The sequence below is a fragment of the Xenopus laevis genome, chromosome 5S, assembly GCF_017654675.1.
Source record: "Xenopus laevis strain J_2021 chromosome 5S, Xenopus_laevis_v10.1, whole genome shotgun sequence".
Taxonomy (NCBI): domain Eukaryota; kingdom Metazoa; phylum Chordata; class Amphibia; order Anura; family Pipidae; genus Xenopus; species Xenopus laevis.
The window spans coordinates 61,202,755-61,319,884 of NC_054380.1; the positions used below are offsets into that span (position 1 = coordinate 61,202,755).

Consider the following 117,130-nt stretch of genomic DNA (forward strand, 5'->3'; position numbering starts at 1 on the left):
ATAAATATTGAAAATGCATGGAATACAGTGGAATCCATATATTAAGTTTTTCAGGGGTGTAATTGTGAAAAATCCAGGAAAACATAACATCAGAGAAATTTATTATGCAATTTATATTGGTGGAACTACAGAAAAGCAGTGTGAAATGTTGCAAAACTTAAAAACAGGGTATGATTGTGCCAGCAGTCATCATCCAGTCAAATAAATATAACCCCCAGATTGCCCCCAAGTAACTGTACCAGCAGTCAGCAGCAACGTTTGCAACGTTCTTCCCTTTTTATTCAGCTCGAATCCCACTGGTGCACCAGGTCATCAGCCGTAATAAAATGTTGCACGTGCAGCCACATACAGCGCATGTGCACAACGCAAGAGATGGTTTCCGGCCAGCATGAAAGGGGTAGGGGAGTGCAAAGGAAATTAAAAGTACACACAAATGATGAAAATCAGGACCAAAAGGTTAGGCAGCTCTTGCTTAAATGTAAAAACCACGATTAAAGTACAAAACGGAAAAAGAAATAAGAAATCTTTTTGCGTGTCCAGGAGCACATGAGAGGCAGTTTGGGGGACATGGTGGTGATGTGGATGGGGGATAGTGATGTGCGGGCTGGCCTGATACCCACTTCTCTTCGCGGACTGGTTGAGCCGCGCACCTGCTTGCCCAGCCCCTTTTGTGACGTCATTGGCAGGTGGCGCGGGTCTATAAAAGGAACCTGGAAGTCGGATGCTGGTGTGAGGGCGCACATCACTAGTGGGGGAGAAGTCCAGGGCCTGTGCATTTCGGCTGTAACAAATAAACTTTGCTGGGATATATTATCCTAGAAAATGCATCCAGTTTTCAGAAAATGACTATTGAATATTAGGGTGCAAGAAACCAGCTTGGGGTTTGTCCTTTCAACCAAAAGGACATGTTCTGAGATATGGCCAGATAAAACTTCTGTATGTTGTCAACAACAAGTTAAGCAATTCTTGATCATTTCCCAAACGTGTAGAATTACAGAGAAATACAGTAAAATTATGCAGGGGATAGGTAGCGATGGGCAACATACAAAAGTTCAAAGATTTCCCATGTGGTCTCCCAGCCACAGATGCTTATAAATTTTTCTGAGAATTCCATAAACTCTGTTCAGCTGAAGACAGGAAAATTGCTGCAATCAATGGACAAAGTATTACACTTCACTAAGCAAACCACAGCAAAAAAATACGTTTGGGGGCACTTTTAGAAGAGTTATTGGCCATTTTATACATAGTAATACTGACACGCTTTTAGTATAATTTTATTTTATAGAAATGTTATGCATAAGATATGAAGAGTTGGCATGAAGGAAGTTTTTTGTAAATGATACATCAGAGATTTACATAGGAAGCAGAACAGTGTATTGGATATAAAATATTAACTCATCTGTAGAAAATGTTGTTTTATTTCAAAATTATATTTTTATTGTCAAAATAAACTAGATATTATCAGTAAGATATATTATTATTCTCCATATAATAATCAAAGATTAATGTGTTCTTTCCTAGCGCCATAAATTGTTTATGGCGCTCAAGAAGAACCCAAAGTATTTTGCTCTTGTTTCCGGCAAATCAGTACTTTAAAGTTACATATATTTTCTATTAACTAGACTTTGATGATGGTGACCTGTATGGCCAGTCTGTTGAGGATGACTATTGCACTTCCCAACAACATTTTTGTTTGTTATATTAATTTTATAGAAAATTAACCATTAGAGAAATTTACACTTCTACAAAAATGCATTTTTATTTCCAGGACCTGATTTTCCATAGACAACATTATTTTAATGAGTAGATTTTTCTTCTGAACCACCAGGCCTGACTTTGGTCTATATGTTTTTGTGTGAGTGGTATTAACCCTACAGCTAACTGCAATGAATCAACTTTAATTCCAGACTGGATAGAGGAAAAAGAGAATCTTAGAATCCACAAAAAATAACAGTGTATGCACTCATATTTAGATGACTTGTATCTTCAAGACTTGAATTATATCATATGGCTGCATCTAACTGTATATGCACACTATGGGCGGTTTCAAATTGTATCTGACACTTTTACTTATTTGGGTTATTTATTTGATGGATATAATTTCAAGGTCTGCTGTGCACCAATGATCGGACTGATGGAAAAAGGAAAAAGATAGGGGTGCAATAATGGGGCAATGAATTATTACTGTAATAAGGCTTTTGACACTCTGGACTCATACTTTTGCCTCAAATGCTAAGGTTACATGATTTTTGGCTTAATTCATTGTCTTTAGACCTAAAGAATCCATCTTTGTAACAGTATGACAGTGGCCTACCACTGTCATATCACTGCTGGAAATCATATCTGCCAGCCTGGGCAACCTCAGTGTAGTCTGGGCAGAACATTACTGTTTCAGGCAGTATTCAGATTTCTTAAAGGAATTGTTCAGTATAAAAATAAAAATTGGGTAAATACAGTAGGTAGGCTGTGCAAAATAAAAAAATCTCAATAGAGATAAGTCAAAAATTGAATGTATAAAGGAGTGAGTGGATGTCTAACATAATAGTCAGAACACTCCTTCCTGCTTTGCAGCTCTCTTGGTTTCCACTTATTGGTTACCAGGCAGTAACCAATCAATGGCTTGAGGGTGGGGGACACATGGGCCATAACTGTTGCTTTTGAATCTGAGCTGCATGCTAGGGATCAATTGCAAACTCACTGAACAGTTATGTCCCATGTGGCCCCCCTTCAAATCGCTGACCACCTCAGAGTTATAGAGTTGAAAAGCAGGAAGTAATGTTCTGTTCTGTTAGACATCTAGTCGCTTCAGCCTTTATAAATTACATTTTTGGCTAACTATATTGTAAACATTTTTTATTTTGCACAGCCTATTTATCCAGTTTTTATTTTTACACTGAACTGTTCCTTTAAAGCTTCTAATTGACACTAGTATTGGGAAGTAGACTAGGGATGAAGCCAGGGGAAATACTTAATTATTTATGTTGCAGATGAAAAAAAATTAATTTGATAGTTAATCATGTGTGCTGCGTTTTCCCCCTTTTCATATACATTTACATTTTTTAATCTATTACAGCTGCTCAGTTTATATACAGCTGCTCAGTTTATATACAAACGGGACAGGCAAACAAATTTTACAGAACCATTAGAAGAAGAGGAGAATGAATATGAAGAACCCGATATGTTAAAAGCATCCGACTCATCTCTAAGTGCTGTTGATCAAGGTATTTTTTTTCTGTGGTATAATAAATGTTTTTGAAGGCAGATAAAACGAATAGGTAAATAAAGGATATCGATGGATTGGCAGAAAAATTTAGATAACTTCTTTGTTTATATTACTTTGTTTATCCATTCATGTTCTTTAGCTCATCTTTTCTTCGCTCATTTGCATGACTGAAGTATTATTGGCTGGTAGTTTTGAGTGAAGTATGTAATTTTTTTTCTTAATTCAATCGCTGACTTGAGGGGGGGGGGGCATATAGGTCATAACTGATGCTTTTGAATCTGACCTACATGGATCATTTGCAAACTCACTGAACAGTTTTGTCCCATATGGCCACATTTATAGTCACTGACTAACTCCGAGTTAGAGAGCTGCAAAGCAGGAAGTTGGGTTCTGTACAGTCACTCCAGACTTTTTTTTTTATTGATTACATTTTTTGCTATTTGTTTGAAACATTTTTTATTTTGCACAGTCTATCTATTTACATAGTCTTTAGTTTACTGAACTGTTCCTTTGAGACTTTTAAAAATAAGGCAATACTGAGGAAGTATAAAAGGGAGGGCCATACATTTGAAAAAGTGCTTATATTTATGGATATACAGGTCTCCATCATTATCAATGAGCAACTAGCAAATACTAAATTGGAAACTTTCACTCTCTTCAGAGATATATATATATATATATATATATATATATATATATATATATATATATATATATTTTTTTTTTTTTTTTTGTAGCCAGACTCTACTCCTGCCTTGACCATATGGAGAGAAGTCTTGGGAGAATCAGTGATGGAGCAAGTTATGGTTGACTCCATTTTGAAGTGCCAGTTTGATGTAGCCAATGCTCTGAACTTAGTATTTAAACAAGACTGCAACAAAAACGTCATACCAGCCAATCAAAAATTCATTACAGGGAGGCCAACAAAAGGTATTTTCTTAGTTTGTTTTTGTAGTTTACTATAATTGTAGCAGAAGGTTAATCAATGTATTGCCATATTTAAAGATCCTTGTCCACCTTGTCATGTTTTCATTGGGTTTGGGGAGTCTATTAGCTAGCCAAGTTCTGAAAGTCAGATTATATAACATAGTCCAGAATTGTGCACACCAGATACACTGTACTGACCTGGGTGCTTGAGTCAGAAATACAAAAAGAACAAAATATCAGCATGAAAAACCAGAAAAGGATTTATTTGACTCAACATTTTAGTCTCCCATAGGTACCTTCCGCAGGAGAAGCAAAATTATGCAAACATAATAAATGTCTCTGTGGGGAACCGATCATCAAGTCAAATAAATCCCTACTTTTTTATGTAAATCCTGTAAGTTTCTTTTTTTATGTTGAAAAAAAAATGTGTAAACATATAAATGCATATAGTATAGGGATCATATGGTCCTGAGCATACTATGTTGGTAATCAACTTATGCCCCTTGTGTCCCCAAAGAGATGCACCATCAAGTGAAAATACACATACCGAAACCTATGCTTACCTGAAGTCGCTACTTGACAAAACCATTGCCAAGACCAGTAATAGTCATACTGAACCCCTTCAGTGCGAAACTTAGTAGGGAGACTATAATGAGAAGATGCTAGGGTTGGGTGACACCACCTAAGCACATGTAGTTGTCCATGTCCACTACCTTTCCCCATAGCGATTCCATTGGCTTGCTAGGTCTCAAGCGAAAAGACGTTCATGGGGTACATAGTCTAACCAAGACTGTGCTTCCCATGTACTGCCAGATAGCCAGGACCTTTATGGATACGGATTACCCTCTGCGTGTTAGTACCCACCCATGGAGGGTTCATTGGGTTGATGTCAATTATAGCAACTGTCCTTCCAAGAATAGCCGTATGTAATATGCTAAATATCTGTCACGGTGTATGCTACCACTTCTTGTTGCACTCCATGTTTGGCACAATGTGGAGGTAGAGTAGTCTATTCGCAAGTTACTTGGTCGTATGTCGTTTCGCTTGTCCAGCCTGGTTAAGGGGAAGACACATAAAATTGTAATCCTTCAACAAAGTTGTATCGTATTGCAGATACAGTGTCTCATAACAGATATATTATACAACAGAATCAAAAGAGTTGTCATGCGGCCACAGAGTCCAGGATGTCTCAAATATTCATAGGGTGTCATATAAAGCACCCCAAGGAAAGTGACTCATTAAGGCCCTGCGAGGCCACAAGGTCAACTAATTAATCCATCTGGATTCTCTGTGGACCTGGGCCTGCTCCCTATCTCCCCCTCTATCCAAGGGTGGTTGGTGATTGATGTACATGCATCTAAATGTTGAGAGAGCATGTCTCATCCTCAGAAAATGCCTCGCTACGGCCCTGCTAATGGCCAATCGTGGTTAATAATGCATTCCCACAGTGTGGTTGTCCTACCCCCATAATAGAGGCCACATAGGCAAGAGATGATAGACACGTGTGGACAAACAACTCAACCGAAAACAAATCCTGAATCTATTGTCCATATGTGGGTGGGGGAAGTCAGCACCTTCCAAAAGACAATTATAAAATTTTTTTAGAGAAAAGATATGTATAACACCCACAGGTTTGAGCTATATAACATTTATCTGGGGTGGTGGGAAAGAAATTTGGTATTCAGTGACAACTTGCTTCAATATACCCAACACATACCACTCTGCGCTATGTAGAGGATATAGTGTAAATATGGTCTAACAGCAGTACTAAGTTCTCTGAATTTGTTAATAAACTTAACATTAATGATATAGATCTGAAAGTCACAGCTCATATCGTTAGTAATACTGTTAATTTCTTAGATATATATATTTATCATAATCAAGAAAACAATAACTTATCCTCCACAGTATACAGGAAAGAAACAGCCACTAACAGCCAACATCCCAAAAATACCATCCAAGGAATTCCAATAGGCCAGTATTTGAGAGTAAAAAGGCTGTGCAGCACAAATGATGAGTTCAAATTAGAGGCCAAAAACTATACTGGTGATTCAAAGAGAGAGGTTACAGCCATAATTCTCAAAAAAGGGCCTATAACAGAGCTCTAGAAGCTGATAGGAATTCTCTCCTCACTACAAAGAAAAAGACACCCCTGCAAGTAAGCACCAATACCAAGTCTATTACTCATTGGCGATTACAGTAAGTAACAAAGATATCACTGAGATACTCAATAAACATTGGCATATACTCCTACAAGATAACGAATTAAAAAAGACATTAGGATATAGGCCACTTATAATGTTTAGACGGAGCAGAAACCTCAGTGAAAAACTCACACAAAGTCATTATATGAACCCGATAAAAGAAATGTGGCTCTCAAACAAACTCAAAGCAACTGTGTAGCGTGTACCTATATCTTGAAAACAAGTACAATCACCAGGAAAATAGAGAATGTGCAATACAATATTGACAACTTCATTAACTGTAAAACAAGGTGTGATATATATCATGCAATGCAACTGCAGCATAGAATATGTGGGAAAAACTATCACAGAATTCCGAGGCAGAATTATGGAACATGTGGGTGATGCTAAAAACAAAAGAAATACAACTGTAGCTAATCACATTAATACCATTAACACCAGCATGCGGGCAATACTCAAGCAATGTGTTTCATAGGAATTGAGAAAATTAACAATATCACACGAGTAGGTGATCTTGATAAAAAGCTCCTACAAAAAGAAGCTGAATGGATTTACTCCATGAATAGTAGGCACCCAATGGGTTAAATGAAGGCTTTTACATTTTGTTTGTTTTCTTTAACAACAAAAGAAACCGTTGTGTACACGTTCAATCCAGATCAAAATCAATTGTGATGTGATCTAAATACTTTTGAAATAGACCAGTAAACTGGCTTTGAACGTTCACATTTTCTATATTATGTAGCTTCTATTCCCTTATTATGCGCCAGCACCAGTAGGATGTAATTGTACATGTGAAACTTTTCCAGCTCAGTTATGAATAAACAACTGCCCAAGATAGTTTATATAATTTATATTTGACAGCTCTAATCTTCTCACGAAACGCAAGTCCTGGCAATATGCAAGGGCACATGCGCAATGAGGATCGAGACGCAAGGATGGGCAAATTAAGGACCTAACCAGCCCACATTAGCGCAACCGGAAGTGACGCACAAGGGAAGTGCCTCCACGTCAGACGCCATCAGAAGCGTATTTAACTCTCTTCGAAGCAAGCGACCAACACCTATGCCCCTGAAGAAGCCACTTAGTTGGCGAAACCCGTAGGGCAGCAAAGGTAGACCGTGGGAGATCAAGCTCCCATCCGTTCCCAAAGTAGACAGGTAGAATTGACTGCTGGGGAATTGAAGGGAAGGGGGAATGCTATACCCTTGACGCTAACTTATCTTTAACATTTCTCAAACAATCCGCACATACTTAGCGGTTTTGAGGTAACCCCAGCAACCACCTATATGCGGTTTTTAATTTGTGTTTGTTTAAAGTCCTGCACTGCACATACTCGCTAATGGCAATGGGTCTGAACATACTTTGTTTTGGTTGCTGTGTGGACATTGTCCAAAGTTTTGTCGGTTTTTAAAGTAATGATTAAAAGTGAAGTTTTACTAGTCAGTTTATTACCCAGCCATATTTATTGTTCATCTGAACTGGTTTGCAAGAGGTTGGGGGAGGGGATCCTTGAATTGACAGGACTAACATACCCACCATTTTTCAGTGTTCTGATGCTTTCCAAAAGACATCAACATCTACCAGCCTGCAGACTTTGTGTGGAAGTCAGTCCGAAACCACCCTACCAGCGGGTAATCCCTACTAACTGCATCCCCCCCAATGTAGTCTCCCCACTAAGTTGCTCACTGAAGGGGTTCAGTAGGACCATTACTGGTCATGGCAATGGGTTTATCAAGTAGCGACTTCGAGTAAGCAGACACACAAACCCTCGGGGACACATGGGGCACAAGTCGAATAGCAACATAGTAACCTGGGACCATACACTCGCTGTACTATATACATTTATGTGTTTACACTTGTCATTACACTCGCTATACCAGAAGTGCCCATATAGTTTACTAATGCAGGGTCTACTTTTAGTGATGATGTCCCATTATGCTCTACAAGATAAATATCTGAATGAAAAGCATGAAATAGGACAGTGATTTAGACAAGCTGTTTGTTGGCAGTGTCTTGAGATCTGCTGATCACCAGCCAAAGGTCTACTGGTAGATCCCGATCTACCTTTTGGTAACCGCTCCGCTATACTATATGCGTATATTTGTTTGCTCTTGTCACTAGGGGATGGAGGTTGATGTATGTGTGCCATAGTAATGGAGGCCACATGCAAAAAACACATCCACCAACCGCCAGGTGTTCGTTCAGCAAGCACATCCACAGCAATGACTCGGCACTAACACTTGCTTAAAAAATTAAGAAAAAAATAAAAATACACCCATCTTGGGTTAAGAACTTGATCCAAGGGACATGTAGGTTATTTTTTTAAATGTTGCACACTGCATCCTGCATTGTTAACCTTTGATATCAATGAAACCATTGTGAGGGACTTAAGTACATAAGTACATAACCCACTAGTACAATAGAAGTGCATGTTGCATATGTAATAGAAAATAATAGATAACAATCTAGCTTTGTAATAATGTGCTTTTTGGTTACTGGTGATTAACTGTGGTAACTGGTTAGCATTTTAAATTTCATTTGAGAAAATAGGAAAGACAAAATAATTGTATATCCAATTTATGCAATCTATTATCTGTGCAATTTTTCCAGCTGTTTTTAAAGGGCCAGGAACATCCCAGTAACATTATTTTATGTTTATGGCAAGAAGTCAGTCCAATAATTCTCTGTTGTCTATACTGTGTAATAATAATAAGCACACTTGTAAATGACCTGTAACAAATAAATGCCTTTGTGTCTTTTTTCCTTTTAATTTGATGTCTGCTGCTGCCCCTTTTCAATACTTCTCTTGATTGGGTGAAAATTATTGGCTATTGTAAGGTAAGAAGCTGTATTTTCTTCTATTAAGAACTTAAATAATGACTCCTGTTCTTTAGAAAAGCATGCACAATATCCCATGGATAGTGCTATGAAAGATCAGTCTTCACTTTGCTTTACTGTTGGTAGTAGGTCAGAAAATGAGAGTGTTTTTTCTGATATTTCCTCTAAACTTTCTTTGTCAACACTGTTATCTGCAAGTCCTAACCATACACGTAACATTACAAAGCCAGGTTCATTTTCTAATATCAGTCCTATTGACCTGATAACAGACTCAAATGTAGATTCTGATACTGTGAAAGAATTAGACTTGTTTGATGTAAAGCTTTCTGAAATTACGTCTCTGCAACCCAAGTGTTTGGGCAATGCTCCAGATTCACAGTTTTTGCAGACAGGTAATCGTACTTCCACAAATGCATTACAACAAATGGAAAGTTCTGCATGCAACTTAAAAGATATTCAGGATGAATGGTTTCCTCTGTCACAGGATGATAAAGTATTTCATAAAGAGGGAGATTGGTTTGGTAGCCTAAGTTCTGTTCTGCAAAATACTGAAAGCGATCAGTCAGTGTCCAAATATGGCAGTCCATCACTTGCAGATCTGATTCACGAGCATTATGAGATTAATCCCTTGCAGGATACGGCTTTAATTAGCCCTCTGCTGAATCCACCCAGTAAGGGAAAACTGGTGTGGGGGATCGCTCTTTAGGTAGTAGCAGCAGCAACACAGATAGTAGACAGTACACAGGTTTCCAGCTGATCTCACATGTGCATTTATTTAACACAGCAGCTTAAACACCAACATAACAGTTCATACCCTTTGGGAAGGCAGTAAACAAAAATAATCCAGCTGTACTGATAAATGAAAATGTCCTTTCCCAAAGGTCCCACAGTCTCCCACTTGGGCAATATAAGTCCAGCAAAAAAATTACCTGTTAACTCACAGTCCTTTGGAGATTCCTTGTGCTTTTCTCCTGGAAGCAGCCCGCTCCCCAAACACTTAAGGCAGTAGCTGGTAGCCAGTCCTTGCTACCAGATAACCTGTCTCTTTCTGGGAACTTGTGCCCAGCTTTAAACACAGGTAACATGCAGTTACTATGCAAACTTTTAACACAGCCCTCCAGTAGCTAGCTAGCTCTCTCTCTCTCTCTCTCTCTCTCTCTCTCTCTCTCTCTCTCTCAGAGAGCAGCCTTAATTGAGCCCCCACCTTTTTACTCCAGATGAGGCTAATCATCTCCCTGCTACTCAGAGCCTCATTTTCACATCCCTCTGCACTGCTTCATAGAGGATTCTGGGAGGGATATGCTTTCCATTTATGATTTTCCCAACCATGCTACATAGGCAACTGACTCTGTTTTATTAAAATTGTCAGATCAGTCAAATGCAGCAATTGATATGCCGTCCCTTTCACTTTCTTTATCAAATCTATCAATATCTAACAATTTAAACACTAAAGCTACTCCTGTGTTCTTATCTGATCTTATGTCCCAATCAAACAGGCACAACAACAATAACCATCACAACTTAATATTATCCCACTCAGTGCCATTAATTGAACTAAATAAGGGCATTGATCTCAGTGTCCTTACTAACAGCTCAAAAAAAGTAAAAATGGTCATATTATAAACCAAAATGTGTCAGCAGAGGAGATGAAGCCTGAAAACTATTCTAAGAAATATTCTAGTTCTAAACAAATGCATGTTTCTAAGGGTTTTAAGAAATGTACATACAGGACAAGGATTCTGAAAACTAGACCCTCTGCATTTGCTTTAACTTTATGTTTTACATACATTCCTAAAACATGCAAAAAGAGCATATTAATGATTCACCAATATCCCCATATTGGTGAGTTAATCAGGGAAACGAACAGTCCAGCACTTTTACCATTTGATTTTCAAACACCTTCTCCTGATGATATGGTGAAGGAAAATCAGAAAAAGGCTTTTGCTATATAAAATAAATTTGTACACATAAACAATTGGTTACCATCAGCACTACATATTTTCCTAAGTCATGTGTTCAGCCTCCAGCTTTATTTAAGAATTGTTAATATTCTGTTCATTTTTGCACTGAACCCAGTTGTGTTGTCTTTTCTCCATCTACCAACAGGCACTTTCAAGCCAAAGGCATATGTGATTTTGATCCATTTGGTCTTTTCTGGAAGAACCTTTGGAATCAAAATGCTTGATTGAGAGAAATATGGTCTATGCCAGCATGCAGTTGCTTTGGAACCTAGTCACAGTTGCTCCTGAGAGATAATCACTTACTGGTGTAACTATGTCTCGTTCTTGCTGAAAAGACCACAATATTCAAAAATTCCTCTGTGCCCTATATTGTATTTGTAAAATTATTCACTGATCATCCCTGAATTATGTTCAGTAATGAGCTGTTTCTTTCTTTGGTAATAATGCAATTTATGTATGCCCGATGCTAGTTCATTTGCAAATTCATCACTTTAAAAGTGTTTACGCGCTTAGTTGGCATTGATTCCTTTATGTCTTTACTTTTTCTGCACTGATCATCTTTCAATTAAATACATTGTAGCCGCTGCCTTGTTGTAAATAAAAAGGTATAATGTATTTTTAACAATTCATTTGTATAGTTCATGATGTGGAAAATGCTTGCCTGTATTTGTACCTTAACATGTATTTTTACTTCAAAAAACAAATATTTTTTTTAATAGAAGACTATTGTTATTGTATTATTGTTATATGTACAGTAAATAAAGTTACTGAAAAAACTTTAAATTGTGCATTTATGTGATACCTATATTAGACCACTAATAAAGGTAACATTGATAATAGATAGAATTTATATTTCCAATGTTGATTTTAAGGTTCAAAATGCTTTACCCACTATATATTGGGTATTATTAATGCACATTAGGGTATTTTATTACTTGATTTACTGGACAGATGCAGATTTCATAGATGAACCCAGCTAATGTATTCCACATTTGCTGCCTATTGCCTTGACTTGTAGGTTTTTTGTTAAAAGTCATCAGCAGTCAGGTTTACTTCCACTTACATGCAATAAACTTTAACAGTTGCCATTTATAAAATTGAAATAATTCACTGTGATAAGGTGGAGTTAGATTCAGAGATTCCCCAAGGAAAACCATTTAGATCAGGCATGTCCAAAGTCAGGCCCGGGGTGCCAAATGCGGACAGTTTTCAAATTTACACTGGCCCTCAGCCTCCATCATGAAATTAATAATAATGCTGCCCACCAGCACAGTACGATCAGGAATAGCATAGCATGATGTCAACAAGGAATCGCATAGCGTAGCAGTAATATTTGGGCACATTAGAGAAATGATCTGCCACTTGATCATTTCACTAATCTGCCCAAATATTACTGCTACGGCTATGCGATTCCTTGTTTAAATGAGTTAAATGATGTTAATGGTTCAAAGAATGTCAGGCTGAATGGTCGGCCCCCACACATTTTCACCTCACCAAATCTGGCCCTCGTTGCAAAAAGTTTGGACACCCCTGATTTTAATCATATGAATTTTCTTTAGTAAAAAGTGTAAAGTATGTAAAAGCCGGATATCCATATTTATTGTAGGAAATCTACTAAATCCTGAATTTTACATTTAAATACCAGGCATATTTTTCTTTTAAAGGAATAGTTCAGTGTGAAAATAAAAACTGTGTAAATAGATAGGCTGTGCAAAATAAAAAATGTTTCTAATATAGTTAGTTAGCCAAAAATGTAATGTATAAAGGCTGGAGTGAACAGATGTCTAATAAAACAGCCAGAATCCAACTTCCTGTTTTCCGCTCTATAACTCTGAACTAGTCAGCGACTTGAAGGGGGGCCACATGGTACATTTCTGTTCAGTGAGTTTGTAATTGATCCTCAGCATTCAGCTCAGATTCAAAAGCAACAGATATGACCCATGTGGCCCCCCCTCAAGTCTCTGATTGGTTACTGCCTGGTAAACAGTCAGTGTAAACCAAGAGAGCTGAAAAGCAGGAAGTAGTGTTCAGACGTTATACATACATCAAATCACTCCAGCCTTTATACATTACATTTTTGGCTAACTAACTATATTAGAAACATTTTTTATTTTGCACAGCCTATCTATTTACACAGTTTTTATTTTTACACTGAACAATTCCTTTAATGTGATCACACTGACATTTGATAGGCAAGCTGATTTTAATGGGACGCACACCAGATACAGCAGGGAAGATAAGTACTGAACACATCAATAGATGTCTGTAACAACCCAAGTAATCCACACATACAAAGAACTCAAAAAAAAGAAGTCCATAAATGAAGTTATGTGTAGTAAGTGAAGGAAGAGGAATGATACAGAGAATAAGTATCGAACATACTTACTGAAATGTACTGTATTTAATACTTTTAGAAAAGCCTTTGGTAATGACAGCTTCAAAACGTCCCCTGTATGGAGAAACTATTTGCATGCATTTCTTAGGTGTGATTTTGGCCCATTCTTTCACACAAACTTTTTTCAAATCTTGAAGGTTCTGTGGGCCTTTTCTATGAACTCTGTTCTTTCCATAGATTTTCCGTTGGATTCAAGTCAGACGATTGGCTGGGCCATTCTAGCAACTTTATTTTCTTTCTCTGAAACCAATTGAGTGTTTCCTCAGGTTTCTTGACTTTCCATGTATTTTTGCACCTCCTTTTCTTCATGTGATTAATACTTATTCCCTATGTCATGGGGTGGGTAGGGAAATCACAAAAGAAGAATTTTTTCCACTTTTTGGGTAGGGAAATCACAAAAGAAGAATTTTTTCCACTTTTTCCTTTCCTGGCCCTAATTTACATATGCAAATTAGGATTTGTTTTGGTATTTGACCAAATGTTTCACCAAGGATTCGGGGATTCGGCCGAATCCCAAATAGTGGATTCAGTGCATCCTCAAATTAGACCTTATTCTGATCATGCTTTGTGTACCTTCTTACCCTACCGTAAAGCTGCTATTATGCTTTGTTGATGCATCACTTTATCATTGTATGGAAACCTTTTCAGAACAGAGGAAAGAACAGACATAGCAAAGTACATGAACATGCTGCATAAAGACTGAAATTCACTATTAAAATTAGCAGTTCCTGAAAATGGTCAACATGATTGTGTCCAGTGTTCTTGTGTGCTTGGCAAGATACTGACCTAGTTCTATTTGGAATTTTGGAAACCACTTGAAAATTTGAACACCTCAGAATTCATTCGGCTGCTTATGTCATGTGTCACATTATTGATAAACACTAGTGTCCCAGTGCCACTGGCAGCCATGCAAGCCCAAGCCATCACACTGTCTCCGCCATGTTTTATAGATGATGTGGTATGCTTTGGATCATGAGCTGTTCCACGCCTTCTCCAAACTTTTTTCTTGCCATCATTGTGGTAGAGGTTCATTTTGGTTTCATCTGTCCAAAGAATGTTTTTCCAGAACTGTGCTGGCTTTTTTAGATGAGAGCTCCTTTGACCGCATGTTGTCTGTTCACAGCAAAATCTTCCACATACAAGCACCCCCACCCCCTCAAATCAACTCCAAGGCTTTTATCTGCTTCACTAATAATGACATAATGAAGGAATTGCCCGCACCTGCCCATGAAATTAAGTGATTGTGTTAAAAAAGGATTTAGTTCCTCACATTTGTATGCAATCTTTTTGTTCAACCCACTGAATCAAAGCTGAAAGTCTGCAGTTCAACTGAATCTGAGTTGTTTCATTTAAAATTCATTGTGGTAATATACAGAACCAACGTTAGAAAAATGTTGTATACGCACACCATGTATATGGTTTGTTTGGTCAATGAAATGGTTTGGCAAAATTTAATTTTTTAATGCTACTAATGAGAAATGAGAATTGTATGATTCAGCAAAGGTTACTGTTTTACTAGTTTGGCTGCAATATTCTAATTATAGTAATAATGGCTATCCCACTCATAAATAAACAAAGTTCTACAGATAAGTAAGGCTTTCTGTTGAGAATAATCCATGCCCCTGTAAACTGAATATATCCAATACAATTAAGTTAAAGCCTACTTCTTCATTGAGGTACATAATACTTATACTAATTACGGAAGTATGGCCAAAGACAGAATTAATTTTTTGCTTCTTTGCATTAGCTAGAGGCTTAAGAAAATTTAATTTGACATGTGCTTTTTTTCCACAACTACCATTCTACTATGCTGCTATAAATTTCCCCTACAATAACCTAACACAAAATGTACCCTGCTGCTTGCATGAGCACGTCCACGAGGGTATTCTTTTCTGCCATACAGAAACTTTCTTCATTCCTACTTCTTTAACTGTTCTGTTTAATCTCAGACGTGTATCAAAAGTACCTCAAGTTGTAAAAGTCGTTTTGTCCGTGCTTTCATAGATGTCTTTAGTAACAGATGTTTTAAAGTGATTTTAGGGACCAAGGTTTAAACAACCCATTGTTTGAAAGCCACTTGTCTTGAGATATGTATCTCATATAGGACTGATTTTAAAACAATATTTACAAAACCTTACTTACTATATATTGTGGGTTTGCTTCTGTTTGTATTGTGTGGAAATGCAGGAACAACCATTCTGTTGCAGATTTTTTTCTAGCCTTTTTTGATTAGTCATGTTATAGGGCAGGGGTCCCCAACCTTTTTTGCCCGGGGGACTCGGGGGTCGGTGCCCAATTCTGGAGCACCCGCGTCCAATTCGGGCGCACCAGTTAATTGTCCCCTGGGCTCGGCAGCCCAGTTGAAGACTATCTGTGGCCTGGCGATTGGGGACCCCTGTTATAGGGTATAAAAAAAGTTTCATTTCATATTTGTTTATTGCTGAATGATAAGAGGGCAACTGTCACCAGATATAACATACTATATATGTTTGGGCTTAGCAGAGTCTATAAGTAACAAAAAATGCTGTTTTAAAGTAATTTTATCCTTTAAAAAAAAAAAAAAATTCACAGAGACTGGCACTATTAATATATAACATATAGTTGCCCCTGCAATATATTACAAGCAGACACATGAATATATAAAACACACACACAAAATGTGATCTATATTTATTAAGTAAACGTTAGTTACTTAGTTACTTTTTTAATATTTATAATGCCCCATGGGGGCCGGTGATGCCTTGTCTGCTTGGATAAATAGAAAAATAACACCCACTTATTCCAATGTGTCTTAATCACAATGATGTGTTGATCTGAATGTTATAAGCACTCCTCTCTTACGCCTTTAGGTGTGCCCATGTGGTGGTATGCAGTGTGCCAAAGTCTCACACAGCTATAGAGTTGTGCTGGACTATGGTTGGAGACTGGATGACCTAGTGATGAATGTTCTCCTTTAAAAATAGAGAAATCTTTGAGTGTGAGCATATTTGGTTTAGTTGTGCTAAGGAAGGAACTCTCCCCTTCCCTTTAAAATGGTTTGTTTGAACTATCATGTGATTTTGCACAAAAACTGAGTTATGGTCAGACTAGGGGATTTTCTCACTTGTTTCTAGCAAGCTTTTAACCTGGTCCTCTACCTAAGGTCATCTCTATGCAACCACACATACACATTTATTAAAAAAGGTTACCCAACAGCAAGTCAATCTTAATTTAAAATATGACAATATAATAGATTTAAAGACCTTAAATTACTTGGTTAATGTGTACTGTTAAGTAACAGTATTTTGGAATGGAGTCCTACAGTGCTGTTTTGTGTGGGCTGAACAAAGGATGTGGCTTCTTTTAGAACAACACGTGATGTCATGACTGAACAGTTTAAAAGGTTCTCGTGTTTCTGGTTTTAGTTGCTTTTGGCACCACACCTACACTGGAAAAAATTATACACTCCAATTTTTTTTCTTCAAATTTTCATTTACCTTTCATTACATTGGCTAGCCTAAAAGTAGAAGTAGGTTATAGTTATTTTGATCAACACAGCATCAACAGATTAGGATCTTGTACCTAGCTACAAAATTATATTTTTCTTTTTCTTTTGTTGACTTGTTTGATAGACTTTGAAGATAATGCAGCGTTCATAAATATATACACTGTGTCACATTCTTTATAAAGACATTATAAGAGGCATAACTTTCCCTAATTCTCAGCAAAATTTTATTTTTGTGTTACTCTAATTTTAACTATTAAACATTAGACATCTATTTTTTTGATAATATACGCAATTTTCACCTCTCCTCAGATTGTGTTTTCAGCAAGTTTGTTTGTCCCCAATAGCAGCCTTTTGGGGAGCACCATGGGTATATAAATGCAGACTCTGTTAATCATTAGCTTTGCTTCACAGTATCGATTTAATGTAAGTTTTATGTAGTGCTTGTGCACTGTATTTTTAGGGCGTCCTGACCAACAAACCTGGATGATACTGTGACCCTGACTATCAAGATATTTATGTATGGGGATTTTCAATATAGCTATTATTAGTGCTATGTTGATTTTTGTTTTTTTTATGTCCAATGGGGTAATACACAAATAATTTGAGTCACAATATATTTATTAAAAATTTGTAATGTAATATTTGTATATCTAAATTTTATTTTATTTTGTCTGCTTATTCTGGGTAGATTTTGTACTGTAAATATGTAATATTTATTGACAACGTGATGCTATTTATGGAATATGAATACGTTTTGACCAATGCTAAAGAAATGTAACAGTACTGAAATGGTGATTATATAAAATGATATAAAAACAGTACAGGTAGTACAGTTCTGAATTGTATTTTTTTTTTGTTTTATTGAATTATTCTCCAATGAGTATCCACACTCCTTGAAAAAGGTCCCAACAGGGACCGAAACGTTGGAAATAGATACCATGTAATAATAAAAATTACGTTTTTTCACTAAAGGGAGTGCTGGTTTGGAAACTATTGGTGTATATATATATATATATATATATATATATATATATATATATATATATATATATATATATATATATTTATTAAACAGGGAAAACTTATTTATGCACAACTTAAAGGAACAGTTTAGTGTAAAAATAAAAGCTGTGTAAATAGGCTGTTCAAAATAAAAAATAGCCTAAAATGTAATGTATAAAGGCTGGAGTGACTGGATGTCCATATAATAGCCAGAGCATTACTTCCTGCTTTTCAGCTCTCTAACTCTGAGTTAGTCAGCGACTTGAAGGCGGGGGGGCACATGGGACATAACTGTTCAGTGAGTTTGCAATTAAAGGAAAACTATACCCCCAAAATGAATACTTAAGCAACAGATAGTTTATATCAAATTGAATGACATATTAAAGAATCTTACCAAACTGGAATATAAATTTACATAAATATTGCCCTTTTACATCTCTTGCCTTGAACCACCATTTCGTGACTCTATCTGTGCTGCCTCAGAGATCACCTGACCAGAAATACTACAACACTAACTGTAACAGGAAGAAGTGAGGAAGCAAAAGGCAGAACTCTGTCTGTTAATTGGCTCATGTGACCTTACATGTGGTTTGTATGTGTGCACAGTGAATCTTACGATCTCAGGGGGCGGCCCTTATTTTTTAAAATGGCAATTTTCTATTTATGATTACCCAATGGCACATACTACTAAAAAAGTATATTATTATGATAATGGTTCATTTACACGAAGCAGGGTTTTACATATGAGCTGTTTTACTCAGTATCTTTTAATAGAGACCTACATTGTTTGGAGGGTATAGTTTTCCTTTAATGCTCAGCATTCAGCTCAGATTCAAAAGCAAACAGTTATGTCTCATGTGCCTTCCCCTCAGGTCACTAATTGGTTACTGCTTGGTCACCAGGGTAACCAATCAGTGGAAACCAAGAGAGCTGAAAAGCAGGAAGTAGTGTTCTGGCTATTATGTTTCACATCCAGTGACTCCAGCCTTTGTACAATAAATTTTTGCCTAACCAACTATATTAGAAAATGTTTTATTTTGCACAGCCTATTTACTCAGTTTTTATTTTTATACTGAATAATTCCTTTAAAGGTAACATTTATAGTGATGGGCGAATTTATTCGCCAGGCACGAATTCACGGCGAATTTCGCGAAAATGCCCGCAAAAATTCACCCGAAAAAAATTGCCGGCGTCAAAAAACTTTCTAATTTTCCAGTGAAGCGAAACGGCGCAAATTCGCCTATCACTAAACATTTAGTAAAAAGAGACACTTTTAGTTACAAAGTCTGTACAAAGTATGAATAAGCTAATGCGACCAGTCAAGGCAGTGTCCATGCGTGAGTCCTACCTAAGTGAAAAAAAAATTAATATTATCTTTGTGGGGAGAAAGACCATACCTGCTTTTCTCTTTATTAAGCATGATCTCTTAGGCATGGGTTGGGAGAGCAAACATTGAGGAGAGAGCCACCTTCCCATAATACAGAAAACACACTGTATGTGTGCACACCCTTTACGTTGTGCAAAAATACGTTTTCCCTGGGGGCTATATATATTGGGAGTGCTGGGGTTAAGTTGTGTAGTATGTATATCAAGTCACACTTATGTGCACCCAATAAAAATGGATGAGCTGCATTCTAGTGTGTTTTCTATATACACACCTTAAGAAAGGTCCCCATGTGGAACCGAAACAAAGATGTTTCCAAGAAGATGTATTTCATGACTTCAATGGTCGAAGTACCCAAAAATTACTTTGAAATTCGAAGTTTTTGAATTCGAAAATTCACTTAGTAATTGGGCCCCCTGATTTTCCCACTATCATACTTTACAGCTGGCACTAGGTTCTTATAATGAAATTGTCTTTGGTTTTTGCCAAACGTGTCTGGTACTTTGGCCAGACAACTTTTTGTCTTGTCTGTTCAGATCACATTGTTTCAGAAGTCCTGGTCTTTGCCTAGGTGTTCATGGGCAGACTTTTGTTTTGCTGTGATGTTCTTAAAATCTGTGGTAGTGAGAGCTACATGTAGGCTCCAAGATTAAATTATGGAGTTCTCAGACACTGCTGATCCTCAAATGAAATAGCTGGTGTAGCCTGCCATGGTCAAGTAGTTGGCTGTTTGAAATTATACACTTGTAGTTGATCTTCCAGACAGTGGCATAATTGATGTCCAGTTGTTTTGCAGTCCCAGGCACATTGGCATCTACAAATGCCTTTAAATGACATCCAAGAGCTATTACAATGTAGGCATGGTGATACCATACCATACTTCGACAGCAAAGAGCAAACCAGACTGAATGATTTTCATAATTTACACCTAATTTGGCATATCTGACTTTATTTATAGTTGTTTGAGCAAGTGATAAATATTTGGGTGTTAATTTTATTGCCTTTAACAGTACACCAGTGAACCAACAATTTTTCCAAAAAGCCGATTGGACTATTCTCTATCCTTCAGTTTCCTCTGTTTACGTAGCTCCACTAGATTGCAGGCTCTGACAAGCAAGGACATTTCTACTCTTCCTTCGTTTGTTTCTTCCCAGTTACAGCAGGAAATATATGCTGCAAGCCAAATGTGGAAATGGTTATTTACTTAGATAGAGAAATGGTTGGAAAGGTAGCAGAAAAACTAGTAGGTTACTGGGTTGAATTGGAAGGGCACACCTAATGAAAAATTTTCAGAACAGGAGGCCACATGTCCAAAAGCAGTAGTTGATGCTTGAAGCTCACTTCCAGACGTAATTGTAAAATAAATAAGTCTAAATGAAACGCACTTTGTATAAGGGTGTTGAATCCAAACAGCAAGCATATCATTTCAGTGTTAATATTTTTTTTTCCTGCTGATTTTCAATTCTATATCATCAATTGCATGTTAGCCATGTCAAGTTGTCTACCACAACAGTTTGAGTTTTAAAATAATGTATGTATATTTAAAGGACAAGGCAGCTCCGTTGGACTGCAGACCTCCCATTTGTAGTGCTCCTTTGTCCCTTCTGAACCGCTAGGTTTCTTTTCTGTTTAAATGCTTAGTTTGATTTAATTCTACACTGAAATTTGCTCTCCACATCCTTCATTGAGCCACTATTGTTTTTCTGATGACATTACCAAGATCGGCACTGTATGCTAAAGTGCATGCACTGACATTACCCCGTGATTATCACCCTGAAGAGGCTTGACATTTGTGCGCAGAAGCAAAGTCTTGGTATAACATATAGACTAAGGGGAAAGTGAAGCAATTTGTTACAGGAAAAACTTGCATTACTGAGCGGAATTGTGAACACTTCTGAATTCAGTAAAATAAGCTTTGGCATACTATCTATATGGTGGTTGCCTTGCCCTTTAATTTGAACAGCCTAGTAATCACTACCAATCTGCTAACTCTAACATGGTATCTGTTTATGTTGAGAAAATGTTGTTTATGTTCACTTTCAGCTCATATTTGGGTAAAATAAAATTGGATTTGTTGTTTGCACAGAGGATACATTACTTTGGTAGTAATTCCATCTCAAGAAGATGATTTGAAGGTGAGGCTTAACATAAAATTATTTTATTTATTCTGCTGCAGAAATTAGATCCCTATAAATGGTGGAGAGTGTTCTCGGCTAATTAGACTTACACGATGATACACCTATGCAAATTCAGTATTTTTATTCTCTATATAATGCTCAAAACACATTAAACTAGAAATGATTTACCTTGTACATTGAACTGTTATAGATAATCAATATGTATATTTCAGCTATGCATTCCTGTAGAAATCACTGTAGATGTTTGGATGGAGAGTCTGAGGAAATAGAGCTTATGAAAAATGGTATATGGGGTGTTACTGAGTCTTTTTTCGGCACAACAAATAATAGCTCCTTGGGTGGGGTAACAAAGCACCCCACCTTCTTGTGTAACAATTGCCTACATTTAGAAATTTGCAGTTATATAGTATTTTTTATTACATCTCTACATTCTTTTAGTCTTTGACAATAAATGGCTAAAAGTATCTGGACACTTCACTGGCCAATATCTCATTCTCAAATCAAGGGTTTTAATATGAAGTTGGTCTTTCCTTTGTTGCTATAACAGCTTCTTGTCTTCTAGGAACAATTTCCTCTAGATTTGCTTCCACTCAGTGACAAGAGCATTTACACTGACACTGATGTCGAAGATCAGGCCTGGCTCTCAGTTGACATTCAGATTCATCCCAAAGGTGTTCAGGTGGGTTGAGGTGCAAGCCAGTTAAGTCGTTACACTCCCATGTAAGCAAACTCATTCTGTACAGGCCTCACTTTATGTATGAGGGCATAACTGTACTGAAACAAACTGTTTACAAAAGTAATATGGCATTGGATTGTCAGTAATTTCATTGTACAATGTAGCTATCAAGAACAAGTAAAATGAAAATCATCAGGGGGTGCATTTGGAAGGCACTTGCCAGTATTCACAATAGTTGACCTTGTACTGGTGCACCTTTTGTTGAAATATGCACCAGATTTGGGGAAATACTCTTAACTGGACTGCCCCCACCATATTCGTTGCCTTCCCATGGCTATCCAATTGTGCATGATCCGAAGCAGCCATAATGCACGTGTGTGATTCTAGACAGCCAAATGGGCCATTGGAATCACATGAAGGTGTGGTGCTATTAGAAGTATATCCCGAGCCAGTAAAGAAGAGCACTAGCTCAAGGAACAAGATAAGTGTTCTTAGCACCTTTCAAACTGTTTCAAACTATTTCATTGCTCTAGAGTTCAGTGGGCATGATGTTTCCACTACAGCCAGCCGGCGCTTGTCATTGCATATGACAGAGGTTGGATTCATAAAAACCCTGTTTGTTAGAACTTAGTAGTATGTTTAATCTTACTGAGGACAGAATGTCCTGGTACTGGGCTGAAAGTATTTAAAAATATGTCCGCCAATATTGTGAATATAAAGATAAAAGTTTGTTAGTTTGAAATGGTTTTACTAAATGTACTAAATTACTAAATGTTCAGAAATGGTATTACTAAATTTAATCAAATTTCTGTAAACTAGTCCTTGTGTTCAGCAGTAGGTCAACAAATTATTTTTGTGCAAGAAAAAAAATAAAAAAATTGGACCCTTGCATGCCGTGGTCCTGTATATTTCAGGCTCCCCTGCAGTGGTCCAGTATATTTCAGGCTCATTGTGTGCAAATCTATCTGAATCAAATATACTTAGGGGTTTTGTGGTACTGAGCCTTGATGTACCATTTATATACTCCAAAATCATAGGCCTGACCATTTGCCTATTGAGGGTGTCCCATTCCATAGTGTGGGAGAATTATTTAGCAATGCATTGTGACAAAGGACAAAACATAACTATGGGTTTTAAAGATACCGAGCTTTGTTCTATGTTGCAGGACCACCTGTCTTATCTGACCAGTAACATTGTGGCATTCTATACTATATAATAGAGAAGGGGAACTACTAATTATTCTGCTGGTGTAATGTTGTATCATCACCGGTTAATAGTGCCCAAGTGGAACACAAAAAAAGTTCAGGCCACAATCATTTTAGCCGGAAAGCTAACCCCCTCTTTATTATGGGGGGGGGGGCTATCTCCCACAGGATACATGTGGGTACACTGGCATAATAAATGGTGTGCATTCACTGTTGATAGCCTTCAGGGTGTGCAGTTTACATTTTTCTGTTCTACGTGAACCTTGAGATGTCGCCATGTGTCTGGGGGACCCTGCTTCCTGGCATAATTTTAAAAGGGTTGTTTGCCTTTAAATTAACTTTTTAGTATGACATATGATATTCTAAAACAATTTGCTATTGGTTTTCATTTTTTATTATTTGTGGTTTTTGAGTTATTTAGCTTTTTATTCAGCAAACCTCCAGTTTGCAGTTTCAGCAATCTGGTTGCTAGGGGTCCAATTTACCTTAGCAACGAGGCATTGATTTGAATAAGAGACTGGATTATGAATAGAAGAGGCCTGGATAGAAAGACGAGTAAAAAAAAAGTAACAATAAATATGTAGCCTTACAGAGCATTTGATTTTTAGATGGGGTCAGTGACCCCCATTTGAAAGTTGAAAAGAGTCAGAAGAAGACAATTCAAAAACTATAAAAAAGAAAGAAAATGAAGACCAGTTGAAAAGTTGCTTAGAATTAGCCATTCAGTAACATTAGAAATGTTAACTTAAAGGTGAACCACCCCTTTAGGGTGATGTGCAGCTGTGAATCCTTAAGGGTGAAGACATACAGAGCTACTAGTAGCAGCTACTTGTCATGACTACAAACATAGACAATGCTTATAATTTACTGGTAACTGTCTGTAACATACTCGTCAAACAGGGACCTTTAGGAGGCGGCGGGTACACTCAGACGCACAAAGGGTTCCAGTGTTCACTGATACCCTTTTGGGGACCTGGGCTTTCTGCTGCGGAACCTAGGAGGAATAAGTGTGTTTAGGTAGTAACAAGTCCAAAATGAGTTACCAGCAAGGATCTGGCAAAAGACATAGTCAGTCAGGCAAATGGGTCGAGGCAGACGGCAGGAATCAAGGTAAAAAAACAGGCCGGAGTCCAAAACCAGAGTAATGAAATAGAGAAAAACGCTTCAGCAGGGTCTATAGACAGAAGCCAGCTTGGGCACTGTCAAAATGGCGAAATTTGTGCCAAAAATTTGTGCCGAATGATGACGTCATGACGCAAGCGTCACGTCGCTGGCGAAGTGACGCCAGCGTCACTTCGAAGATCATCGGATGTGCCCCTGCAACCTGGAAGGGATGCGCCGGGAGGTAAGGACGTTGGAAGATCTCCCGGCGTGTCTCTACATGTGTTTTAGCAGAGGCAATTCTTAGAATTGTCTATGGCAGAGTATTTTCTGGTGTTTTGCAGCCGTGACAAGTAGCTGCTACTAGTAGCTTTTTGTGTCTTCACCCTTAGGTGGTATTAATAGTGCCCAGCACTAAAATACTCTACTGCAAACCCGTGCACAGCATATGTGCTTGATTTTCTTGTTTTTCTTCAGCTTATTTTGGTAAGGTTATTTGCACCTTGATGGAGCTAAATATGACTTGAGAAATTATCAGAGGAACTATATATAATACAAAATAATGGCTGCCACATTATTACAGTAATATTTTTGTATACTTTTTAAATAGTTTGCTTTTATTTGGATTCTTACTGGTAGGATGATGTATGTTCTCCTGCAACTAATACGTTCTTAAAAATTATGTGGAAAGCTTGCTTTTCCCCAAAAATAGGTTACCAACTGTAAAATTGTTGACAGATTAGAAGGCTAAGGGAAATAACGCGTTTTGTCTTGTCGTTTAATCATGATATAAAGGCATATTGTGGCATTGCAACAATGTGGCTTTGCTTTTGCCTAAAGCTAAAACTAATATGACATCAGGCAGCATAAAATGACCACACTTATTTGCATTTGATCATTTTCAAACTTATTTTGCTTTAGAGAATACAGCGTTCTCCAGAGCTACATCAGTATTTGCATCACTGTAGTGTTAAATATCAGAGTGAAAGATGACTTTCACCTCAGACGAAGGCCTTATTTTCCAGTCACTGAAAAGGCTTTGTGTCCTTTGTAACCTTTTTTCTCTGAAAACCCCAAAGGTTCTTAGAACACTTTTGCTTTGCTGCAGTATTCAGAGTATGTCACACAGAATGAAACTGTTTGCATGTGAAATTTTCATAGGCTAAAAGAAAGCCCCTGGTACATGTGAGGAAATAACCATTTTTTTCTGTAACTGTAAGGAAATCTTTTTTTCTATAATGCTTTATGCAGGAAATATATTAATATACAGCTCAGCTGACTGCCAGCTGCCCGAGGTTGTTAGTTTTTTTTTTTTAACTTCTTTTATTGAGTCATTGAACAGAATAAAGGTTTCACTCACATTGTACCTTTCCTTTCACATTTCTAAATTAAGGTCTCCATAGTAGCTGTACTTATTATTCTGTCATCCCACTAACATAGAGAAAATATCAAAAGAAAAAGCACTACTCAGTAGTAAACATAAATTAAAATAATACACAAACATAATACAGCTGAACTTATATCTCTTTCCTAAAGCTGCATTCAGCCACAGTTTTGCCAATTATGTTGCTAATTCTCTAAACCCGTTCTCTAAGGAGAATTAGTCGCATTAGGAGCATGTTGGGTTATGCTTTGTTTCTATATGACAACCAAGGTGTCCATATGGCATCATATGAGGAAGTTCTGTTTTCGTTGTGAGTTGCCATTAGTTCCACTGCCACCCTAATATCTATGTTGGTAATCAGTTGTTGCAGCTGTATAGGGACCAAGGTTGTTAGTTTCATGCATAGGCAGGCAAAGAAGTACTGACGCCCAAGGCAAGTAGCGCTTATTCCCCCCTCCATTTCTGCTTGCCTGGTTGGTCACTCACTTGCTACACAAACATCCCCCCCCCACTCACTCACCTGTATTGCTCACCTCCTTGCGAACTGCAGTTTATTTTTTAGAAGGCCCCTCTGTGTTCCTTGACCTGTATAAAAGCACTAGGCCTGCAGACTTATACTTTTATATGTCTATGGAACTCCTTGGTGACTTCTAATATTTTCATTAATTACAGTAGGGGAAACACTATCCACTAGAAAATACACAAGAACCACAACTGTCCTGTAAATTATGTCTTTATAAACCATAGTCTTCAGTTATTATCGGTGTTTAGTGATGTAATTTGTAGGGATGCACCCAATCCTTTGTGAAAGATTTGGCAGAACCTCCGAATCCTTTGTGAACGATTCGGCCGAATACCAAACCAAATCCTAATTTACATATGCAAATTAGGGGTTGGAAGGGGAAAACATTTTTAACTTTCTCGTTCTGTGACAAAAAGTAACGCAATTTCCCTCCCTGCCCTTATTTGCATATGTAAATTAGGATTAGGTTCGACTTGGCTGAAGGATTTGCCCGAATCCTGCTGAAAAAGACCGAATCGTGGATTTGGTGCATCATTTGTGATGAGTCTCTGAAACTCAACGAAAATTGCGTACTATAACAAACAATATCCACCCCCCCTGGCCCTGATTTGTGGCAAGGCCACAAAGGCCCGGGCCTAGGGCGGCAATATACTAGGGGCAACATGCTGCCCAGCCATTTGCTGAGGAGCACAGCTCTTGGCGGCATACAGCTCAGAATCCTGGATCCGAGGCCGGGCAGAGACCAGCTGCCTGGTGGGTAGTGCGTGGGGGGAATCTGAATGGCAGCAGCAGCAACAACCAGCACACACATACAGCAGCAGTTCACAGCTGTGCAGCACCGGGGCATTGAATGGAGCGGAGAGCAGGGCCCGGGCTGGCCTGGAAACCTCCACGTGGGAAAGCAGGGTCCCCCCCTAGAACTCCTAAATCCAAAGTGGTGGCCAGCGTGTTCGCTCGTGCGGTGTGGGGGGGTGCACCACACCGAAATCACCACAGAGTTCTGTGTCCTATATAAAATCATTACGACGTTGGCCTGCAGACCAATACTTGGAATCATGGAATGTGTTGCTGACTTCTAATAGGGGTCATTTGCAATACCCTGTGCATACCCCTTGGTGTTCAAGGAAACACTTGTGCTTCAGGGTAATCCAAATCGAGGAGCAGAGTGCTACATCAGGAGACACAGCTAGCCCTATCCTTACTGCCTGCCCAAAGAGCACAAGGGGTCTTGATGCTGACTGCACCTCTTGACACTCCTAACTGTGTGTAGCGCTATAATAACTGGAGTGCACCTTACTCTACTATAAGCTTCACTCCCAGTACATATGCTCCAGATGAGACCTTAAAACCTTAGGGAGTGAACCTTCGCAGCGATGTGGAAGCAGGGTGTAGTGCAACTGTAACTGTATTCAGGGTGCAATTAATGGGGCACCAGTGGTTCTTTTAACTTAATCATAAAACAGATTTATTGAGCACAATATACAATCCTCAGTGGAGTGTACATAAATAAGAACATATGCAGGATCATACAGTACTGACAACGCCTTTGGTCAGTATGATTCTCCTCAGAGATAGGAATAATACATGCAGCTTTGAGGAGGTACACCCAGCTTTCAGCCTTTTCCCTAAGTGGAACCTGAGGGGAATCTATCTACCCTAGGTCTGTACACTTAGTCCCTACTTCTGGGCAATTAGTACCCTGGGATCTTAATCCCACTACAATCCTCATAGGAGCCTCAAGATGCTCAGCTAAATAATCTGTCTGTCACTCCTAGAGTGACCTATTAAAGATATAAACTATACTGACTAAACTCTATTTATGTTTAGGTTCCACAGGAGTCTTGTCTGCTGCTCAGAAAAGGACTAACACAAAATGGACACTGAAAGCATGGCTTCAGAAGCTTTTATACTCTAACTCAATGCCATCTGCTGGTCACTGTGAGAAACAACAAGGGTCATAGCTTAAAGCAGGAAGAGCAAAACAGTACCCCTCCCAACTGTATTTTAGGACCCAGTTAGGTGTCTATAACACTGAGGGACTGCCTGAAAATAATACTAGGGGTGGCTATTTTACACATCCCTACATGTGCATCCAAATTATGTGTGGGTGGATGTCTATTTGACTCCCAAACCACCCCTCTTGGATCAACCACTGCCTAACATATTTATTTATATAGTACCACAAATGTACACAGGCATAACCACAAACAGATGTATAGTTATTTGTTATAGAAACAATAGATATTTCTTAAAGGGGAACTAAAGTCTAAAATAGAATAATGCTAGAAATGCTGTATTTTGTATACTAAACATAAACATGAACTTACTGCACCACAAGCCTAATAAAACCAATGATTTACAGTATGCTTTCAAGTTGGCCACAGGGTCATCATCTTGTTACTTTGTTATACATCTCTGCAAGACCATGCACATGCTTAGTGTTGTCTGGACTGCTGCTTAGGAATTGTTATAAATTATCGTTAGTCAAATTATTTCTGCCGTAGCTGATGCAAGATTGATTAATAATAAGAATATGCAGACTGAACTGGGTCCTGTGTCGTCACGTAATCTAATGTAGATTTTATAGTTTTTGTATTGTTTAACACAAACTTTCTCCAACTCTGCAAAACCAGTGGATGCAGCAAAATAATGCTTCAATGAGAATCTCATTTTATCTGTTTAAATCTGGATTCATGATCTTTGTCCCTGCCACTGGAGTTGGAAACATAAAGCTTAATTAAAGAAGTAGGCTAGAAATATTGTACAATAGTTTTGGGCTTCTGTACCAGCCCAAGGCAACCACAGCCCTTTAGCAGGGAAGATCTGTGCCTCCAAAGATGCCCCAGTAGCTCCCTTCTTCTTTTCTGCGGATTCACTGCAGATGCTCTGTGCTGCTGTCAATTACTGAGCTTAGGGACCCACTCACAATATACAGTACAAATAAAATATAACTGTCACAATATAAGGATGATTAGTAACTAATACAGATAATTACTACGTCAGCACAGAAAACAGTAAAACTAGCATCAGAATTTAATAATCAGCCCTGTAGCATCATCTTATATTAAAGACCAATCTCATTTTCTGCTTGATAATTTGCAATGACCCCTAAGCTTAGCTTCTCAATAGCTGCTCAGAGCCCACTGAGCATGTGAGTATCGCAGACACTTTCCAAGATGGTGACCCCCTGTGACAAGATTGAAATCCTGGATTATTGCTTCTATTGAGAAGAGGAAACTTTAGGCTGGTACAATAAATTCAGTATATAAAATATGGCCTATCTTCACATGATTATTACTTGCTGGACACTTTCCCCATTCATATTTTCATAGCTGTATTTTATGGAAAAATAAAAAGATGCCAATCTTTTAAATACAGGTGTGGGATTTGTTATTCAGAAACCTGTTATCCAGAAAGCTCTGAATTGCTGCAGAATAATCTCCCATTGACTACATTATAATCAAATAACTCACATTTTTTTATATATATTGTACATGATCCCAACTAAGATACAATTTATCATTATTGGAGACAAAACGATATTTGGGTTTATTTAATATTTATATTATTTTTATTACCAATAAATTCCTAATATGAAAAGCCCTGGGTAATTAGGTGATCCAAATTACAAAAATACTCGTTATTCAGGTTACCCCAGGACCCAAACAGTCTGGATTATAGATCCTATACTTGCACTGTAGTGTTCAAGGGAATAAATATGTACAGTAATTTCAGAAACACGGCACCCACTGGGGAAGAGCAGATGGGATTTTGAAGGTTCTGTTCTTCAGTTCAGAGTGTTTGACTCAAATCCATATGCAGCTATAAAATGGCACAACAAAGAATAGAAACAATGTGCTGGTGTATTTACATTTTTTTTGGTGTGGAGTAACCCAAAATAATAATTTATTTACATATTTTTTATTCATCAGATACTAAACTTGAAACTAAATATTGATAATTGAAAGAAAGATTTGACTGAAAGCTTAATGCAAACATCACATCACAAGGACATCAACTTCTACACTGTTCAGTTTCCCTCTTTCTTTTGATTAGTATAATGTTGTACTTGTTAGGTGGAACAGGATATACGATCAACTACTGATATAGAAAGGGTTATTTTTTGGGCCAGGTGGGGTGAATTGAGTCAAAAGCTTGAGACTCAGCTAGATAAACTGAGAACTTACCATTAAACTGCTTTAGGAAATGTTTTGTCGGTAGAGTGCACATGGATGACTAATATCTATGCCGCTTGATTAAAACACATTTGGGGTTTTACATTTTCTGTTAGTCTGAATTGCACAGAGGCAAAGTACCAGTTCTAAATAGGGATGTCGCGGACTGTTCGCCGGCGAACTTGTTCGCGCGAACATCGGCTGTTCGCGTCCGCCACAAGTTCGCGAACGTCGCGCGACGTTCGCCAATAGGCGTTCGCGTCAAAATCGTTCGACCATTCGACCATTCGATCGCTAAAATCGAAGGATTTTCGTTCGAATCGAACGATCGAAGCCATTGGATTGAATGAAATCATTCGATCGAATGGCTTCGATCGTTCGATTCGAACGAAAATCCTTCGATCGAACGATTAAAATCCTTCGATCGTTCGAATCGAACGATTTTCGGATGTTCGAAGTTCGCGAACTGTTCGCGAACTGTTCGCATTTTTTGCCGGTGTTCGCGAACGGCGTTCGCGAACACATTATCGGCGGTTCGCTACATCCCTAGAAAAATTGCAGGTTGTGTGAATCTGCAGTTTCTGTTTAGCTTCTTCAGTTTTTATATGTATTTTTAAATTTTTGAAGGAAGTATTACAGACAATACATTTTTTGTAATATTAATTTTAATGTCAATACATTTTGTCATATTATGGTATTTTAAAGCTTACTCTGGCTGGCTTTGTTCTGATGGCACCATAAGCTTGTCACTTCTTCATCGGTAGCATATGGGGTTGTATTATTTTATTTAAATATACAGTCTATACAAAGTAATTTACTTTTTCATCTTCATGCAAGTCCTGTGCAGGATTTTTTAGTTTTAGTTTCAGCAGCATCACAGCAGATACACCTACATTTAGCTTTGGGCATGTACAGTAACTAGCTTTTAATTGGCTTTTAAATGATGTTTGCATGGGAGGGTGACAATAGCAGGGGGTATCGGTAGGGAAATAATGTGTGGAATGGAGAAGTGAAATAAAAAAAAAACAATGGAATTAAAGAAGAATAAAAGTAATAGGAACCGAAAGAAAAGACAATAGGTGTATAGGGTCAGAATAACTTTATACAAAAGAAGGGATGAGAGAGTAAATAATGGAGTGATTATCTTGTGTAGGGTTTCCTGTTAGCTCCTGCATGCCATGAAGTAGACTTCAAAAGGGAAACAATGTTGTTAATAATCACAGTTACACTGGAATACTGGGAAAGGATGGCACAGTGTAGCGTATGGCTTTTTCCAGTTTGCACTCCCTAACTAAGTAGCCCTTAAAGCATTCTTAATCAGCTAGTGATTTAAATGCAGTTCTTTTTCTGTACCTTTTTTGCTACAGTGCAGCATCAGAAACAAATGATCAGCATGTCAAAAGCCAAACGAACGACAAAGCAATGGAGGAGGCAGATAATGGCCTGCAGTCTGCCAATTCAGTTCCTTTCTCTGAAAACACAGAAGAAGCCAACGCTACAATGACCCCTGGCAAAAGCTCCAGCAAAGCAGAACATTAATGTGAAGGGAGAACTGGAGAAAGGCAAGGAGGAAAACAACTGCTCAACCTTGTTGTGATTGGTAATAAATATTAAATACTGTGTTTACACTGCAAAGTATATTGCCAATCTTCCATCTAAACTATTATAGGTGTTAGAGGCAAATACAGTGTTGTAACAAAAAGCACCAAGCAATGTAAGCTTCCTGTTGCACTAGACATCCATATGAGGTGTCTCACTTGTCCACATAAGTAGTGCCACAATAGAACTGTTAAAAATTAAGAAAAATATATGAAGTCTGATAATACATTGCCTGAAGCACAATAGACAACATCTTTAATTACAGTAGCTAGAAATAAAGAAATCCTCTTCTGAGTAAACATACTTGTCCTCTACCAAGTACTAAAGAAATGTTACTAATATCAATCAACTTATCTAATATCAATCAATCAAATTGTCTGCTCTGCACAAATATGTTCTAAGGTAAGATTCTATGTAAGGTACCTTGTGATGCTTTAAGATTTGTAGTATGCTTTAAGATTTACTACACACTGAGGTTAAAATTACTGGACGAATCTGAAGTACTGCATTTACAATTTAAAAAAGTTGGGAATAGCAAATAATTAATGCAATAAATTGGCTGTATTTGAGATTTCCCAGGATTAGGGAAATTACTATATTTGCTAAAAAGTTAAAGTTCTTATGGTGACAGGCAAGCACTTCCATATCTGTCTGCTTTAAGAATAAGAAAAAAAAAAGATGGTAACATTGAACTTTACACATTTACAATTTACTTTAAAACCATTAAAATTATTTAACATGATTCTAAGCACTTTCCAATATACATTTTCTTTCATCATGGAATAAATTCATTTTTTTATTTGTTAGTGTATGCATCTAAATGCCTGTTCATATTTATTGTTAAATTTCAATGCAATAATAGGTCATGTCGATGCTGGGAAAAAGAACTATGTACAAATATGAGCAAGAGTCTAAAAAGGCTGGGGAAGCTTTGATTTGCTTATGCCTGGATGCTGGATGAGACAGGAGAAGAGAGGCAATGGTATTTTATCTTCATTGCAGAGTAGCTTTCCTTAGCGATGAAACATCCTGTACTTAAAATTTATAGATTATATTTTCTACTCTTTTAAGGTAGTTTCAGATAACATTTATTAACATATATTGCTTTATTATGTTGGGAAAGTCACATATAGATCATAGGTGATCAGTTGCCAACTGTTGTACCAGATACCAATGAGGATATCAAGAGGCCCTCGATATAGAATCTAATTAGCAGCGATAAAACCCAATCCTCTTTACTGACCATGGCTTTAAAGGATGATAACCCACAAAATAATCTTTCCCTGATTAAAGAAAACATAATTATAAGCAACTTTGCAATATATATTCATTACAAATTTTCTTTTGTTTTTAGGTTATTTGTAGTGATGGTTGAATCTGACCCATTTTGCGCCGCCGAAAATTTGCGAACTGGCAAAAAGTTTACCAAATGCATTGAAGTCAATTGGCGACAACATTTCTTTTTGACAATTTTTTTCTCCCATTGGAGTCTATGGGTTTTATATATGACAAAACCTGTTCAAAATTTTTGCATATCACTAGTTATATGTATTTCTATTAAAAGCAGTGTTTGTCTGTACCTTTCTATTCTCCACCTTGGTTGCTCTGGCTTTTAAAAAAGTTTAACACAAGCCAATGGATTGACTAACCTGTCTTGCTGGAGGAGACTGGCTTTTGCAACATTGTTTTCAAAGCAACAACCAGGAGTTAAGCAAATGCTGCTTTCAGTACCAATTACATTTACAAACAACTTAAGGCACTAACTGTTATTAATAAATTCATATTGTAAAGTTGCTTATAATTGTGTTTTCTTTAATTAAGCAAAACATTTTCATTGGGTTGACATCCTTTAACTGATGCAGTTTGCCAGGAATATGGCATTTAAACTTCTGTAAAAAGAAGTAAAGCATATACCTCTTTTAGTAAATGAAAATCATGTAAAGCTTGTTGTTTTGGTCTGCTGAAATTGGTTGGGAAAATCTAGCTATAATCTGGGTTATCCTTTCTGCAGGATACAGGCTATAAAAGAACTTAATTTGTGAGGCTGTTTTCTCTTCACAACCTGCTTTGCAACCATCATCCGGGAAATCTATGGAAGTTATTTTATGTAAAACAACCACTCACAACAATTGAAAAGCAGGAGTGAAAAGTGTTATTGTGTAGTTTCTAGCTATAATTCTCTTGTAGCAGTGACTATCATATGTAGTCCAACGACTACTCTGAAGCCTTGAATGCTAAGTGGTGAGAAATAAGAAACTCAAAACTGACCTTTAAAATGTATTATTTTTATTTTAAATTTTTTGATTTTTTCAAATGTAATATCCTTTTTATCATCTTAAAGGGGTGTAACAATGAATGTTGGCATGACCAAGTTTGAAACAAAGTCTAAGGTTATTATACTGATGGATGCTCCTGGGCATAAAGAATTCATCCCAAACATGATTACAGGAGCTGCACAGGTAGGTTTTTATATATAGATACATAGTTACATAGTTAAGTTGGGATAAAGGTCCTTTATGTTTAACCCCTCCAAATGAAATTGGCACACATACATACACACACTCACACAACCCTTCCATGCACACACATATTTACCAATATCTATACTAACTGTAGATTTTAGTATCACAATCGCCTTTGATATTATGCTCTTCCAAGAATGCATCCAAGCATCTCTTAAAAGCATTAAAAGAATCAGTCATCATCCCGCATGATACACTACTGTGTCCCTGGCTCTGCAGAAACATGATAAACTAATGTTTTAAATGTAATTGTTACAATCTACATGTGCTGGTTTACAGAATAAGTCAGAGTTCTTCCCTAGCGGGGAAGAGGCAGCCAGTAAGTGTTGTAACATGCAGTTTCCTTAAAATATTTTTTTTAGGTTAGCCTGGCAAACCTAAAAACAGATAGGACAAAATATCAGCATATTTTTTTTTTTTCAGTTTTGACTTCAAGAATATCTAGGATCTGAGATTGCTCCCTGGGGGGCTAAATAAACAGTTTATGAGCCACTCCTCTAGGAGGAACATTTGGGTTGCACTATCTCTGTCTAATCTTAACAATTTTACCTTCTCCACAGCCATTGTTTCATTGCTTCCAGTGCAAACCAGGTTCCTCAGCATCAGAAGCAGCATAGGCTGGGAACAAGGGGCATCAATTCATATTTGCAAGGTAAACAGTAACAGTTATTTGCAAGTTCTAATAAAGATTTATGTTCTCTGCACATCAATAAGAAGCATGGGGAGGTAGGACCATTGACCAAAAGGAGGGACCAGTTTTCTTTGAGATAAAAATAAATGATAAAAGTCTTTTTCCATTTTATATCAAACAACATTTCTATGTGCTACCTGATGCTCTTTTTTACTTTATTCCCCAAAATAATTATTACTATTGTTTCCCATTGATGGGATTCCATCCTACTTCATTGTTCCATTTGACTTTAGAAGAGATATTATCTCTTATAGAGAGATCAGGGTGACCGCAATCTCAAGTGATATAGTATAAAATATAAAATGGTCATAACCAGTGGAAGAGGTGAGTGAATAGTGGCTGTGGCAGTGGTCATTTAATAGTGTAATATGGAGCAAGGTAGAAAACGTTGTGGGGTTAACTTTAACAGCCTATTGTCATGGTCCCTAAAATACAGTCTGCCAGTTTTGTCAGCTATCTTTTAGGGTCTCTGGGCAAGGCTCATATAGGGTTGTTTTCCCACATGTAATCAGCTTCGAAACATAAATGATTTATTTAAACAATAAAATACTATACCATTCATTCTGTAGAGCAATGCCTTTGTTTGCACATGGGGTTGAGTCACATGGTGACTTCTAATTGTTTAAATAGCTATTGATTATGGTGTAGCTAAATTTAAATGAATAAGTAGAGAGGAGGCTGAAAAAGCAGTAGGGTTGCATTTTGGGAGGATAATAGAGTGAGGCAAATCATTTTTATTGCTAATGGTTTTAAGGTAACATGCTGGATGATTTATTAAACATCTCTAGTTTAAAGTTTGCTTTGAATTTGTCAAAATTAGTTCCTTTTCCCTTACTTTATGTTTTTTCTATTTACAAAATGAAGATAGTACAGACTACCTGTAGATGCTGATATTACAACTCATGTATAATAATACTGTATGTATTGGTTTTTTTGTTAAACCTTTGTTTCATTGTAGGCCGATGTGGCTGTATTAGCTGTTTGAAGAAGAGTTTGAAGCTGGAGGGCAAACACGTGAGCATTCCTTATTTGTTCGGTCTCTTAGAGTAACCCGGTTAGCTGTTGCTGTCAATAAAATTGATCAGGTATATAGCACTACATTTATTCATTTAGAGGTAAAGGACTGCCTCCAAACCACTTTGATTTTTGTTGGCCTTTCAAATGCCTCATCCTGGTCTGTCCTTTTCCATCTTTTGTAATCTGCAAGGCATTCTCAGGAGACTGGATCCATAACTGCTAGAGCACTTTATTTCCACCTGGTGCATAAAGAAACAGAAACATTTCCCATACTGTTCATACTGTGCACATAGTCCATAGTCTTTCCAGTGCTGAAATAATGTCTTCAGTTACCTCACACCCATCTTCAGTGAAAAATATGAATTAAAATATTAAGTACCATTCATACTGTGCACACATTGCTGAAATAATGTCTTCAGTTATCTCACACCCATCTTCAGTGAACAATATGAATTAAAATATTAAGTACCATTAATACATTACAACACTTATGGCCCTCACTTTTTTTCAAAGGAAATGTGAGAAATCATTGTTTCTGCTATTAAACACAATATAGTGGAAAATACCTAATTTTCATGGTTTGGTAGGGTAAACATAGCCAAAATGAATATCTTGCCATGATTTCTATATCTGTTCCAAACCATCCCATACCCCCCACCTAAACACATTATTCCAAATATTAGGCAGCTGATAGTACAATACATCTGGACCCGTAAAAACCCCAGACTAGCGACCTCAAAAATTAATAGCTATGAAATCAAACGCAGGCATTGGTCTACCAGACTGGGATTCCTATGTTAAAGCGGCACAGATTAACCGCTGCATAGACTGGGCATTTTACGGATCCCATAAACAATGGGTTTGCATCTAACAGGAATCATCGCGGACACCTTTATGGGCACTTCAGCAGCTGTCACCTAAAGACAGACTTCTCCTAGACAAATCTGATACAAAGTTGATGTATACCTTGCACACATTGGGATAACCTTACTAAATCTGGAAAGTGGGTGGGTACACCTTCACGATTTGCTCCAATTTTTGGCAACTCCTTATTCCCACCTGGATTAGATCCACAACGTTTTCATCACTGGCCACTTAAGTTGTACCAGGGGGTATACTTCTTCCTGTCAGGCTCAACTGTCTCTACATGGGACCTCTTGTTTTCCAATATACAATCCACTCTTTTGGATAATTTCCGATTCAATCAAATTAAGCATTTTATCATTTCACAGCACTTACAATCCACCATGAAATCCCCTCCTACAGAGATAGAACTACTATGGACATCAAAATACCCTCCGCGCAGAACAATTTCCTACATATACTGTATAAAAGCATATTGAATACTAAAACCTCACCGACTCATATTTTCAAACTTAAATGGGAAGAGGAATTAGGTCTTACAATAGAGGAAGAAGAATGGAAGAAAATGGTTAAGTTAATACATTCAACTTTGGTATGTTGTAAACACAATATAGTAACAGTAACATGTAAAATAAAACTTGCCAGGAGAGATGCAAATTCCCAGACTAAACTTAAAATCTAAATAAAAATTACAAATATTTACAGAAAAGTTACTGTACATTATTTAACTTTTGTATGAATGGGTAACTAATCCCATTAGGTTATTCTCTACTTTCCTTGTTTAACTCATGTATTTTGTATATTCCCCAACAGGTTTGCTTGTGTGTGAACAACATATCAAAAGACTACACAAACCCAAAAACCACACAATAGAATGTTAGGAAATACATTCCCCATAACCCACTGTCCACCTTAATTATTTTTGTTATAATATGTTGTTATTTGGACTTCCTTTTGTTGGTATTATTCACCACAGCCCTCACACTTCCATTGGTAATTCCTTCTGACAATTTATCCTTTGGATCAACCAAACAATATGAGTTTACTGCTGTACACATAACTTGCTTTGATGTCCTTCAATCCAAACAAATGCAAATTTATAGTACAACCCAACCTATAATAGAAAAGAACAAGACAGCATCAGACTTATCAGAAAAATATATTTGTCTAAAAATATACGCATATTTATATTTTTTTTATAAGTTGCCATTATAACAACTATTCAACACCTTTTGAAAGTTTGTTTACTAAGAGACAAAAAATAAAAATCCATAAATAACCCACTTTATTCTTTAAACAAAAAATATTGTGAACTGAAAAATAAAACAGATGCATTAGGAATAAAAAAAAACAGAGTGTTGGGTATGTTTATAGAGTATAGGGGAGAGGCACACCATACTGTTTCAGTAGATTTTCTAATATTTGTCGTTTATCTTCCAGCATTTCTTTTTCTTGTTTTATTTGGTAGAATGGAATCCACTCCCCATTTTTCCCAGCCCTTTTTCTACTGCTCCTAACCCTGAATAGTTCAGGTGTATGGCCTCTCCAGTTATTTGTGCCATTCTTTACATCCCAATGTAACTCATTAAGTGGAGTGCAATCTTGCATTTTATTCCACTGTATTGTACATTTCCAATCCACTTGTCATACACCATGCCCGGTGTAGATATCAGAGTTTAAAATTTAAGCCATAAGTCGTTATTATCAAAGAACAAAGATTATAGAATATGACACTAGTACAGAATTGCTGTGTTGTAGAAGAAGCTCAAGGTTAAAGACCATTCTGTTATTAGAATGTAGAATGTTTGCACAGAACAAGGAATACATCTGTTGTCTCATGTCACAAGTATAGTGCAAGGCCAAGCAAGACATATAGTTTCAGAAACTACAGCATAGATACCATTCTGGACACTGTGCTAGCACAGCAAATGTACTTATTTGGACTATACTTAGGTCAGGAAGGATTGTACTAAAATGGACAGAGAGGCATAGTTATGTTAAATCAAGGACGATGATTGGATGTCAAGGGATCAGCCCCATGAGGGAAGAAATGGTTAAAAGGTTGCATGTAATATTGCTAATTGTCCCCCAACGTCCTCACGAGCTTTCAGGACGTGTGAGCTATTATTTAATACTCTGTATTATATTACTCTGTATTAATGTATACCTCAAATAAAGCTGTTTGGTTAATTTCCTGAGAGAATCTGTTTGGTTCAAGTCAGGCCCAGGGGGAACTTTGGGGCCAGGCTCGATTTGAGTAAGTATTTATTCAAATCCAAGAGGGACTTACTCATCGTAGCTGAGAATCTTATATCCCTGGAGGACTATAAGAGCATAAATCCGACACCCGGTTCTACCATAATGTTCATACATTTTGATATTTGTGGTGGAAATACTGCCAATATCAACGGTCTAATTTCCAGGTCAGCTTCCAACTTAAGTCTGACCTCATCTCTTTTATCTGGATTTATTTATTCCATATCACAGGCACTATAAAAATTAATCAATCTTTTGGCAAACTGTGTGGCAACAAATTGATCAGGGATCATTCTTTTATCAGGCTATTAATGTTGAAAAATTTCTCTTTACTTGGGAAAGTTCTTTGTATAGCTTTCCAGTTCAGTCTTCTTATCTCCAAGAGCCATCAGTACAACATAAATGAGCTCTTCATCAGTAATGCAGTTTTGCCCCACAGTAAAATATTATTAATCCAGACCATAAATTTGTTGATATCTGCGGTGGGCACAGGGCCAATTTCAGATAATAGCAGTTTTGCATCTTCCATTCTTAGGGTCTGCCTCAGTGGCGTAACTATCGGGGGAGTAGGGTGTGCGATTGGGCCAGGACCCTCACCCCTCAGGACCCCCCGGCAGCTAACGCGCCGCTGATTCCGGGCGTACGGATGGGGGCGGGAGGCCTGGCAGCACGTCCTGCGCCAGGGCCCGCCCCCTCTAGTTACATTGCTGGTCTGCCTTATGGGCTGTAAAGTAAAATCATTAGTTCCCATATAGTTTGAAGACGGCAGACAGGCACAGTTTTTGGATGCCCTTTTTTCATTACTTAAAGGGATACTGTCATGGGAAAAAAATTTTTTTCAAAATGAATCAGTTAATAGTGCCGCTCCAGCAGAATTCTGCACTGAAATCCATTTCTCAAAAGAGCAAACAGATTTTTTTATATTAAATTTTGAAATCTGACATGGGGCTAGACATTTTGTCAATTTCCCAGCTGCTCCTGGTCATGTGACTTGTGCCTGCACTTTAGGAGAGAAATGCTTTCTGGCAGGCTGCTGTTTTTCCTTCTCAATGTAACTGAATGTGTCTCAGTGGGACAAGGGTTTTTACTATTGATTGTTGTTCTTAGATCTACCAGGCAGCTGTTATCTTGTGTTAGGGAGCTGCTATCTGGTTACCTTCCCATTGTTCTTTTGTTTGGCTGATGGGGGGGAAAAGGGAGGGGGTGATATCACTCCAACTTGCAGTACAGCAGTAAAGAGTGATTGAAGTTTATCAGAGCACAAGTCACATGACATGGGGCAGCTAGGAAATTGACAATATGTCTAGCCCCATGTCAGATTTCAAAATTGAATATAAAAAAAATCTGTTTGCTCTTTTGAGAAATGGATTTCATTGCAGAATTCTACTGGAGCAGCACTATTAACTGATTCATTTTGAAAAATTTTCCCATGACAGTATCCCTTTAACCATACATTTGAAATGATACCCTTTGCTAGACTATTTTGAGTCTGTATGTTTTCTAGTGAAATTTGCAGTCTTTCTACTGCTTTTTACAGCTTTTCCTTCTCTTCTTTGCTTTCCTATAACTTATCTTGTAAAAAAGAAGCTGTCTGTATAGAAGTGCTACACAATAATTTTGCCCCATATGAGCACTTCTCTGCTACATTTTCCTCTTGCGAATTCCCCCGTTTTTACATACAAAACACTGGCTTAATGAAACAGTATTTGTAATACCCTGCCTTTTTATATTTTTGTATCTTTTATTGTAGGGATCATGGACATAGCTGACTGGAAATTTTGAATAGAGCAAATGTCAGATCCTTCCCAGGCAAATGGTCCTCCATAACCTTCAACTAGTTTTTCTACTAAAACTGTAAAATTACTAGGAGACCATGCCTCTGCTCTGTTTCTCTGTGTAGATGACAGAGATGCCCCAGAGAATGATTTAAACATTTTCATACTCACCAAGATGTACTGCTTGTAATAAGGAAATTCACCAAGAATGCTCTACTGCCTAAATATCTCACTCTGCGTGCATCCAATGCTTCCACTGAAGGTTCAGGTCACTGTAGATCCCACTGGCCTCATATCAGTCACAGTACAGTCTATAACTATGTTTTATGCACTCCAGTGGCAAAGTTTCCTTCTTCTATTCTCTCCACCAGGATCAGTCACGCGGATGAGCCCCCAATATGTTGGAATAGGACCAGATTACTGCATTTAGATTGAGCAGTATAATGTAATTACTAATACAAGTGCCAACTCACTTGTTGTCTAGGGGTATGAGAACAATTTCCAGGCCCGTAGTATTTGTAGAAAAATAAGTATATTTAAAAGAGAACTAACCCCTAAAAATTAATGTGGCTAAAAATGCCATATTTTATATAGTGAACTTATTGCACCAGCCTAAAGTTTCAGCTTGTCAATAGCAGCAATGATCCAGGACTTCAAACTTGTCACAGGGGGTCACCATCTTGGAAAGTGTCTGTGACACTCACATGCTCTGTGGGTTCTGAGCAGCTGTTGAGAAGCTAAGCTTAGGGGTCATCACTAATTATCCAGCAGAAAATGAGGTTGGTCTGTAATATAAGCTGATACTACAGAGCTGATTATTAACTTCTGATGCTAATTGCACTGGTTTCTGTGCTGCCATGTAGTAATTATCTGTATTAATTACTAATCAGCCTTATTGTGACATTTCTATTCTATGTGTACTGTATATTGTGAGTGGGTCCGTAAGCTCAGTAAGTGACAGCAGCACAGAGCATGTGCAGTGAATCAGCAGAAAAGAAGATGGGGAGCTACTGGGGCATCTTTGGAGACACAGCTAAAGGGCTGTGGTTGCCTTGGGCTGGTATGGAAGCACAAAACATCATGTACAACATTTCTACCTACTTCTTTACTTAAGCTTTAGTTCACTGAACAAGGTAAAGCAAAGATTACAATGGAATAAAACACAGGCAAAGGGAACTAGCATGAGATGTTAACTGCTGTCCCTTCAATCCTACTGTCTCCCTCAATCCTACTGTCTCCCAAGACCAGACATCTGGGATTTCTTATACATCTTTGGTCCGGGAAAATCACTCCTCCAGAATAGGTGGCTTTGATGGTTTACAGCCCCAACAGTTGTTTGCGCATAAACAATAGCATGCAACCCCCTGGCAATGGAAGTTAGCTATTTACCACTTTACCAACTTGTTTGTACCATTGTGTCATGTATTCGTGTTATATAACAAACAACATTACCTCCATTATAATATAATATAAAATATAATGCACATATACTTTATAGATATGACCCCCACACACTCCCTACAATAATTACTTATAAGATTAATTTAGAAATGTAACTTCCAATGCAACTCGCACAAATGTACTGCTTTATTCTGTAAAACTTTTTTATAAAGTACTGTTAATACACAAGGATTTATTATAGAATTATTGTAAAGTGTTGCATAACTTGCTGGTGCATCATGATGGTTATGAAATACCAATTTTCTACTTGCTGCTATCTAACTTTGTTAGATACCCCCCAGTGACGATAATGCCTGCTGCTCCTCCCCAAGCTGGTTTGCACACCCATACATATATCTAGATAGATAGATTGCTGGCATGCCATTTCCTCTATGGGTCCAGAAGATCCAAAAAGGTGCAAAATGACCTATGCCTAAACTACAGGTTAGTAGTTGGATATATCAATTACAGAGAATTACATTTCTCCTTAGACCATTCATTAACCTATACCGAGGACTATATTATAAAGTAATGTTTCTATTTTCATTTTACTTGTTTAGTTGAAAGGACTAATTCAGTTCAGTCAGGGTTTTCCATACATTCTTTTCTTTTAACTGGCAACACATACACTCCCTCTGACCTTACTATGTGCCTGGATGAATAGCCATTGGATACAGTTGTTCTCTATGAGCACATCTGCACATCTGTCATGTTCTTGCAACTGTCATGTCACAATGATAAACCCATCATGTCTGATGTTTAGCATTATTTACAATTCACTTTTTGTTTGTTGTCTGGTATTTCTATGTTGTGTGTAGCACCATGGTCCTAGAGGAACCTTGTTTCTGTACAAAAGTATATGGATGAAATGACAAACTCACTCTTGACTTGACTCTTGACTTGAGAGATTTAATGAAGTCAACTCTAAACTTTGGCACTTATTAAAACAAGCTGGTTTTAAGGTATTGTATTTCACAGAAAACATGCACCTAAATGCATTATTTTAAGAGTGGTTTCTGTTTAAAATGCATTTAGAAAACTGTAGTTGCAAATTATTATTGTATTTACTTTTGATGTATCAGAGACAAATTCAAATTGTACAGGTTTCTAATTAATTATGTCAAATGTGAAAGTGCATTATTTCATTTTTTTGCTACAGGGACCAAGTAAGGTTCCTGTGAGCACAAAGTGTAGAAGTTCTGTGTTTACCAGTCCCTCCTTATGCACAATTCTCGGTTACTGTCAACCAGTTGTCTGCCAGTGGAAATGTGTGTTCAAATTCTAAATGATTATCATTCATATAGCACCACCATGTTCTTCATCGCTTTACAGAGATTATACATTACTAACTTGCTCCCTGCATTAGTAGATCTTACAGTCTAAGCATCTGTCACATTCATACACAAAATACAATGTTCAATTATATGCGGAGCCACTTAACCTGCCTCTGTTTTTGGAGGTGTTGTAAGAAGCCAATGTTCCTGGATGAAACACACATAGACATGGGAAAAACGTGCAAACTCATTGCAGATACCTGGCTAGAACTGAAACTAGAACTCAAGTGCCATAAGTCAGTAATGCTACACATAATAATGTAATAATAATGATAAGCTAATAATGTAAGTTTAGTCATGTGACGTGACTCCTAGCCAGCCTTTCCTCCAGCACAAAGTGGGGCTCATTTATTAAAGCAGCGCAGCGCATAAGTGGACGCAAAAGGTTGTCTGCGCCATCACAAGCGTGATCGCTAATATATTTGCGTGATATTGCGCATAACACAGAGCTTTTGCGATGGTTTTGTTTATGCGCATTGCGCAAAAGATTGGGCATTTATGTCGCAACCGATGCCGTGGTTGTTAGGGGCGTGGCTGTGGGCGTGGCTACAATGCGCTTGCACTGCGGCCGTCGCAGATTTGCGTCTGTATATGTGCAAAACTGCACCCGGTCAACAGCACCACAATTTTTACGCCTGCCTCTTCGTGGCGTAATAGTAACGCTCTTCAAAATGCGCATTCCTGCCCAGCTGCGCTAGTATATTCAAGATGAACAACCCTTGTAAAGTGCATATTAACCACGCCTTCCACCCAACATGTTTATATTGACCAAGGTTCCTTTAAGGGTATCAGGTAGGCTAAACACCTTTGCAACCAAACAAATATTAGCACAGAAACAAATGCAGATGCATCTAAGTGAACGCAATATGCGCAATATGTGACGCAACTAATTAAAGCAGCGCATTCATACATGAGCACAACTAATCCTTACCTTTGCGGTATCTTCCTGTGCGCACAATTTATTATAAGCACTGCGACAGCTGATACGCAGTTTCACACGTCGCACCTGTCTTGTGTCTACATTAGCGCACAAATCGCACTGTTAAGGTATCGTGCGCTACATTATTAAATACTCGCATGCGCTGGGCAAATGTCTGGCCACTGCGCTCTTTTTAGCGCTGCGCTGCGTTAATAAATGAGCCCCATTGAGTATTGTTTTGTTAGGTTCAGCTTTAATAAATCAGTGGTCAATCTAGGTGCAAGTGACTCCCCAGAAAATTATATAGGAAATTTGTTAAATACCAGGTAAGTTAAAAGCTGTTTCATTTATTAACTTCTGTCTTGGCCATGTACATATTGATTCACATACATCAATGGAATGGAAACAATATAGTATTCCAAGTAGGTGAAACATTGGTTCCATTTTCTTGAAAAACACAAACTTCCTGTGCAGTGCATTTCCTTTCTCCATATACCCTACTGTATGTACAAATCTTTAAGCAGCCTCTGGCTGTTCTTCTTCTAAATAGTCGGTGATGTTCTGAATTCTGGACCTCAGGAAAGCAGCACTTTAGGACAGTTCTGAACTTTGAGCCCTGATGATTATTTACAAGTAAAATAGCCACTGGCCACCTAAAGTTTTGTACCCACAGTAATCATAGAGAGTGCAGAGAAGGGTACTGCAAATTATCCCATGTTTCATGAAAACAGTACATTTTTTTTTTTTTTACTACAGATAGTTCTGTTTGAGTGGAAAACCTGAAAATCGGCTTTTATTTTGTGACTAGCGGCAAAAACAATTGTCCTATGGATAAGTTTGTGTAAGGGAAGGTAGAGTCCTACGCAAGCCCATTTTTTTTTTTTTAAACCCCTACCCTACCTGTACCCGCAGCCCACAACCTGCAACCCAAACCGCTATTTGACCCACATTTTCCCGCTACCTGACCCGCATTAGGCCAACTAACCATCCGACACAGGGGACATGCAAAAGCGGAAGTGACATCACATTTGACTGGAAGTGAGGTCACTCCTGCACCGAATCTTCACAAAAAAATAAAAACTGGAAGAACCACAAGGGAGGATGGGAGGGATCAAGCCCGCAACTTTGTTGGATACCCAGCCGGGTTACCCGCGGACTGCCCGCACTGCCAAGGAATCGGGGACTTTTTGGCCGAAACCCAACCATTTTGCTGGTATTCCTCAGGTACCCGACCGGGGAAGGGTACCTACCAAAGGTTTATATATTCAAGGAAAAACAAGTCTTGGTTCACACTCTTCCAGACACACACTCTCATACCTCAAAGACACACTCATGCATTCCACATTTTTTATACAGTTAGGCCCATAAAGACTTTCAGCTTTAATTCAGTTGGTTGAACAAAAAGATTGCATAAAAATGTGAGGAACTAAAGCCTTTTTTTTAACACAATCACTTCATTTCAGGGGCTCAAAAGTAATTGGACAAATTATAAAACGGACATCACCAGATTCTGGATTCCCTCCTTTTTAATGCTCTGCCAGGCCTTTACTGTTACAGCTTCTAGTTGCTGTTTGTGGGCCTTTTTATCTGCTTCATTGATAGACATAACAAAATAATAGCCTACACCTGCCCATGAAATAGCCACAATTGTCCAATTACTTTTGAACCCCTGGTCCAACTTCTTTTGAGCACCTGAAATGAAGTGATTGTTTTATAAAAAGGTTTTAGTTCCTCACATTTTTATGCAATCTCTTTGCTCAACCCACTGAATTAAAGCTGAAAATCTGCAGTTCAACTGCATCTGAATTGTTTCATTTGAAATTCATTGTGTTAATGTACAGAACCAAAATTAGAAAAAAAAAGTTGTCTGTCCAAATATTTATGGGCCTAACTGTACATCTTATCCAAATTACACATTTTTTATACATCATATCCACACATGCATTTACTTTACTTTCTTAACATTGTCAATTAAATTTTAGACAGGTTAAACCTTCTGTATTTTCCCTTTACTACAATAATGGTATATGATATTGATGAGTGGTATTTGTTAATCATAAGAAGTTACACAAACTAGCCAATTTTAGAGACTTATTTTACAGATATCAATGTGGATTGGGGTAATTTTTTTTTCTTCAAATGTTTTCATACTTTTTTTATTGAAGCCTTTTCTTATGACCCAGCACTAGGTTAAGGCATCCTTGACCTATACCAAAGTTACAAATGCATGAGATTCTAGTGATAACATTAATTAGCTGTGATAGTTCCCACTGCATATTTATGACAAATATGTGTTAACCCCAAGTTACTAACTGCCAAAGTTTAGCAACCACGTTGCCTCTATAGGTAATCCATGATTACATTTTTAGCTATATATTTACTAAGTACGTAGTTTAATGTTAATAATCATAGATAATGCAATATTCAGTCTTTACAGAACAAAAGATATATCATTCATTGTACCATGAAATCATTTTTAAGTATCTGAGGCTTTAAACATATTCGCATAGTGACCTGACATTTTTTTAGTATTGAGGGGGAAAATCCTATACCAGTAGCATTATCATTTATTTTTCTCATACAGGAAAGTGATGTATACTACATTCCTACAAATGGGCTCAATGGAGAAAACTTGGTTAAAAGCAGTCAAATAAGTGAACTGATAAGTTGGTACAAGGGGCTTTGCCTGCTAGAGCAGATCAGTAAAATACCATTTGGAAATTGCTGAAAAATCATTTTTATTATACCGGTATGGGACCTGTTATCCAGAATGCTTGGCACCTGGAGCTTCCTGGATATCTGATCTTTCCATAATTTGGATCTTCAAGTCTATATATGGGGAATTGCTCTGTAGGTAGTAGCACACAGGTACTTTTACACAGATAGTAGATTGGGTTGCCACCTTTTCTTATATTTTTTACCGGCTGATGGGGGGCGGAACAAAAGGGGTGGACCGTTATGTCAAAAGGGGCAGGTCGTGACGTCAAAAGGGGCGGGCCACATCACAGAGAACCATAGAATGAGGAGAAACGGTAAGTTACAGGGGATTAGGAGCAGGCCGGGGGGTCTTTTACCGGCAGCTTCATTGCCGGTAAATTTGTAATACCGGCCCCGGCCTTGGCAGGTGTTTTACCGGCTAGGCCGGTAAAATACCGGCCGGGTGGCAACCCTAATAGTAGACAGTACACAGGTTTCCAGCTGATCTTTGTATGTGATTTTATTACACCAGTTTACACACAAACATAAAAGTTCATAATCTTTTAGGAGGCAGAAAACAAAATAGTTCCAGCTGTGCTGGTAAAGAAAAATGTCATTTTCCCAAAGGATCCATAGCCCCACTTGGGCAATATAAGTCCAGCAAACAAAATAAACTGTTAACTCACAGTCCTTTGGAGATTCCCTGTGCTTTTCTCCTGGAAGCTGCTCAATCCCAAGGGTAGTAGCTGGTAGCCAGTCCTTGCTACCAGAGAACTTGTCTCCTTGACAAAACTTGTGTCCAGCAATACAGTCCTTATGTTCAACAACACAGGTCACATGCAGTTACACTGAAAACTTTTAACACAGACCCAGTAGCTCTCCTTTCTCTCTCAGACAGGGCAGAGTGCAGCCTTAATTGAGCCCCCACCTTTTTACTCCAGGTGGAGGCTAATCACCTCACTGCTGCTCAGAGCCTCATTTTCACAGCCCTCTGCACTGCTTCATAGAGGATTCTGGGAGGGATATACTTTCCACCTATGATTTTCCCAACCATGCTACAATATATATTGTATTATTTGGATAAAATGTCTATGGGCGACAGCCTTTATGTAATTCGAAGCTTTCCAGGCAAGGGGTTTCCAGATAATGGGTCCCATGAGATAAAATCCTTCACCACTTTGCTGTTGGGACAGTTAGGTGTTCATTAATAAAATGTATTCTGGTATCCTTGTACAGTGGGTTTTATACCTCATAATATGTACTTTAAATCAAGCAAAATGTTTGCTTGATTTATTGCTGAAGTAATTGTAATAGCTGTGTTTTGAGGAGATTTTCTTTAGAAATTAAGAAAATGTTTCCCCCCCCAGATTCCTTTAAAGCACCACAACACTCTGTAGACAAACCCTTCAGATTATGGGGCCCATTTACTTAGCTCGAGTGAAGGAATAGAATAAAAAAAACTTCGAATTTCGAATGTTTTTTTGGCTACTTCGACCATTGAATGGGCTACTTCGACTTTGAATCGAATGATTCAAACTAAAAATCGTTTGACTATTAGACCATTCGATAGTCGAAGTACTGTCTCTTTTTAAAAAAAAACTTCGACCCCCTAGTTCGCCACCTAAAACCTACCAAAGTCAATGTTAGCCTATGGGGAAGGTCCCCATAGGCTTTCTAAGTATTTTTTGGTCGTCGAAAAATCATTCGATCGAAGGATTAAAATCCTTCGAATCGAACGATTCGAAGGATTTAATCGTTCAATCAAACTATTTACGCTAAATCCTTCGACTTCGATATTCGAAGTCGAAGGATTTCAATTCAGCAGTCGTACAAGAAAATACTTCAGCAGCACTCCGATTATGGTGAAAAAATTGGTATTTTATTCGTGCCTCAGGCTAAGCGACATTTCGAGCTTCTCCAGCCCTCTATCAAGCTTACAAAAATGTGTAATAAAAAAATCCTTAAACAGTGTTAAGAGAGGGAGGCTCACTTAATTCCAAACATCTCTCCCAATCAGTGCCATTGGTATTCACATTGTGACTAATTAAGTGCATGGATAAAAACATACATAGTAGCAATTTAAAAACATTTCAAATATGTATCAAAAAGTGTAACAGTAAAATGTATAATTCCAGTGTTTAAATATAAAGTGTCCAATTACTTGCTTCCATGTGCAAATTGTACATTATTTAAAATATTTTGCTTCTCATCAGTGTCACATTTTAGAAATTCATTTTGCATATCCACATATCTTAAAAATATAACTCACAATTTGTATGCTCTACACCTGTGCAGGAATGCCTATGTATTGTCGACACAGTCATTCCCAGGATATGAGCTGTGAAAATCTAAGAATAAAAACAAAAAAAGGATATATTACACACAGCACTAAAATAGCAGGCCAACCATATCAAATAAATAGCATTGGTGTGTATTCTCGATTCAACCCACCAGGATGAAGTGTCCCCAATTTATGTATCCATTTCATCTCTAATTTTTTAAGCTGTAAGATCATATTACCTCCCCGTCTCAAGGGTTCTATAGTAACAATGACTTGGTATCGTAATTGGCTTATTGTATGTCTAGCCTCAGCAAAATGTGCTGGAATGGGGAAATGTGTATACCCACAACGAATATTGGACTAATGTTGTTTTATGCGGTTTTTCACTTTTTGTGTTGTTTCTCCCACATATGCTAGGCCGCAAGGACATTTGATCAGATATATTACATATGTTGAATCATATGTATAAAATGTGTTTATATTAATTTTCCGACCTGCATGTGGATGTGTAAAATATGCACCCTTAGAGATATTATTACAATTGGCACAAGTAAGACGGGGGAATGTACCCATTTTAGGTGTACCCAAAAACCTTTGTACTGATTTAGTGGATGCCCCCATATCTGCTTTTATAAGGCTATCACAAAGGTTTTTTCCTCGCTGATAAGCCATTACTGGGGGTTCTGAAAATATCCGTATATGTGATGCACAAGTTTGTAAAATATGCCAGTGTTTTCTGATGATCTTACTGACATTGTTGCTAGCCGTCGTATATTTACTGACAAATGGCAGTCTAGAGGATTCCCTTGGATCTCTTTGTTGTCTCAATTCATTTTGTGGTAAACTCTCTACCTCAGTTCTTGCAGTTTCCAAGAGTTCCCTGGGATACCCTCTCACAGCAAATCTCTGTTGCATTTCATCTAGTCTTTGGATTTCTTTCTGTTGTTCAGAGACTATACGTCTCACGCTCATAAATTGTAATTTTGGCAAATTGTTTTTCAACGACGGAGCATGAAAACTAAAGAAATGCAACAAATTATTGCGCTCTGTCTCTTTCTTGTATAAATCAGTTATTAACTGAGTACCTTCCTTCTTGATTGTCACATCCAGAAAATTTACTGTCTCCAAATTATGTTCCATAGTAAAATGTAAGGTTGGGACCACAGTATTTAAATATGCAACAAACCTTGTAAGACTCTCAACAGGTCCCGACCACAACATCACAATATCATCTATGTAGCGATGATACAACTGGCAGTATTGTTGGTACAAAGGATTTGTATAGACATAGTTCCGTTCAAAGTGATCCATATACAAATTTGCGTAGGTAGGTGCAACGTTACTCCCCATGGCAGTACCTTGTACTTGTTTATAGAATTGGTCCTGAAACATGAAATAATTCTCCCTCAGGACCACCTCTAATAACGAGAGAAAAAAACTTGTATTTGGTGGGGGTAATCATCGTGCATAACAAACATCTCACTTATTGCACCTAACCCTGCATCATGCATAATGGATGTATAGAGACTCTGGATATCCATTGTTACCAGAATTGTCTGATTTTTTACCGTACACATAAGATGTGTTGTGTCCTTTAAAAAGGATTTTGTTTGTACCACATATGGTTGTAGAATTTTGTCTAGATAAATGGATAATGGAGCCAAAACTGAATCATTACTAGCCACTATCGTTCTACCAGGTGGAGAATTTAAATTTTTGTGAATTTTTGGTAACGTATACAATACTGGAGTTACTGGATGTTTCTGTATAAGGTATTGTTGTAATTTATCATTTATTATTTCCCTTGCCTTCGCCTCCTGTACAATCCGTTCGATTCTCTTAGCTATTTTATGTACGAGATCACTAGTTAACATAAGATAGACATTTGTGTCTGCCAATTGCATTAATATTTCATTAATATAGTAGTCCTTATCCAACACTACCAGTGCACCTCCCTTATCAGCAGGTTTAAAAATTAGGTTTTTGTGTGACAACAGTTTCTCTAACTGCTCGCCCTCCTGTCTATTGAGATTGCATCTAGTATTCAATAATGGATTCTTTTTTATTTTTTGTTGTAATTTCTCCACATCTTTTTTGACCAATTTTATATATGATTCAACCACTGCGTCTGTATATGGTGGAACAAATGTACTTTTATTGCACAAATGTACTTTTATTGCTGAGGCTAGACATACAATAAGCCAATTACGATACCAAGTCATTGATACTATAGAACCCTTGAGACGTGGAGGTAATAGGATCTTACAGCTTAAAAAATTAGAGATGAAATGGATACATAAATTGGGGACACTTCATCCTGGTGGGTTGAATCGAGAATACACACCAATGCTATTTATTTGATATGGTTGGCCTGTTATTTTAGTGCTGTGTGTAATATATCCTTTTTTTTGTTTTTATTCTTAGATTTTCACAGCTCATATCCTGGGAATGACTGTGTCGACAATACATAGGCATTCCTGCACAGGTGTAGAGCATACAAATTGTGAGTTATATTTTTAAGATATGTGGATATGCAAAATTAATTTCTAAAATGTGACACTGATGAGAAGCAAAATATTTTAAATAATGCACAATTTGCAGATTGAAGCAAGTAATTGGACACTTTATATTTAAACACTGGAATTAGACATTTCATTGTTACACTTTTTGATACACATTTGAAATGTTTTTAACCCTTTAAGTGCCACAGATCGTAGAATCTGCGTTCTGCAGCACTTCCGGGTTTGAGAGTGGAGGAGCGGCTGTTAGAGCCGCTCGCTCCGTTCCTCCTCGATCCCCTGCCCCTAGGCAATGAGCAGAGCAGGGGATCGAGTGGCCCCTGGGGCGCGATCGCCCAGGGGCCCCAAAGCAGTAGCAGGCAGGTGTTACGATCGCCCAGGGGCCCCAAAGCAGTAGCAGGCACGTGTTACATACGTGTCCTGCTGCTGCAGCCTGCACTGCGCCGTCCAGCTCCGCCCCCACAGCACAGGAACAGGCAGATCGTCGCAGAGCTCTTCCTGGGACCCCTCCACATCGTGTTCAACACTCTTCAGCGACTTTTTCAGGTTAGTGCAACAATTACACACACAAACACACCAACACACACTTATTACAGTTATACACACTTAGATTCACACTTACACACACTTATACATACATTTTTGGGGATCAGGGGGGTCACTCACACTCCCTGCACTCACACACACGTGCACACGCACACACGCGCACATAACATGTAATTTACCAATTGTACACACGCACGCACATACATGGCTTTGTGGCTTTTTTTTTTTCTTATCGCATTGTCTCTTTTTTGTCTGAAAAAAAATGTTTTATTGCCATTACGAATAGCGTATTCACTAACCGTACTGTGCAATACTTTTTGTATGTTATTTCGGTGATTATACTGCAATTTTGGGAATTTTGGTACATTTTTAGCCATTTTATTGAATTTTTTGCCATTTTATTGCATTTTCAGCTGTGCATATGTTGTGTTCACTTGTTTCTGTCCGTATAACCTATTTGGCCCAGCTAAAATATTCAAACTGTGATTCTGACGGCCGATTACACTAGTCTGGAAAAAAAAACGTTGATTTTTGTGGTTTTATTGGATTTATTTGCGTTTCACTCTTTTCTGTCTTATTTTGTTTTGCCTTGTAAATTTTATCTACTATATATCCATTTGAGCGCCTTCGTGGGCCACATAGTTTGGTATATCTATGCATATTGGGCATCAAAGTAGACCCCTGCCATTCATATTTAGGATGTTTTATGCTGATACGTTACGAAATGTGGGGTATATAATTGGGTGAAATTCAAGCATTGTGACGATTTTCAGAAATTTGATAAAACCCGTTAAGTTCAGCATTGCTTTGCAGTTTGGCAGTTTGCAGTAGAAACACATATTTACCCATATTGGATTCGTCAGAATGTGTACTTTCTGAAAATATATGCTTTTCTAGGGTCTCTGTACTGTTAGGGGGTCTTATTTCGCGTAATACATATACCAGGTGCTTATATTGCAGCAGCCAGTGCGTCAGTCGTGAAAATGTATATACACTATTGTCTTTTGGGCGTCTCTGTGCGCCACATAGTTTGGTATATCTATGCATATTGGGCATCAAATTGTTCAGTAGACTCCTGTCATTCATATTTAGGTTGTTTTATGCTGATATGTTACAAACTGTGGGGTATATAATGGGGTAAAATTCAAGCTTTGTGACAATTTTCAGAAATTTGATAAAAACCGTTATGTTCAGCATTGCTTTGCAGTTTGGCAGTTTTCAGTAGAAACACATATTTACCCATATTTGATTCGTCAGAATGTGTACTTTCTGAAAATATATGGTTTTCTGGGGTCTCTGTACTGTTAGGGGGGTCTAATGTAGCATAATACACATACCAGGTGCTTCTATTGCAGCAGCCAGCGCGTCAGCAGTGAAAATGTATATACACTATTGTCGTTTGGGGGTCTCAGTGCGCCACATAGTTTGGTATATCTATGCATATTGGGCATCAAAGTGTTCAGTAGACCCCTGTCGTTCATATTTAGGATGTTTTATGCTGATACGTTACGAAATGTGGGCCATATAATGGGGTAAAATTCAAGATTTGTGACGATTTTCAGAAATTTGATAAAAACCGTTACGTTCAGCATTGCTTTACAGTTTGGCAGTTTGCAGTAGAAACACATATTTACCCATATTGGATTCATCAGAATGTGCACTTTCTGAAAATATATGGTTTTCTAGGGTCTCTGTACTGTTATGGGGTCTTATGTCACATAATACACATACCTGGGTGCTTATACTGCAGCAGCCAGTGCGTCAGTCGTGAAAATTTATATACACTATTGTCTTTTGGGCGTCTCCGTGCGCCACATAGTTTGGTATATCTATGCATATTGGGCATCAAAGTGTTCAGTAGACCCCTGGCGCTCATATTTAGGATGTTTCATGCTGATATATTACGAAATGTGGGGCATATAATGGGGTAAAATTCAAGATTTGTGAAAATTTTCAGAAATTTGATAAAAAGCGTTACGTTCAGCATTGCTTTACAGTTTGGCAGTTTGCAGTAGAAACACATATTTACCCATATTGGATTTGTCAGAATGTGTACTTTCTGAAAATATATGCTTTTCTAGGGTCTCTGTACTGTTAGGGGGTCTTATGTCATATAATACACATACCGGGGTGCATATATTGCAGCAGCCAGCGCATCAGCCGTGAAAATGTATATACACTATTGTCATTTAGGCGTCTCCGTGCGCCACATAGTTCTGTATATCTATGCATATTGGGCATCAAAGTGTTCAGTAGACCCCTGGCGCTCATATTTAGGATGTTTCATGCTGATACTTTACGAAATGTGGGGCATATAATGGGGTAAAATTCAAGCTTTGTGACGATTTTCAGAAATTTGATAAAAAGCGTTACGTTCAGCATCGCTTTGGCAGTTTGCAGTACAAACACATATTTACCCATATTGGATTCATCAGAATGTGTACTTTCTGAAAATATTTGGTTTTCTAGGGTCTCTGTACTGTTAGGGGGTCTTATGTCACATAATACACATACCAGGTGCTTAAATTGAGGAAGCCAGAGTGACATTCATGGAAATTCATATGCACTATTTGTACTTGGGGGTCTCTGTATGCCACCTAGTTTGGTAAATCTATGCATTTTGCACATCAAAGTGTTTAGTAGACCCCCATGCTCCTATTTAGGATGCTTTATGCTGGTAATGATACATGGACTTTACGATGCTGGAAAGTTGAAGCTTTGAGGCAATTTTCAAATATTTCACCAAAAGCGAAAATTTTGAGAAAGCCTTGCGACTCAGTAGTTTGGAGCAGAAAGGCATGGGTACCCATTTTAGATTCGGTAGAATGTGTACTTTCCAAAAATATATGGTTTTGGGGGGTAAACATAAATTTCTGTGTTTTTACCCCACAAAAAAAGCAGTCAATGTGTTGATTTTTCATTAGCTGAAGTGACCCACTGGACTATTTGTATGCACTAACTTCATTTTGGGGCCTCTAAATGCCAGATACTTTGGTAAACCTATTATGGGCACCAAACTGTTTGGTGGACCCCATGCAACCATATTTAGGGTGCTTTCTCTTGGTATATAGTGATACACGGGCGATATAATGCTGAAAAGTTGAAGCTTTGAGGTAATTTTCAGATATTTCACCAAAACTGCCAATTTTGAGAAAGCCTTGCGACTCAGTAGTTTGGAGCAGAAAGGCATGTGTACCCATTTTAGATTCGGTAGAATGTGTACTTTCCAAAAATATATGGTTTTGGGGGGTAAACATAAATTTCTGTGTTTTTACCCCACAAAAAAAGCAGTCAATGTGTTGATTTTTCATTAGCTGAAGTGACCCACTGGACTATTTGTATGCACTAACTTCATTTTGGGGCCTCTAAGTGCCAGATACTTTGGTAAACCTATTATGGGCACCGAACTGTTTGGTGGACCCCATGCAACCATATTTAGGGTGCTTTCTCTTGGTATGTAGTGATACACGGGCGATATAATGCTGAAAAGTTGAAGCTTTGAGGTAATTTTCAGATATTTCACCAAAACTGCCAATTTTGAGAAAGCCTTGCGACTCAGTAGTTTGGAGCAGAAAGGCATGTGTACCCATTTTAGATTCGGTAGAATGTGTACTTTCCAAAAATATATAGTTTTGGGGGGTAAACCTATATTTTTGCGTTTTTACCCCACAAAAAATGCAGTCAATGTGTTGATTTTTCATTAGCTGAAGTGACCCACTGGACTATTTGTATGCACTAACTTCATTTTGGGGCCTCTAAATGCCAGATACTTTGGTAAACCTATTATGGGCACCGAACTGTTTGGTGGACCCCATGCAACCATATTTAGGGTGCTTTCTCTTGGTATGTAGTGATACACGGGCGATATAATGCTGGAAAGTTGAAGCTTTGAGGTAATTTTCAGATATTTCACCAAAACTGCCAATTTTGAGAAAGCCTTCCGACTCAGTAGTTTGGAGCAGAAAGGCATGTGTACCCATTTTAGATTCGGTAGAATGTGTACTTTCCAAAAATATATAGTTTTGGGGGGTAAACCTATATTTTTGCGTTTTTACCCCACAAAAAATGCAGTCAATGTGTTGATTTTTCATTAGCTGAAGTTACCCACAGGACTATTTGTATGCGCTAACATCATTTTGGGGCCTCTAAATGCCAGATACTTTGGTAAACCTATGCACAATGGGCACCGAACTGTTTGGAGGACCCCTGGGAACCATATTTAGGGTGCTTTTTCTTGGTATGTAGTGATACACGGGCAATATAATGCTGGAAATTTGAAGCTTTGAGGCAATTTTCAGATATTTCACCAAAACCGCCAATTTTGAGAAAGCCTTGCGACTCAGTAGTTTGGAGCAGAAAGGCATGGGTACCCATTTTAGATTCGGTAGAATGTGTACTTTTTTAAAAATATATGGTTTTGGGGGGTAAACCTATATTTCTGTATTTTTACCTCACAAAAAATGCAGTCAATGTGTTGATTTTTCATTAGCTGATATATTATTCAAATTGCATGTGAGTGATTGCTCACCAAAGTTAATCACATCTCAAAGGAGATAATTAATTGATTAAAATACAACTGTCACTTAAATTAAAGTGCACTTAAATATGGAGTGTGAGAATTGTCTGAACAGAAACCAGGTCTGGGGATACTGAGCAAAGTACCCCATCTATTGCCCACTGGTCAGCAAATTCTTTCAACCGACCAGTAAACACTGCTTGGGTGTACTCTGCTCGGATGCGGGAACGCACCAGCACTCAGAACACGACCTCTGCTGGCAGAGGATTCCCACCTTCCAAACATTGCTTTCTAGATTTATGGATGACTAATTTAGCTAAAGCCAGGAGCAAGTTGGAGAGAAGGTCTTTCTCTTTATTGTCCCGGGATACTGGGCGTCCAAAAATATAAACATGAGGGGAAAAGTGTAACCAGAACTGCAGGTAAAGCTTCCTCAAAAGAGCCAATAGAGGTTGCAGTCTGGCACACGTAAAATAAGCATGAAACACAGACTCTCCTTTGTCACAGAATGGACAAGCAGCTGGGGAGTCTGTAAAACGAGCTAAATACTCTCCCGTGCTCAATGCACCATGCAGCACTTTCCAACTCAAGTCTCCAGTTGGTCTAGGCACCAAACTGGAATAAAGAGCTCGCCACTGAGGTCTTTCACCCTCATTAAGCACACGTCTCCAGATGGTATCATATCGGGAGATGAGGGCAAGGAAGTGTACAGTGTGAAGCATTAGAGAGTACAACAGCTTTCTTGTTATATCATGTGTCAATGGAAAATTCTCCAACTGGCTAAAGTTGGGGGAAGGAGGTGCTTGGGGGGATTGACGGGTTTTAGGTGCTATTATTATGTCTGGAGGTGAGGAGTTCCAAGGTGGACGTGGCTCTCCAGCATGTAAAACCCCATCAATGAAGGTGTGAGAATCAGGAGAGATTGTGTCCTTGATTTCCTTGAGAAGACGGTGTGGAACCCTAGTGGTGAGGAATCCCATGCGTTGCATAACTGCTTGAGAGTCCACCCAATCTGATTTCTCAAAATCCAGGAGATCTCCATCTCTGGTTAACCGAGCTTGGCAAAGGAGACGTCGGATGCTGATGGATTCTAACATCCTAGTCTTAAAAGATGGATTGTAAAGTAGGGGCTCATTTAGAATGTCTTCCCCTTCAATGGCTCCTTGCCTTAACATGGATACCATGCTCCAGGTCTTTAGCGTGTCTTGGTAGTAAGCCGGCAGGGTTGAAAGGTTTCAATTATAAACAATTGCCGGTCATATCCCATATTTCGTACCTGGCGATAAAAACTCGATGCTAGAGTACACCACTGTGGAGAAGGATCTGCATACAAGTATCTCTGTATTTGCTGGAGACGGAAGGTGTGCACTTGAGAACGTATACACACGACTCCCTGCCCTCCCTCTTTCAACGGGAAAGAAACAGAAACCCAATGCTTTCCTATCCAGAGAAAGTCCAGTAACCTTCTCTGGATCTTAGCAATGAATTCTTGGGTTGGGCTAAGACATATCAGCCGGTACCAGATCTGAGAGGCCACCAGCTGATTAATCACCAAAGCTCTCCCCCTCATAGAAAGTACTTTAGCAAAACCCTTCCACTTTCCAAGGCGCGTTAGAACACACTCCTCAAGTTCAATGAAATTCTGTGAGACAGGATACTCCTCAGCTGAAAGGTAGACGCCTAAATATTTAATGATTTTACTCTCCCACGAGATGTCACGAAAAGCAGGAGGCAGGAAATCTACCTTTAGAGAACCCTCCAGAAGGCCTGAGCTCTTGGACCAGTTGATCTGGGTAGATGAGGCAGCAGCGTAGACTTCTTGACACTCTTGTGCCCGCTCAAGATCAACTAGGTCCTGGGCCACAAGAATTACATCATCAGCGTAGGCTGAGAGAACAACCCTCATGTCGGGTTCTTTGAGCACCAGTCCCATGAGCCTTTTACTTAAGAGACACAGGAAGGGCTCAATGGCCAGCGAGTACAGTTGTCCCGACAAGGGGCATCCTTGCCGAACTCCTCGTCCAAAGGCCAGAGGTGCAGTCAGAGACCAGTTGATTTTAACTAAACACTCTGCAGAGGCATACATTGTTTTCAGGTAGCCCACAAACTGTGGGCCAAAGCTATAGGCTTGCAGAGTGCCTTTAAGATATTGGTGATCCACCCTGTCAAATGCCTTCTCTTGATCCAGAGAGAGAAAAGCAAGAGATAGACCAGTCCTTCTCGCAAAATGTAGTAAGTCTCGGATTAAAAAGACATTATCAAAAATTGTCCGACCGGGGACTGTATAGGACTGGTCAGGATGAATCACCTCTGCCAGCACAGATTTGAGCCTAAGTGAGATAGCTTTGGCCACGATCTTATAGTCTGTGCTAAGCAGTGAGACTGGTCTCCAGTTCTTAATAAGACGGAGATCCCCCTTCTTAGGAAGTAGTGATAAAACTGCTCGACGACACGAAAGTGGCAACTCACCTTTCTTGAAGGCCTCAGTTAGGACCCTATGGAAATCAGGGCCCAGAGTATCCCAGAAGAACTGGAAGAACTCTACGGTCAGTCCGTCAAGCCCAGGAGATTTATTGTGGGGCATTAAACGTGCTTGAGAGAGTTCATCTAGAGTGATTGGTGTTTCCAACCTCTCTTTTCTCCTCTCACTGACCACTGGAAGCCCATCCCATAGCTCCTCACAGGCATCTGGAGAGATGGGATCTGGAGAAAAAAGGTTTTGATAGAAGGACGGGGCTCTGTCCCGGATAGCCTCCGGATCCTCAAGGGGGGTTCCATCCTCCGCAAAAAGGCATGTGATTTGTTTTCGGTTCCCCTTCTTCTTCTCCAGAGCATAGAAGAATCGCGAACCACGATCCATATTACAAAGTAACTGCATCCGGCTTCGCACAAAGGCACCACGAGCCTGTCGTTGTTCCATGTTATGCAGCGCTTCTTTCCTTTCTAGATATTCACACTGAAGGGCTTGGTCTTCAGAGCCTGATAGCCTTTGCTCAAGATCAAGCACCTCCCCATTCAGTGCCTCAATCTCTGCATTGCGCTGCCCGCTCACACTTTTGGTATACTCTTGACACAAGAGCTTTAGGTGAACCTTGCCTACATCCCACCACTGGTTCAAATTCATCCTGAAAGGCCCTCCAGCCTCTCCATGTATCCCGGACTGACTTTGCAAAACCCTCATCTTCTAATAAACTGTTGTTAAAGTGCCAGTAAGCAGCTTTTGGCAGAGATGGTGCAATTGACATTCTCAGGGATACACAATTGTGGTCTGAGAATGGTGCCAATCTAATGGTGCTCGACTGGGCTCGTGACATGAGATGGCTCGATATATATATCCTATCAATCCGGGATTGAGAAACATGACCATCTCTCACCCTGACATAGGTAAAGGCAACCGTCTCTGGGTTCTGCTCTCTCCAGACATCAACCAAGGAGAAATGAGCAATTAGTTCTCAGACGAGTCTATTTTCTTGGGTACATTGCATTGTCGAGCATCAAGGGTGTAATTAAAATCACCCCCTATAATCAAGGCTTCATCAGAGTCAATTGTCTCCATGTAGGCTGACAAACTTTCAAAGAACCGTGCCCTCTCTGGTCCGGTAGTAGGAGCATACACATTCATTAGATTATATGTTCTACCTGACTCCCGGACCCGAAGATGCAATAGACGGCCAGGGATGACAGAGGTAGCACTCAGGACCTCTGGCTGGAAGGAATCTGAGAAAAGGGTCACCACCCCGCATGATGTCCAAGTGAGGTGATTAAAAAAGACCCTTCCCTTCCACTCCAGATTCCAGCTTGCTTCAAGCTCTGGAGTGGTGTGGGTCTCTTGGAGGAAACTCACAGTGTACCCTCCTTGACGAAGAAAGGAGAGTACCTGAAACATTCGGAAAGGATTCCGACAGTCATTAGTATTAAGTGTGCTTATACTCAAGGCCATTACTGAGTCTTAGGAAGTGCTTTAACCTTCATCAAGGTCTGATGAGACAAACATTTTTTGTGAAACTTCATTATACGGAGATATTCCGCTGTTCCATAGTTCTTGGCCTCTTTTATGACCTTAATGTATTGTCTCACAGAATTGATAACTAAAGGCAAATCATGCCACTTCTCCAGAGCCATGTGCATCTTCTTCTCTAATTTAACACCAAGGGTGCTCTCAAGAAACTTTTTGAGTTCCTCAGCAGGGATGATTGGGGTAGAAGGATTTGCCACTCCTATGTCAACCTCCTCTTCGATGTTCCCCTCATCCATGAGCTCTTCCTGGCTAAGGGATTGATAATCTCCCCTCTCCACTAGAGCTTTGAGAATCTCTCCACAAGTTGTTACAGGAAAAGTATCAGAATCACTTTTCTGGAGACCCTGCAATGGCTCAGGTGTTCCCTCAAATTCACTTGAAACACATATGAAAGTGTTTGACACAGGAGCAACAGAACTAATTAGCTCCCCAGCAACAGGTGGAGCTTTGGAGGCTCGATGGTTAGCCTCTGCCCTCTCCACTACCTCCTGTGCTTTCTGGATGGCAATAACATTTGGGTCAGTTGAAGACAAGGGAGGAGAGATTTTAGCATGAACAGTAGAGGTTGTCTGGCTACCCTCCTCCGTATTTACAACTCCACCCTCACCATCCTTCCCAGCAGTTTTATCTGCAGGGTCCTGTATGGGGGTTAGCCCAATATTCTCCCCCTCCTGGAGCGAAATACCCTGAGGCACTAAAAACTGAGGCTGGTTGCAGTTCCCAAATCTCAGCACTTCAGGAACACTGACTGCCCACTCTGCAGGAGTCTCATTAGGTGTCTCTTTACACTCCAAGGGAAGATCTTCCAAATGATTTTGAGGCAGATACTGCACCCCTGACTCTGGGGAAACCAACACTGCCATGTTCAAGGCCATGCAGACCATTAACCTCATTATTCCCCACCTGGTCTGGAGGCAAGAGTGCATGGTCTGACACCGGTTGATCGTGACCAACAGTTGGACCAGACAATGTCACCACATGAGGAGCAGAAGTTTTGCTGCCCTTTTTACCCTTGGATGGGGGTGCCCCATCATTAACCACTGATGCCCATTCCTCAGGTACCAGCCAGTTTGATTTAAATTTCCTCTTTTTCTTGGCATCTGAAGAGGAAAGGCCACTATCTGCCCCAACCCCAACAGGTGTTGCAATCATGGGTACCCCCACACCCTCAGGGGTGCCCATAACAGGGGTACACTTTTTTGTGGTAGGAACAACTGTGACCCTGGGGGAAGCTTTGACATGATTTCCCCCCTTCTCTTTTGCCGCAATTGTAAGACATGCTGCAGCCTTAGATGTCTTCAGTGAAGAAGGAGGAGGTTTGGATGTTGTAGAGGTGGGTTGTGTAACAGCCACCTTGAGGTTCTTTAGTGAAGGAGATATCCCCTTTGAGGACCCTGCTGAAATAGTCCCAGCAGGATAAGATGTTTTATTTGAGGCACTGGGAGCAGGAACAGGGGCTGTGGTCTTAATTTGCCCTTTGGGGCAACTCTGGCGAGTGTGCCCCAGGTTCTTGCAAAGGAAGCACCTCACTTCCTCTGTGCTATAAAAATTTTTATACAGCACCCCTTCAAATGGAACCCCGAAAGACCCCTCAATAGTGTCTTGCCCCCGAGGTAAAAGTAGTTGCACCTGCCTTTTAAAGGAAAGGACGTGCCTCAGTCTGCTCTCCTTACATCCCAGGGGAATTCTAGACATATTTGATTTTAACTCCCCAAGGGCTTGCAGGTGGGGGTACAATAAGTGGTCTTGCAGCAAGGGGGGCACATTAGATAAAACCACCCTTGTGCTCAATCCTTCCAGGGGTTCTACAGGGACATAACTCCCTCCCACTGTGATACCCCTCTGTACCAGAGCATGCACTGCAGTTAGCGTACGGGCAAAGATTATGGCTTTCCCATACATTTTACTTGCTGCCACTACTGCAGAGTGGCCCACCACTTCAGCTGCAGCCTTTATATAAGCCTCTATGCCATGAGTGCTTGACATTAGGCATCTGACCCCATGCTTCCTTGTAAGCTTCTCTACCCCAGCAGTGACTTGGCTTGGGTTGCTGCCAGTAGCTACCGCGTGTGAAAATGTTTTAGCAGGGGTCACATTGGCTGCAGCAGCAGAAGTAGAGGCAATGGGGCTTTTTGACATGGGCTCTGACTGGTGTTTCCTTGCAGAGCTACAGCTGGGTTTTTCAGGTCCTTTTGCTTTAGAACCAAGAGATGTTTTTTTATAACTTTCCTTTTTATTCCCTCCAATTATTTTACACAGCACCACACAAAAAGAAAGCTTTATACTATTGATTAACAAAAATGTAAGTTTTAAGTTGAGAAGCTGTGGCAGGGAGAGGGTTAATGTGAGCAGGTGCCTGGGAGCTGCACTGCTGCTGCTGGAAAAGATTTTATATTTATACTTATATTAAATCCTTCTCCCTTTAGCTTTCTTTCCTCACAGAACTGAGTGCAAAATCAAAATACCCACTCAATCTGTACAAAAATTAAACAATTTATGCTGAAACAACAGAAAAATGCAAATGAAACTGACACCCAGGTGCGGGGGAGGGGTAGGGAATCTAACAGTGAGTTTGTAGCCCAGAGCAAGTGAAGGGAACTGGGCTAGGAATCACTCACCTTCAGGGTCAAAAGAAAAATCGATTTTTAGTAAAGAAAATCAACTCAAAACTTCCCAAATTTTACCCACCAAGTGGACAACACATTCACACACCAAGTGATAACAAAAAATCCTGTCTCAAACAGGAATTTCAATGCTTAATTCAGCACTAAACAGAGAGTTTTCTCCTGTGTGTTGATCTTTCATTAGCTGAAGTTACAAACAGGACTATTTGTATGCACTAACTTCATTTTGGGCCTCTAAATGCCAGATACTTTGGTAAACCTATACACAATGGGCACTGAACTGTTTTAGATTTGGTAGAATGTGTACTTTCCAAAAATATATGGTTTTGGGGGGTAAACCTACATTTTAGCGTTTTAACCCCTCAAAAAAAGCAGTCAATGTGTTGATTTTTCATTAGCTGAAGTTACCCACAGGACTATTTGTATGCGCTAACTTCATTTTGGGGCCTCTAAAGCCAGATTCTTTGGTAAACCTTTGCACAATGGGCACCGAACTGTTTGGAGGACCCCTGGCAAACATATTTAGGGTGCTTTTTCTTGGTATGTAGTGATACACGGGCGATATAATGCTGGAAATTTGAAGCTTTGAGGCAATTTTCAGATGTTTCACCAAAACTGCCATTTTTGAGAAAGCCTTGCGACTCAGTAGTTTGAAGCAGAAAGGCATGGGTACCCGTTTTAGATTCGGTAGAATGTGTACTTTCTAAAAATATATGGTTTTGGGGGGTAAACCTATATTTCTGGGTTTTTACCCCACAAAAAATGCAGTCAATGTGTTGATTTTTCATTAGCTGGTTACCCACAGGATTATTTGTATGCGCTAACTTCATTTTGGGGCCTCTAAAAGCCAGATTCTTTGGTAAACCTTTGTACAATGAGCACCGAACTATTTGGAGGACCCCTGGCAACCATATTTAGGGTGCTTTTTCTTGTTATGTAGTGATACACATGCTATATAATGCTGGAAAGTTGAAGCTTTGAGGAAATTTTCAGATATTTCACCAAAACTGCCAATTTTGAGAAAGCTTTGCGACTCAGTAGTTTGGAGCAGAAAGGCATGGGTATCCACTTTAGATTCGGTAGGATGTGTACTTTCCAAAAATATATGGTTTTGTGGGGTAAACCTATATTTTTGCATTTTTACCCCACAAAAAAAGCAGTCAATGTGTTGATTTTTCATTAGCTGGTTACCCACAGGACTATTTGTATGCACTAACTTCATTTTGGGGCCTCTAAATGCCAGACACTTTGGTAAACCTATACACAATGGGCACCACACTGTTTGGAGGACCCCTGGCAACCATATTTAGGGTGCTTTTTCGTGGTATGTAGTGATACACAAGCAATATAATGCTGGAAAGTTGAAGCTTTGAGGCAATTTTCAGATATTTCACCAAAACTGCCAATTTTGAGAAAGCCTTGTGACTCAGTAGTTTGGAGCAGAAAGGCACGGGTACCCATTTTAGATGCGGTAGAATGTGTACTTTCTAAAAATATATGGTTTTGGGGGGGTAAACCTATATTTTTGCATTTTTACCCCACAAAAAAAGCAGTCAATGTGTTGATTTTTCATTAGCTGGTTACCCACAGGACTATTTGTATGCACTAACTTCATTTTGGGGCCTCTAAATGCCAGACACTTTGGTAAACCTATACACAATGGGCACCACACTGTTTGGAGGACCCCTGGCAACCATATTTAGGGTGCTTTTTCTTGGTATGTAGTGATACACAAGCAATATGATGCTGGAAAGTTGAAGCTTTGAGGCAATTTTCAGATATTTCACCAAAACTGCCAATTTTGAGAACGCCTTGTGACTCAGTAGTTTGGAGCAGAAAGGCACGGGTACCCATTTTAGATGCGGTAGAATGTGTACTTTCTAAAAATATATGGTTTTGGGGGGGTAAACCTATATTTCTGTGTTTTTACCCCACAAAAAATGCAGTCAATGTGTTGATTTTTCATTAGCTGAAGTTACCCACAGGACTATTTGTATGCGCTAACTTCATTTTGGGGCCTGTAAATGCCAGATACTTTGGTAAACCTATGCACAATGGGCACCAAACTGTTTGGAGGATCCCTTGCAACCATATTTAGGGTGCTTTTTCTAGTTATGTAGTGATACACGGGCGATATAATGCTGGAAATTTGAAGCTTTGAGGCAATTTTCAGATATTTCACCAAAACCGCCAATTTTGAGAAAGCCTTGCGACTCAGTAGTTTGGAGCAGAAAGGCATGGGTAACCATTTTAGATTCGGTAGAATACACATTCTACTGATTCCAAAATAAAGCAAAATAAATCCTTTGAAGTGATTTTTCAAAATTTTGATAAATTTTTATAAAAACCGCTACATTCAGACAAGCTTTGCTGTTTGATAGTTAAGAGTAGAGAGACATAGTTACCCATTTTGGAATCAGTAGAATGTGTACTTTTCAAAAATATATGGTTTTCTGGGGTAAACCTAATGTTTCAGGATTTTTTAGCCTTGGAATCTAAAGTATGTCATTTTCTGCCTTGTTGCTTTCAAAATTCAGTAATATACTGCCGGGAGTTTTTGCTGTACAGAAGTTCTAAATCTCCCTAAAACTATACATATCTGGTATTGGCATGTTCGAGAGACATGAGGCTTTCCAAATCAGTTGGATTTTTATGTGTAAAATGAAACATTTTTCTGGTATAAATACATATATTGTGAAAAATAGAAATTTTTCATTTATTTTTGTATTTAGAGCTATAAATCTTTTTGCAGAGGTGGAAATACATGAAAACTCAGATTTAGAAAGCTCAGTTTCTCCCGACAAAAACAATGTATAGTTTTCCTAGGTAAACTATAGGTTTCCCCTCAGAAAATGCCCCTAAATTGAGAGAGCACAAATGTTTCAAAAACGGCTGGCATTTCGCGTAACCAAAATGTAAAATTCTGCTGGCACTTAAAGGGTTAAACTGCTACTATGTGGATATGCAAAAATGAATTTCTAAAATGTGACACTGATGAGAAGCAAAATATTTTAAATAATGTACAATTTGCACATCGAAGCAAGTAATTGGACACTTTATATTTAAACACTGGAATTAGACATTTTATTGTTACACTTTTTGATACATATTTGAAATGTTTTTAAATTGCTACTATGTATGTTTTTATCCATGCACTTAATTAGTCACAATGTGAATACCAATGGCACTGATTGGGAGAGATGTTTGGAATTAAGTGAGCCTCCCTCTCTTAACACTGTTTAAGGATTGTTTATTACACGTTTTTGTAAGCCTGATAAATGGCTGGAAAAGCTCGAAACGTCACTTAGCTTGAGGCATGAATAAAGTACCAATTTTTTCACCATAATCGGAGTGCTGCTGAATTATTTTCTTGTACGTGAACCAGACCTGGGCAGACAGGGTCACAGACGGCACCCGACGCTGCAAAGAGTGGTGAGAGTGTGTGTGTAGCACTACTTTGTGTTTTTTGGATTATATTTATCTGCTAATATTGTGCTCCAACACTTATACAACGATGTCACAACCAACATCTCAGGCACAACCATTGACATTTGCATATAGTGAATCAGAAGCAACTAGAATTATTGAACAAAGTAGATGTAACAGCTCGTTTTTGCAACTTGCTACAGAGAACAGAATATTTAAAGAATATGAAAGAGAAAAACGTAAACTGGTTGGATTAGATCTACATGTTGCTACTCTGATTGAATACTATAAGCTGGGCCGGATACCAAGGGGCTTAAGGGTTAACCTACGTCCTACAATCTTCAAAGATAATAAAATGTTCGCACAGAAATATGAACAGATCGTCAATAAATGTTCTTTTGATATCATTTTACTTAACAATGAATTTCTACAATGTGAAATAATAGAAAGTGAGAAGCTAATTGGTGAACTGGATAAAGGTCTGGAGATCCACTTACAAACAGAAGCACAGCGACTCCATCTTCAACAGATTGAAAATAATCTAATTAAGCATCAAGGTGAAATTGAGGAACGGAAGAGAAACAAGTTCCGCAGAGATGAATTGGATTACAGCTCCGGACGTGTTTACAGCTGGCAGTGGGAGAGTAACAGAAGCCAGATAACTGGCAGACAGCCCCGCCCCCCACAGAGACGTCATCAAAGGGAAACACAGATGGAACAGCAGAGGCGGACAACTGCTGAGGCAAATAGTGAGACAGATACCTCTACAGAGAGACACCAACAGCAAGGCGCAGGGAAGCGCAGGGAAACAAATTTGGGCCACTGCACTAGTGACACCTTTAGAGATGGATCGCAAACTGACTCATCAGACACACAAGCCTCCACTCTTCCTTCTGTTTTAGGTGCGGGACTCGGAAAACACATCCGCCGAAAAGGAGAGGGGGCAGACGGCACAGACGCTCACTGGGACCGGCGCAGACAACCAGAACGCAGGGCACTTACAGTACAGAGACTTTAGTGGTGAACATTTCTTCGAGCGATGAGGAACTCAGCCTCCTTAATAAAGGTATTTCTTTTTGTCCCACTACCAAGAGTGACACATTTGAATTGGACATTGAATTAGAACGTTTTTTTCGTAACCTAAGATTGAAATCTTTTTTTGCTGGGCCACAGGATATAGACAATATAAAAGCCTCACAAGGGCCAACTGATAATTCAAAATTGACTTTGAAAACTGTGGACCTATGCAATAAAAGTACATTTGTGCAATAAAAGTACATTTGTTCCACCATATACAGACGCAGTGGTTGAATCATATATAAAATTGGTCAAAAAAGATGTGGAGAAATTACAACAAAAAATAAAAAAGAATCCATTATTGAATACTAGATGCAATCTCAATAGACAGGAGGGCGAGCAGTTAGAGAAACTGTTGTCACACAAAAACCTAATTTTTAAACCTGCTGATAAGGGAGGTGCACTGGTAGTGTTGGATAAGGACTACTATATTAATGAAATATTAATGCAATTGGCAGACACAAATGTATATCTTAAGTTAACTAGTGATCTCGTACATAAAATAGCTAAGAGAATCGAACGGATTGTACAGGAGGAGAAGGCAAGGGAAATAATAAATGCTAAATTACAACAATACCTTATACAGAAACATCCAGTAACTCCAGTATTGTATACGTTACCAAAAATTCACAAAAATTTAAATTCTCCACCTGGTAGACCGATAGTGGCTAGTAGTGATTCAGTTTTGGCTCCGTTATCCATTTATCTAGACAAAATTCTACAACCATATGTGGTACAAAAATCCTTTTTAAAGGACACAACACATCTGTTAAATATTTTGGATTTGTGTACGGTAAAAAATGAGACAATTCTGGTAACAATGGATATCCAGAGTCTCTATACATCCATTATGCATGATGCAGGGTTAGGTGCAATAAGTGAGATGTTTGTTATGCACGATGATTACCCCCACCAAATACAAGTTTTTTTCTCTCGTTATTAGAGGTGGTCCTGAGGGAGAATTATTTCATGTTTCAGGACCAATTCTATAAACAAGTACAAGGTACTGCCATGGGGAGTAACGTTGCACCTACCTACGCAAATTTGTATTTGGATCACTTTGAACGGAACTATGTCTATACAAATCCTTTGTACCAACAATACTGCCAGTTGTATCATTGCTACATAGATGTTGACCTGTTGAGAGTCTTACAAGGTTTGTTGCATATTTAAATACTGTGGTCCCAACCTTACATTTTACTATGGAACATGATTTGGAGACAGTAAATTTTCTGGATGTGGCAATCAAGAAGGAAGGCACTCAGTTAATAACTGATTTATACAAGAAAGAGACAGAGCACAATAACTTGTTGCATTTCTCTAGTTTTCACGCTCCGTCATTGAAAAACAATTTGCCGAAATCACAATTTATGAGAGTGAGACGTATAGTCTCTGAACAACAGAAAGAAATCCAAAGACTAGATGAAATGCAACAGAGATTTGCTGTGAGAGGGTATCCCAGGGAACTCTTGGAAACTGCAAGAACTGAGGAAGAGAGTTTACCACAAAATGAATTGAGACAACAAAAAGATCCAAGGGAATCCTCTAGACTGGCATTTGTCAGTAAATATACGACGGCTAGCAACAATGTCAGTAAGATCATCAGAAAACACTGGCATATTTTACAAACTTACGCACCACATATACGGATATTTTCAGAACCCCCAGTAATGGCTTATCAGCGAGGAAAAAACCTTTGTGATAGCCTTATAAACATATATGGGGGCATCAACTAAATCAGTACAAAGGTTTTTGGGTACACCTAAAATGAGTACGTTCCCCTGTCTTAATTGTGCCAATTGTAATAATATCTCTAAGGGTGCATATTTTACACATCCACATACAGGTCGGAAAATTAATATAAACAAATTTTATACATGTGATTCAACATATGTAATATATCTTATCAAATGTCCTTGGGGCCTAGCATATGTGGGAGAAACAACACAAAAAGTGAAAGACCGCATAAAACAACATAAGTCCAATATTCGTTGTGGGTATACACATCTCCCAATTCCAGCACATTTTGCTGAGGCTAGACATACATAAGCCAATTACGATACCAAGTCATTGTTACTATAGAACCCTTGAGACGGGGAGGTAATATGATATTACAGCTTAAAAAATTAGAGATAAAATGGATACATAAATTGGGGACACTTCATCCTGGTGGGTTGAATCGAGAATACACACCAATGCTATTTATTTGATATGGTTGGCCTGTTATTTTAGTGCTGTGTGTAATATATCCTTTTTTTGTGTTTATTCTTAGATTTTCACAGCTCATATCCTGGCAATGACTGTGTCGACAATACATAGGCATTCCTGCACAGGTGTAGAGCATACAAATTGTGAGTTATATTTTTAAGATATGTGGATATGCAAAATGAATTTCTAAAATGCGACACTGATGAGAAGCAAAATATTTTAAATAATGTACAATTTGCACATGGAAGCAAGTAATTGGACACTTTATATTTAAACACTGGAATTAGACATTTCATTGTTACACTTTTTGATACACATTTGAAATGTTTTTAAACTGCTACTGTGTGGATACGAAAATGAATTTCTAAAATGCGACAATGATGAGAAGCAAAATATTTTAAATAATGTACAATTTGCACATGGAAGCAAGTAATTGGACACTTTATATTTAAACACTGGAATTAGACATTTTATTGTTACATTTTTTGATACATATTTGAAATGTTTTTAAATTGCTACTATGTATGTTTCTATCCATGCACTTAATTAGTCACAATGTGAATACCAATGGCACTGATTGGGAGAGATGTTTGGGATTAAGTGAGCCTCCCTCTCTTAACACTATTTAAGGATTGTTTATTACACGTTTTTGTAAGCCTGATAATGGGCTGGAAATGCTCGAAACGTCGCTTAGCTTGAGGCACGAATAAAGTACCAATTTTTTCACCATAATCGGAGTGCTGCTGAAGTATTTTCTTGTACGTGAACCAGACCTGGGCAGACAGAGTCACAGACGGCACCCGACGCTGCAAAGAGCGGTGAGAGTGTGTGTGTGTAGCACTACTTTGTGTTTTTTCAATTCAGCAGTCGAATATCGAGGGTTAATTAACCCTCGTTATTCAACCATATGTAAATTTGCCCCTATGTGTGTCTGATGTTTTCAAAGGTGAGGTTTAATTTCAGGAAGTAATTGCTTTTGTGTAGATGTTAATTATGTCACATACACAGTATCTATTCTTGAATTCATCTCTTATAAAAAACAACAAAAAAAATCAAAAATTAAAATTGTACAAATTATCGTAGATTGTAACTGACAGACATACTTCTGCACAAGGCTTATTGCTGGCTGGTTGCTATATATTTATATTTTAGGTTATCCCATGGTGATTAGGAAATCCATAAATTTATACTATATTGTGTTTTTGTTTTGTTTTTTTTAATAAAGAAAATCCTCACACACATATAAAAGTTAAAACATGGTCCTTAATTGGAGACCCTAGCAATTCTGCAGAGATTATAGGAAAAATTACATAACTGGATGTGTTATAGCAGTGCTTTTTGTAATCTACATTTATGTACACGTTTTCACACTGATAGTGTGTGACAAACGCAATAAAAATACATTTTATCAAGTTTTGCATTTTGCATCCTTATTTTGTAATGCAAACTCTGACCATTAATATTTTTGCTAAGCATTGTGCTTGGACTTAATATATTTATGAACTATGAACTTATGTTTAATCCTTGCAGATCAAGGCTCTGGATTTTGTGTGACTGGTAAAATAGAAGCTGGCTTTCTCCAAACTGGTGACCGGTTACTAGCCATGCCTCCCAATGAAACTTGCACCGTAAAAAGGTACTCTTGCTCACAGACACTATATCTGCTGTCGAAGGATATACTTTCTTATTTTTAATACAGTTGTATGTTTTAGATCAATAGCAACCTCTGAAAGTCCTATATTTGCCTGAAACTGTAAGATGCTGTCAAACTGATACTGGCTGTTGAACAGCTAATCAAAAAAACTGAAACGAATTTCCTCACAGGTGAAATGTTTGCATCTGTAGATACATGCTCTCACAAAAGGACTGTGTGAAACATTTCACTTTTTACACTGTGATTTTAGAAGAATCTCTTTAATTTGCTTTTTCTCACTCTACCGGATGAATCCCACATTTGTTCTATTACTCATCTTTGTTTATATGATGTCCCCTTAGTAAAAGTGCAGTCTCATATAAGGGGTTAGATCAGGGCTGAACTGGGAGGAAAAAGCAGCCCTGGCAAAAGTATCAAAGCAGCCCATCTAACATCACAAATTATTACACTTGCAATTCCACTTTTGTTATCTATTTAATAAAATGTCCATGTGGATTAGAATATGTTGGGGAGACAACACAGAAAGTGGAGGACCGAATTAAACAACATAAATCCAACATACGGTGTAATTATAATTATTTACCTATTCCGTCACATTTTGCAGAAGCAAGACATACAGTGAGCCAATTGAGATATCAAGTAATTGATGGTGTAGGCCCTTTAAGATGTGGAGGTGATAGAATATATTTATTAAAAAAATTGGAGATGCAATGGATATTGAGATTAGGTACGTTGAGTCCTGGGGGACTAAACTGAGAGTTTACCCCTGAAATGTTTATTTAGAATGGTAATTTCTATAGATCGTGCTTTATGTGTAACAAATTACTGTTTCAATTTAGTACTACGCAGTATACCCAGTGATACTGATCTAATGTGAATTATGTTATATTTTTGTCTTGTATAATTTTACTGCTCCTATTCTGGGACTTGCTGGTGTCTTGACAACTGTAGGTACTCAGCTCTCCAGATGTTGAGCACAAATATGTGTTTGCTTCAATATCAATAACAATGGAAACAGAATCTGAATGTTTTTATCTTTTTAACTTTTATACACAAAAGTGGCACAATTGCACAGCATATGGACTATTGGTGGATTATGGCTGAATCAAATGACTTTTTTGGACTTTTTTGGAGTTTTAATAACATATAACACCTCATATTTTAACATGTGATATAACATAAATGTTTTAGTAGTCATTGCTTTTATATTATTCACTATCACTTATTTTGTAATATTTTACTGGGAATGCTGGGAATTGAGTCCCACACTGGGAGGTGGAAACCAAGTTGTAACCCCTTCCCTAAATCATTTACTTAAGTGTGTTGTTACACAGTTCACTTAGCTTGATAAAGGGCTGGAATAGCCCGAAACATCGCTTTGCTAATGGCACGAATAAACAATTGAATCACATATCGGAGTGCTGCTGGATTTATTGTTTTACAAAGCAGCCCATCTAGTCACGCGCATGTAAAGCATGATATATATTTTCAACCTCAAGATAACTAGACCTAGGGGCACATTTACTTAGGGTCGAATATCGAGGGCTAATTTGCATTTTTCGGTGAGCAGTTCATTTACATTTTAAAGCAATCGGCCCATCTGGCATTTGCTTGAACTCACAGATTGCCAGTCCGGGCCTGGGTTAGATCCAAAACTAAAACTCTCCAACCTTTAAATAATTTCAAAAGCGGATTTATTAAACTGTTCTTATCACTGATAGATGTTCGAAAGGCAACTTTGTGCTGATCTATACTTTTGCCTTTATATACCTTTTTAAGAGGAGACGAAAAAACATATTTCTAACAGTCTTATTGAAATAAACTGTAAAAAATAATAGGTTGTAGTACAGTTAGTGCTAAATCCTTGAGTTATTTCTATTTTCTCCATGACCAACCTGTAAATTTGCCTTTGTGGACATGGAAGGTAATATAGACTGTTTTAAAATGTACATATTCATAACTCTAGCAGGGATATTTTTTTTAAATCCTTCTGATTCTATTGGCTTCCTATCCCATTGGCACCATATTCAGGTTGCCTTCACTGAACATGAAAACATACGCAGCTTCTTTTTCTCCCCTTCACTCTGACCCACTCATACCTATGACCATACGTTATCCTAATAGCAAACAACCATCGTATAACTTCCACTGCCACTCTTAATTGGATAACCAGTTCTCAATTCCTCAATTAAAATAGAAGTAAATTAACCCAGTGCTGCTTTAGTGGTTATATTCCATTATTTCATGAAATTAACAAAATACAGACCAATTGGATCAATAATTAAACTAATCACGATAATCAAAGTAACATAGTAAATTAGGTTGAAAAAAAGACACACCCATCAAGTTAATCCTTTTAACTTTTTTTAATCTTCATAATTGCCAGTTGATCCAGAGGAAGGCAAAAACCCCATCTGAAGCCTCTCCAATTTGCCTCAGGGGGGGGGGGAAATTTCTTCCTGACTCCAAAATGTCAATCGGACTAGTCCCTGGATCAACTTGTACTATGAGCTATCTTCCATAACCCCTTCTTAAAGCTATCTAATGTATCAGCCAGTACAACTGATTCAGTGATCAAATTCCATATCTTCACAGCTCTCACTGTAAAAAACCCCTTCCTAATATTTAGGCGGAACCTCTTTTCTTTTAAATGGAATGGGTGACCTCGTGTCAGCTGGAAAGACCTACTGGTAAATGAAGCATAAGTGAGATTATTATATGATCCCCTTATATATTTATAAATAATTATCATATCACCTTAAACACCTCCTCTCCAGCATGAACATCCCCAATTTGGAAAGTCTTTCTTCATAGCTAAGATTTTCATACCTTTTACCAGCTTAGTTGCCCTTCTCTGTACCCTCTCTAATACAATAATGTCCTGTTTGAGTGATGGAGACCAAAACTGTACGGCATATTCTAGATGGGGCCATGGGCGTCCACAGAGGGGGGCAAGAGGGGGCAGTGCCCCCCCCTGGGACTGTGCACATAAGTTTCCACCTGTTCGTGCATTGGCCCCAGCTTACTGTGGTTTCTGTCGCGATCCCTCGAAGATTTTTCTTCCGTGCAGCAGAGTTTTCTTTTAGCTCCTTCCCTAGGTGCTCGCTCCCCCCTCCCTTGTCATGGTGCTGCTAGATCATATTACTTCAGCTGTGACAGAGAGAGAGAGCAGCCAGGGAGCATCTGATTGGCCAGTAGCACAGATTGCAGCGCGGGAGAAAATGAAGGAAGGAAAGCCCTATTTATTGCAGTCTGCAGCCTTGTACTTGTGAGTTCTGGGGGTATTTATACAATTACTTGCCCCTGTGCCATCTGTTTGTGAGTACTGGGGGTATTTATACATGTACCTGCCCATGTGCCATCTGTTTGTGAGTTCTGGGGGTATTTATACATGTACTTGCCCCTGTGTCATCTGTTTGTGAGTTCTGGGGGTATTTATACATGTACTTGCCCCTGTGCCATCTGTTTGTGAGTTCTGGGGGTATTTATACATGTACTTGCCCCTGTGCCATCTGTTTGTGAGTTCTGGGGGTATTTATGCATGTACTTGCCCCTGTGCCATCTGTTTGTGAGTTCTGGGGGTATTTATGCATGTACTTGCCCCTGTGCCATCTGTTTGTGAGTTCTGGGGGTATTTATACATGTACTTGCCCCTGTACCATCTGTTTATGAGTTCTGGGGGTATTTATACATGTACGTGCCCCTGTGCCATCTGTTTGTGAGTTCTGGGGGTATTTATGCATGTACTTGCCCCTGTGCCATCTGTTTGTGAGTTCTGGGGGTATTTATACATGTACTTGTCCCTGTGCCATCTGTTTGTGAGTTCTGGGGGTATTTATGCATGTACTTCCCACTGTACCATCTGTTTGTGAGTTCTGGGTAGGGATGTAGCGAACTGCCGATTTGGTGTTCGCGAACGCCGTTCGCGAACACCGGCAAAAAATGCGAACGTTCGCGAACAGTTCGCGAACTTCGAACACCCGCTAAAATCGTTCGAATCGAACGATCAAAGGATTTTAATCGTTCGATCGAACGATTTTCATTCGAATCGAACGATCGAAGCATTCGATCGAATGCTTTTCATTCGATCGAATGCTTACAATCGTTCGAACGAATGGAAATCGTTCGATTTTTAGCGGTCGAAGGAATTCGAATGGTCGAATGGTCGAACGATTTGTATTCGAATCGAACGCGAACTCAAAATGCGAACGTCGCGCGACGTTTGCGAACATTCGGCGGACGCGAACGGTCGAAGTTCGCGCGAACAATTCCGCCGGCGAACAGTTCGCTACATCCCTAGTTCTGGGGGTATTTATGCATGTACTTGCCCCTGTGTCATCTGTTTGTGTGTTCTGGGGGTATTTATACATGAACTTGCCACTTTGCCATCTTTGTATGAACTAGGGTTGCCACTTGTCAGACAACCGGTATTTTGAAGGGTTGCCCGGGTCAAAACTTCCTGGATGGTTTTTCAAATTAGGGAAACTGTGCAGGATTCCCTTGATTGACCCGGCGATCGGCTGATCGCCGTGGCATAGCTCCACCCCCTGATGGCAGTGACACACCCACCTATCTCACAGTCCCGCCCACAGATGCCTCCTTGCCCCACCCTGGAAAATTTTCTGCGGACACCCATGGATGGGGCCTTACCAGTGCTCTATAAAGCAGAAGAAGGAGGGGTGGTGGTGGGAAGAAGGGTGGGATAGAGAGGGGTGGCCGAGGAAGAGGCCATGGTGCTGGCCGTGGACATCCAACCCCACAACAGACCAGCCCATGTGCCATGCCCAGTCTGGGCACTGTAGCTCAGCACAAGCTGCCATCAAAGCAGCTGCCATCACAGCAGCAGCTGCAACAACAACAGCAGCAGCAGCAGCCGCAACAACAGCAGCAGCAGCAGCAAATGCCACAGCAGCAGGTGGCTTTGGGTCGCAGTGGGGCAACTGGCACACGTAGGACTGTGCCAGATTTTTTTGCCACTGCTTCGCGACCCATATGCTCGCAGCAGGCAGAGGCGGTGGTAGACTGGCTGACCCAGGCTACCTCGTCTGCAGCGGGCACCAGTGAGCGGCAGGAGGTGGCATCACCTGCTAGCTCAGTGTGGGATGACACCCCATCCCTCTTATTTGATCCTGAGGTGGACTTGGGCCCAGACACCCAGGATCTTTTTGATGATCAGGCAGGAATGGGGGGGGGCATTCATGTCTGATGAAGAGGAGGAGGTCATGTCACAGCCCACATCAGTAGGGGATATTGGGCAGGGTCCCCTTATGGCAGGGCAGCAAGTTGCTGGTGTGGGGTCAGACACCAGCATGCTGGATGTGGGTATTGATGCCATGTATGAGGCAGGGTCTGGTCTGGGGGAGGACGATGACAGGGACAGACCCTGGGAGCCGGCTCCAGAGGATAACAGCAGCAGTTCAGGGGGGGAACTGTTTGTTGTTGATAAGGATGAAGAGCCGGCTCCACCGACCACTGCTAGGGGGGGCAGGCAACAGGGCAGCACTGCGCCTAGGTCCAAAGCCTATGGGCGTACGGGTGGGGACCATCCCCAACCCTCCACAGCAGGCAAGGCAGTGGCCCGCACTTCAGCAGTGTGGGCTTTTTTTACGTGCCAGGCAGAGGACGAGGCAGTAGCAGTGTGCCAGCTCTGCCGGCAGAAGGTTCGAAGGGGCCATATGAAACGTCATCACAGGATGACATGGGAGCAGCACAATAGTGGCAGGGCACCGGGGGGCAGTGGTGCTTCCTGTCCACCTCCTCCCATTCCTCAGGGAAGAGGTGCTAGCTCCCCAGACTCTGCAGCAAGGGAAGAGGATTCTGGGGCTCACAGTTGGAGGCAGCCACTGTGTAGCTCAGCCTCTTTTGCAGCCTCCTCCTCCTCAATGCGGCCCCTGTCCCGCCAGGTTTCCCTCCCCCAGTTCCTCACCCGCAAGACGCCTCTCTCCCCCAGCCACCCCCAAGTGCAGAGGCTTAATGGCTGCCTGGCAAAACTTCTGGCAGTGCAGCTGCTGCCCTATCAGCTAGTCAAAGCAGTCCCCTTCTGACAGCTGATGGCTTGCGCTGCCCCTAACTGGCGGATCCCCAGCTGCCATTATTTTGCCAGGAAAGCCGTCCCTGCCCTCCACCAGCAGGTGGTGGAGAATGTGTCCCTGTCGCTGGATCATGCTGTTGGCGGCAGGGTGCACTGCACCACTGACAAGTGGACCAGCAGGCACGGGCAGGGGAGGTACATAACTTACACTGCACACTGGGTCACCCTGATGAGTGCTGGGGAGGGTGCAAGCCGGGGCGCTCCCCTCAGGCTACAGGTGCCTCCCCGTGGGGTACAGGGCAAACCCCACATGCCCACTTCCTCCTCCTCCTCCACTATGGATGAGCCACCCCTGAAGCGTCCCCGCAGCTACGCTTCAGTGCAGCACAGGCGATGTCAGGCTGTGCTGCAACTCCTCTCCCTGGGCGAGAGGAGTCATACTGCACCTGAGCTCATGGCTGCCTTCCAGACTCAGGTGCAGCGGTGGTTTACTCCCCGCCAGCTCCAAGCAGGTAACATTGTTTGCGACAACGGTCGCAACCTGCTGGCCGCCATCCACCTAGGGCACCTGACCTACGTGCCTTGCTTTGCACATGTCCTCAACCTCGTGGTGCAGCGCTTCCTCAAGAGCTACCAAGGGTTGGGTGACATGCTGGAGAAGGTGCGTAGGGTATGTGCCCATTTTCGCAGGTCCCCCACCGCCAGCGCGTCTTTGGCATGGATGCAGCATAGTCTGCCACCCCACCGGCTCATCTGTGACCTGCCCACACGCTGGAATTCCACCCTGCACATGGTGGAGCACCTCGTTGAGCAGCGCTGGGCGGTCAGCAATTACCTGCTGGAGCACAGTGCCAGGGGTACTCAGGGGGCAGATTTGGGGTACTTTAGTGCAGAGCAGAGGCAGCTCTGCCAAGTACTTGCCCCCTTTGAGCAGGCGACACGCTTTGTTAGCAGGGACAATGCGTGTCTTAGTGATGTAATACCCCTGGTGTTCCTCCTCAAGCGCACATTGGATGGGGTGCTAGAGGAGGGTGACGTGCCTGAGGAGGAGGAGGAGAGTAGGCCCCGTAGGCAGGCAGAGGGGGCTGAGGAGGAAATGGTGCCTGATGAGGAGGATGAGGGAGAGGAGGACTGGGTGCCTGTGCAGCATGGGGAGCAGGGGACATGCCACCCAACCACCCCAGCTATTGTCCGCGGCTGGGAGGGTACAGAGCAGGGGCAGGTTGAGCCAGATGACCTGCTGCATCTGGAGGGCAGTCAAGAAGAGGTTGGTCGGGGGCACCTCTTTTACATGGCTGCCCATATGCAGACTTGCCTCCGAAGCGATCCCCGGGTCTGTTCTATCAAAGACCGGGAGGATTATTGGGTGGCTACTTTGCTTGACCCACGGTACAAGGGAAAGGTGCGGGAGTTCCTTGTACCCAGCCAGAGAGAGAGGAGGATGGGTCAATTGAGGAAGGCTCTGTGCTCAAAATTAGTGGAGGCCTTCCCCCAGTCTGAGACTTCTCAGGCCTCCACTACTCCACACACCCAGCAGAGACGGGGGCCTAGCAGCAGCAGCAAGGGCGGAGATCTCATGGGTGTGTGGAAGAGCTTTTACGAGCCTCAACGGCCAGCAGCAGGCCCAGTCAGCACCCAAAGCCACCACCAGCAGCGGGTGGAGCACATGGGGTCAGTCAGCGTGCAGGATGCCATTCGCCCTGACGATGACCCCATGCACTGCGTATCTTGACAGCGCTATATAAATAAATGATGATGATGATTATTGGGTCTCGAGGCTCGACCAGTGGCCAGAACTGGCACAGTACGCTCTGGAGGTGCTGGCTTGCCCCCCTGCCAGTGTCCTGTCAGAGCGTGTCTTCAGTGCCGCAGGTGGGGTGGTCACTGAGAAGCGGACACGGCTATCCACTGGCAGCGTGGATAAGCTGACGTTCATTAAAATGAATGAGGCATGGATAAGCGGGGATATCCAAGTGCCCATTGCAGACAGCAGAGACTAGCCTCCTCTCCTCCTCCTCCACAGATTTAGACTCCTCTCTCCATTGCTGCCCATACTCTCCTCCTCAGTAGTATTGCACATTCCCCATCTGTCTGCACCTGCTGCCCTTGCTGCTGCTGCAGCCTGCTACTAGCCCTAGTAGTACTGCTGCTGTGCTGCATTGTCTGCAAATATTTTTTATGGTGGGGGCCTATCAAAGCTCCTACTGCTATCGTAGATACTACTGCTGCATTGTCGGCAAATTTTTTTAGTAGTTGAGGCCTAACATGGCCTCTAAATATGTTTCTTCGAATACTGCCACATTGTTGGCTAATTTCTTCTGGTTGAGGCCTAACATGGCTTCTAAATATGTTGCTTATAATTTTGCCGCTAAGTTGGCTAATTTCTTCTGGTTGAGGCCTAACATGGCTTCTAAATATGTTGCTTCTATTTTTGCTGCTTAGTGGGCTAATTTTAGTTGAGGCCTGCCTCATTTAATTCTTCTGGCTCTAATACAATTGATTACAACAATGCTTGCTGCTTGGTTGTCAAATGTATTCACACTATTATTACCCCTGAAACGACTGCGGCCAAAAGTCCTGTGCCTCAGTCATTATTCTTTCTTTTGAAATGATAGGAGTGCTCTAAAAATGTATACAGGGAGGGCATGTGTGTGTAGCAGTAACTGAGTGAAACATAGGTGCAAATTGCTCTTCCCATTGATTTCAAAGCAAAACATGGCATATATACATTTATCACTGTGTACAAAGCTTAAAAGTAAGGGAAATGTTTTAATGGTAGCCCCAAAGCCATGTCTGGTCTGGGAGTCAAAATAGGCCCTGGCATTCAAATTACACAGAGGCCCAAACAGGCCCCAACCATCAGCCCAGTAAATTTGACTGGAAACCAACCAACCTGGCAACCCTGGGTGACACAAACATAGCCATAAACTCTACTTAAATTCATGCTGTAAGCAATAATTTAGATGGAATTTGTCCTCTATGAATACTTTTGTCCTTGAGTTAAATAAACGAGACAACACAGTTTGCTTAAGGGCTAGTCCACACGGGGAGATAGCGACGCGTTTGCGGTCGCGGTGACAAAGCGCCGCGACAGTCGCCGCGACCGGCGCAGGCGACAGTTTTGTATGGGCGCCTATGTAAAAACGCCTGTGCTAACCACACGAGGCGATGCGCTTTTCAACAGTCGCCTAAAAATGCCTGGCGAGGCATTTTCAGGCGACTGTTGAAAACGCATCGCCTCGTGTGGTTAGCACAGGCGTTTTTACATAGGCGCCCATACAAAACTGTCGCCTGCGCCGGTCGCGGCGACTGTCGCGGCGCTTTGTCGCCGCGACCGCAAACGCGTCGCTATCTCCCCGTGTGGAATAGCCCTAATGGAAAGAGGAATTTCATTCCTAGATGATGTCCATCTTAAATCCCACTTTCAGCTGCATCTGCTATTTTGCAACTTTCAACTTTACAAGCAGTCTTGTCCCAGTTTGCTGTCCATAACCTTCAAAGAGAACACACGCCATCCTTTGTTTCCAAACACTTTACACAACGTATTCATAGATCCAGTGCAAAGCCCTTAAATGGGTGGTTCACCTTTAAGGTAACTTTTAGTATGCAATAGTATGGCAAATTCTAAGCAACTTTTAATTTGGTTTTCATTAATTTCTTTTTTTTTGGTTTTTTAATTATTTGCCTTTTTCTTCTAAGTTCTGACTCTTTGCAGCTTTTAAATGTGGGTCACTGACCCCAACTAAAAAGCAAATACTATGTCAGGCTACAAATGTATTGTTAGTCATTGCTACTTTTTTCCATTTAGGCCTCTCCTATTCATATTCCAGTCTCTTATTTAAATCAATGCATGATTGCTAGGGGAATAATGTTACTTCTAATAGTGCCTAATTAGCAAATATAGTGTGACTTAATATCAAAATTTATTTAAAAAAATCAACGTATTTGAGTGTTACAGTAGTCAATTTATCAATTTCGGTGGCGTCACGTCAAAATTCGAGACTCCGCGCGACGAGATTCGGCGCACGTCATAGCAAGACTAGGTTTGCGCATGCGCGCACGCGCGCGTCATGTGACGCGCGTGTGTAAAAAACAGGCGTCGCCACTATAAATAGCCCTGCCCTTGCTTACAGTTGTAGGAGTGCAGTTTGAAAATGGCAGGACCTGGCATGATGAACGAAGAACAGCTGCGGTACTTCTTCAGGTACCTGCACCGGGAGGGATACGACAATATCCCTCCTGGTGTGAGAGGCATCCAGGCACTCCGCCGTAGCATCATGGAGAGGCTGAGGCGCAGGCTGCGGAGGGAGTTCCGCGTGCTCTTAAGCCTAAGTGAGCTCCAGAGGATCTGGAGCGACTTGAAAAGGCGCCACAGTGCATTTGTTGAAGAGCTGCGCGTGGAGGTTGAAGGTAGAGTTACTGTATTTAAAAAGAAAACATCTTATAATGATTTGCTATTTTACAGCAAAAATGTATTTAAGTGAATACTGTAATTAGGTTTGGAACAGTTGACTTTGACTGACTGACATAATTGCAGACAAGTTAGATAACAAGTAAATGAGCTGTCAAATGGAGATTATTTAAACAGATTATAATAGATTTATTTAAATGGAATACATGGGTTTCCCTTCTTAACTACAATAAAGCCACTTGATTCCTATTTATTTTGGTATTTTGGAGCAAATGTGTATTTGTTTAGGCCTGTGGCAAGGCTAATAAGAATTTTACTTCACATAAAGGTAGATTTATTTAAACGGAAAAAATAGGTTTCCCTTCTTAACTACAATAAAGCCACTTGATCAGGCTCGGATCTGTGGAAAGGCCACCAAGGCCCGGGCCTAGGGCTGGAGGAATTTAGGGTGGCGGCATGCTGCAAAACCACACCCATATTGGTTCAGAAACACTGGGGATGCACAGGAAATACAATAGTTTCCCATGCAGCAATCCCCATTGCTCCTGTCCAGATGATAAAAATTTGCCCGAATAAAGGGGAAGGGACAGGGGCGACGAATGGCAGTGGGCCTAGGGGTGCCTACTATGTAAATCTTGCCCTGCACTTGATTCCTATTTATTTTGGTATTTTGGAGCAAATGTGTATTTGTTTAGGCCTGTGACAAGGCTAATAAGAATTTTACTTTACATAAAGGTAGATTTATTTAAACTGAATAAATAGATTTCCCTTCTTAACTACAATAAAGTTAATTTTCCTGTAGTTACAACATGACACCTTATCCTGTATAATTCATACTGTACAAATGCAATTGCTGTGTTACTCAAACTGAAATTTATTCATTGCCAGCTGAGTGGATCCAGGATGATCCTGAATCTGATGGGGATAATGTACCACCACCACCTGACCAGGCAGCACCGCCACCACATGACGAGGCAGCACCGCCACCACCTTACCAGGCAGCACTGACACCTGTCCAGGCAGCACCACCACCTCACCGGGCAGCACCACTACCCGAACAGGCGGCGGCACCACCACCGGACCAGGCACCACCACCACCACCTAACCAGGGGCTCAGTGTAGGCACTCAGACTGAACATGCCTACTATGACCAAACTGAGCTCCTGGTCACCCTGGTCCACCAGGTCAATGCCATCAGGCAGGATCTGGGAGAGGTCAGGGAGATTGTGGAGTCCCTACAGAGGGTCGTTGCTCCTCCTCCTCCTCCTCCTCCACTGTAATTTTAGTAGTATTATTATTAATTCTGTTGGCCTAGCACCGTTGTGCTATTTTGTATATTAAAAAAGTTTTTATATCTCGATATTTTGAGTTAATCTTTCATTTAACTAAACTACTACTCACATGGTACTTGAAATTGTTTGGATTCTAATAACACAACGATGACTATTCTTAATCGGAGTCATTAAAATTACATTACATAGTATTTCAGAATCATTACAATTACATGATGTAAATATAAGGTTCATTCACATAAACATATGGTTTATTCATTTTTATCTGAGATACAAAGCATCCAGATACTATCTGTTCAGATTTATTAGTTGTACTTGTGTTAGTAATCTACTATTAGATATATAAAGTACAGATGGTACTTTTTGGTTAAACAGTGATATAGAGTAGTAGTAGATACCATTACCAGTTGACCAGAGGTAATGTAAAAAAATCCACAAACGTTAAAAGTTTAAGAAACTTGCAAAATGGGAGCCATTTTTTTCAAGATAGGAGTCCTCTAACAATGCAGGGCATGTGTGTAGCAGTATACTAAGTGAAACACGCATGTGTATTGGTCTTCCCATTGAGTCCAATCCAATTCAGCACATTCAGACACAAAGCAAAAGATACCATATTCATTTATCATCACAGACTACAAAGCTTGAAACTAAGGGAAATTTTTTTATTTGTAGCCCCAAAGGTGAAAAAAGGTTATACAAACAAAACACCCATAGAAGATGGGTTTCATCAAATTGCACTGCGCGTCAAAAATAACGTCGCGCGTTAAAACACTTATATGCACCCGCGACAAAATTATTTTGATGCATGACGAAATCGGGGTGCGCGTCTCGTTTTGCGAATTTTTCGCCGTTTCGTGAATTTCACTGGAAATTCGCTAATTATTCAGCGAAGCGAAACGCGACAGATTCGCCCATCACTAATCACATCTACTGCCCCCCCACTGTCCAGCATCTTACTTACCTCATCATAAAAAGCAATCAAATTTGTGTGACATGACCTATCCTTAATAAAGCCATGTGATCCCTTAACAAGCCTTTAAATAATTTGCCCACCACAGATGTCAAATTTACTGGCCTATAATTGCCAGTCTGAGATCGTAATCCCTTTTTAAATATTGGAATGACATCCGCTTTTCTCCAATCTATAGGTACCATACCAGATGAAAGCAAATCTAAGAAAATCAGGGGCTGGTCTAAAACTGAACTAAGCTCTCTTAGAACCTAGGGGTGTATGCCATCAGGGCCTGGAGCCTCGTTTACATTAATTTTTAGTAACACTTTATGGATCATATCCTGAGTCAGCCACTGACTAGATTGAGCAGAGCAAAAATCTAGGGGGGGTGGTGGAAGCACTCTTAAGGCTAATACAAAATATATTTAAGTATAATGGAAGTGCTACTTACAATGCACTTCCCTGGGTCCCTGTCTCATAAGTAATTCAATATAAATGCAAATGCATATGTTTACAAAACAGGGGTTTTTGGTTACAAGGTTATGATCATAAAGTTGAAAAGCCACCATACCACGTCAAGGTAAACCCCATATGGTGGTCCCTAACTTACTTAACTCAGGTCACAATATAAAAAGATACTTCGCTGCATAATAGCATTACCTGTACACAATGTGTGTTGTGCATTGGTTTCAATCTGAAAGCTAAATCCTCCCCCGCCAGCAAGGGCTTTTAAGAGAGAGAGATTGCTCAAACCAACGCCCATGTTTAAAAGCATAGGACCACCATTAGTATAAAGGGGTGGGTATGGGGTGCTATTAAAAAACCACACTGAGCTGAGCCACAGCTATAGGCTAACCTACAAAAATCTAGGGGGGGGGGGTGGTGGAAGCACTCTTAAAGGAATACTGTCATGGGAAAAAAACATTTTTTCAAAATGAATCAGTTAATAGTGCTGCTCCAGCAGAATTCTGCACTGAAATCCATTTCTCAAAAGAGCAAACAGATTTTTTTATATTCAATTTTGAAATTTGACATGGGGCTAGACATTTTGTCAATTTCCCAGCTGCCCCAAGTCATGTGACTTGTGCTCTGATAAACTTCAATCACTTTTTACTGCTGTACTGCAAGTTGGAGAGATATCACCCCCCCCCAGCAGCCAAACAAAAGAACAATGGGAAGGTAACCAGATAACAGCTCCCTAACACAAGATAACAGCTGCCTGTTATATATAAGAACAGCACTCAATAGTAAAAACCCATGTCCCACTGAGACACATTCAGTTACATTGAGAAGGAAAAACAGCAGCCTGCCAGAAAGCATTTCTCTCCTGAAGTGCAGGCACATGTCACATGACATGGGGCAGCTGGGTAATTGACAAAATGTCTAGCCCCATGTCAGATTTCAAAATTGAATATAAAAAAATCTGTTTGCTCGTTTGAGAAATGGATTTCAGTGCAGAATTCTGCTGGAGCAGCACTATTAACCGATTCATTTTGAAAAAAATTTTTTTTCCCATGACAGTATCCCTTTAAGGCTAATACAAAATATATTTAAGTATAATGGAAGTGCTACTTAAAATGCACTTCCCTGGGCCCCTGTCTCATAAGTAATTCAATATAAATGCAAATGCATATGTTTACAAAACAGGGGTTTTTAGTTATAAAGTTATGATCATAAAGTTGAAAAGCCACCATACCACGTCAAGGTAAACCCCATATGGCGGTCCCTAACTTACTTAACTCAGGTCACAATATAAAAAGATACTTCTCTGCATAATAGCATTACCTGTACACAATGTGTGTTGTGCATTGGTTTCAATCTGAAAGCTAAATCCTCCCCCTCCAGCAAGGGCTTTTAAGAGAGAGAGATTGCTCAAACCAATGCCCATATTTTAAAGCATAGGATCACCATTAGTATAAAGGGGTGGGTATGGGGTGCTATTAAAAAACCACACTGAGCTGAGCCACAGCTTTTGGCGAACATACAAAAATCTAGGGGGGGTGGTGGAAGCACTCTTAAGGCTAATACAAAATATATTTAAGTATAATGGAAGTGCTACTTACAATGCACTTCCCTGGGCCCCTGTCTCATAAGTAATTCAATATAAATGCAAATGCATATGTTTACAAAACAGGGGTTTTTAGTTACAAAGTTATGATCATAAACTTAACTTACTTATGATAAGTTATGATCATAACTTACTTAACTCAGGTCACAATATAAAAAGATACTTCTCTGCATAATAGCATTACCTGTACACAATGTGTGTTTTGCATTGGTTTCAATCTGAAAGCTAAATCCTCCCCCGCCAGCAAGGGCTTTTAAGAGAGAGAGAGATTGCTCAAACCAACGCCCATATTTAAAAGCATAGGACCACCATTAGTATAAAGGGTTGGGTATGGGGTGCTATTAAAAAACCACGCTGAGCTGAGCAGAGCCATCAGTGCAGCTATGAAGTGAGCCTGGGAACTCAGACTCCTCTATTGTATACACTGAAGAATTGATTTAGCACATTTGCCTTTTCTGTATCTGTTACAACCATACTGGTACCATTATTTAATGGAGCAACACTCTCAACAGGCATCTTTTTACTATTAATATATTTAAAAAAACTTTTTTTCATCGATTCTGCTTATATTAGTGTAAATAAATTAAATAAAAGTGCTCTGTGCTAATCAAACCAATGATGAAGTCATCCAATTAAGTATAAAGTGCTCCGTATATCCATTATTAATAAATTCATCAGAAGGAAAAGATGCCAATTAATTTTAAACACCAAACTTATTTAATCAATTCGCTCACTGTGTGATAATTAATATTGCACAATTAATGTTTTTGCATCATGCTGTATGTATTAAAATTATAATTACTTGGAAAAAGCAACGTGTGGTTCTGGTGCAACCACAAAGTGTATGGTTGGAGAAGTGATTGACAAATTGATTGAAGAATTGATCAGAGGCAAAAAGTATTGGCAAAAAGAAGAGACCAACTAATTGGTGACTGTGCGAGTGAAGAAGCAACTACAGAGTAACAGGGGATTCATTTGTGATATAAGTAATTAATCCTCTAAAACGAATGGTGTCTCCACAATCCGACACTTTTCAAAGAGAGATTGCTGTATATCTCAAAGGCAAAAAGCCATTGAGGGGGAAAAAAATAATATAGTGTAGTACTTATGAATTGAATGTTCATACACTTAAAACTTTTAGAAGTGCTAATTCAAACCCAAATTTTGTTGCGTGCGACCTTAAGGTATATTTATCCTGTGAAATACAGTCCCCTATTGTAATGGAAATGGAAGTCATTAGTCACATCCAAGATGGCAATGGCGTTCAAGATGGCGACAGCGTCCAAAATGGCGACTCCCTGCCTCTCCATGTGGATCCTGCTGGTTGCAGCGATATAACACCAGCGTCTTCCCGCCTACCGATTGGTCGCTGGCGAAGGAATGGTCGCCTGCGTCAGAATGTGTGCCGGCGTCTAAATGCCAGCATCAGGATGCCAGCGTCAGCGTATTGCAATCAAACCTTGTCGCCAATCCTGGCCTATATAAAGCCTTCTGGACATTGCAGACATTGCCCAAGTATAGGTTTAACTTTGTGTATTCCTGGGTGTGTTATTACTGATTGATTCCTGTGTACCAACTTTGCCTGTTATTCGGATTGACCCTTTTCTGCCTGGATTGAACTATTGCCTGGACTTTTGACAACTCTCTTGCCTTACCCTTCTGATACCGCAAACTTTCGTTTAACTACCTGCCTCCTCCTTGGTCCGCACTCCAACTGTGCCTTCGGGCCCTTACACCTATAAACAAAGGGTATCAGATGGTTAAAATTGCACCTGTGGTGTCTAGCTGTAGTTGAACAAGAGCCCACAAGCCGGTTCCTAGTGAGTTTGGCAGGTGATCATACTTAGAAGAAGTAAGTTAAAGGCAGGCTTTGATAGGTAAGCGTTCCGGTTCACTTTTAATCTTCTCGTATACTTGCCATGTATTTTTGTCTGGAGCTTTATCCTTTTCCTCTGGAATGAACCTGCCTTTACTAGCAGCAGTAGCTGTATAAGGCAGTACAGTCAGTGTCAGTGCCCATCTTCCAGTAAAACCAACTGGAATCCACACTAACCATCATTCAGTCACAATATTATAGGGCAGGTAAAATAGCTTTCCCATTAATTGAATAGTCCCCAAAGGTTTGGCCACTAAGGTGGTCCTTAGGTTATAGAAGGATATAAACTCTTCTTTCTTCATCAAAGTATGACCATTACTACTCTTTAGTTTAGCCACAAGGTGGCATTGTGTTAAAGTATATGTATAAGCAGGAGCAACCATCTGTTCTGGCTCCATTTTAAGAAGCCCCAACCAGACACAATGCAGAGTGTAATCTAGGTATAGTCAGGCCTAGCAAGTGGTAGGATATACTCCTACTAGTGCTATAACAAAATGGCTGTTAAACCTTCTAAAGGTTTTTTTGCATATTTATTTTGGAGGAAGGTCATAAATCATTTTTTTTTCATATAGTTAAAGATTATGACCAGTGTACACCTGCAGCACCATCTTTTGGTAGCAAAAATAATGTTTTAAAATGTGTTAACATATTTAATCATATAGTGAATAAAGTACCCTTGTAAAATATAAGGATATTATAAGTTACCGAGGAGTTCCATGAACTACGAGGTAACTTCTAATATCCTCATATTTTGCAACTGGGGGTACTTTATTTATTATAATACACAAGTTTCAGTGAGTCATGTGACAGAAATGACATCAGAACTCACCGTTTATAACTGATGACATCAGAACTCACCGTTTATAAGGATATAATTTACAAGATATTCATGGCTTTTGTGTATTATAAACATATAAAGCACCATCTTTTGGAAACAATCAGAATAGTCTGTATCAGGATTATGATGACCCCACATGGGTCTGCTTTAAGATATTCATTAAATGTTTGCACACAGTGGCGTTACTACCGAGGAAGCAGACCCCGCAGTCGCGGGGGGTACAGGGGGGCCGCCGGGGCCTGCTTCTTCAGTATTATGCGCACATTTGCAGGACATTTGTGCTGGCAATCAGCACCTCTGCAGACTGCCGGCTTAGGCAGATTTCCTCCAATCGGGGCCTGTGCCAGAACAGCCGTCAGAGTGTGAGTAATTGTTTCACTTCCTCCCCCACACCGGAAGATGAAAAGCAGGAGATTCTCTGATTGAAGATGCGTTACCTCACATAACATGCTGGCGCTGCACAGAGTTTCTTCTTTTTAAAGAGCACACGCAGTGATTTATGATGCTAGTCTGGCACCGATCAATCGCATCTTCAGTCAGTCTCCTGTTCTGAACCAGGGAGCAACTGCACCAGGCCCCCCCTGCCCCAGCGATGGGGTCAGAAGGGGAAGTTACCAATAAATTAAATGTTGCTGCTGGTATGTGCTGGAAGCCACCCCAGGTAAGGCATAAAGTAATGGGGTGAGGGGTGGGGATTTATTTTGGAGGAAGGTCATAAATCATTTTTTTTTCATATAGTTAAAGATTATGACCAGTGTACACCTGCAGCACCATCTTTTGGTAGCAAAAATAATGTTTTAAAATGTGTTAACATATTTAATCATATAGTGAATAAAGTACCCTTGTAAAATATAAGGATATTATAAGTTACCGAGGAGTTCCATGAACTACGAGGTAACTTCTAATATCCTCATATTTTGCAACTGGGGGTACTTTATTTATTATAATACACAAGTTTCAGTGAGTCATGTGACAGAAATGACATCAGAACTCACCGTTTATAACTGATGACATCAGAACTCACCGTTTATAAGGATATAATTTACAAGATATTCATGGCTTTTGTGTATTATAAACATATAAAGCACCATCTTTTGGAAACAATCAGAATAGTCTGTATCAGGATTATGATGACCCCACATGGGTCTGCTTTAAGATATTCATTAAATGTTTGCACACAGTGGCGTTACTACCGAGGAAGCAGACCCCGCAGTCGCGGGGGGCCCGGGGGTACAGGGGGGCCGCCGGGGCCTGCTTCTTCAGTATTATGCGCACATTTGCAGGACATTTGTGCTGGCAATCAGCACCTCTGCAGACTGCCGGCTTAGGCAGATTTCCTCCAATCGGGGCCTGTGCCAGAACAGCCGTCAGAGTGTGAGTAATTGTTTCACTTCCTCCCCCACACCGGAAGATGAAAAGCAGGAGATTCTCTGATTGAAGATGCGTTACCTCACATAACATGCTGGCGCTGCACAGAGTTTCTTCTTTTTAAAGAGCACACGCAGTGATTTATGATGCTAGTCTGGCACCGATCAATCGCATCTTCAGTCAGTCTCCTGTTCTGAACCAGGGAGCAACTGCACCAGGGCCCCCCTGCCCCAGCGATGGGGTCAGAAGGGGAAGTTACCAATAAATTAAATGTTGCTGCTGGTATGTGCTGGAAGCCACCCCAGGTAAGGCATAAAGTAATGGGGTGAGGGGTGGGGATCATTCTCTTGTGCACATTTTGGAGCATGGCTTAAAGATTCTGCGTCAACTGAATTATGATTCAGTGGGCATTCAGTATATTAATTTTCAGTCATCCACAAACTTCATGACCAGTGCTATGTTTGTTGCAGGAGCAGTGTCAGGGTGCTGGTGGACTACAATTCTCACAATGCTCCAAACAATTTTCGCTTTGAGGCTACACTGTTATATATTTTATTAATTTATATTTATGTTCTCTGTTTATCTGTCACTTTAACCTACTGTCTGCTTATTGGGGTAAATATGACCCTAGCCACCTGCAGCCAAAAAATTATCAAGAACTGCTGTATAATTCAAAATCTATAAACAAATGATGGCCAGCTTTGTCTACTTTATAAAAAAATTAGGTCAGTTACAGTTGTGGTCCAGTCCGTGGTGTCTGGGGGGCCTAGTTGTAAAATGTTCTCACCAGGGCCCTTCGGTTTCGAGGGGGGGAAGGAACAAGAGCAGCAGAAGAGCGAAGCGGTGACAGACTCGCTGCCCTGACTGATTTGAATTTCCCACCTACACTGGCTCTGTAAGCTGGGCTATGGACTTGCTAAAAGGCAAATTGGTGGCTCAGTGACACCCCCACCCTTCCGTCTCAGCACAGGAAGATACCTAGTAAGGACTTGGACTATTTCATTGCTGTAATTAGCCATTTTAATTTTTAACCCATGGAAATTTGATAGTTATTTTAATATATGTGCTGAATCTATGAATCCACCACAGTGCCATCTTCTATGAGTTCTGGGAGTATTTATACATAGAATTGCTACCATGCTATCTTGATATGAGTTCTGGGGGTATTTTACATGAAATTGCCACTGCATTCATTCTGCCAAGTGTTTTATGTGCATTATAAATGAAATTGCATCAGTAGCTTTTTTTCAGAACAATGAGATTTATAGGAAGAGGTTTAGAAGAAGAGCTAAAATAGATGCTTAGCTATCTCTATATTCAAAGTGGGCATGGTCTAACTTCTGCAGTAACAGCTCATAAGTTTGCTCATAGCCTTTACAGAGAGATATGTCAAATTTACACTTTGCCATCCATCTATAGTTCTTGGGTATTTATATGTGGAATTGATACTTTGCTATCCTTCTATAGTTCTGGGGTATTTGTATGTGAAATTGACACTACTGTGCCATCCTTCTATGAGTTCTGGGGATATTATACATGCAATTCTCCCACTATTTTGTGTAGAGGGGGCCCTGAAATTTTTTTTGCAGGGGGGCCCTGGCATCCGAAGTTACGCCACTGTTTGCACACTTTCATAGCCATGATGCAGTGATCCAAATGTGCACCCATTCATATATGAACTGATGACCCTGTGAATGTAAAGTATCAAAAAAAAAAACTAGCCTCTGAATTGTTTTGCTTCTGGCATAGTTATACTGCATATGATCCAAAACAACTGTGCTACAGGGTCAAAATATACACACCCAGTGGAAATTATGACCCAGGTGCTCAAGCCCTGAGTCCCTTGTACACCAACAGGACAAATCTCATAACGTTAAGCAGTGACTTCCGATCTGCTGTAGGCTGGAACTCCCCAAGTAGTGTCAGTGGCCCAGGTGCAGCAACTGTCAGCCCATAGCAAGGGGAGAAATACAACACGGGTTGCACTCTGCCAGGCCACTGTCCTGTATTAATAATTAAAAAGAAGAATCTTTATTGGAACATTTAAAAGGTATAAATGCTTATTAATAATAATAATAATAATAATAATAATAATAATCATTTATACGTTTTAAATGTTTTAATAAATATTCTTCAACATTAATCATTAATACAGGTTGGTGATCTGGCAGAGTGCAACCTACAACTTCTTGGCGTGTTGAATTATACTACAGTGTGATTTAGATTTAAAAGAAGGCTTACTGGGCAATATGAACCATTACATGGAAATATAAGTGCTGTTAGTTTGCAGAATAGTTTTTAGTTCATTGTTTGTCTCCTGCATCCTAGATGTAGATAGCGATAATGTTAGGTTTAGAACACCGTTTAGACATGCTGTCCTCGGTAACCTACTCTGACTTTATTTTAGTGTTCATTCTATACATTTAGGGTGCCATGTTTGTATTTTGTTAATGTGAACTTACAATGTCCATCAGCCTTAGAATCTATTTTAAGCAATTTTTTTTTCATTGAAATAATAAAACTACACATATGGTTTGGATCCGCTCCCTCAGCTGAAGGTTCAAGGCAGTGCACCTGATGCCCCTCCTATACTTGGTGAGTTAATGCTAGTGGCCCTCTCTTGTTTTCATTTAATAATAAAACAGTACTTTGTACTTGATGGTATCTAAGCTGGATGAATCGTTATTGGTAGCAAAACCTATTGGGTTTATTTAATGTTTAAATGCAGAGTTCTGGCCGTGGCAGAAGTTATGCTTTGCCATTTGTGGGGAATCTACTCTCCAGCGGGCCATACAAAACCTGAAAAAACCCGCCTGTCTGCATCTGTTTGCTTGTGGTGATCCAGGGTAATTATGACAAAAAACTAGAGTATCTTTGTGCAGTTACCTGGGATCACTGCATATAAAGTGTTTTGCATGCAGCAATTCCAGTAAAAGGGTCAGGTATTTTTTGGTGCTTTATTGCTCGTAGGTGTGGAGGTTTTTCCATGGGTGATAACTCTGTCAGGACCTTTAATGTATGGTGATCCAAATTATGGAAAGATCCAAATTATGGAAAAAACCCCAGATCCCAAGCATAACAGAAAATAGATCCTATACCTGTATATTTGATATTATAGGGTTATTAGTTGCCCTTCTTCACTTGTTGCATGTCACAGTGCAGCAAGGCTATGTGTGAAAGTAAAATGACTGTCTTTGCAGTGTGTTGTTTAGACTTGTTCTTTATCAGCAAGATAGCAGCTATCACCCATATTCTGTCATATCTCATTCATATTGAAATTAGATAACTAATGGCAATCAGAGTAATTATAGCCCAAAGAGATGTTTTTCATTCTTGTTCAAACAAGTTGTGATTTTACTCATTTCCAGGAATCACATTACACGAAGAGGCTGTTGACTGGGCAACAGCAGGGGATCACATTAGTCTCACTTTAACTGGCATGGATATCATCAAAATCAAGTAAGCAGATAACTAATGTCTGACTCAGCAGCAGTTTCAATACATTGAAAAGGGTGTTGGCTTTGGCAGAGAAGCAGTTTTATGTGTGGACAGAATTGACTGTGACTCTAAAGTATTTCATTAATGAAACTGGGTCTGAAACCAATAACTAGGTAAACAGGAATGTAAACCATTAGCCGGCAGTTTAGAGCATTGTTCAGTGCACAGTCTGAGCTCAGCAGAATGTAGTTCTCTTCTCATTATTTGCCTTTTGCTGGTTGACATTTATAATTCTATAAATCTGATCTTTAGTCACTAGACTGCAGTTCCCTACATCAACATAATGGTATTATAAAATTAGTATGTAAATATCTTTAACATGATGGCTTATAGCATTAGAAAGGCACTTATTGATTAGGTCAGTTAATCCAAACCATTGGCTTGCAACATGCTGCTCAATAACCCATTGGATGGTGCTCCCAGTAGATTCAAAGCAGGTGCTTCTTTTTTAATTCATAGTTAGCGATGGGTGAATTTATTCGCCAGGTGCGAATTTGCATCAAACTTCATATAGAGGGGATCTAAAGGCCTAGAACATGTGTTACATTGCCGAGACACTATCTGCATCAGTCATTTAATACTGTGGCATCTGGCCAGTGCAGAAGTTCTTTTCATGCACCTGTGTATAAGGTCACTCTGAGAAGTTTTACATCTAATTTTGTTGGCCTTTACTTCTCCTTTATGAAGCTACTAATTCCTAGAAGTAAATAAAGTCTACCTTAACTAAGTTGAGGCAAAACTGCTGGTATAATTATGTTTTTGTATATGTTTTAGGTGCTGATACATTATCAAACTGTGAGTGAGCCTTCCACTATCAGGAAGCTGGTCAGTGTACTACACAAAAGTTCAGGAGATGTGATGAAGCCAAAGTAAGACTAATATTTCTTTGCACTGAGAAACTTGCAAATTATCTGCATGTATAAGTTATAGATCATTAATCTGCCTCAGAATTGCCTTTCCTACCCTAGTGTGCTTTCAAGTTAAAGGAGACATTTAGGATATGTAAAAAAACAAAAACTAATTTTATAACTAATAATGCATAATGCTTGAACGTGCATTGGTTTTTAATTATCTTAAGTCGTACAACCCTCATATTCTCCTGCTTCAAGAAACCCATTTGACCGAGAATAAGGTTCTTGCATTACGTAGACCCTGGACCTCACATATATACCACTCAACATTCTCTTCCTATGCTAGGGGTACATCTCTTCTAATAAGAAAGGGCTTACCATTAGACTTCATTGATATTCGCTCTGACAGGTTGGGTCGTTACCAGATATAGCTGGGAATCCTCTTTTGTTGGTGAATGTATATATCCCTCACCCTTTCACTGATATGGTGCTTCAAGAAATATACCAGGGTATAGTACAATTGCCCACTGCCCCAATATGCATTATGGGAGACTTTAATGCATGTTTTAACCCCTCTTTAGATAGACTATCCACAACCTCATTTACCACCTCGAAACTTGCTGACTGGGCAATGTCTTATACTGTAATTTAACTGATGTATGGCAATGGAAATTTCCCACGAAACAGGAGTTCTCCTGTTATTCTGCCACACATCATTCGTTATCCAGAATAGACCTAGCATTGCTCTCCTCAGACCTCCTACCAAAAGTGTGAGAGGTTAAATACCTACCCAGAGCAATCTCCGACCATGCTCCCTTATTGCTCTCTCTAGAATTACTCCCAAATCCTACATTTAGACAATGGAGACTTAGTCCCTTCTGGTTAAACAATGAAGAAGTCTTATCCAATTCGGCAATTGCTATTAAGCACTACTTGCAGGAAAACCAACAATCTGCTTCCCCCTTAATAACTTGGTATGCCTTCAAGGCTGTTATGAGAGGTAACCTAATAGCGTCTATCAGGGCTGCCATCAGAAATCACGGGGCCCCGCACAACAAAATTTCTGGGGCCCCCCCTCGCCACCCCTCCCTCAGTATGAAGGCCACACAGGCATTAAAAGATGAAGTGCCCCCCTACAAGTTAAAAAAATAACTTTGGTGCCCAGACCCCTCCTACAAGTTTTGGTGGTCAGGTGGTGGTTAAAGAAAAAAAACATTGGTGGCCATGGCCCCACACATTAAAAAAAAAAAAACAATTAGCCAGGGCCCCCAGACATTTTTTACAAAAAAAAAACAATTAGCCAGGGCCCCCAGACATTTTTTACAAAAAAAAAACAATTACCCAGGGCCCCCAGACATTTTTTACAAAAAAAAAACAATTACCCAGGGCCCCCACACATTTTTTACAAAAAAAAAACAATTAGCCAGGGCCCCCACACATTTTTTACAAAAAAAAAAACAATTAGCCAGGGCCCCCACACATCTTAAAAAAAAAATAGCAAAGGGCCCCCACACATTTAAAAAAAAAACAATTAGCCAGGGCCCCCACATATTTTTTTTAAAAAAACTATTAGCCAGGGCCCCCACACATCTTTAAAAAAAAAAAAAATAGCAAAGGGCCCCCACACATTTGAAAAAAAAAATAGCAAAGGGCCCCCGCACATTTAAAAAAAAAAAAAAATAGCAAAGGGCCCCCGCACATTTAAAAAAAAAAAAAATAGCAAAGGGCCCCCGCACATTTAAAAAAAAAAAAAAATAGCAAAGGGCCCCCACACATTTAAAAAAAAAAAATAGCAAAGGGCCCCCGCACATTTAAAAAAAAAAAATTAGCCAGGGCCCCCACACATTTTTTTTTTAAAAAAAACTATTAGCCAGGGTGCCCACACATCTTAAAAAAAAAAAAAATAGCAAAGGGCCCCCACACATTTAAAAAAAAAACCAATTAGCTAGGGCCCCCACACATTTTTTAAAAAAAAACTATTAGCCAGGGCCCCCACACATCTTAAAAAAAAACAAAAAAAACTAGCAAAGGGCCCCCACACATTTAAAAAAACAATTGGTCAGGGCTCCCACAAGTTAAAAGAAAAAAAAACTGCACGTACCTTAGCCAGGGAGTTCAGATGCCGGTATCTTCGGTTTCTTGTGCTCTGATTCGCCAGTGAAATGTAAGTCCCGGTAAAGGCGCATGGTGATTGGATAAAGTAGAGGGGAGGTTCAAACGTCTCCCAACCAATCAGAATGTGGCTTTACCGGGACTTACATTTCACTGGCGAATCAGAACACAAGAAGAAGTCATCGGAGCTCGGATGCAGGGGACCGGCTGTGCAAGTAAATGCAAGTAAGTGCAGCACGGCCGGGCCCCCCTTAACTCCCCAAAACATCCGGGCCCGGGACAACAGTCCCCCCTGTCCCCCCCTGATGGCGGCCCTGGCGTCTATAGCAACGGTGAGAGCCCACAGTAAAGATAATTTAAAGACTTTGGAAATGGCTGTGAGTGACACTGAAACTGCTTACACAAATTGATCCCTCTTTGAACAACCATACTGAATTTGCAGCGGCACTGAGACGCCTTAATCTATATAGAATAGAACTAACCAAAAAAAAGATGCTTCATGCCACGAGCACTATGTTTGCCTTCGGGGACAAAAATGGGAAACCCTTAGCATTTCTAGCTAAATCACAGGAAAATTCCACAGCCATTCCCAAAATTATGTCAGCCACTGGTGAAATCCTAACCTCCCCAGAGGCTATTTCCTTGGCATTTAGTGAGTTTTACAAATCTCTTTACACATCCACCACTTAATACTCCAATACGGAGCTGCATGAATACCTAAACACCATACACAAACCAAAAATTTCTCAGGTCCAATCCAAATTCATAGACTCCCCCATCTTCCAACTAATAGCAGAAGCTATTTTATCCTTCCCCTCAGGAAAGGCCCTAGGAATGGTACAAGATTCATATCAAAGAACTTGTCCCCATGTTACATCACACACTCTCATATGCTTTTCCCTTCCTAAATTGTTTGCAGAAGCAACAATAGTACTTATTCCAAAGCCATGGAAAGATGCATCGCTATGCTCCTCGTATCGCCCAATTTCGTTGCTGAATATGGAGATTAAAATCCTAGCCAAAGTATTAGCTAAAAGGTTGTACAAAGTAGTCTCGACATTGGTGGAACCTGACCAATCTGGATTCATGTCTGCCAAATCCACTTTGTTTAACCTTAGAAGGCTATTTCTCAATTTACAATTATCTCATGAGAACATGGGGCCCAGATTGGTGGTTTCACTTGATACGGCCAAAGCCTTTGACTCTATTGCATTGCCTTATCTTTGGGAAGTTTTGATTAGAATGGGATTTGGCCCTACATTTATTCAGTGGATCCAGCGATTGTACAGCAAACCCAAAGCAGCCATCAAGGTTAATGGTATACTCTCTCCCTCTTTCCAACTGTCACGGGGTACCAGACAAGACTGCCCGCTCTCCCCACTCCTTTTTGCCCTGGCCATTGATCCTATGGCCATCGAGATTCGACATTCCCCCCTAGTTAAAGGTCTTCTCTACAAAACAGTGGAGGAAAAAATTTCGATGTATGCAGATGATACACTACTCTATCTTGCAGACCACCGCACTTCATTTCAGTCAAAGCTAGATATAGTTAAACGGTTTGGGAGTTTTTCGGGCCTCCAAATTAATTGGGAAAAATCTATTATTTTTCCTTTGGATGATATGTCCCCGGAGATGCTAGATCCTCAATGCAAACTTAAAATTGTCACCACTTTTAAATACTTAGGCTTACACATTCATAGAAACCTGTCCATGTTTCTCTTACACAATCTCCAGCCACTTTTAAACAAATTTAAAATGACCTTAGACCACTGGACAAAACTACCTCTCACACTCATTGTTAGAATCAATATATGTAAAATGGTTTTTCTGCCCAAGTTTTTATATATTCTAAGCAACACACCATGCTATATCCCAAAAAAAACTTTGTTAGATATAGACCGTACCCAGTCCTCATTTATATGGGGCAACAAAACTCTTACACTTTCCCGTGCTACTCTAAATGCTTCAACGGAACAGCTAGGCCTAGCATCTCCTAACTACTTAGCCTCACAAAGCACACACATAGCTAACTGTTGGTTATTTGACACTGAAAACCCAGCATCAACTCTGGAAGCACTCTATTTTACCTCAATAGAAAGCCTTAAAAATGCCTTGTATAGAAGCAGGAAAGATGTAAGTCCCCTACTACTGATACTTGATGCCACTAAGAGAGCCTGGGATGCCATGCTGCACTAACCAATAAAACAGGGTCCATTTCCCCAGACACGTCATTATGGGGCAATAGTACCCTACTGCATTTTTCTACGTTCACAGAGGCAGGGTCGTGGGCTAAGCTGGGTGTAAAATGTATAAAATACCTGTACACTAACAATACTCTGCATACTCTTCCGCTCCTACAACAGGCTATCTCTCGCCCCAACCTATCTGAGTTTCGGCACATACAGATAACACATTTGTGCTCTACCCAATTCCCCACACCACCGCTGGTACAGAGTCCTGACATAGAGAACCTGATATCTCAACCTACTAGGACCAAACTTCTATCAAAAACATACAAACTGCTACTTACTAGGAAATATGACCCACAACCTAGGGTAAAATATAAGTGGGAAGTTAGTGGGATCCAATTGGATACAGATGACTGGGAAGAAGTTATTGAATCTCTGTACAAACCTCTTGTTAGCACTAGGGATAAACTTATACATTTTAAAATTATCCATCAGATATATCTTACCCCACAAAAATTGCATGCCATGGGTAAGCGGGATTTACCACACTGTCCGAGATGTAGTGCACAGTTAGCTGACTTTATACATTTGATGTGGGGCTGCCCCACAGTGCAGAGGTTTTGGAAACAGGTCACTCAATTCATGGGAACAGAACTAGCCTTAACTCAGGTACTCAACCCTACCACATGTTTGCTGGGATTAGTAGACTCCATGGTACCCAGAGTAAGATCTAGACACTTAATGAAACTGCTCTTGTTCTACGGGATAAAAACTATAGCACTACACTGGATGAGACCATCACCGCCAACCTTGCGAAAATGGATTGCTCTTGTTAATTCCCAACTGGAACTTTACAAACTCACTTATATGGCAAGAGGTTGTCCGGGAAAATTCGAAGAACTATGGTCTCCATGGACTGAATCACCTGCAACTTCGTTGTGATTGACTTTCATTCCTTCAGCCTCCTTATTGCTGTCTATTATTTCCTTTCTCTTCTTCCTCTATACCCTTTATTTTTTTGTTGAAAATCAATAAAAAGCATTCTTTAAAAAAATAAAATAATGCATAATGCTGGTTTTACTTAGGGCTATTCATATTTTTAAAAATGCCCCCTTTATTGGTGCTTCGTATAGATTTGCTGCTGTCCGTCTTTCAAATGAGACATGGGCATGTCCTAACAGTCCCTGTCAAAAGCATAGTAGGAGGTGGACAGCCAATCACAGCTCTGCAGTCACACAAGCAAAGACAGGCTTCAGTTCAGGTCAACCTAGCTGCTGATTGGTTCCTATCCTACATGTCTACTGAGTAGGAAACCCAGGCAGGATTCCCTGAGATTGACACAGCGATAGCCCTGTCCCTCTACAGCAGTGATCCCCAACCAGTAACTCGTGAGCAATTATATTGCTCTCCATCCCCTTGGATGTTACTCCCAGTGGCCTCAAAGCTTATTTTTGAATTCCAGGCTTGGAGTTAAGTTTTGGTTTCATAAAAACCAGGTGTACTGCCAAACAGAGTCTCAATGTAGGTTGACAATCCACATAGGGGCTACAGCACTTATTTGCAGGGCTGGATTTACATATGGGCACCCCTAGGCCCACTGCCGTTTGTTGTCCCTGTCCCCTCCCCTTTATTCGTGCAAATTTTCATCATCTGGACTGGAGCAATGGGTATTGTCGCACGGGAAATTTAAGAAATTATTGTACCCAGTGTTTTTGAACCAATGTGGGTGTGGTTGGGCAGCATGCCGCCCCCCAAAAATCCTGCTGCCCTAGGCCTGGGCCTAGATGGCCTTTCCACAAATCCGGGCCTGCTTATTTGGCACCCCAAGAAAGTTGTTCATGTTAGTGTTGCTCCCCCCGCAAAGGTGATAACACCTATAAGTGTCCCTAATCCCTAAGCGCCAATAGGTGCAGAGTAAGCACAGAGAAGCTCATGGGCACCATCTTTCGGCTCTTAGGATTTCTTTGGGTTTTCTTCCTTCCCTACAGCAAGTTCTGTCACTTTTGGCGCATGCACAGTTGCTATGAACAGGCAGACTGCACCGACTGCGCATGCACCCATACGGCGATCACTTCCCGAAGAAATCTCGAAGAGTTGTTCATGTTATTTGCTAAGGGTTGCAAGTGCCTACACGGTAAATACCGCTCTAAGCATAGGTATTGCCTTTTACTAAGCACAATATGAGTATATATATATATATATATATATATATATACTCTCCACACATTTCTAATCGCATATACGCCAATTGCTAATGGGTTGGGGGCGGCCCGAAGTCCTTTGTCTTGGGCCGCATTGACTCTTTTGCCTTTGCTTTTCATAGACTGATGGTATCACTCTTTACAGGGTATGACAATACCTAAAAAGTTACCATTATTATGAATAGTGATAATTAGGAATCATTTTAGCTGGCCATGCCTTTGCCTAAGGCTACTTAGGCAAGGCCATAATTTTCAGATCTTAATATTTCCACTGTACAAAAAGATACATAGATGGGATCAACATAAATGTACAGACTTTTACACACAGATCATATTTGTTTAGATTCAGCATGTTGCATTTTGTTGTGCGTGATGTGGTTCAGCTATCAATAGAACAGAAGGTTGCGTTTGGAATAGAAAAAATGCACCTAAAAAGAAAAACACATTTAATGGCAATATATGTATTTTGTTTGTGCTCAGCATACATCTAAAAAAACACCCATGAGTAAGAGCCCTACCTGTTCTAATAAATGTTTTATTTTGCCTCTGTATATTGTTTGGTTATGTGTTTGTTCCTAAACAGTGGTGTGCTTAACTGCTAGCAGAGTTTTGGATGTTTTTTTTTTTTGTTAAATGGAAACCAGCTTGATACTGACAGTACTGGCACTGAAAATACTTTACATTTCTTTTATTTGATACAGTTTATTCATCACATAAACTATGCAAAGCAATACAGAATTCATAACATATATTTAATTGCTACGCATATATTCCTTCCTGTGTCTACTCTTGCTATTGATTCACAAAATGCCATTCACTATGCAAGCTTCTGTACCTTATTTAAACCTTTTTTTCTGTTACAGGTGTTTGACAAATGGGGATGAATGCAGTGATAGAATTACAGACACAAAGACCTGTAACTTTGGAATTGTACAAAGACTTTAAAGAACTTGGAAGGTTCATGTTGCACTACAGTGGATCATCTATAGCTGCTGGAGTTGTTACAGGTACATCTGTGGTTCTTTATCAATTAAAAAATGTATATAGATTTGTAGCAGGAATTTGATCATACTGTAAATAAAATCTTCTTATGTCGTATGACTTTGTTCCATGTGTTTTATTTCTGGATTTGAGTTTTATTTCTGAATTTCTGAATTCCCTTTCCTGTATAAAGTTTAGCACTAAACATAGTTTTAAAAGGGCACTGTCGCAGCCTTATTCTTTAGAAGGGGCCTGCAATATAAGTCTTGATAGGCTAAGACACTAACCCTCTGGGTGGATTTAATTTGGAGTATCTAGTTTACTGTGATAGTCTTTCCCTGGTCTGATTATCTACAGTTGTATTTTGTGTCAAAAAAGTATGAAAGCATCATACAAATGGTTTAAGGGTTGTTGTACAGTATTGGCTACAAACCCTGTTAAGCTTTCTATCTCAAACTTCTCAGGACATACTAACATTTACTGTGATCATTTCACATATATTACATTCGAGGAATGACACTACAATCTCATGGGAAGGTTTCCACTGTACAAACTGCATAGCTTTATGATTTCCTGAGTTTAAAAAGGCTTGGCTAAAGATGAAGTGCAATTATAAAGAGAACCTCAGCCAACATTGCAGCATCTGCACCTACAGTGCTCAGCCCCATATATTCTCATTAGTGATGTGCTGCTATGCTCATTCTACCATCCTAAAGCAGACAGAAATGCAGACGTTACTAGCAAGCTGCACTTAACTTATTCTGATATTGAAGGCAGTGGCGTAACTACCGGGGGAGCAGGGGGTGCAACTGCCCCCGGCAGCTCGCGCGCCACTGACTTTGACGGAGTTCCGGGCGTACGGAGGGGGCGGGGGGCCCGGCTGCACTTCCCGCGCCAGGGCCCACCCCCTTTAGTTACGTTACTGATTGAGGGAAAAGCACGAAAATAAAATTTGGCTACTGATAGACATATTTACAGATTTTTTTTCATTTTTAATTAAAATAATCTCATTTAATGTACTGAAGACATGATTACTTTGGCAAATGAAGCTGAAATAAATTCTTTTTTTAGGATATTTTTTTTTAATTGCAACAGCATGGCAAAATATCACCAAAACTTAAATCATTGAATTAAATAATATTAGTGGTGTTTATTTTGAATCGTAGTGGAGGACATGCCAATAAATAAAATTTTTAAGAAGTCGTCATCATCATCATTTATTTATATAGCGCTGTCAAGATACGCAGTCAAAACATATGTCATAGTAGTGTAATAAAAACTTAGTTTGAGCAAATCCCAGTGCACATATATATACATATTTATACTGACCTATCTATAAACTCACATATATTTATATAAACATACCTATCTAACATAACATCCCATACCTATATCCATACTAAGCTAACTGTAGATCTTCAGAAATGTGCAAAAACTGTAATTCTTTGCCTTCAACAATAGCTGAAAGGCTTTTAAATGAATGGCTTTGGGGTGCCCTGCATTAAGGGCCTGTATCCTCCTTATCTATCATACGAGTGGTTATGACCGGTTATTAGTGATGGGCGAATCTCAAGATTTGTCGAAATGCATTTAAGTTTATGGGAGACAATTTTTTTTTACACCTTTTTTCACCTATTGGAGTCTATGGGTATAATTTTTTCATCAAAACATGGTGAAAGATTTTGCTCATCACTACTTGTCATTATCCGGCTTCCATTCTTCGGCCAGTGTTTTATTATAATATAAGCAAATTCAGTTGTATCAGTAAGACCACTGTATTCTGTTCTATAATTTTATACAGGTATGGGGTCTGCCAAAAGCCTGGTATCCAGAAAGGTCTGGGTAGACCAGAATCCAATTGTTTACTTTTTCTCTCTAATAATCAGAAAGTATGTTGTACTTGATGTGACTCTAACCAAGCATACATCCACATTTGTGGCAAAACAATCCTATTGGTTTTATTTAATGTTAAAATATGTTTTCTGTGATGTTAGGGTATGGAGATCCAAATAACGTAAAAGCCCCCTATCTACGAAACTCCTTGGGGCAAATTTACTAAAGGGCGAAATGACTAACGCAGGCGTAACTTCGCTAGAGAAGGAGATAGACTCTAGTGCAGGGGTCAGCAACCTTTACTATTAATAGAGCCATTTTGCCCCTCTCCCACTAAAGAAAAATAGTCTGGAGCCGCAAAACATAACACAGCTTATAAACTTTTTTAACCTTTTTTTAATTTTAACTGTTACAACAACAGAATACAACAAACAGAAGTGCATTGTGTATATGCAGGGCTACTTTGAAATAAATTAAACACTGAATGGCCCTATTAAATGCTAGTGTTCTCATCTGTTTAATGTGACTTCTGTTTCTGAAGCTCCATGCTGATTATCTCTCTCTTGTCTTGAGTGTGTGACCGCAGTAAGGACCATGATGAATCATCTTGCTGTGGCTCAGTCTTGCCACTCCTGGGACGTCTATACAGCCCTCGCACCTCCTGGCGGCTTCTTGAGTGTGCTTACCGTGGTCGCACACTCAAGAAGCCACCAGCAGGTGCGAGTGCTGTAAATACGACCCGACAGGCAAAGCCGCAAGACTGAGCCGCAGCAAGCAGGATGAAGAGCCGCATGAGGCTCTGGAGCCGCAGGTTCCCTACCCCTGCTCTAGTGGTACTTTGCTCCCTAACGCCTGAATTTGCGCTCAGGCGAATGGATGTAACTATGCAAATTCACTAAGATTTTACTTAACGTTACCTCTTGTGCCAGACTTGCCTTTGCCACCTCAGACCAGGCGAAGTATAATAGAGTAGATAGGAGTTCCTAAAAAAATAGTTGAAAATTTCTCTAAGTCACAAAAAACGCTAGCGTCTTTTATTTTTTCAGGGTGATAGGCTGAAAAAGAGTGTAATTTTTTTTGGGGTAACCAGCTTCCCCCCCTACATTTCTGAACATATGGCACATAAACTATACAATGGGCTCATGTGTAGGGCATTATAACAACTTTATTTTATTGAGATTTCCTAGGCTTGTGTAGTGTAATGTATTTGCTGCAACATATACGTCCATTGAACTTTAACTTCCCGCCGTATGCAAATTAGCCAACGATATCGCAACTTCGCTTGGCGCAACTTCGTCAGAGTTCGGCACCCTGGTCGCAATTTCGGATTTTAGTGAATTAGTGTTGTCCTGGCAAATCTACTCCTGGCAAACTGTTGCGCTGTGAGTGAAGCCGTCGCTGGCGAATTGTCGGAGGTTAGTGAATTAGCCCCCTTGTCTGAAACATTCCAGATAATTGATCACATACCTGTACTTTTATTTGTCAATATGCATGGAAGATAATTAGTAAATTATAACATTTTCACTTTAGGAGTGGTTTATTGGTTGCAAATGCATAGGCAGTTTCTGGTGGTTGGTCATTGACAAAACATGGTTTCATTGCCATTTAAATGATAGGTTATGTAGGATTTGCACTTGCATTGCATTTCGGGGTATATATTAACATTGGAGACAAATGTTGCCCATAGAAAGCAATAAGATTTGAACAGTCATCTACAAGTTACAAAACAAAAGCAACAAAAATGTATTATTTCTCCAAAGTATTTTGGAACTTTCTCATCTCACAACCACCCCTACCAATGGGCCAGTCCAAAGGAACAAAATAAAGCATACTGTTTGTTAGTAAAGTTATACAGGTATGGGACCTGTTATCCAGAATGCTCAGGACCTGGGGCTTTCTGGATAATGGATCTTTCTGTAATTTGGATCTTCATACTTTAAAGGGGTGGTTTACCTTCAAACAACTAGTTGTTTTCAGATAGATCACCAGAAATAACGACTTTAAAAATTACTTTCTATTTTCTGTGTGTCACTGTTTTTCTAATATTGAAGTGTAAAATGTCATTTGTTACCTACTGAAGCAGCTGACCCTGTAAACTGTTTTTAATGGATACATTTAGTTGATACATATCTTACCTTTGTCCCTGCTGAGCAGAATCTCTAGGTTTCATCACAGGCAGCTGTTAAAATTTATACAATAGTTGCTAATACTCCAGAGATGCTGTTGAGAAGTGTATCAACTCAATGTTGCAAAATTGTAAAAGTTCACAGTCTGCACCTGAATTACTGAGCTGCCAGACTCAAAACACCAGCGACACGAGCATTCAACTTTAAACTTAGATTTTGGGAAAACAGTAGAAAATAAAGGAGAGTAAGTGAAACAAGTCTTTATTTCTGGCGAATAATCTAAAAACAACTTGATCTAAACTTTAATCTAAAAAAGATTAGAAAAGTGTTTGGAAGGTGAACAACCCCTTTGAATCTACTAGAAAATCATATAAACATTAAATAAACCCAATAGGCTGTTTTTTATTCTAATAAGGATTAAGTGTATCTCAGTTTGGACCAAGTACAAGGTACAGAGAAAAGGGAAACAAAAATGGAGTCTATGGGAGGCGGACTTTAACAGATCCCATACCTGTACCAGATTAAGAAAAAAGGGTAACCATAGTCCATGCCCGATACATTTTCTATAGTGAGAGTAATGTTTTAAAACCTGACAAACTCCAAACAGAGATTAAGGGAAAAGTTTGGAAAAACTACTTGCCTCATAGATTTTAGCATAGTTCTAAATAGTGAATATTTCCTATTTTTATTTGAATGTTGAATACTGGTGAGACTGCTACTCCCATCCATTTAAACCTTTAAATGCCACAGATTGTAGAATCTACGTTCTGTGGATAAAGTACATAAGTGCCACAGAACATAGATTCAATGATCTGCAGAACTTTTCAAGCTGCTTGCACTGTTCCCCCTCCCCTAGGGGGATCTAGTGACCCCTGGTGTGGGATCGTCCAGGGGCCCCAAGGCAACAGCAGGCACATTAAATCTACGTGTCCTGCTGCTGCACGTGCTTCTGGGCCCCCAGCATAGTATTTGTTTTAAGATGGGGTCAGTGACCCCCATTTGAAAGCTGGAAAGAGCCAAAAGAAAGCAAATGATTAAAAAACTATAAGCAACAAAAAAGGTCAATTGAAAAGTTGCTTAATATTAACCATTCTATAACATACTTAAAGTTAACTTTAATACCAGCAACATATCCACTGGGCGATACTGTGAAGGATGGAACTGAATCTTGGAACTAATGAGTGATTAGTAATCAATTTCAATGCGTGTGGTCCATGTTGTTTGCAGCATACATCTTTACTGATTACTAATAACCCTTTCAACGCATTTGTATTATATTAGAAATATTATTTATATATATTTATATATATATATATATATATATATATATATATATATATATATATATATATATATATATATATATATATAAATAAATCCCCCTGAGCTCTTACAGAAATTAGATATCATTTACATTAGTCACTGTTCACTAGGTACAATTTTCCTTACTCTGTTTTTTTGTAATGTGGGAAGAAACCCAAGCAGACATGGGGAGAACATACAAGCTAGGTGCAGATAATGACCCAACCAACCGTGTTTTAAAAATGTACACAGTTTAAAATATGACCAGATATACTGTCCAATTCTCATTGTAAAAAGGAATGAGATTGCAATCTGCAGTGTATATTTCAAAGGACCCATCAATTATCATATTAAATGCTAACCATTATTAATAATGCACCTGTAGATCTGAAATATATATCTATGAAGTATTATTATTTTGTTAAAGTAGCCATCATTTATAAAATGATGGCTACAACACTGTAGGGCAATGCTAAAATCTATGCAGCACAGTGGGTTGCCACTTAAAGTGATCTTGAAATTCTTATATAGATGTCAATGTCCTGCACAGGTGAAGTCCACTGTAGAGTCCCAGACAGTAACAAGCAAGAGGTAAGTATATCTGGTCATTCTTGACATTTATTTCACGTTCACGCGCCTATTAAAATGGGGTTCTATTGTCTCTGAAAATAGCTTCCTATTTTGATCTCCTTAAATCATTAATTGAGGTGACATTTTTAGAAAGTCAGGTTATCTAAATATGGTTATTTTGTTTTGACATCATAATGCTTGACTCTGGAAATAACAGAAATAACAGAAAGTGGAATTTGCAGTCATGTGGAACAACTGGTCTTATATACTGTATACTCAATTTTATATAATTACCTCTTTATGCATAGTTTTATTGAATGTGGTACCCCTCAAAATATATTTTTAACTTTTTTTTTAGTACTCTCGCAAATCCAAAAATGGATTCAATACATTACAACAATTCATGCACTCAGGTCCATGACAGCCAGTGTGTTGACCTGGGTGCAGAGTGGATTTCTGCTCCAAAATCCACTCCATGTGCTGATGCAGTGGTTCCAGGTGCAGTCATAGGAGAAGGCTGATGCCAGCGGAGGGGATGATTTTCAACCTGCTCTTATGTGCAGGCCAAAAATTAAACCTCATGTCACATTAGCCTTAAACTACAGACAAGCTGTTACAAGGTTATTGCAAGAACTACAGAAGTGATGTTTACTTTTACTAATGTACATTAGTCAGACTTCAGATGATGTATATATATGTAAATGACCAGCTTCAAACAAGCCAGGCATGCTCTCTAAAAGTTTGAGGAGGAGTCAAAGATTTACTACTCTGTTTATAATGTATTGCCATATTGTATTATATTGCAACTTGTCTGAACTAATGTGCAAATTGTAATTCATTTTTGTTAAGTGCATTAGTTCAGTATATTCATATAAATCAAGGCTGTCCAGCTGGGGGCATGTGGGACAGAAGTGGTTCTCCAAAGAGATTTTTATGCCCCCCATCTTTTACAGAATCACCATAGACCTCTCTGGGGGAAATTAAAGAATTTTTTTTTCCAAGGTGCAGTAACCATAGCAACCAATAAGATATTTGCTTTGTAAATGTTGACTGCTATAGGGGACTCAACCTATATCAACTTTGCACCTTTAGTTATATAACCCCCTTTGTATGATATCCAGCCCTGAAACGTAAATAGCAGATAAATAGCAGCACTTTTAGAAAACCTAATTAAATAATAAAAAATAATAAAGGTTTGGATCTTTAATTTTTGTACTTAACACAGATGATAATGAGATTACTAAATAATAGACATTATTTCCCATAAAGAACATAACCCTTTCCATGCCAACAGTCTTTCTGATCTATGTCACACGTTGGCATGTACAAAAACACTCAGATAAGACCATGTAGAAAAGTTTAATATACAGCATTGGCACTATGGACTCTGTATTAGGGTGCCATAAACTATATGCTGCATGTCACTTAAGGGCAGAACTTTACAGAGCATTGTGATGTGATGTGACGCGCTGCGCTGGGAGTAATGTAATGTAAGTGATAGAAACATCGCAGCTGCAAACTACATATATACGACACGACTGTCGGAAGTGAATGCCGTACACTGCATCTTCATCCGACAGTCCTATTGTGTGTAGTTTGTAGCTGCAATGTTTCTATAACTCACATTATATTTGGCTCCTCCGACTAGTCATCTGCGTTTCCTCTGAGAGTGATGCATCGCATCATATCACAAGGTTCCATGGAGTTCTGCCCTAAAGGGTGATTTATAGGGTTGAATTTGTGTTTTTGTTTTTTTTGCACATTCATGTAATTGTATTTTATTAAAATAAACAAATTTGGTACCTGTGTATATACTTTGTGCATGCATGTTTTACTAAAGGGAGATTCTTACCGGTTAGTGCTGATTTATAGGGTCTGCCTGCCATTATAGCTATTCAAGTACATCCTATCCTTATGGAGCACCATAATACATGAACTATATTGTATGTAATAAATCTGCATTAAAATAAATACAGATAATATACAGAGAATTGCTTGCTATCAAAAACAGTTTGCTATAAATGTATATAATATAAATGTGTTAAAATGAATCTATAAAATCAGCACATTTTAAATCTCACAATTTTAGAGTTGTTTGTTTCCAAGGCCAACATTGCTGTTGTTTCAACATCAACTTCAAGTGAACCAAATATAGATTATTTTGGCCACCCCCAGTTGTGTCCCATCTACACTCCTTAATCTCTCTTCTCTGTTGGCATAAATAAGTGTAGAGACCCTAAGGGTTCAGTATTTTACTCAGGTAGTTTCCCCTATATTTGGACACCTAAGAGGTCCTTTGATTTACCGAGGCAGCTAATGTATCTTCCCTGGATCTATTGTAATATATGTGTATGTTTAGATCAGGCTTAGCTAGTGTTAGTCAGCTCAAAGTTATAGTTGCTCTAGAAGTGAGGCAGGCTTAAAGGGGACCCGTCACCCAAAAAAAAATTCTAAATCCTATTTTATCACATTAGTCAAGCAAAATGAACTTTAATTACACTATTTAAACTATTTGAATCTTGTTTCCTTCAATCTGGGAATTCATAACTATAACAAGTAGGCAAGAGCCATTTTGTGGACACTGTTATTAAGACAAGCCTTGTATCATCTCAGAATCTTGTTTGTGCACCAGAATGGGGGACCAGATGTCCATCCCTATGCCCTGGCTACACAATTAAACGGTGAAGAGAACAGAAGAATGTGGGGAGAGGAGTGACATCTAGGAAGTGCTGAATGGAAAGTGAAAGTAATTGTCTGCCCAGCCTCTATGTCTAGGCAAAAAGGAGGGGCAGAAAATATTTGATTGACATGTTTAATTTGAAAAGGACTTTTATTATACAGATTTTTATGTCTGGGTGACGGGTCCACTTTAAAAAGGTAGTGAGAAGCAGGGCCGGAACTAGGGATAGGCAGAATAGGCATGTGCCTAGGGCGCAATGCTTGAGGGGCGCCAGGCACGCACCTTCTCTGCCTCTGCTATCCCCTAGTCCGGTCCCTGCTGTGGCCGACGTGCGTGTTTGCGCTAGTGCGCATGCGCGAAAAATACTAGTACGCATGCGCGAAGAACGAAAGTGCGCATGCGCACTTGTGTCTTTTTGCGCATGCGCACTAGCGTATTGGGCGCTTTGCCGGGCCAGGCTGCCTAGGGCGCCTGCCCGCGTTGGCTCGGCACTGGTGAGAAGCCTTCCTCTCCAACAAGCAGGAATAGTGGGGTTAGGACCCTGTGGTGTGTAAGCCACTAGTACAGGGATGTTCAAAGGGTGAAGTTGGTTGCCACAATACAAGACCACAGACTGAAGATCACAGAGAACAGGACTATTCTCCAGGAAAGAACTGGTGCTTGAGTGTGGTAATCTGTAATGATTTGCCTATTTTAACTCTGGAGAGGATTTGTCATAACTGAAATCTGAACTGCCTCAACTGCTGATTTCATTTGTTCAGATGTTCACTGTTAAACAAGTTCATTGCTGCAAAATAACCCCTGTCATCTAGATTGTTTACTGAAAAGAGTAACATAAACATGCTGGGAGTTGCTCCAAGAAGGATTGTAGTATATTCCTGTTCACACACTAAAATCCACACTTTATAGTACAATAAGGGGTGCATTTACTTAGTTCGAGTGAAGGAATAGAATAAAAAAAACTTTAAATTTCGAATGATTTTTTTGGCTACTTCGACCATCGAATTGGCTTCTTCGACCTTCGACTACGACTTTCAAGTACTGTCTCTTTAAAAAAAACTTTGAACCCCTACTTCGCCAAGTAAAAGCTATCGAGCCTCAATGTTAGCCTATGGGGAAGGTCCCCATAGGCTTTCAAACAAATTTTAGGTTGAAGGAAAATTGTTCGATTGATGGATTAAAATCCTTCGAATCGTTCGATCGAACTTATTGCAGTAAATCCTTCGACTTCGATATTCGAAGTCGAAGGATTTAACTTCGACAGTCGAATATCAAGGGTTAATTAACCCTCGATATTCGACCCTAAGTAAATGTGCCCCTAAGTATCACTCTTTAAGGGTTTTGCCTGCTATACCTTCATAAGAAAATAAAAGATGAATCAAAGTTAATACATGGGCCCATACTGATAAAACATTTTTACCATAATATGGTTGGGTTTGTCTTTTATGCCAAAATTGTGACACCTATTCTCAATGTTTTTGGTTGTTTAGGATATTGCTTGTTCAATGTCTGATACAATTTGCCTTTATGTTCTTGAGCAACACTAATGTTAAGGTGACCATGCACAGCCTGGCAAAAGCTACTGACAGATCCATGTGTAGGGTCGTCAGACAGGCTTCCTCAACTGATGTCTGGATGTAAATTGGCCAGATATTGACCAGACATGTTTAAAAATCAAATAGGAACTCTAACATGCATTGGTTTGTTGATGCAGTCCTCACTCACACTGCCTGTGATCCAATATTTGGACCCTAGGGCCTGACGCTTGGATCAGCTCGGTATCAACCAACAAGTGGATCTTTAAGTGTATTACCAGCTCTGATTTGATTGTCATCATTATCTGAAAGATGAGTTTACTTAACGCTTCAGTTTCTTTAGCAGGTACACACTTCTTCTCCCGTATTGCCATGTACCACGCATTCATCAGTCAAGATGTCCAGTCTCTGTTGATTAAAAGCAGTAACATAGCATGATAAAACCACCAACATATAGACTAGAAGTATAGTGCTCTTGAGGTGTGAACAGTATTAGATTTGCACCACATTTTACTTGTCTCTTGTTTCATCTGATCACAGGAAACTGTTCCTGCTTGATCACTCTCATGCTACTTTGCACAGTGTGACCAGCCTCACAGAATCACATGCAGCAAATCTGCCTGAATAATTGTGCCAGTCACTCTAAACCCTGTGCAAAGCTGTTGTTATGGCAAAGAAAGGGCTCTTAAATACTTACTTAAATATATGCAAACCACATATTTCAGTTTAAATTTTTTAGATTTTTGTTTAAAGTTCTTTATATCAAATACAGAAAACAACAGTAAAATTAGTCTGAATACTATTACAAGGTACTGTATAACTTTCATGATAATGGCCTAAAATTAACATTAAGCAATGAAACGATATAAAGGCAACAAAATCAAGATTACCTGGTGTCTTAAAGGGATACTGTCATGATTTTTATGGTGTATTTTTCTTTTCCAAATTACATTGCTTACACTGCAAATAATTCACTCTACCATATAAAATTGATTATGGCAGCAAGGTACGAAAAATAAGAAATGCCACATTTTAAACATAAATCATCAGGTGATAAAGCGAATTAGAATTTTGCCAAAGCCAATTTCCATCTGTCTCAGTGGGACTTGGCTTTTACTATTAAAGTGGACCCGTCACCGAAAAAAAATATTCAAAATCTTATTTTATCACATTAGTCAAGCAAAATGAACTTTAATTACACTATATAAATTATTTGAATCTTGTTTCCATCAGTCTGGGAATTCATAATTATAACAAGCAGGCAGGAGCCATTTTGTGGACACTGTTATTAAGACAAGCCTTGTATCATCTCAGAATCTTGTTTGTGCAACAGAATGGGCGACCTGATGTCCATCTCCATGTCCTGGTTACACAATTAAATGGTGAAGAGAACAGGGGAATGTGGGGAGAGAAGTGGCATGTAGGAAGTGCTGAATGGAAAGTGAAAGTAATTGTCTGCCCCTCCTCTATGCCTAGGCATAGAGGCGGTGCAGACAATATTTGATTGACAGCTGAGATTTTTAAATGAGTTTACAACAGCTATGAATGCTTTAATAAAAAATAGAAATTGGATTTCATGTTTAATTTTTAAAGGACTTTTATTATACAGATTTTTGTGTCTGGGTGACGGGTCCACTTTAAGTGCTGTTCTTAGATCTTCCAGGGAGCTGTTATCTTGTGTCAGGGAGCTGCTATCTCGTTACCTTCCCATTGTTCTGTTCTTAGGCTGCTGGGGGGGGGAGGGAAGGGGCGATATCACTCCAACTTGCAGTACAACAGTAAAGAGTTATTGAAGTTTATCAGAGCACAAGTCACATGACTGGAGGCAGCTAGGAAATTGACATGTCTAGTCCCATGTCAGATTTAAAAATAGAATATAACAAAATCTGTTTGCTCTTTTGAAAAATGGATTTCAGTGCGGAATTCTGCTGGAAAGGCACTATTAACTGATGCATTTTGAAAGAGAACATGTTTTCCCATGACAGTATCCCTTTAACTATCAGGATTGGCAAATGGTTCTCTGCACAAAGAATACACTGTGAACGTATATTTTCTCAATCACTTTTCAATCACTTGCTACATGCAAGTTAATATACTGTATATGAATGTGTACAGTGATATACATATGTATAATGATTTACTATAGTTTTCTTGTTGATGCAGCTGTACTTGCTGCCAATGCTGCTTTCCCAGCATGGTCTTCTAAGAGCCCCCAGGAAAGATCTGCAATATTGCACAAACTGGCCGACCTGATTGAGAGCTGTTTGGAGCAGTTTGCAGTTGCAGAATCTAAAGACCAAGGTTTACTGTCTGCAACATCATTTATTTTATGCAGTTGAGAGGCAATTGGATGTTCATTCACTTTGTAAATTGGCTGTCTACTGTATGTGTTAGTTTGTCTGTGATTCGCCTCTGCAGTCATTACAATATAAATGAGTTGTTTCTAAGCAATTTTTCAATTGGTCTTAATTTATTTTCTTTATTTTTGAATTTTTTGTTTCTTTCTTTTTCCAGCTTGCAATTTAAAATGTCTGGTTGCCTGGGCTAACCAGATCCCCACCCCAGCTCAATAATGCAAAAACCACAAAAAAAATAAAAAATGAAGACGAACTGCATATTGTCTCAATAACTCACGATTAACATCAATACTAAGGGGCATATTTATTAAGGGTCAAATTGAAAATTCGAATTTTAGAATTTTTTATGGTCAAAACTCTCAAATTTGAATTATCCAAACTCGATTCGAATTTTAATTTGAATTCTAATTAAAATTAAATTTTCCAGATTTATCATACTCTAGCACTTTAGGAATTAGAATTTGACTATTCGCCACCTAAAACCTGCCGAATTGCTGTATAAGTCAAAGGGAGAGGTCCAGTGGGCAATTTGGAGATGTTTGCTGCCTTCCTGGCATTCAAGTTTTTTTTGGAGAAAAAACTTGAATCAGGTTTTTTGACTCAGTAAAATTCTTCAGCGTTTAAGATATTCGATTTCTATAATAAATATTCTAATTTCTAAAAAAATCTAATTCATGTGAGTTAAAAAAACTTCGCATGAATTCAAAATTCGAATATTGATAAATGTGCCTTCCTAAGTTCATATAAAGGTAAACTCCTGGGAGACTTGCACCCCAGTAATGTAATACTAATGGGCAGTTTTCTCATAAAATACCTCTTTAAAGGTGCCCAATCAAAATTTTCCATCTTGGCTGATTGATGAGACAACAGATATACAAGCCTTTTGCCAATATCTGTTGCCTCGTCTCTTACCATACACAAACTGAATGTCATTATTGACCACCTTTACTGGGCTATACCGATTACAAAAGAGGTTATATTGATACTACAATGTCGGCACAACATCAACAAACCAAGACCTTAAGGTAGCCACAATCATTCTGTGTTTGTTGAACAAAAGACGTGACAATTGTTTAATGCTCTGAATAAAGTCTGCATTTCCTGTAGTGGCTGTATAGATATTAACTGCTGGGGTGAACCCTGTTTTCCCATAAGCATTATTTTCGTCAGTGTAAGGGACTTTTCTTATTATTTTTCTGATAAATAATAGATTTCTGCAATCCAGTTTATAATCTCCCTGACATCAAATACAAGGGAAATTGTCAGATGTCTGTAGAGTCTATATGGGCCTGCAGGTGAAGGGACTCTTTCATTGTGGTGTGCAGCAGAGTTTTTCATTGCAAAGCCCAGTGAAAAGAAGTTGAAGTTAAAGCTTTAGGAAATACCCATACTCTTGCTGTGACTGTACTTAGAGCAAAGCATTTATGCAAAACTATTTCCTTTCAAATGCTAC

At 39.5% G+C, this 117,130-nt stretch overlaps 1 long non-coding RNA gene and 1 other non-coding gene across 2 annotated transcripts in view; both read left to right on the forward strand.

Annotated features, from left to right (window-relative positions):
• Positions 1-4,620, forward strand: part of LOC121394234 — a 17,320-nt gene extending 12,700 nt beyond the window's left edge. Inside the window, exons 3-4 of the long non-coding RNA XR_005961571.1 lie at positions 3,074-3,221; positions 3,961-4,620. This is a non-coding gene — a long non-coding RNA (uncharacterized LOC121394234). The remainder of the gene's footprint in view (positions 1-3,073; positions 3,222-3,960) is intronic.
• Positions 4,621-27,110: 22,490 nt separating this feature from the next.
• LOC108717906 lies at positions 27,111-103,509 on the forward strand. Its single transcript, XR_005961506.1, has 15 exons — positions 27,111-27,201; positions 28,276-28,386; positions 32,141-32,223; positions 33,085-33,204; positions 34,564-34,681; positions 35,024-35,063; positions 36,394-36,449; positions 43,693-43,749; positions 47,625-47,742; positions 49,105-49,148; positions 71,874-71,898; positions 72,483-72,585; positions 94,809-94,901; positions 95,715-95,809; positions 103,157-103,509. It is a non-coding gene; the product is annotated as an HBS1-like protein (transcript).
• The last annotated feature ends 13,621 nt before the right edge of the window (positions 103,510-117,130 follow it).